This window comes from Rattus rattus, chromosome 4, assembly GCF_011064425.1.
Source record: "Rattus rattus isolate New Zealand chromosome 4, Rrattus_CSIRO_v1, whole genome shotgun sequence".
NCBI lineage: Eukaryota > Metazoa > Chordata > Mammalia > Rodentia > Muridae > Rattus > Rattus rattus.
The window spans coordinates 120152805-120283600 of record NC_046157.1 but is presented as its reverse complement, the minus strand read 5'-3'; the positions used below and the strand labels follow the sequence as shown (position 1 = coordinate 120283600).

At 40.0% G+C, this 130796-nt stretch overlaps 4 protein-coding genes across 15 annotated transcripts; 2 read left to right on the top strand and 2 right to left on the bottom strand.

The window, feature by feature from the left end:
• Positions 1 to 12050: 12050 nt before the first annotated feature.
• Ercc5 (ERCC excision repair 5, endonuclease) lies at positions 12051 to 65276 on the bottom strand. The gene is made up of 15 exons (XM_032901044.1): positions 65033 to 65276; positions 60608 to 60783; positions 59485 to 59600; positions 58872 to 58958; positions 56783 to 56843; positions 53609 to 53752; positions 52688 to 52895; positions 48862 to 49929; positions 34297 to 34538; positions 33852 to 33971; positions 33531 to 33744; positions 22316 to 22460; positions 16031 to 16231; positions 14132 to 14216; positions 12051 to 12698 (listed from the first exon to the last, which is right to left on the bottom strand). The coding sequence occupies exons 1-15, from the start codon at positions 65118 to 65120 to the stop codon at positions 12147 to 12149; spliced, it is 3507 nt and encodes a 1168-aa protein (XP_032756935.1). The 5' UTR covers positions 65121 to 65276; the 3' UTR covers positions 12051 to 12146.
• Positions 65277 to 69487: 4211 nt separating this feature from the next.
• Bivm (basic, immunoglobulin-like variable motif containing) lies at positions 69488 to 105080 on the bottom strand. 8 transcript variants are annotated; one of them, XM_032901048.1, is made up of 10 exons: positions 104921 to 105080; positions 96842 to 97435; positions 91645 to 91771; positions 90588 to 90683; positions 90030 to 90134; positions 89717 to 89811; positions 84793 to 84925; positions 83269 to 83355; positions 72068 to 72164; positions 69488 to 71134 (listed from the first exon to the last, which is right to left on the bottom strand). In XM_032901048.1, exons 2-10 carry the CDS (start codon positions 97314 to 97316, stop codon positions 70841 to 70843), a joined length of 1509 nt encoding a protein of 502 aa, XP_032756939.1. In that variant the 5' UTR covers positions 97317 to 97435; positions 104921 to 105080; the 3' UTR covers positions 69488 to 70840. The 8 variants fall into 8 exon arrangements, with proteins under 8 accessions (XP_032756939.1, XP_032756943.1, XP_032756937.1 ...); XM_032901052.1 differs by having other exon boundaries at positions 96842 to 97343; XM_032901046.1 differs by lacking the exon at positions 104921 to 105080 and adding an exon at positions 104373 to 104633.
• Positions 105081 to 105154: 74 nt separating this feature from the next.
• Positions 105155 to 117439, top strand: Poglut2 (protein O-glucosyltransferase 2). The gene is made up of 10 exons (XM_032901043.1): positions 105155 to 105843; positions 107388 to 107593; positions 109741 to 109946; positions 110282 to 110359; positions 111674 to 111846; positions 111967 to 112204; positions 113724 to 113933; positions 114595 to 114684; positions 116462 to 116569; positions 117224 to 117439. The coding sequence occupies exons 1-10, from the start codon at positions 105662 to 105664 to the stop codon at positions 117239 to 117241; spliced, it is 1509 nt and encodes a 502-aa protein (XP_032756934.1). The 5' UTR covers positions 105155 to 105661; the 3' UTR covers positions 117242 to 117439.
• A 4218-nt stretch (positions 117440 to 121657) lies between these two features.
• On the top strand, positions 121658 to 130497 carry Tex30 (testis expressed 30). 5 transcript variants are annotated; one of them, XM_032901041.1, is made up of 6 exons: positions 121658 to 121797; positions 124965 to 125038; positions 125482 to 125712; positions 128340 to 128391; positions 128837 to 129042; positions 130056 to 130497. In XM_032901041.1, the coding sequence occupies exons 2-6, from the start codon at positions 125024 to 125026 to the stop codon at positions 130233 to 130235; spliced, it is 684 nt and encodes a 227-aa protein (XP_032756932.1). In that variant the 5' UTR covers positions 121658 to 121797; positions 124965 to 125023; the 3' UTR covers positions 130236 to 130497. The 5 variants fall into 5 exon arrangements, with proteins under 5 accessions (XP_032756932.1, XP_032756933.1, XP_032756929.1 ...); XM_032901042.1 differs by having other exon boundaries at positions 124951 to 125038; XM_032901038.1 differs by having other exon boundaries at positions 121658 to 121926.
• Positions 130498 to 130796: the final 299 nt, after the last annotated feature.

Below are 130796 nucleotides of genomic sequence, written 5' to 3'. Positions count from 1 at the left end.
TTTCCATCTTCTGAGACCTTCTTCAATTTCTTTCTTTAGAGACTTGAACTTCGTGTCCTACAGATCTTTCATTTGCTTGGTTAAAGTCATACCAAGATATTTTATATTATTTGGTACTATTGTGAAGGAGGTCAATTCCCTAATTTCTTTCTCAGTCTGTTTATCCTTTGAGTAGAGAAAGGCTACTGACTTGTTTGAGTTAATTTTATACCCAGCCACTTTGCTGAAGTTATCTGGTTTAGTAGTTCTCTGGTGTAACTTTTGGGATCACTTGAGTATACTATCATATCATCTGCAAATAGTGATATTTTGACTTCCTCCCTTCCAATTTGTATCCCTTTGACCTCTTTTCGTTGTCTGATTGCTCTGGCTAGGACTTCGAGTATTACATAGAATAAGTGGGCAGCCATGTCTAGTCTCTGATTTTAGTGAGATTGCTTCAAGTTTCTCTCCATTTAGTTTGATGTTAGCTACTGGTTTGCTGTATATGGCTTTTACTATATTCAGGTATAGGCCTTGATTCTTTCCAGGACTTTTATCATGAAGGCGTGTTGAATTTTGTCAAATGCTTTCTCATCATCTAATGAGATGATCATGTAGTTTTTATCTTTGAATTTGTTTATATAGTGGGTTACTTTGATGGATTTCCATATATTGTACCATCCCTGCATCCCTGGGATGAAGCCTACAAGATCATGATGGATGATTGTTTTGATGTGTTCTTGGATTCGGTTTTCAAGAATTTTATTGAGTACTTTTGCATTGATATTCATAAGGGAAATTGGTCTGAGGTTCTCTTTGTTGGGTCTTTCTGTGGTTTAGGTATGAGAGTAATTGTGGCTTCAGAGAAAGAATTTGGTAGCACTCCATCTGTTTCTATTTTGTTGAATAGTTTGGACAGTATTGGAATGAGGGCTTCTATGAAGGTCTGATAGAAATCTGCACTAGACCCATCTGGGACTGGGCTCTCTTGGTTGGAAGACTTTTAATAACTGCTTCTATTTCTTTAGGAGTTATGGAATTGTTTAGATGGTTTATTTGTTCCTGATTTAACTTTAGTATGGGGTGTCTGTCTAGAAAATTGCCACTTCTTCAAGATTTCCCAGTTTTGATGAATATAGGCTTTTGTAGTAGGATCTGATGGTTTTTTTTAATTTCCTCAGATTCTGTTGTTATGTCTCCCTTTTCATTTCTGATTTTGTTAATTTGGATACACTCTCTGTGACCTCTGTATAGTCCGGCCAAGGGTTTACCTATCTTGTTGATTTTTCTCAAAGAACCAGCTCCTGGTTTTGTTGATTCTTTGTATATTCTTTTTGTATCTACTTGGTTGGTTTCAGCTCTGAGTTTGATTATTTCCTGCCTTCTACTCCTCCTGGGTGTGTTTGCTTCTTTTTGTTCTAGAGCTTTTAGGTGTGCTGTCAAGCTGCTGATATATGCTGTCTCCTGTTTCTTTCTGCAGGCACTTAGAGCTATGAGTTTTCCTCTTTAGCACTGCTTTCATTGTGTCCCACAAGTTTGGGTATGTTGAATCATTTTCATTAAATTCATAGAATTCTTCAATTTCTTTCTTTCTTTCTTTCTTGACCAAGTTGTCATTGAGTAGAGCGTTGTTCAACTTCCATGTATATGTGGGCTTTCTGTCGTATTGTTATTATTGAAGACCAGCCTTAGTCTGTGGTGATCTGTTAGGATGCATAGAATTATTTCTATTTTTCTGTATCTGTTAAGGCCTGTTTTGTGACTGATTATATGGTCAGTTTTGGAGAAGGTACCATGAGGTGCTAAGAAGAAGGTGTATCCTATTGGTTTTGGATGGAATGTTCTATAAATATCTGTTAAATCAATTTGCTTCATAACTTCTGTTAGTTTCTCTGTGTCTCTGTTTAATTTCTGTTTCCATGACCTGTCCATTGATGAGTGGGGTGTTGAAATCTCCTACCATTATAGTGTGAGGTGCAATTTGTGATTTGAGCTTTAGTAAGGTTTCTTTTATGAATGTAGGAGCCCTTGTATTTGGAGCATAGATATTTAGGGTTGAGAGTTCATCTTGAATTTTTCCTTTGATAAATATGAAGTAACCTTTCTTATCTTTTTTGATGACTTTTAGTTGAAAGTCAATTTTATTCTATATTAGAATGGCGACTCCAGCTTGTTTCTTTAGACCATTTTCTTGGAAAGTTGTTTTCCAGCCTTTTACTCTGAGGTAATATCTGTCTTTGTCTCTGAGGTGTGTTTCAGGTATGCAATAAAATGCTGGGTCCTCTTTACATATCCAGTCTGTTAGTCTATGTCTTTTTATTAGGGAATTGAGTCCATTGATGTTGAGAGATATTAAGGAATAGTGATTGTCGCTTCCTGTTATTTTCATTGTTAGAGGTGGAATTGTGTTTGTGTGTCTCTCTTCTTTTGGTTTCATTGCAAGGAGATTACATTTTTGCCTTTCGTGTGGTGTAGTTTCGCTCCTTGTGTTGGTGTTTTCCACCTATTATCCTTTGTAGGGCTGGATGTGTAGAAAGATATTGTGTAAATTTGGTTTTGTCATGGAATATCTTGGTTTCTCTATCTGCTAATTGAGAGTTTTGCTGGATATAGTAGTCTGGGCTTGGCATTTGTGTTCTCTTTGTTCTCTTAGGGTCTCTATGACATCAGTCCAGGATCTTCTGGCCTTCATAGTCTCTGGTGAGGAGTCTGGTGTAATTCTTATAGGTCTGCCTTTATATGTTACTTTTCCTTTTTCCCTTACTGCTTTTAATATTCTTTCTTTGTTTTGTGCATTTGGTGTTTTGACTATTATGTGATGGGAGGAATTTCTCTTCTGGTCCAATCTATTTGGAGTTCTGTAGGCTTCTTGTATGTTTATGGGCATGTCTTTGTTTAGGTTAGGGAAGTTTTCTTCTATAATTTTGTTGAATAAATTTACTGACTCTTTAAGTTGGGAGTCTTCACTCTCTTCTATACCTATTATCCTTAGGTTTGATCTTATTGTTTCCTGGATTTCCTGTATGTTTTGGGCTAGGAACTTTTTGCATTTTGCATTATCTTTGACAGCTTTTGTCAGTGTTTCCTATGGTATCTTCTGCCCCTGAGATTTTCTTTCTCTTTCTTTTCTTTCTCTTGTATTCTGTTGATGATGCATCTATGACTCCTGATCTCTTCCTTAGGTTTTGTATCTCCCTTTGTGCTTTCTTTATTGTTTCTATTTCCATTTTTAAATCCTGGGTGGTTTTGTTCAATTCTTTCACCTGTTTGGTTGCATTTTCCTGTAGTTCTTTCAGTGATTTTTGTGTTTCCTCTTTAAGGACTTCTACTTGTTTACTTATGTTGTCCTGCATCTTTAAGGGAATTATTTGTGTCCTTCTTAAAGTCCTCCATCATTATCATAAAATGTGATTTTAAAATCTAAATCTTGCTTTTCCCATGTGTTTGGATATCCAGTATTTTCTTTGGCAGGAGTACTGGCCTCTGATGATGCCATGTAGTCTTGGTTTCTGTTGCTTAGGTTCCTATGCTTGCCTCTCACCATCAGGTTGTCTCTGGTGTTAGTGTGTCTTGCTGTTTCTGTCAGTGGCTTGACCCTCCTGTAGGTCTCTGTGTTAGCACTTCTGTAAAACTGTTTTCCTGTTTTCTTTCAGCTGTTTCTGGGAACAGTTGCTCTGCTCTCGGGTATGTAGGCCCTCCTGGTGACTGTCTTACAGCTCTCGCTTGGAGCAGGCAGGAATCAGACAGGTTCTGCCCCTGACTGCTCTTAGATCCTTGTACCCAGGGGGCACAGCTGGCACTAGGCAATTTCCTCTTGGGTCAGGAATGTGGGCAGAGGGTTAGGGTTAGGGTTAGGGTTAGGGTTAGGGTTAGGGTTAGGGTTAGGGTTAGGGTTAGGGTTAGGGTTCCTCTGATTTCTCAGGAGTGTCTGCAATTCTGAGGATCCAGCTCTCTCTCCCACAGGATTTGGGTGCAGGGGATCTCTGCAATGCGATCAATTCAGTTCCAGGCACAGCCAGAAACTGAGGTGCCATGCCTCAAAGGTCTTCCGCCTCTGTGTGTCCTGAGTCTGCCAGGCAGGTCACTTGGAGCACAAAAGTTGGTTTTACCTCTGCTGTCATATGTGTAGGCATCCCCAGTGACTGTCTTTCAACTCCAGGTGCAAACAGGAATCAGATGGGCCTGCCCCTGACTGCTCTTAGGTACTTGTTTCCAGGGCGGGCACAGCTGGCACTAGGCAATTACCTCTTGGGTTGCGAATGTGGGCAGAGGGTACCCAAAATGATGGATCCTGTTTACGAATCTGGTCTGTTGGTCTATGTCTTTTTATTGAGAAATTGAGTCTATTGATTTTGAGATACTAAGGAACAGTGATTGTTGCTCCCTGTTAATTTTGATGGTAGAGGTGGAATTATGTTTGTGTAGCTCTCTTCTTTAGGTTTCTTGTAAGATTAATTTCTTGCTTTTTTTCTTGGATAAAGTTTCCCTCCTTGTGTTGGAGTTTTCCATCTATTATCCTTTGTAGGGCTAGATTTGTGGATATTGTTTAAAATTGGATTTTGTCATGAAATATCCTAGTTTCTCCGTCTATGGTACTTAATATTTTTTCTGGGTATACTAGACTGGGCTTGTATTATTGTTCCCTTAGGGTCTATATGGCATCTGTCTGCCTTTTAGGATCTCTGTTGAGAAGTCTGGTGTAATCCTGATAGGTCTGCCTTTATATGTTACTTGACCATTATCCCTTACTGCTTTTAATAGTCTTTGTTCTGTGAATTTGGGTTTTGATTAGTACGTAATGGGAAGAATTTTTCTGGTCCAATCCATTTGGGGTTCTGTAGGCTTCTTGTATGTTTATGGGCATTTCTTTATGTTAGGGAAGTTTTCTATAATTTTGTTGAAGATGTTTACTGCCCATTTGAGTTGGGATTCTCCCTCTTCCTCTCTCATCCTTAGGTTTGATCTTCTCATTGTGTCCTGGATTTCATAGATTTTTGGGTTAGGAGCTTTTTGCATTTTGGATTTTCTTTGACTGTTGTGTCAATGTTTTCTACGGTATCTTCCACTCCTGAGATTCTCTTTTCTATCTCTTATATTCTGCTGGTAATGCTTGCATCTATGACTCCTAATCCCTCTCCTAGATTTTCTGTCTTTAGGGTTGTCTCCCTTTGTGATTATTTTACTGTTTCTATTTCCAGTTTTAGATCCTAGATGGTTTTCTTCAACTCCTTCACCTCTTTGGTTGGGTTTTCCTATTTTTTTTTTAAAGAAACTTGTGTGTTCCTCTTTAAGGACTTCTATTTACCTGTGTTCTCCTGTGTTTCTTTAAGGGGGTTTTCTTAGAAGTCCTCTATCATCATCATGAAATGTGATTTTAAATTAGAATACTGCTTTTCAGGTTTGTTGCGGGTATCCAGGGCTTGCTCTGGTGGAAGAACTGGATTCTGATGATGCCAAGTAGCCTTGGTTTCTGTTGCTTATGTTCTTGTGCTTGCCTCTCACCATCTGGTTATCTCTGGTCTTGCTGTCTCTGACTGAAGCTTGTCCCTCCTGTGAGCCTATGAGCTTGTGCATATCAACACTCCTGAGAGACAAACTTCTGGGCAGGATTGGGGTACAGAGTTGTAGCACACAATCTGCTCTGGGTGGCAAATGGAGTCAGGAAGGATCATGTCACTGGCTGCTTGGCAGTTCCTGGGTCCTATTGACCCTGGTGGGGTCCCACTTGGGCCAGGTATTGGGGCAGTAGTGGTGGTCTCACTTGTAAGCTTAGGTGTGTCAGTACTCCTAGGGGACAAGGTATCTCCAGCATGTTGTTGAGGGGTTTTTTGTTTGTTTGTTTGTTTTGCTTTGTTTTGTTTAAAACAATCTACAGCTTACTCCTGAGGACTTACATTTCTTAAAATCTATCACTGCCTCTCGAAAAATCTATCAGATCTCAAATTCCAACTCCAGGTATCATAACACCCCTTTTCCTACCCACCAGACTAGAGGAACTGACTGGCAACCTGACTTAACCTTTATGCCCACTGTCAAACGTGGGAAGTACCTCCTGGTCTTTGTGGATACCTTCTGAGGGTCAATGCAAGCATTCCCCACTACCAACAAAAGGATTCAGTCTCTGATCTCCTCCTTTAGGAAATTGTTCCTTGATTTGGAGTACCAGCTCTCCTCCAGTCAGCAATGGTTCTGAGTTCACCTCCCAAGTTTCTCAAACTCTATCTAAAGGTCTCTACATCACTTATTATGTTCATATTTCCCATCACCCCCAGTCTTTAGGAAAGACAGAAAGAACTAACTGCTCCCTAAATACTACTCTTGTTAAACCGTCACAGGAACATAACCTCAATTGGGTAAAACTCCTATGTCTGGCTCTTTTTTAGGCTATCGGCTCTTCCGAAATGACCTCTTTTCATCTCACCTTTGGAACTCATATATAGACATCTGGTCCTAACTCCTGGTCTTTCACCTACATGCTCTTCTCCACCCTCTTACCCCCAACCTTCCCCCCCCCAACCCCCGCCCCCAGATCTCCTACTTAGCTCACCACTTTGCCACCTCCGCTCTCTCCTACGGAACTTTGTTGACTACTGCCTATTAGGAACACAAACTGTCCTCTGCCCACTTCCTGTTAATTGGAGATCAGGTTCTTCTCTCCCCTCCAGATCATTGGCCCTCACCTCTCTCTCCTAAATAACAGAGCCCCTTCAGACTCCTGACGCCCACTGCTGCTAAACTCGAGGGACTCTCTCATTGGGTCCCTCTGTCTCACCTCAAACCTTTCACCCCTCCACCTCAAAATGACTCTTCTTCCTGTACATTGACTCCAACAGGACCCTGCTCTGTTAAGCTCCAGAAGACTTTGAGAATATCCACCTTGTCCCCAATCCCAGAAAAATAAGACTCCACTCCAGCAGCTGTGCTCAACCCACTGGATTAGATTTGGGCATCTAAACATCCCCCTGCTATTCATTTCCATCCAGGGTAGCCCTTAAGTCTGGAGATTCAAGGTTCAAGAAACCCCCACTGATAGCAAACAGTCTTTCCAAATAGGGCCAGGAAACTGCTCCATAGCCAGATTCCAGAAACCAATCCAAATTGCTTTCATCCTTATATCCACCATTCCATCTAAATATTATGACCTATTTGACCAGATAAAAGATGATTGTAAAAACTACCCAAACAAATATGGCAACTGCCCATTATTGGTCTTGCCAGACATATATGTTAGGATCATGGACAAATCACATCTATCAACAACACAAGACCCTCTTCATCTATATTCAAGACTTATGGAATCCCAGGTGGGAAACAGGCATTGTTGGTAAGCTATACTATAAAAACCAATCTGGGTCCCCAGTAAGTACTATTCATATCCAGAAGAAATATGTCTCAACTGTCCAACTTCTAGGAATCAGAAAAACAGAAGCAGTCAAATAGTCCTCCAAGATCCTTACTTCCTTGACATTCCCCCTCATATGGTACTAACCTGTCATTTCATCCTCTGCTTCAGACACTGACTTTTGCCTACCAATTCCTTAATGTCACCCACCTTATCTCTTTAAAGATTGCTGGCTATGCATACCCTCTGGAACTAATTCACAATTGCAACTTAAAAGTGACCCCAACAAGCAGCTTTACCTCACTTTTCATCAGCTGCCCCAACTCTGGTGTTGCCATGACCCCATACTTCTTCTCTGTCACCCTTTTTGGCATAGCAGACTGTTTTAAGACATCAGGGACACATTCTATAGGAATGCTAAGTCCCCTAGACTGCAACAGAGCCATAACCCTTGTCTTAGTCAGGGTTTGTATTCCTTCACAAACATCACAACCAAGAAGCAAGTTAGGAAGGAAATGGTTTATTCAGCTTACACATTCATATTGCTGTTCATCACCAAAGGAAGTCATGACTGGAACTCACACAGGGCAGGACACAGGAGCTGATGCAGAGGCCATAGAGAGCTGTTACTTAATGGCTTGCTTCCCCTAGCTTGCTCAACTTGCTCTCTTATAGAACCCAAGACTACTAGCCCAGGGATGGCACCCCCCACAATGGGCTGCGTCTTCCCTGCTTGATCACTAGTTGAGAAAATGCCTTAGACTGGGTCTCATAGAGGCATTTCCTCAACTGAGGCTTCTTTCTCTGTGATAACTTCAGCTTGTGTCAAATTGACAAATAAAACCAGCCAATACAACTCTTGATACCTCATCTCTGCCACAGTGCCCTACATACCAGAACATGTCAATTCTCTGTGGCACTCAAGTATATCATCATCTACCTTTCAGCTGGTCCATAGTTTGCACATTGGTGTTCCTTTCCCTGAATTAGGAGTAGTCCCTGGGAAAGAGCTCTACCAATCCCAGCTGGAGACACAATACCAGCCTGAAATAACAAGAGGGCAATTCAAACTCATGCCATTCCTGGTGCCTGTGGGAGTACTCTAGGTGTTAGTACTACCTCCCTAACCTTATACAAAAAATTCCCTTACCAGCTTGACAATGACCTTCAAGAAATGATCCAAACCATGCTTTCCCTCCAATGACAGATTGATTATCTGGCAACAGTGGTGCTTCAGAACTGATGGGACGATGTTCTTACAGTGAATAAAAGTGATCTTTGCCTTTTCCTCCAAAAAGAATGATGCTTCTCAAAGAAATTGAAGATCTCAGAAGATGGAAAGATCTCTCATGCTAATGGATTGGTAGGATTAATATTGTAAAAATGGCTATCTTTCCAAAAGCAATCTACAGATTCAATGCAATCCCCATCAAAATTCCAACTCAACTCTTCATAGAGCAATTTGCAAATTCATTTGGAATAAGAAAACATGCAGGATAGTGAAAACTATCCTCAAAAATATAAGAACTTCTGGGGGAATCACCATCCCTGACCTCAAACTGTATTACAGAGCAATAGTGATAAAAACTGCATGGTATTGGTACAAAGACAGGCAGGTAGATCAATGGAATAGAATTGAAGAACCAGAAATGAACCCACACACTTAGGTCACTTGATCTTTGACAAAGGCACTAAAACCATTCGGTGGAAAAAAGATAGCATTTTCAACAAATGGTGCTGGTTCAACTGAAAGTCCGCATATAGAAGAATGCAAATTGATCCATTCTTATCATTCTGTACAAAGCTCAAGTCCAAGTGAATCAAGGACCTCCACATCAAACCAGATACACTCAAACTAATAGAAGAAAAAGTGGGGAAGCATCTCAAACACATGGGCACTGGAGAAAATTTCCTGAACAAAACACCAATGGCTTATGCTCTAAGATCAAGAATCAACAAGTGGTACTTCATTAAATGGCAAAGCTTCTTTAAGGCAAAGGACACTGTCATTAGGACAAAATGGAAACCAACAGATTAGGAAAAGATCTTTACCAATCCTACCTCCAATAGAGGGCTAATATGCCACGTGTACAAAGTACTCAAGAATTAGACTCCAGAGAATGAAATAACTCTATTAAAAATGGGGTATACACCTAAACAAAGAATTCTCAGCTGAAGAATATCAAATGGCTGAGAAGCAACTAAAGAAACGTCCAATATCCTTAGTCATCAGGGAAATGCAAATCAAACCAATGCTGAGATTCCACCTCACACCAGTCAGAATCCCTAAAATCAAAAGCTCAGGTGACAACAGATGCTGGCAAGGATGTGAAGAGGAACACTTCTCCACTGTTGATGGGATTGCAAGATGGTACAACCACTCTGAAAACTAGTCTGGAGGTTCCTCAGAAAATTGGATATAGTACAACATGAGGACCCATCTATACCTCTTCTGGGCATATACCCAAAAGATGCTCCAACATATAACAAGGACACATGCTCCACCATGTTCATAGCAGCCTTATTTATAATAGCCAGAAGCTTGAAAAAACCCTGATGTCCTTCAATAGAGGAATGGATATAGAATATGTGGTACATTTACACAATTAAGTACTATTCAACTATCAAAAACAATGACTTCATAAAATTCATAGGCAAATAGATGGAACTAGAAGTTATCATCCTGAGTGAGGTAACCCAAACACAAAAAACTACACATGGTTTGCACTCACTGATAAGTGGATATTAACCCAAAAGTTCAGATTACCCAAGATACAATTCACAGACCACAAGAAGCTCAAGAAGGAAGACCAAAGTGTGGATGCTTCAGTCCTTCTTTGAGGAACAAAAAATATTCATAGGAGGAGATGTGGAGACAATGTTTGGAGGAGACTGAAGGAATGGCCATTCAGAGCCTGCCCCACCTTGGGATCCAGCCCATATACAGTCATCAAACCCAGACAATATTGCTGATACAAAGAAGTGCATGCTGACAAGAGCCTGATATAGCTGTCTCCTGAGAGGCTCTGCCAAAGCATCACAAATACAGAGGCAGATACTCGCAGTTAACCATTGAATTGAGAACAGGGTCCACATTGGAGGAGTTAGGGAGTGGACTGAAGGAACTAAAGGGGTTTACAACCCCATAAGAACAGTAATACCAAATAATCAGAGTTCTCATGGACTAAAACACCACTCAAAGAGACAGACCCATGGATCCAGCTGCATATGTAGCAGAGGATGGACTTGTTGGGCACCAATGGGACGAGAAACCCTTGAACCTGCCAAGGATGGAACCCCCAGTGTAGGGCAATGTTAGGATAGGGAGGCAGGAAGGGGTGGTTGAATGGGTGGAGAAACATCTTCATAGAAGATGGGGGAGAGGGAATGGAATAGGGCATTTTTGGTCGAGAAACTGGGAAAGGAGATAACATTTGAAATGTAAATTTTAAAAATTCAATAAAAATTTTTTTTTAAAAAATGATGCTTCTCCATCAATGAGTCAAGAATAGTTAGAAACAAAATTCAGCAGCTACAATCAGATAACCAAAAACTGCAGGGAATAGAACAGTATAAGGCCTCTAATTCCTGAATTTTCAAAAACCCTGTATGGAAGTCAATACTGCCTTTCCTAACCCCACTTCTCATTTTTCTGGCTTAATGGCTCATTAAACTCATCTCCACATTACTCCAATAACAAATTCAAAAAATTTCTAATGAAACAATCAGTTCCTTTTATAGGATTACCAACCACTCTCCACAGAGGAACCTGACGTGAACTGCTATCAAATGAGCCCCAATGGTGAAGGTCAGCTACACCCCAATGTCGGCAATGCCACTAGATAGCAGGAATCAATTTAAGAGACCCTATACCCCTATCTGCCCCCCCTCCCCGCACCAGCCCCTCCCTCGGCCCTTTTTTCTCTCTTTATGATAAAAAAAAAGGAATGTTAGCATCAGATCATCAGTGCATCATCCACAGCCAGAAGCTCATCCCTGGCCTGTAGCCTCCTCCTCTTCCTCTTTGTGATCATTTGTGTGCTGGGCCCAGGGAGTTGCAGGATTAAAAGGTGTGGTCATATTGAAGTAGGTGTGTCATTGTGAGTGTATGTTATTAAGTTTCTCATTCTAAGTGCCTGGAAGTCAGTATCTGCTGGCAGCCTTCAGATGAAGATGTAGAACTCTCAGCTCCTCCAGCTTCATGCCTGCCTGGATGATGCCATGCTCCTGCCTTGATGATAATGGACTGAACCTCTGAATCTGTAAGCCAGCCCCAATTAAATGTTGTCCTTATAAGACTTGCCTTGGTCATGGTGTCTGTTCATAGCAGTAAAACCCCAGGACACTCTTCTTTCTAATTCTTCTCCTCTTCTTCTTTCCTTCTCCTCTTCTTCTTTTCTTCTCCTCTTCTTCTTCCCTCTTCACCTCCCCCCACACCTAGGCTGCCTTTGCCAATAAAACCTCCCACATAAGACCTGCAGTTGGTGTGATTTGTCTGGTATTGCACCGCATAGGCTAACAGGTATAGGTACATGTCTATCCCTGTAATGGTAAACCAGGTGTAATGGTAAACCTAGCTACCACACAACAGTTTGACCAAAACATACCATGTTTCAGTTTTGTGTGAAGATAACAATATGAACAGTAAAACAGATGTATTTTTATATAAAGTTTTTCTGTTCTTTGATTATTAATAAACTTTAGAAATTAAAAAGAAAATAAAAACTAACATATTATACAAATAGATTTAATCTTATGCTTTCAATACATATTCATTGCAAGCACTGTTTTTCTAAATGACTGTTTTTGTTTTGTTTTTTAATTAGATTTTCTTTTTCCTTCTCCTCATATTCTTTAGTTTCCCCTTTTTCTTCCCAAATACAGGCCTAGCAGTCACTAGGACAGCCTTGGCTTTGTCCTCGCCATCCTCACTGGAGCTACTAGTGGACATATAGCCATCCCTCCCATGAGGAGTGTCTCTCACTAAGTCAGGCAAATCGGAGCAGCTGACATTTGATGACTCAGCTGCTCTTCTCTGTTGTGCACTCATCATAGATGAACCTTCTGCATCCTCACTCGAAGACTCCTGGGGTAATTCTGAGAGGTAGGAGTTCCCTAGAAACCCACCATTTCCTGAATGCCTCCTTCTTTTGGGGACTGAAGTCTCCCCTGTGTTTGGTTGGCTTCTTTTCTGGGTTTTTCCGTCTGCTTTGTCCAGGGTCTCAGGCACTTTCTTCAGCTCACCAGCTGCCTCTTCCCTCTCTTTCCTTAGCATACAAGTCACTGCTCTACTCAGCCTATGGCTCTTTATGTGTTTGGCATCTTGTTTTTCCTGCTGAGCTAGTCTAAAAAAGGAATCAATCCGTAGCTGGGTCTAAAAGAAAATAAAGCAAAAAATCAGGTAAGTGAGTAGTTTCTATACCAAATCAACAAGTTGAACTGTGAATTATTAGTTCCAAGAATTTGGAATTATGGCCTCCAGAAGACAATTCTAGCTGTTTTTTGTTTGTTTATTTGTTTTGTTTTGTTTTCATAATAATTTTATCCTCTTCTTTGGCAGCAACAGAATTTCACAAGTGTCTGTGCCTAAGCCATTCGATGCCTTTCTTTTAAAACCATTACCATTGCACAGTACCTTCAATGGACAAGTTCACTGATGCACTGGGAGCCATTAAAAGTCACATAGGAAAGGTCAAGTAAAATCAGGTCAAGGAAAATTCAGTAACTGCACTGTTGAGAGATAGTCTTAAATCTTAGTGTGAATTACGGCATTATTTATAATTACTTAAAAACTAAACACCCAGCAACACAGAAACAGCCAGTGCGAACTTTCATGGACTTTAAGCCGGTCCTCTGAAACCATGACAAGCAATGCAATTCACAGAAGATGGTATATGCTCATGAGCCAGGGGAAAGGAGACCCACTCTGTTAAGAGAGATTTATGTACAGGAGCAAATTAGCATGGGAAACAAAGGAAAATAAACACAAAGAAAACACACCTCGAAAGGAGGTAGCAGTTCTAATCTACTTCCATTACTTTCTAGACTATCTTTGCTTTTTAGAAAGAAAAAATTCATCCTGGAAAGGAAATTAATAACTAGTCACTAGAAAATATTTTCATTCGTAGTAGGCTTCTATTGCTGGTAAGTAAATATCATCAGACAGACAACAGGAAACCCACGGGAATATTTTTTAGAACATTGCCATTTGGATTTTTCTCCTAAATTACCCAAATTTAATGGAAACTCATTTCATTGTTTTAAAAACTATAGTCTTATTTCTAATTGCATGTATATTTCATCAATGACTTCTGAGACGGGGGAAGGCTTATCTGATATGAACAGGACACATGGATAAGACAAGTACACAGATCCACTTGGAAACACTGAATGCCATATAAAAGAGCATTTACTCAACAAAAACCTCTCTTGTTAGAAATGTTAGTATATAGACCAGATCCTAAGTTGTAAATTAAAATGTTAGTGTTTGAAGAAATTGTTTTGGTGTGAATGTTTCCTGAGCTTTTAAAAACTGAAGATAGCTCCAGAGGAGTAATATATTTAATCTTAAACATCTTACTATTAAGTCATTTAATAGACTAGAATTTTTTCAAAGTTAGCAAAACAAGGACACTGTAGCACTAACATTAACAGACTTAGGACCCAATCCCTTCTTCTGTTTCACTCTGTTTTTAAGGTGTCATCATGTCAAGTCTTTAGCTACTTGCCCTAAAATAAGAGTTAACAGGACATTAAAAGCTACTAACTGCAGTCATCACTCTGGATATAAAGAAAATCCACAATTACCTGGTGGGCATTCAGTTGCTTTAGTACTGGATACAGGGATTCATCTGTCTTCATCCTGTTCCAGCCAAAATACCTCTGACAAAATGTGCTGGAGTTAAGATTTACACAATTTTTGAAAGAGATTTAACAGGTAATACAAATGCAAAAGCCAGAGTTGGGACCAGTCTAGGGCCAGTTGGAAAATTCCCACCACAAACCTCCAAGGACCCCTCCCTTCCAAGAAGAAAAAAGCTGGTTTAGTTCCTGGAACAGGTACAAGCCAAACTGTCACACAAAGTTACCTGTGGCTTCCAACCAACTCCCTCCCCTTGGGAAAGTCTTGAATGGTACACTGAGTCCAATCTGAAAGTTGTTTTGTGAGGTCTGAATTGAACCTCTTCCAGGACCTCTTGAATGAGACTCACGGAGACTGTGATCAATGCAATAGCAAGAGGAGTTTAATTCCGGCATGCTGAGGTCCTCCCACTTCAAGGGGAGACAACCCCAAGCAGACTCTGACAGAGAGTTATATACCTTCCAAAAAATTGGGGCAGAATTCAAGCAATTGATAACTAGGCAGGGTATTATTGATGGGGTAAAGTGACCTTCAAGCTGACTCCTGATCAATGAACCGTTCTGGACTTTCCAGGGGGGACGGTTGGGAGTCAAGAGGAGGTTGGTTTGGAGTCATAGGTAGCTTTGTTTGACAGTTTGGTTTGCAGTTGCTCCGGGAACTAACTACGTCCTGGAAGGGAGCGGTCTTTGTGCTTGGAGGTTTGCGGTGGAACTTTCCCACTGGCCTTAGATTAACCCCAACCCTGGCTCTTTCAGTTTTGCTCTACCAAATGTGCACAGTACCCTGCCTAGTTACCATTGTGCGGATTCTGCCCCAATTTTTTGATTTCTGCCCCAATTGTTTGCAAGGTATATAATCCCCTGTTAAAATCTGCTCAGGGTTGTCTCCCCTTGAAGTGGGAGGACCCCGACATGTCAGAATTAAACTCCTCTTGCTATTACATCAATCACTGCTCTGTGAGTCTCATTCAAGAGGTCCTGGAAGAGGTTCAACTCGGACCTCACACTACTACTACTACTACTACTACTACTACTACTACTATTAATACTACTACTACTAATAATAATATTCAAAAGCCAATCATTGTTACCATTCCCTGAACCTCCCAGAGTAAGATCATCTTGCAGTAAGTTCTAATCAATCTCCAAAGGAAGAAGAGACTCAAAAATCCATACTAGCACACTGAAGACTTCTCACTATAAAGCATGGCTAACCTAGAATAAAAGCAGGGGGTAGATATCCTACAAACTTCTTTATGAAAGGAAGTTGTACTTGGGTTGAATCTATTGTAGATGTTGAAACAGCCAACCAATTTATTATTTAAATACATAGAATGGAAGGACAGCAATCTTCCATTGTCTTTCAGACTAATTAATCTTAAACATGTGGTCATGCCATGCATGTTGTAGCTGCTTCTTTCAAATATTGAAGGATATTTACTGCATATGCATGAAACCCTGAGTTCATTCCCCAGCACTGGTGAAAAAAAAAAAAACCAGGATCCTTTTCCCCAAGTTTTAATCTGCAGCTGGGATGATTTGTAAAGGCTTAGCCCAGGGAGAGGCACTATTAGGAGTTGTGGCCTTGTTGGCATACATGTGTCTCTGGGCGTGGGCTTTAAGACCTAGTCCTAGCTGCCTGGAAGCCACTCTTCTCCTAGCAGACTCTTCCTGTAGCTTGCTAGCCTGGAAGCTGCCAAGCTCCCACCTTGATGATAATGGACTGAACCTATGAATCTATAAGCCAGTCCCAATTAAATGTTGTCCTTATAAGAGTTGTTCACAGCAGTAAAACCCTAAGAGAGAGGCTTAATATCCCCATAAATATGAAGAAAGAAAGGATATTCTCTAATCTTGTCAACATCAGGCTTGCCCCACAGAAACGATCCCCTGGAGTCATCCACCACAGGCCTGAGGTAGGCATCTGCAACTGCAGGGTTGGGGAAACCAGGTGTCAGCTGCAACTTCCGTAATTTTTTTTTCACTTTGGTGTCATAGGGATTTTCTGCAGCCTTCTTGTTATTTTGAGCTTTGTGCCACCACTCTCTGCAAGATAACAGGGGTAATTACTTACCAAACAGGGAGATGTTTTAGTTGTCACACTAGAGGGAAACGTAATTTCAAATCCGAATTCAAATATATGCGGTGTAGAATACTAAGCTGCAAGGTACAGGTCTTCCTGCATGTTAAATATTTCATGTGTACTGTCATTACTCTCACCTCTCAAAAAGAAGAAATAAACTCACTTAGAAGTACCTTGCTCAACATTTCACAAATGGGACTAGAATCTCAGATGACAAACCCCCACAGCTCCTGTTCAAACCACAACAGCACAAAGCCACAACTTCTCCAGGTCCCCTGGTCAGTGAAATGAAAGGTACAGTGGATCCAAAAATATCAAGAACATATTGGTTGTTTTAGTGTAGACATCATTCAGCACCAAGTAGGATATGATAGACGGGGCATTGGGCACAAAGAGAGACAGTAAATAGGTCTTTTAAATTATAAACAGAAGCAAGCATTATTGCTCTCATGTGCTGGATAATGTTCTAAGCAAAATTAGACTGTTAATTTTAACTTTTTTATATTAAGTCCATTTTAAAATGTTTTCTATCTCAGTGACAATTTATTGTTGTGCACTTCTTCAGTATTGGGTTTTTTTTTTTTTCCTTTAATGCTCTTCTGATGAAGAGATCGATAGTCCATCTCTGTGACTTTGAATAATGATCAAGAAGCTGAGGGGCATAAAACATGCCCGTCCACTTCCTGTTTTTGGACAAAGCTGCCCTTTGAAGCAGCCACCACCACTCCTTGAGAAACCTGTGTTCACTGCAGCGATCTCAATGGAGACTATCCAAGGTCTACCAGCATTCTGTCTACTGACAGTGCCTGGCATGTGAAACTTTCAGCAGGTCCTTGAGCTTTGAGCTGTTCCAAGACAGAGAATAGGAATAAAACACTCCCAAGCAAGCAAGTTTCAGAGTCAGGAGCAAAAACACCAAGTGCTATTGGTGGAGGTTTAAGGTAGGTAACTGCAATGTGCCAACAGGAAACTGAGAGATAATACCATGAACACTCAAACATGCTCCTCACCTGCCCAACTTTCAGTGGTTCCTGAAGAACACCTGCGTACCTGCCCTGCAGTTCTATTTCCTAACAAATTAGTACCAGCAACAGGGTTCCAGCCTGCAGACTGAGCAACTTCAGAGCGCCATCTGCTGTTCAAAGGCTTATAGTCTCCAATACCAAAATCAAGGGGAAAATAATGCTTTCTTAAGTTTTTGCTCATTTTGTTTTGAGTATATGTGTAACTGTCATGAGAATGTGTAACTGTCACATATGTGCAGGTGCCCTTGGAGGGTACTTGATGTAGGTGCTGGGAACTGTCCTTGAGTCCTCTAGGAAAGCAACAACTGCTCTTAACCACTGAGCCATCTCTACAGCCCCTAAGAAAATGTTTTCTTAACCAATTTTACAGCATAATATTAGCAAAGCACACTGAGTATCTACCCCAAATACATCCTTGAAAGAAAGAGAGTCAGGCATTGCAAAGGAAGATGGAAAAGAGTGGGGCAGAGTCTCTCAGCAATGCTGTGAGGAGACTGTAAGATGTAGCCACCATGAAAGTGAAGGGCACGTGTCTGGAAGAGGAGCTGCTGTCCCTCACTCCCTGCAGCTATCCCAAGCCTATTTGCAAACAGCGGCCCAGGATCTTTAGAGCTCCTTTTCTTCTTAAACAAATCTAAACAATTTGGGTGAAAATCTCCCTCAAATTTAAATGCAACTGGGATAAAAAAAATTAAAAATAAAAATAAATACAAATTAAAAAAAAATCCACAAGGTGGCATAGAGGGCTGTGCTATATTCCTACCCCTCTTTCTAAAGTTTAGAAACTTCCTCCTACACCCGAGTTAGACAGAAATGAGGCTACTCAGCCTGCCTTCAAGAAATTCTAACACCCCTGAACACAAGGGCAGCTTTGTGAAAGAAACACTACTACAGCTTAAACCACACAATGCCCCCACAAACTGGAAGACCTCAGTACCCACTCATGATCATTTTGCCCATGGATAGGTCATCCAGACAAAATTGAAACAGAGAAATGTTGGCGTTAATGGACGATTATATTGGCTGGTTTTACGTGTTAACGTGACACAAGCTGGAGTTATCACAAAGAAAGGAGCCTCAGTTGAGGAAATGCTTCCATGAGACTCAACTGTAAGGCATTTTCTCAACTAGTAATCAAGGGGGAGGATACAGCCCATAGTAGGTGGTTCCTGGCCTGGTAGTCTTGGGTTCTATAAGAGAGCTGAGCAAGCCAGAGAAAGCAAACCAGTAAGTAACTTCCCTCCATGGCCCCTCATCAGCTCCTGCTTCCTGACCTGCTTGAGTTCCAGTCCTGACTTCCTTTGGTGATGAACAGCAATGTGGAAGTATAAGCTGAATAAACCCTTTCCTCCCCAACTTGCTTCTTGGTCGTGATGTTTGTTCAGGAATAGAAACCCTCACTAAGACATGGACATTATAAACCAAGTGGAACTAAAAATATTTATAGATCACTTTACTCAAACACAAAAGAATACACCTTTTGCTCTGCATATCACAGAACTGTCTTCAAATTGACCCTGTACTAGAACACAAAACTAGTCTCAACAGCTACAAGAAAATTGAAATAACCCTCTGTATCTTATCAGACCATCATGAATTAAAGCTAGACTTCAACAACAACAGAAAGCCTACAGACCTATGGAAACTGAACACCTCTCTACTCAGTAACCACTGGGTTTAGGAAGAAATTAAATCATTCTAGAATTCAATGAAAATGAATACACAAAATACCCAAATTTATGGGACAAAATTAAGGCAATTCTAAGAGGGAAGTTCACAGGACTAAGAGTCTACATAAAAAGGATTGTCATATGCCTATCCAAACTAACAAAAAGATGGAGAGGAAAGAACTAAATGAGCAAAATTAGAAATGAAAACAACAGACACTGAGGAAATCCAAAGAATCATAAGGATATACGGACATGGACATATGAGGTCACATAAGGGACCTCATAAAACTGAGATGCTTCTGTATGAAAAGGAGACTATCATTCAAAGTGGCAGTCTGCAGAATGGGAGATTTTTTTTAACCAACTCCACATTCAATAGAAGGCTAATATCCAAAATATATAAAGAACATAAGAAACTAGATATCATGAAAACAACCCAATTTTAAAATGGGGTACAGATCTAGGAGAATTCTCAATAGAGGAATCACAAAGGGTTAAGAAACAAAGAAATTTTCCATATCCTAAGCCTTCAGGAAAATGCAAATCAAAACTACCTTGAGATTTCATCTTATGCTCATCAGAATGGCTAAGACCATTAACACAACTTATATTATCAAGGATGTGGAATAAGGGAACACTCATCCATTGCTGGTGGGACTGCAAACTGTATAGACAGAATTGTAATTAATGCATCAGATCCTCAGAAAGATGGGGACTGATCTACCTTAAGGTCATTTCATTCCACCACACGAACACTTACCCAACTATGTTCTCTATTGCTTTACTTATAGTAGCCAGAAATTGCAAACAACCAATATGTCCCTTACTCAACAGAAGAATGAATAAGGAAAATGAGGTACATATACACAATGCCATATTATTTATATCACCATTAAAAACAAGTGAAATCATGAAATTTGCAGGCAAGTGGATGGACTCAGAAAAGAAGTCACCTTGTGTGAGGTAACCCAGACACAGAAGAACAAATATGGTTATGCATTTATTTACACATGGATATTTGCTGTTAAGTCAATGACAATCAAGCTATAATCTGCAGAACCACAAAGAATTAGATTTAAGTTTAGGTTTAGATATAGATTTAGCGTAACTGACTAGGGGAAACTGATAAATCTACCTATGAAATGAAAATAGAATAGGTAGTTATGGATGGGGGCTGGTAGTGCTGGAATAGGAGGATCACATGGTAAAAGAGAAGAGAGGAGACAGATGGAGGAAATACAGAGAGAGACAGCTAAAATTAAGAACCATTTGAAGGGTAGTATGGAAACCTAATACAGTAGAAACTTTCTAAAAAATATAAACATATATGAAGACAATCTAAATGAAATTGCCACATAATGGGAGACAGACCCCAAATAGATGTCTCCTGTCACCAAATGAAGCTTCCAGTTCCAGGATTGGGTTACATCTAGTTGAGCTGTTACCATAGTAATTTTCAAACAAGCCAGCTGCTGTAAAGACTACAGGCTGCTCTGACAAACCGACAAGGAACTATTGCTGAAGACAACAGCTACACAACTTACTGAACACCAAGAAGTCAAACTGGAGCCTACACAGCCTTCACCCTATGTGCCAGCATCTTCTGTACAGGAAGGTACTCTGCATGCTACCGAAAGAGAAATATAAAAAACATCAACCCAGCAACAAACCCTTAGATCTCTGATGGTGTCCTGCCCGCAAGGTATACTTAGGCAATGATGGTGGTACAAAGCTTGTAGAAATAACAATATCTGGTGTGAGTTAAGGCCTAGTCCAGGAGACGGATCCTACACCTAACACTGCTTAGGTGACCAAGAACCTGAGCCTAGATAACCCAAGGCTAAGAACCAAATATTAATACTTTGAAGAGAAAAAAAGGAGCAATAAGATGAACCCTCATGACATTCTGCTATACATCAGTGCCTTGCTTAGCTATCCTCAGAGAGGCTTCCTCCTGAAGCAGAGGGAACAAACACAAAGTCCCCCAACCAGACATCATATAGAAGGTGAGAGACCTTGAAACACTCAGACCTAATCAGGGTGTGTCTATTAAGTCCCTCCCCTAAGGGCTCAGGGAACCCCAGAGAAAAGGAGGTGGGAAGACTGTCCTTTTCCTATACATTATGGCTTCCAGTTTAGTGCTTTTATAGGATTCCTGAATATGTAAATAGTGTATCTCTGTTTCCTGTGCCTCCTCTTAGGCTCTTTGCCTCTGTTTATTTGTTTTATACAATTCCGATGTATTAGTTTTGTTTTAACATATCTTGTCTTATTATTATCCCATAGAAGCCTATTTGCTTTCTAATGAGAGACAGAAAGGAGGCTGATCTGAATGGGAAGAGCTGGGAACAAAGGGAAGAGAAAAAAATAATCAGGATAAACTCTGTAAGGGAAAAAATCTATTTCCAAAACAGGAAAAAGGATGTAAGAAAATTAAATACCAGCAAGAGTGCATGCATGCATGCATGTGCATGTCTAATAGGTACAATGTGCATATAATTGCAACTTCTTCCAATTGATTGTAATTGCATAAACCAAAATTTAAGATAATCATTTTAATGCATACTCTGCAGTGTTTCTCTATTTTTTCATTTGTAAAAGAATGTTATTTGTAGCTACATAGTTCTTTACTGAACATGTTTGATGAGCTATGTAATAACATACCCCGAATACATCAATTTCTCCAAAACTCAGAAGTTGCACCTTAAGACAGCATACCTCTGGGTCAGCACATGGGTTTTCATGGACAATGTCTTTACAATGTAAGTTCCTGGCCCTGGACCTCAAAGCACACTTATGGTTGACTTCTTTTATAACACTGAAATATATCACTAGCAACACTGAACAATTTCGTTTGCTTCTCCATTATCATTTAATCCCACAAGGAACCCTAAGGGTGTAGAGTATAACTACTCATCTTGTCCATTACTAAGGCTTGCATATCTGAGTCATATTGGCTACTCTACAACCATTCAAATGAACTCAGAGGAAGTTCACATACCAATAAGCACTGCAGAACTGTCTTTGTGTCCCTAGACTAAGACAAAGCAGGCACATGACTAAAACGAAACTAAAATAGACCAAAACCAGACTCACCAAGGCCCTAGAAACCACAGCCACTGTCTCCAACCACTCCCTCAATGTACACTGACTTGGGACAGCTTGTGAAACAGATTCCCAGAAGTGGGCACACACCTACAGGAGCAGCTACACAGGAAGCTAAGGTTGGAGGACTGCAAGTTTGAGCTCAGCCTAGGTAACATAGTTAAGAGCTCAGTTAAAAAAATAATCCATGTGTTAGTCTGAGTATTTATATAAATACCTGAATTAAAAGCATGAGGAAATGTCTTACGAGAATTTTAGGAGTGGGTCCAGGCCTCGTCCAGGGAATTCATTGAGAATCTCCATGGCTGTTACACAGCCAACAGTTGGAATCCCTTCAGTATAATCACTGCCCAGTAGATAAGCCAAGTTGATTAATTTGTTGCGGTCCAGTCCTGTATAAAGAGCAAAAAAAAAAATTATATATATATACACACACATATGCACACACATACACATACACAAACACAATACACACACATATACAAACAAACACAAACACACGCGCGCACACACACACACACGCATACACGGATGGATGGATGGATGGACAGACAGACAGACAGGGTTTCTTTGTGTAGTCCTGGCTGTAGTAGATAGATAGACAGACAAATAGACAGGAAGATGTTGTTTTGTTTTTCAGGACAGGATTTCTTTGTGTAGCCCTGGCTGTGATAGATAGATAGATAGACAGACAGACAGACAGAGAGAGAGAGAGAGAGAGAGAGAGAGAGAGAGAGAGAGAGAGAGATGTTTTGTTTTGTGTTTCAAGGCAGGGTTTCTTTGTGTAGCCCTAGCTGTACTGGACCTCATTTTGTAGATCAGGCTGTCCTCAAACTCAGAGAGATCTGACAGGCCTCTACTTCCCAAATGTCAAGAATAAAGACATAAATTAGGCCTCTGCCCAGAGCTAACACAGTCCCACAGCTCTCTGTACCCAGATACCTTGGGGGAAAGAGGTGGACACTCAGAAGTTCGGACAATCCTGAGATTGTCAGGGGAGATCACTATTTCTCCTTACATTACTGACCCAAAAGGAACCCTCCAGGAGCCCTCTAGACACAGGAACCTAGGAGCAGTCTACAACGGGATCCTTCCAGTTTTAGCCTGTGCCCTGAGGTGACCCTGTGACACAGCTCTCTGTACCCAGAGGCAGCTGGAAGAAAGCCAGTCTCCAGGAGTGCTGACACACAGGAATACAGGAAGAGTCAAGCCACTGTCAGAGACAGAAAGACCAGTTAATACCAGAGATAACTACATGGCGAGAGGCAAGCGAAGGAACCTAAGCAACAGAAACAAAGATGACTGGGCATCATCAGAGCCCAGTTCTCCCACCAATGCAAATACTGGATGTCCCAACACCCCAGAAAGGCAAGATTTGGATTTAAAATCACATCTTATGATGATGATAGAGGACTTTAAGATGGACATAAATAATTCCCTTAAAGAAATACAGGACAACACAGGGTAAACATGTAGAAGCCCTTAAAGAGGAAACACAAAAAACCTTAAAGAATAACAGGAAAACAAAACCAAACAGATGAAGGAATTGAACACAACAATCTAAATGTCTAAAAATGGAAATAGAAACAATAAAGAAACCACAAAGGGAGACAACCCTGGAGGTAGAAACCTAGGAAAGAGAAACCAAGAGCATCACCAACGGAATACAAGACAAAGAAGAGAGAATCTGAAGGGCAGAAGACACCATAGAAAACACTGAAACAACCATCAACAAAAATGTAAAACGCAAAAAAGCTCCTAACCCAAAACATCCAGAAAATCCAGGACACAATGAGAACATCAAATCTAAGAACAATAGATATAGAAGAGAACAAAGATCACAACTTAAAGAGCCAGTAAATATCTTCAACAAAATTATAGACAAAAACTTCCCTAACATAAAGAAAGAGATGCCCATAAAAATAAAAGAAGCCTACAGAACTCCAAATAGACTGGACTAGAAAAGAAATACCTCCCATCACATAATACTTAAAACACCAAATGCACAAAACAAAGAAAGAATATTAAAAGCAGTAAGGGAAAGAGGTCAAGTAACATTAAAGGACACCTATCAGAATTACAACAGACATCTTACCAGTGACTTTGAAAGCCAGAATATCCTAGGCAGATGTTATATAGACACTAAGAGAACACAAATACCAGCACAGGGTACTATATCCAGCAAAACTCTCAATTAACATAGATGGAGAAACCAAGCTATTCCAGGACAAAACCAAACTTACACAATATCTTTCCCCAAATACAACAAAACATAATAGGTGAAAAAATTCCAATTCAAGGGGGTAACTATTCCCTAGAAAAAGCAAGAAAGGAACCCAAAGGAAGAGAGCCACACAAACATAATTCCACCTATAACAACAAAAATAACAGGAAACAACAATCGCTATTCCCTAATATTTCTTAATATCAATGGACTCAATTTCACAATAAAAAGACATAGACTAACAAATTGGATACATAAAGAGGACCCAGCATTTCACTGCATACAAGAAATATACCTCAGAGACAAAGACAGATACTACCTCAAACTCAAACACTGGAAAACAATTTTCCAATTAAATGGTCCCAAGAAACAAGCTGCAATAGCCAGTCTAATACTGAATAAAATAGACTTTCAACCAAAAGTTAACAAAAAAGATAAAGAAGGACACTTCATATTCATCAAAGGAAAAATGCACCACGATGAACTCTCAATCCTGAATTTCTATGTTCCAAATGCAATGGCACCTACATTCATAAAAGAAACTTTACTAAAGCTCAAATCATACATTGCACCTCACATAATAATAGTGGGAGACTTCAATACCCTAATTGCAGCAATGGAGAGATCATGGAAACAGAAACTAAATAGAGACACAGAGAAACTAACGTAAGTTATAAAATAAATGGTTTAACAGATATCTATAGAACATTTCATCCTAAAACAAAAGGATATACCTTCTTAGCACCTCATGGTACCTTCTCCAAAACTGACCATATAATTGGTCACAAAAGAGGCCTCAACAAATACAAGATGATTGAAATTATCCTATGCATTCTATCAGATAACCACTGACTAAGGCTGGTCTTCAATTACAAGAAAAAACAGAGTCATGGAAGCTGGACAATGCTCTACTCAATGATAACTTGGAAGAAATAAAGAAAGAAATTAAAGACTTTTTAGATTTTAATGAAAATAAAGGCACATCATACCCAAACTTATGGGACACAATGAAAGCAGTGCTAAGAGGAAAACTCATACCTCTGAGTGCCTCCAAAAAGAAACTGGAAAGAGCACACTAGTACCTTGACAGCACATCTAAAAGCTCTAGAACAAAAAAAAAAAAAAAAAAAGGAAATACACCCAAGAGGAGTAGATGGCAAGAAATAATAAAACTCAGAGCTGAAATCAACCAAGTAGAAACAAAAGGAACAAGGAAATAGAAGCAGTCATTAAAGGTCTCCCAACCAAAAAGAGCCCAGGTCCAGACGGGTTTAGTGCAGAATTCTATCAGACCTTCATAGAAGACCTCGTACCAATATTATTCAAACTATTCCACAAAATTGAAACAGATGGAGCACTACCAACTCCTTCTATGAAGCCACAATTACTCTTATACCTAAACCACACAAAAGACCCAACAAAGAAAAAGAACTTCAGACCAATTTCCCTTATGAACATCGGCGTTAAAAATACTCAACAAAATTCTGGCAAACCGAATCCAAGAGCACATCAAAACAATCATCCACCATGATCAAGTAGGCTTCATCCCAGGCATGCAGGGATGGTTTAATATCTGAAAAACCATCAACGTGATCCATTATATAAACAAACTGAAAGAACAAAACCACATGATCATTTCATTAGATGCTGAGAAAGCATTTGACAAAATTCAACACCCCTTCATGATAAAAGTCCTGGAAAGAATAGGAATCCAAGGCCCATACCTAAACATAGTAAAAGCCATATACAGCAAACCAGTGGCTAACATTAAACTAAATGGAGAGAAACTTGAAGCAATCCCACTAAAATCAGGGACTAGACAAGGCTGCCCACTCTCTCCTACTTATTCAATATAGTTCTTGAAGTTCTAGCCAGAGCAATCAGACAACAAAAAGGAGGTCAAGGGGATACAGATCGGAAAAGAAGAAGTCAAAATATCACTATTTGCAGATGATATGATAGTATATTTAAGTGATCCCAAAAGTTCCACCAGAGAACTACTAAAGCTGATAAACAACTTCAGCAAAAGTGGCTGGGTATAAAATTAACTCAAATAAATCAGTAGCCTTCCTCTACAAAAAGAGAAACAAGCCGAGAAAGAAACTAAGGAAACGACACTCTTCATAATAGACCCAAATAATATAAAGTACCTCGGTGTGACTTTAACCAAGCAAGTAAAAGATTTGTACAACAAGAACTTCAAGACTCTGAAGAAAGAAATTGAAGAAGACCTCAGAAGATGGAAAGATCTCCCATGCTCATGGATTGGCAGGATTAATATAGTAAAAATGGCCATATTACCAAAAGAGATCAACAGATTCAATGCAATCCCCATCAAAAATACCAATCCAATTCTTCAAAGAGTTAGACAGAACAATTTGCAAATTCATCTGGAATAACAAAAAAAACCCAGGATAGCTAAAACTATGCTCAACAATAAAAGGACTTCAGGGGGAATCGCTATCCCTGAACTCAAGCAGTATTACAGAGCAATAGTGATAAAAACTGCATGGTATTGGTACAGAGACAGACAGATAGACCAATGGAATAGAATTGAAGACCCAGAAATGAACCCACACACCTATGGTCACTTGATTTTTGACAAAGGAGCCCAAACCATCCAATGGAAAAAAGATAGCATTTTCAGCAAATGGTGCTGGTTCAACTGGAGGTCAACATGTAGAAAGAAGAATGCAGATCGATCCATGCTTATCACCCTGTACAAAGCTTAAGTCCAAGTGGATCAAGGACCTCCACATCAAACCAGACACACTCAAACTAATAGAAGAAAAACTAGGGAAGCATCTGGAACACATGGGCACTGGAAAAAATTTCCTGAACAAAACACCAATGGCTTATGCTCTAAGATCAAGAATCGACAAATGGGATCTCATAAAACTACAAAGCTTCTGTAAGGCAAAGGACACTGTGGTCAGGACAAAGCGGCAACCAACAGATTGGGAAAGATCTTTACCAATCCTACAACAGATAGAGGCCTTATATCCAAAATATACAAAGAACTCAAAAGTTAGACCGCAGGGAGACAAATAACCCTATTAAAAAATGGGGTTCGAGCTAAACAAAGAATTCACAGCTGAGGAATGCCGAATGGCTGAGAAACACCTAAAAGAAATGTTCAACATCTTTAGTCATCAGGAAATGCAAATCAAAACAACCCTGAGATTTCACCTCACACCAGTGAGAATGGCTAAGATCAAAAAACTCAGGTGACAGCAAATGCTGGCGAGGATCTGGGAGAAAGAGAACACTCCTCCATTGTTGGTGGGGTTGCAGACTGGTACAACCATTCTGGAAATCAGTCTGGAGGTTTCTCAGAAAATTGGACATTGAACTGCCTGAGGATCCAGCTATACCTCTCTTGGGCATATACCCAAAAGATGCCCCAACATATAAAAAAGACACGTGCTCCACTATGTTCATCGCAGCAGCCTTATTTATAATAGCCAGAAGCTGGAAAGAACCCAGATGCCCTTCAACAGAGGAATGGATACAGAAAATGTGGTACATCTACACAATGGAATATTACTCAGCTATCAAAAACAACGACTTTATGAAATTCGTAGGCAAATGGTTGGACCTGGAAAATATCATCCTGAGTGAGCTAACCCAATCACAGAAAGACATACATGGTATGCACTCACTGATAAGTGGCTATTAGCCCAAATGCTTGAATTACCTAGTTGCCTAGAACAAATGAAACTCAAGACGGATGATCAAAATGTGAAGGCTTCACTCCTTCTTTAAAGGAACAAGAATACCCTTGGCAGGGAAGAGAGAGGCAAAAGATTAAAACAGAGACTGAAGGAACACCCATTCAGAGCCTGCCCCACATGTGGCCCATACATATAGAGCCACCCAATTAGACAAGATGGATGAAGCAAAGAAGTGCAGACCGACAGGAGCCGGATGTAGATCGCTCCTGAGAGACACAACCAGAATACAGCAAATACAGAGGCGAATGCCAGCAGCAAACCACTGAACTGAGAACGGGACCCCGTTGAAGGAATCAGAGAATGAACTGGAAGAGCTTGAAGGGGCTTGAGACCCCATATGTACAACAATGCCAAGCAACCAGAGCTTCAGGGACTAAGCCACTACCTAAAGACTATACATGGACTGACCCTGGACTCTGACCTAGTGGTAGCAATGAATATCCTAGTAAGAGCACCAGTGGAAGGGGAAGCCCTGGGTCCTGCTAAGACTGAACCCCCAGTGAACTAGACTGTCGGGGGAGGGCGGCAATGGGGGAGGTGGGGAGGGGAACACCCATAAGGAAGGGGGAGGGAAGGGATGTTTGCCCGAAACCGGAAAGGGAATAACACTAAAATGTACATAAGAAATACTCAAGTTAATAAAAAAATAAAAAATAAAAAAAAAAAGAAACAAAAGGAACTATATAATCAATGAAATAAGAAACTGGTTCTTTGAGAAAATCAACAAGATAGATAAACCCTTAGCCAGAATAACGAGAGGGCACAGAGAGAATATCAAAATAAACAAAATCAGAAATGAAAAGGGAGCTATAACAACAGAATCTGAGGGAATTTTAAAAAAATCATCAGATACTACTACAAAAGCCTATACACAACAAAACAGCAAGATCTGGATGAAATAGACAAATTTCTAGACAGATACCAGGTACCAATTTTAAATCAGGATCAGATAAATGATCTAAACAGTCCCATGACTCATAAAGAAACAGAAGCAGTTATTAAAAGTCTCCCAACCAAAAAAAGCCCAGGACCAGATGGGTTTACTGCAGAATTCTATCAGACCTTCATAGGAGACATAATAACAATACTCTTCAAACTATTCCACAACATAGAAACAGAAGAAACATTTCCCAATTCTTTCTTTGAAGCCACAATTAGCTTATACCCAAACCACAAAAGGACCCAACAAAGAAAGGGAACTTCAGACCAATTTCCCTTATGAATATCAACACAAAAATACTCAATGAAATTCTCTCAAACAGAATCCAAGAACACATCAAAAGGATCATCCATCATGATCAAGTAGGCTTCATTCCAGGGATAAAGGGATGGTTCAATATATGGAAATCCATCAACATAATCCACTATATAAACAAACTCAAAGAAAAAAAAAAACATGATCAGCTCATTAGATGTTGAGAAAGCATTTGACAAAATTCAACATCCCTTGATGTTATAAGTCTTGGAAAGATCAGGAATTCAAGGCCCATACCTAAACCTAGTAAAACCAATATACAGCAAACCAGTAGTCAAAATCAAACTAAATGGAGAGAAACTTGAAGGAATCCCACTAAAATCAGGGACTAGACAAGGCTGCCCACTCTCTCCCTTCATATTTGACATAGAACTTGAAGTCCTAGCCAGAGCAATCAGACGATGAGAGGAGGTCAAAAGGATACAAATTGGAAAGGAAGAGGTCAAAATATCACTATTTGCAGATGATATGATAGTATACTTAAGTGACACCAAAAGTTCCACCAGAGAACTACTAAGCCTAATAAACAACTGGGTATAAAATTAACTCAAACTAATCAGCAGCCTTCCTCTACTCAAAGGATAAACAAGCAGAGAAAGAAATTACGGAAATGACACCCTTTGCAATAGTGACAAATAATAAAAAATACGTTGGTGTGACTCTAACCAAGCAAGTGAAAGATCTGTATGACAAGAACTTCAAGTCTCTGAAGAAAGAAATTGGAGAACATGGAAAGATCTCCCAGGCTCATGGATTGGCAGGATTAATACTGTAAAAATGGCCATCTTTCCAAAAGCAATCTACAGATTCAATGCAATCACCATCAAAATTCGAACTTATTCTTCATAGAGTTAGAAAAGGCAATTTGCAAGTTCATTTGGAATAACAAAAAACCCAGGATAGCGAAAACTATCCTCAACATTAAAAACCTTGTGGGGGAATCACCATCCCTGACCTCAAGCTGTTTTACAGAGCAATAGTGATAAAAACAAAACAAAAACTGCATGGTATTGATACAGAGACAGGCAGGTAGATCAATGGAATAGAACTGAAGACCCAGAAATGAAACCACACACCTATGGTCACTTGATCTTTGACAAAGGAGCTATACCCATCTATTGGAAAAGAGATAGAATTTTTAACAAATGGTGCTGGTACAACTGGAGGTCAGCATGCAGAAGAATGCAAATTTATCCATTCTTATCACCCTGTCCAAGTGGATCAAGGACCTCCACATAAAACCAGATACACTCAAACTAATATAGGAAAAACTGGGGAAGAGCCTCAAACACATGAGCACTAGGGACTTTTTCCTGAACAGAACACCAATAGCTTATACTCGAAGATCAAGAATCGACAAATGGGACTTCATTAAGTGGCAAAGGTTCTGTAAGGCAAAGGACACTGTCATTAGGACAAAATGGCAACCAACAGATTAGGAAAAGAACTTTATCAATCCTAGCTCCAATAGAGGGCTCCCACATATACAAAGTACTCAAAAAGTTAGACTCCAGAGAGTCAAATAACCCTATTAAAAATGGGGTACACAGTTAAACAAAGAATTCTCAGGTGAGAATATCAAATGACTGAGAAGTACCTAAAGAAATGTTCAACATCCTTAGTCATCAGGGAAATGCAAATCAAAACAATCCTGAGATTCCACCTGACACCAGTCAGAATCACTAAGATCAAAAACTCAGGTTGATAACAGATGCCGGCGAATATGTGGTCAAAGAAGAACACTCCTCCATTGTTGGTAGAATTGGAAGCTGGTACAACCATTCTGGAAACTAATCTGGAGGTTCCTCAGAAAATTAGACATAGCACTACCTGAGGACCCAGCTGTACCACTCCTGAGCACATACCCAAAAGATGCTTCAACATATAACAAGAACACTATGTTCATCGCAGCCTTATTTATAATAGCTGGAAGCTGGAAAGAACCCTGATGTCCCTCAACAGAGGAATGGATACAGAATATGTGGTACATCTCCACAGTGGAGTACTACTCAGCTATCAAAAACAATGACTTTATGAAATTCATAGGCAAATGGAATGAACTAGAAAATATCATCCTGAGTGAGGTAACCCAATCACAGAAAAACACTCACTGATACATGGATATTAGCCCAAAAGCTTGAATTACCCAAGATACAATTCACAGACCACATGAAGCTCAAGAAGAAGGATGACCAAAATGTGGATGCTTCACTCCTTAAAGGGGGGGGATCAAAAATATTCATAGGAGAAGATATGGAGGTAAAGTTTAGAGCAGAGACTGAAGGCACAGCCATTCAGAGCCTGCCCACATGTGGCCCATATATATACAGCCACCAAAAGTAGATCAGATTGATGAAGCTGAGAAGTGCATGCTGACAGGAACCAGATATAGATCTCTCCTCAGAGACACAGCCAGAGCATGACAAATACAGAGGCGAATGCTAGCAGCAATCCACTGAACTGAGAATGTGACTCCAGTTGGAGGAATTAGAGAAAGGACTGAAGGATCTGAAGGGATTTGCAATCCCATAAGAACAACAATACCAACCAACCAGAGCTCCCAGGGACTAAACCACCATCCAAAGAGTACACATGGACAGACCCATGGCTCCAATTGCATATGTAGCAAAGGATGGCCATGTTGGGCACCAGTGGGAGGAGAAACCCTTGTTCCTGCCAAGGCTCAACCCTCGCAGTGCAAGGCAATGTCAGGGCGGGGAGTCAGGAAGGGGTGGGTGGATGGGAGGGAGAACACTCTCATAGAAGGAGGAAGAGACATTTGGTAGGTGGTTTATTGTCGGGAAACCCTGAAAGGGGATAACATTTGAAATGTAAATTTAAAAATCCAATTTAAAAAAATGTAAAAAAAGAAAAAAGATAATGACTTATTTTGCTGAATTTAGGGGTCAATATTTTTCCTCCCGAAATTCTAATGCACATTCTCTTTTACCAGTCTCTTTGCCAAGAACCAACCAATTGCGCATGTTTGAAAGTAAAATGTGGAATAACTTCTTTTTATAAAAGTTGTAATTCCCTTAGCAAGCGCTATGCTTCATATTGAAAATGAAACAAAGGCATAAACTATTCTATTATATAATATTTTTATAGAAATTATATAACATATATAAAATGTATGTTAAACATCCAAAGGCACATATTTTATTTAAAAATAGGTTCTTCTGTTAAATATTCTGTTGAGATTTTAAATTTTAAACATTCTTATGTTAAATATTCTCTACATGCTGACCTCTGCATTTAGTTATCTAGACTGCGTCCTTTAACCACAGCATATGCATTCAATTACCAACAGAGTACCCCTGCCTGTGTATCTAGTGAGCCTCTCAGACTCATCTCATCTCAATTCAACTCTCCCTTCCCTGTCCATTCCACTACTGGCCCAGAACCAGGAATCTAGAACCCTTCCTCACATACCCTACATCCAAGACATTCCCACTCCTCTTTCTGATGCACCAGATATTGCAAGGTTTCAGTTTCTTCTCTCCAATGTTAACTATTGTTATCACCACCCTCCTCCATTCCCACTGGCCTCCTTGCTTCCTAGAACACGTACATAAGCAATGTTCTGCCTCAAGGCTTTGAAATCTGTAAGTCCCTCTGATACAATCTTTGTCAATTTTGTAGTTACAGTTTTCTTCCTATTTCCTTAAGGAGCCTGCCAAGACTGCCGCAAACAAGGCCATCTCTGATGATGGCCCTGTCAGGAACGGCATGTACCATCCTGCATTTGCACCTCATCCTCCCTCTGCTTCTCTTCCCTATGGTAGACACTAATGGTCAGATTACGACTTAGAAACATGGCCAGAGTGTTTCTTTTCTACTAGAGAAAAATATTTCATTCTCAGCTATTTCCCAATTGCCAAGAATGAGACTGGCGTATGAGAGTCACTCTGTGCACATTTCGCAGGTGAATGAATGGATGAAGGAGAGAGTGGTGATGGATCCGAGTATCAGGAACACTCACCGTGGCAGAAGCCACAATGGCTCCATCCCCCACACTATGAGAACATCTCTGGTTCACTGTCAGGTAAGTATTCAACTAACCTTGTCAGATGACTTAACTGCAAGAAAGATGCTGAGATTTTAATTTCTTAAATTCAGTTTTAATACCCTATGACCTCCCATTTCCATTCATGCATGAAATGTGTTCCTTGAGAAGAAAAACCACAGAGGGCAAATCAGGAGAATGAACGTGTGGAACTGTGGGAAATGACTATACTCTGACTCTTACCCAACTGGTTGTAAAAGTCCACATACTGATAGTACTCTACAAACTTGTTTTTGTTAAAAAAATTCTTATAGACATGCCGGGCCCCAAACAGCCAGATATCACTATCATCAGTAATGGTTCCAGAAGTCTGATCAGTGAGGTCCAGAATGGCGCACTGTGCCTCTGCCTCCATGGGAGCCTGGATGTAGGGAATGCCAAAGAGACGCAGGAGTTCCTGTAATGAGAGAAATAACAAGCAGGGAAATGTACTGTGGGCCTTGACCACAAGGGGGTGTGACAGTAGGACAAGTCTAAAGAAGACCAAGCTAAAGTCACACGTACCTGGCTTTCCAGAAACATCTGGCCTGTTACAGAGGCAGCAATCCGATCTTGCTGCTGTTTTTGAGCTTCCAGTGAATTCTGTTCTGCTAAGAGGTTACTCTCCAGGGCATCCAGTTCCTCCTAAAACATGTTCCCAGCCACCGAAAATTATAGTCATGATCCAATTATTTTCATTTATTACAGTAAAGCATGCATTTCCTCTGGCTGAAATGACCAACAAGCCAATTCTCCTTACAGTGTTTTCCACTTGGGATTTCCAGGCAAGACTGTACCTTTCAGTTGCCTCATTACATCATATGAGAACCTAACTAAAAATCCCAGGTGTAACTTATACTTTAAAAGGAAGCTATGAGTAACAAGAAGATGAATTTAAAAAGCTAGTAAATATCTATCTAGCAGGCATAGGCTTGGCCTCCTTGGCACTAAGTTAAAAATGTGGTGTTACCAAATTAACATCTTGCCATTCGTCGGGTGAGTCCTCAGCACCTCTGTCTTCTTTTCTGTGTTCTTTCATTGCCTTGATGTCAGAGCTGTCTTGTAGGAGGCACTCTGTGTCCCTGGGGGTTCCTTCCTCCAGAGTTTCTTTTGGTTCCTCTGCATCTTTTTCAGAGAGATGCTTAGAAATCTCTGATGACTCTGTTTGAAGTTCACCATTGCTGATCACACTCTGCACCTCAATGAAACTTCCTGTCCAAAAAAATCATGTATCACTTCATCTAAAATAAGAACATTAGAGTCACTGTGAAGTCATCAAAACTTTCTGAACAGCCCTGGAAAATGTCAAACCCCAAAGGAAGTGATGTAAGTATAATAATAAACATGCAACTTGCTAATTTGCTACAGTGCACCACAAATGCCTACCCACCACTTCCAACCATGCTTTTTTCATTAGACAAATTGATCTATTCGGCTGTTGGTCACTAACAGTAGGAACCAAATTCTCAAAAATTTGCATATTAACTTTTAAAAGCTATGTTCTGTTGACTAATGCTATTTTTAAAACCCAGAGAGAAGGCCAGGGAAGCAGATAGGCTGACCTTTCAGTTTCTCCTCCAGTCCCAATTCCTTCAGTCTCATCCACAACTCTGTAGCAGAACACCTGCTGCTGCCTCACTTTCCTCTCTAACTCTACCCCAAATGGATCACAAAGATCTTCTCCAACCTGCCTTGTCTCTAATCATCCCAGTTCCCAGTCTCTAACACCAGCAGCCATTCTCTGTGAGCACACCAGCTGAGCAGGCCAGGTGAACAGGTAAGCTAATAGAAAACCTTCACCACTCCCTCCTCTCCTCCACATCCAAATTCCCAGTCTCATCCCTTCTATGCAACAGAACACATTGCTTTCCCCTCTGCGCACATCTCCTGTGGATTCCACAACTTTCCTCTCCTAACTCTCTGTACGCAATTGTTACTTTATCCCAGCTCCAATTCCAGCAGGCACTCCTTGCTAACTGACAGAGACTACTCCTGTCAGAGAAGCTGTCTGTAAATCCTTTTCTCTCTTTAGATTCAAGCCTCAAGTCTCATCCCCAGCGCTACAGCAGACCCTCAGAAATGACCTCTTTCTGGTAGTACTATGACCAGTTTTCTAAGGAACCACCAGGTTTGACCAGCCTGCAATCCCACCAGCAATGGAGGAGTGTTCCTCTTTCTCCACATCCCCACCAGCATCTGCTGTCACCTGAGTTTTTGATCTTCGCCATTCTGACTGGTGTGAGGTAGAATCTCAGGGTTGTTTTGATTTGCATTTCCCTGATGACTAAGGATGTTGAACATTTCTTTAGGTACTTTTCAGCCATTCAAGATTCCTAACTTGAGAACTCTTTGTTTAGCTCTGTACAGCATTTTTTAATAGGGTTATTTGGCTCTCTGGAGTCTAACTTCTAGAGTTCTTTAATATATATATATATATATATATATATATTAGCCCTCTATCAGATGTAGGATTGGTAAAGATCTTTTCCCAATCTGTTGGTTGCCATTTTGTCCTATTGACAGTGTCCTGTTCCTTAAAGAAGTTTTGAAGTTTTATGAGCTCCCATTTGTCGATTCTTGATCTTAAAGCATAAGCCATCAGTGTTCTGTTAAGCAAATTTTCCCCAGTGCCCATGTGTTAAGGCTCTTTCCCACTTTCTCTTCTATTATTTTAAGTGTATCTGGTTTTATGTGGAGGTCATTGATCCACTTGGACTTGACCTTTGTACAAGGCGATAAGAATGGCTTGATTTGCATTCTTCTACATGCTGACCTGTAGCAGTAAATAGTAATAAATGAATTCACCAGCACCAGTGGGCCACATGGCATCTGCAGGATACTTTCATCTTAATCAACAAAGCATCTCAACGCAACTCGCTAAGTTTCCAATTGCCATCCTAAGCTGCCACTGGCTACTCTTTGAGCCCTGTATCGATCTTGCTGCCATGGCTAGCCCCACATTGCTGTCAGCTACTCTCTGGCTCCAGGAGCAACCACCCTCTTGTGACTTTCTGCTATGAGTTCTGTTCACAGTCCCAGCATCTGCTCCCTGTGGTTATAATCCCAACTCCCAGTAACCTGTAAAAATCAAAACTCAATAAGCTTGTAATTTATCAGTAAATCCTCACCCCCAAAATGTCCTCACAATAAACTCTAAACAAGTTAATATTGATATAAACTGCCCACCTAGGTAAGACAAATTGTATATAAAAATCTATCCCTTATGAAATATTCATAACTACCTGCAGCCCTTTAAAGCCACACAGATCTAGGCTATCCTTCTCCTCCTCCATCTTGGCTCTTCCCCTTTTTTCCCCTCTCTCCAAAACTCTGTGTTGTCCTTACTTTTTCACTGCCCAATCACAGGCCTCACCTTATCTTGTGCCTGCCTTCACCTGCATAGAGCCAACAATCCACACTCACTGCCAGAAAATTGGACATAGTACTATCTGAGGATCCAGCTATAACACTCCTGGGCACATACCCAAAAGATGCTCCAACATATAACAAAGGCACATGCTTCACTATGTTCATAGCAGCCTTATTTATAATAGTCAGAAGCTGGTAAGAACCCAGATGCCCTTCGACAGAGGAATGGATACAGAAAATGTGGTACATCTACACAATGGAGTACTACATTTTTACCCAATGGAGTAATATTCACCTATTAAAAACAATGACTTCCAGCAGCTCTCTGCTCCCAGAACCCGTGGGAGAGATACCTTACTGCCTGGTCGGGTGGGCACTCCTGAGGCTGCAGAGCGGAAGAGACCACCAACACTGCCCACCCCTGCCCACATCCCTGACCCAAGAGGAAACTGTACAAGGCCTCTGGGTTCCTGTGGGGGAGGGCCCAGGAGCAGCAGGAGCCCTGCCTGAGACACCGCCGGAACCTGAAGGAAACAGACCGGGTAAACAGTTCTCTGCACCCAAATCCCGTGGGAGGGAGAGCTAAACCTTCAGAGAGGCAGACACGCCTGCGAAACCAGAAGAGACTGCTCTCTGCACACATTACTGATTCCAGAGGAAAACACCGGAGGCCATCTGGAACCCTGGTGCACGGAGGCTCCCGGAAGAGGCTGCGCAGATCTTCCTGGTCGCTGCCACCGAGGAGAGCCCGTGGGCAGAACCCCGAGAACGAACTTGAGCCTCGGGACCACAGGTAAGACCAACTTTTCTGCTGCAAGTGACCTGCCTGGTGAACTCAAGGCACAGGTCCACAGGAACAGCTGAAGACCTGTAGAAAGGAAAAACTACACGCCCGAAAAGCAGAACACTCTGTCCCCATAACTGACTGAAAGAGAGAGAAAACAGGTCTACAGCACTCCTGACACACAGGCCTATAGGACAGTTTAGCCACTGTCAGAAATAGCAGAACAAAGTAACACTAGAGATAATTTGATGGCGAGAGGCAAGCGCAGGAACCCAAGCAACAGAAACCAAGACTACATGGCACCATCGAGCCCAATTCTCCCATCAAAACAAACATGGAATATCCAAACACACCAGAAAAGCAAGATCTAGATTCAAAATCATATTTGATCATGATGCTGAGAACTTCAAGAAAGACATGATGAACTCCCTTAGAGAACAAGTAGAAGCCTACAGAGAGGAATCGCAAACATGCATGAAAGAATTCCAGGAAAACATAAATAAACAAGTAGAAGGCCATAGAGAGGAGACACAAAAATCCCTGAAAGAATTCCAGGAAAACACAATCAAACAGTGGAAGGAATTAAAAATGGAAATAGAAGCAATCAAGAAAGAACACATTGAAACAACCCTGGATATAGAAAACCAAAAGAAGAGACAAGGAGCTGTAGATACAAAGCTTTTACCAACAGAATACAAGAGATGGAAGAGAGAATCTCAGAGCAGAAGATTCCATAGAAATCATTGACTCAACTGTCAAAGATAATGTAAAGCGGAAAAGCTACTGGTCCAAAACATACAGGAAATCCAGGACTCAATGAGAAGATCAAACCTAAGGATAATAGGTATAGAAGAGAGTGAAGACTCCCAGCTCAAAGGACCAGTACATATCTTCAACAAAATCATAGAAGAAAACTTCCCAAACCTAAAAAAAGAGATACCCATAGGCATACAAGAAGCGTACAGAACTCCAAATAGATTGGACCAGAAAAGAAACACCTCCCGTCACATAATAGTCAAAACACCAAACGCACAAAATAAGGAAAGAATATTAAAAGCAGTAAGGGAAAAAGGTCAAGTAACATATAAAGGCAGACCTATCAGAATCACACCAGACTTTTCACCAGAAACTATGAAGGCCAGAAGATCCTGGACTGATGTCATACAGACCCTAAGAGAACACAAATGCCAGCCCAGGCTACTGTATCCTGCAAAACTCTCAATTAACATAGATGGAGAAACCAAGATATTCCATGACAAAACCAAATTTACACAATATCTTTCTACAAATCCAGCACTACAAAGGATAATAAATGGTAAAGCCCAACATAAGGAGGCAAGCTATACCCAAGAAGAGGCAAGAAACTAATCGTTTTGGCAACAAAACAAAGAGAAGAAAAGCACACAAACATAACACATCCACGTATGAATATAACAGGAAGCAATAATCACTATTCCTTAATATCTCTCAACATCAATGGCCTCAACTCCCCAATAAAAAGACATAGATTAACAAACTGGATACGCAACGAGGACCCTGCATTCTGCTGCCTACAGGAAACACACCTCAGAGACAAAGACAGACACTACCTCAGAGTGAAAGGCTGGAAAACAACTTTCCAGGCAAATGATCGGAAGAAGCAAGCTGGAGTAGCCATTCTAATATCAAATAAAGTCAATTTTCAACTAAAAGTCATCAAAAAAGATAAGGAAGGACACTTTATATTTATCAAAGGAAAAATCCACCAAGATGAACTCTCAATCCTAAATATCTATGCCCCAAATACAAGGGCACCTACATACGTAAAAGAAACCTTACTAAAGCTCAAAACACACATTGCACCTCACACAATAATAGTAGGAGACTTCAACACCCCACTCTCATCAATGGACAGATAATGGAAACAGAAATTAAACAGAGACGTAGACAGACTAAGAGAAGTCATGAGCCAAATGGACTTAACGGATATTTATAGAACGTTCTACCCTAATGCAAAAGGATATACCTTCTTCTCAGCTCCTCATGGTACTTTCTCCAAAATTGACCATATAATTGGTCAAAAAACGGGCCTCAACAGGTACAGAAAGATAGAAATAATCCCATGCGTGCTATCGGACCACCACGGCCTAAAGCTGGTCTTCAATAACAATAAGGAAGAATGCCCACATATACGTGGAAATTGAACAATGCTCTACTCAATGATAACCTGGTCAAGGAAGAAATAAAGAAAGAAATTAAAAACTTTTTAGAATTTAATGAAAATGAAGGTACAACATACCCAAACTTATGGGACACGATGAAAGCTGTGCTAAGAGGAAAACTCATAGCGCTGAGTGCCTGCAGAAAGAAACAGGAAAGAGCATATGTCAGCAGCTTGACAGCACACCTAAAAGCTCTAGAACAAAAAGAAGCAAATACACCCAGGAGGAGTAGAAGGCAGGAAATAATCAAACTCAGAGCCGAAATCAACCAAGTAGAAACAAAAAGGACCATAGAAAGAATCAACAGAACCAAAAGTTGGTTCTTTGAGAAAATCAACAAGATAGATAAACCCTTAGCCAGACTAACGAGAGGACACAGAGAGTGTGTCCAAATTAACAAAATCAGAAATGAAAAGGGAGACATAACTACAAATTCAGAGGAAATTCAAAATATCATCAGATCTTACTATAAAAGCCTATACTCAACAAAACTTGAAAATCTGCAGGAAATGGACAATTTCCTAGACAGATACCAGGTTCCGAAGTTAAATCAGGAACAGATAAACCAGTTAAACAACCCCATAACTCCTAAGGAAATAGAAGCAGTCATTAAAGGTCTCCCAACCAAAAAGAGCCCAGGTCCAGACGGGTTTAGTGCAGAATTCTATCAGACCTTCATAGAAGACCTCATACCAATATTATCCAAACTATTCCACAAAAATTGAAACAGATGGAGCACTACCAACTCCTTCTATGAAGCCACACCATTTTTATACCTAAACCACACAAAGACCCAACAAAGAAAGAGAACTTCAGACCAATTTCCCTTATGAACATCGGACGCAAAAATACTCAACAAAATTTCTGGCAAACCTAATCCAAGAGCACATCAAAACAATCATCCACCATGATCAAGTAGGCTTCATCCCAGGCATGGTGGGATGGTTTAATATACGGAAAACCATCAACGTGATCCATTATATAAACAAACTGAAAGAACAAAACCACATGATCATTTCATTAGATGCTGAGAAAGCATTTGACAAAATTCAACACCCCTTCATGATAAAAGTCCTGGAAAGAATAGGAATCCAAGGCCCATACCTAAACATAGTAAAAGCCATATACAGCAAACCAGTGGCTAACATTAAACTAAATGGAGAGAAACTTGAAGCAATCCCACTAAAATCAGGGACTAGACAAGGCTGCCCACTCTCTCCCTACTTATTCAATATAGTTCTTGAAGTTCTAGCCAGAGCAATCAGACAACAAAAGGAGGTCAAGGGATACAGATCGAAAAGAAGAAGTCAAAATATCACTATTTGCAGATGATATGATAGTATATTTAAGTGATCCCAAAAGTTCCACTAGAGAACTACTAAAGCTGATAAACAACTTCAGCAAAGTGGCTGGGTATAAAATTAACTCAAATAAATCAGTAGCCTTCCTCTACACAAAAGAGAAACAAAGCCGAGAAAGAAATTAGGAAACCCACACCCTTCATAATAGACCCAAATAATATAAAGTACCGTGTGACTTTAACCAAGCAAGTAAAAGATTTGTACAACAAGAACTTCAAGACTCTGAAGAAAGAAATTGAAGAAGACCTCAGAAGATGGAAAGATCTCCCATGCTCATGGATTGGCAGGATTAATATAGTAAAATGGCCATTCTGCCAAAAAAGCGATCTACAGATTCAATGCAATCCCCCATCAAAAATACCAATCCAATTCTTCAAAGAGTTAGACAGAACAATTTGCAAATTCATCTGAATAAAAAAACCCAGGATAGCTAAACTATGCTCAACAATAAAAGGACTTGGGGGAATCGCTATCCCTGAACTCAAGCAGTATTACAGAGCAATTGTGATAAAACTGCATGGTATTGGTACAGAGACAGACAGATAGACCAATGGAATAGAATTGAAGACCCAGAAATGAACCCACACACCTATGGTCACTTGATTTTTGACAAAGGAGCCAAATCCATCCAATGGAAAAAGATAGCATTTTCAGCAAAATGGTGCTGGTTCAACTGGAGGTCAACATGTAGAAGAATGCAGATCGATCCATGCTTATCACCCCTGTACAAAGCTTAAGTCCAAGTGGATCAAGGACCTCCACATCAAACCAGACACACTCAAACTAATAGAAGAAAAACTAGGGAAGCATCTGGAACACATGGGCACTGGAAAAAATTTCCTGAACAAAACACCAATGGCTTATGCTTTAAGATCAAGAATCCACAAATGGGATCTCATAAACTACAAAGCTTCTGTAAGGCAAAGGACACTGTGGTCAGGACAAACGGCAACCAACAGATTGGGAAAAGATCTTTACCAATCCTACAACAGATAGAGGCCTTATATCCAAAATATACAAAGAACTCAAAAAGTTAGACCAAGAGGGAGACAAATAACCCTATTAAAAAATGGGGTTCAGAGCTAAACAAAGAATTCACAGCTGAGGAATGCCGAATGGCTGAGAAACACCCTAAAGAAATGTTCAACATCTTTTAGTCATCAGGGAAATGCAAATCAAAACAACCCTGAGATTTCACCTCACACCAGTGAGAATGGCTAAGATCAAAAAACTCAGGTGACAGCAAATGCTGGCGAGGATGCGGAGAAAGAGGAACACCTCCATTGTTGGTGGGTTGCAGACTGGTACAACCATTCTGGAAATCAGTCTGGAGGTTTCTCAGAAAATTGGACATTGAACTGCCTGAGGATCCAGCTATACCTCTCTTGGGCATATACCCAAAAGATGCCCCAACATATAAAAAAGACACGTGCTCCACTATGTTCATCGCAGCCTTATTTATAATAGCCAGAAGCTGGAAAGAACCCAGATGCCCTTCAACAGAGGAATGGATACAGAAAATGTGGTACATCTACACAATGGAATATTACTCAGCTATCAAAAACAACGACTTTATGAAATTGAGGCAAATGGTTGAACTGAAAATATCATTCTGAGGAGCTAACCCAATCACAGAAAGACATACATGGTATGCACTCACTGATAAGTGGCTATTAGCCCAAATGCTTGAATTACCCTAGTGGCCTAGAACAAATGAAACTCAAGACGGATGATCAAATGTGAAGGCTTCACCCTTCTTTAAAAGGAACAAGAATACCCTTGGCAGGGAAGAGAGAGGCAAAGATTAAAACAGAGACTGAAGGAACACCCATTCAGAGCCCCCACATGTGGCCCATACACATAGAGCCACCCAATTAGACAAGATGGATGAAGCAAAGAAGTGCAGACCGACAGGAGCCGGATGTAGATCAACCTGAGAGACACAGCCAGAATACAGCAAATACAGAGGCTAATGCCAGCAGCAAACCACTGAACTGAGAACGGGACCCCGTTGAAGGAATCAGAGAATGAACTGGAAGAGCTTGAAGGGGCTTGAGACTCCATATGTACAACAATGCCAAGCAACCAGAGCTTCCAGGACTAAGCCACTACCTAAAGACTATACATGGACTGACCCTGACTCTGACCTCATAGGTAGCAATGAATATCCTAGTAAGAGCACCAGTGGAAGGAGAAGCCCTGGGTCCCATAAGACTGAACCCCAGTGAACTAGAGACTGTCGGGGAGGGCGGCAATGGGGGAGGGTGGGGAAGGGGAACACCCATAAGGAAGGGGGGAGGAAGGGGATGTTTGCCAAATGTACATAAGAAATACTCAAGTTAATAAAAAAAAATACAAAAAAAAAAAAAAAGATCCTAAACATATAAGAACTTTCCAAAATTTAACAGAAACTGGAAACCTACTTTAAGTGGAATATACAGTTGCACTGACGTCACCAGAGAAACAGGATGAAGTCAGTACGTAAGCAAAGACACTTGAACTCATTTGTCATTAAGAAATAAAAGATAGCATCAGAAATACAAGTACATGTAATTTAATTTTTTTATATTTTTAAGATTGACCATCTTGGTGTTGGTGAGGATATGAAGTGACTGAAACTCTTGTAGGGACATAAAATAAAAAATAATTCTGGAAAACAGTCAAGCCACTTTTTGAAAAATTAAATATATACCATACTACTTGATATTTCCATATCTAGGCATTAATGCAAGGGAAATGAAAGCTTAGGCCCACAATTGTATATAACTGCTTACGGTAAAATTTTTTTAAATAAATGAAAACCTGCAAAAAAACCAAAAAAAAAAAAAAACAATGACTTCATGAAATTTGCAGGCAAATGGATGAAACTAGAAAATATCATCCTGAATGAAGTAACCCAGTCACAAAAGAAGACACATGGTATGTTATTACTGATAAGTGGATTTTAGTCCAACAGATTGGAACCTGCAGGATACAAACCCACAAACCATATGGAGCTTAAGAAGAAGGAAGACCAGCATGTCGATGCTTCAATCCTACATTGAAGGGAGAGAGAAATAATCACAGGATGTAGAGGAAGGAAGGGGCCTGGGAGGCAGAGAGGAGGGGAAGGAAAAGGAGGAGGCAGGATTACAAATGGGAAAGGACAGGAGAGAAGTACAGAGGGTCAGGAAATTGAATAGAAATATGTAGCAGTGGGGGATGGGGAACTGGCAATAGCCACTAGAAAGTCCCAACTGAGATGACTTTAGTCAAAATAATCAACAAAGGAGAGCCAGAACCTGTAGAGACCACCTCCAATAGATAGCCTCAGTTCCAGTTGAAGGATGGGCCCCCAACCCATCTCAAAATTTTTAACCCAGAATTATTCCAGCCCAAAGAAAAGACAGGGACAAAAAATGGAACCGAAACTGAAAGGAAAGGCCATCCAGAGACTGTCCCACCTAGGGATCCATCCCATCTGCAGACACCAAACCCTGACACTACTGCTGAGACCAAGAAGTGCTTGCTGAAAGGAGCCTGGTATGGCTGTTCCCTGACAGGTTCTGCCAGGTTCCCTGACTAATACAGATATTTACAGTCAATCATCGGACTTAGCTTGGGGACCCCAATGGAAGTGCTAGGGGAAGAACAATATCAACTAACCGGACCACGTAGAACTCCTAAACCACCAACCAAAGGGTATGGAGGACTCCATGGCTCCAGATACATATGTAAAAGAGGATGGCCTTATCTGGGAACAATGGGAAGGGAGGACCTTGGTCCTGTAAAGGCTCCATGCCCCAACATAGGGGAATGCTAGAGTGGTAAGGCAGGAGTGGGTGAGTGAGTGGAGAAGCGCCTTCATAGAGAGAGCAAAGGGGAAGGGGGAGAAAGGGAATGGGATGGAGGGGGAGGGGTTGTGGAGGGGAATCTGGGAAGGAGGATATCATTTGAAATGTAAATGAATAAAATGATTATTAAAAACAATTTAGCAGCACTGCTATCAGGCCTAGCTTGCTGCTTTGTTTGCCTGTTTATTAATTCTTTCAATGCCTGCAGTAAGGGCTATGAATCAACCTTCAGTGGTTCAAGGATCCGTCCTCACAATGGTAGACTTCGACTATTAAGAGATTTGGCTCATATACTCACAAACCTGCCAACACCTCTGTGATGTATATATGTCAAGGGTAGTTTTGTGTTATTTACGGAAATGGAATCATTTCATCTTCTTTTAAATTGTTAACTTGGCTGCTGTTTTCATGGATGGCATAAATGTCCTGGTGTCCTACCACATGGGAAATTATTTTTCATATAATATTCTTTTCCAGAAGAATGATGATGTACTTACACTTATTGGCTAACTCCTGTTCTTCTTTCCTATAACATGCATGTACTATGTTTTATTACCAAACCTACGTAAGGAATGGAAGAAGAATCTTGGCTCAAAGGCCCAGAAAATAGTTTCAACAAAATAATAGAAAAATAGCTAACCTAAAAAAGGAAATGCCTAAAAAGGAACAAAAAGCATACAGAACACCCAATAAATTGGAACAAAAACTTAAGTTCCCTTGCCACATAATAAGCAAAATACTCAAAATACAGAACAAAATAAGAATATTAAAAGTGGAAAATAAGTGGAAAAGACTAAGTAACAGATAAAGATAGACCTATCACAATTACCTAACTTCTTATTGGAGACTCTAAAAGCTAGAAGAGCCTGAACATTATGTGCTACAGATGCTAAGAGACCATATATGACAGCTCAGACTGCTTAGACAACTCATACCCTACAAAAGTTTCAATGAAAATTACATGGCAAAAATAAGATATTCCATAAAGTAAAAATTAAACAGTATCCAGCCCTAATGAAAGTGCTAGAAGGAAAACTTCCAACTTAAGGAGCTTAAGTTTTCAACTTCAAATGTTATTTTCAACTCGGATGTTGAAAACAACATCCAAGGCACTCTTTTAAATGGAAGATGAAATGATTCCATTTGCATAAAGAAAACAAAACTACCCTTGACATAACTACAACACAGAGGTGTTGGCAGGTCTGTGAGTTTATGAGCCAAATCTCTTAATAGTTGAAGTTGGGGCTGGAGAGATGGCTCCGCAGTTAAGAGCACTGACTGCTCTTCCAAAGGTCCTGAGTTCAATTCTCAGCAACCACATGGTGGCTTACAACCATCTGTAACAAGATCCAATGCCCTCTTCTGGTGTGTTTGAAGACAGCAACAGTATACTCACATATATAAAATAAATAAATCTTTTAAAAAAAATTAGTTAAAGTTGAAGGAGGAATGTTTTCACAGGTATAAAAATTATCAGAGAATAAATAATCTCAAAACAGAAAAATCAAAATGTTAGTACGTACACACACACAAACACATACACAAACTCGTATATAAATCACCACCACCAGCATTACCACCAGCAAAATAATAAAAATTAACAATCATTTGTTATTGATATCTTTCAATAGATCAATGGTCTGATTTGCCCAGTAAAAAGTCAGAGTAACAGACTGAATGTGAAAGCATCATCCATCTTTTCGCTACATCCAAGAAACATACCTCAACATCAATGATAGACATTACTTCATAGTATAAGGTTAGAAAAAGATATTCCAAGTAAGCAGACCTATGAAGAAAGCTGGTATAGTCATTTTAATATCTTAGAAAATAAGACTTCAAACCAAAAATAATCAAAAGAAAGGGAAGAACAGTAAATACTCATCAAAGAAAACAAAATCAACCAAGATGACATTTCAATTCTTAAATCGATGCCCCAAACAGGGGCATTCAAGTTTGTAAAAGAAGCACTCCTACACCTTACATCATGTACTAAACTAATACACTTACAGTGGGAGACTTCAATATCCCATTCTCATCAATGGGGAAGTCTTTGTCTTTGTTAGAATTTCTATTGTAATGGAGAGACGCCCTGGCCACGGCAACTCTTATAAAGGAAACTGTTTAACAGAGGCTAGCTTACAATTCACGTTTAGTGCACTGTCCTCATGGCAGGAAACATGGTGGCATGCAGACAGACATGGTGCTGAAGAAAGAGCCAAGAGTTTTACAGCTACATCATCAGGCAGCAGGAACAGAATGACACTGGGTCTGGCTTGAGTTTCTAAAACCTCAAAGCCTGCCCCCAGCGGCATACTTCCTCCGACAAGACCACATCTACTCAGACAAGACCACACCTCCTAACATTGCCACCCTCAGTCTTCCTGACAAAAACTATAACAGAGGGATGCTGGTGCTAACAGAAACTTAACTAACACAAAAGAATATCTGTTGCAAAATATTAGATCACACTGTGAAACAGATTGTTTTGTTTGCTAGAAAAACCTGTTTCTAATGGTGTGGCTGAACCTTTGCACCTTTAATCTCTCTGGCTGGTACACAGACACACTCTTAGTACACACCTTTACACCCAAGCAATGACAGTAAAGTTAGTTTGTAAAAGGAAGCATCCATGTTTGAAACTGATGTCTACTTGAGTGGCAGAAAGGTCATGAATTAGACAGAAAAAACGACAGAATAGGAAATACACAAATCTGCTCAGTTCTCATGAGAACACAGAGGAAGGAGAGGTGACTTAAGAGAGAACAGCACAGAGAGAAGGAGGGAGCAGTTTTACAAAGACAGGCTGTAGACCGAGAACAAACGAGACACAGGTAAATCAGAACCAGCCAGCGTGTGAGAAGGAGCCAGAAGGTTAGAGCAGATTGGCACAGTTAGTGTGAGGTCAAGCAGGGCAGTTCAGTCAGAAGCTGAGAGAAGCCAGTGTGAACCAGAACAGCTAAGTTGAACCAGTCTGTCAAAACTAAGAAAAAAACTAGGAAGGGTGAACTTATTCAGCAGTAAGTCTAAGAGACTGAAAAGTCCTAGGCCTAGATTAGATTGTATGGAGGCCAAAAGCTTCCATAACTAGGCCTAGATTAGCAGAACACAAATTATATATAAACATATGCATACAGTTACCTTCACTACTTGAAGTATGGTCTATGAAGTCATTTCAAATACTAAATTTGCAAATACATATGTTTCATACACAAACATATGAATATATGTACAAATTTGTTTATGGGTGTGCGTGTGTGTGCATACTTGTATTGTGCATTCTTTCATTATGGAATGAAGCTCAGAATGTCATGTGACTTGCCTGAGAGTACCCACAGTAGGGCAGCAGAATGGGGATTCCTGCTCAAGACTCCACTACCCTACCAATGGCTCTTTGGTTGTCTCTGTGGGTACATTGAAACCAGTAGAGAATATAAAATAAATGGGGCAAAATATTGACCTCTAAGGTTAGGTGTGAATCAGTCAGTATTACTTTTAATTTTCCTAGTTTTAATTTTCATAGTAAAAAGTGAACAAAAGCTAAAGGAAATTCATCTTTCTTTTCTCCAAGCATGGTACCCCCTTCCTTTAACAATACCAAGGACAGAGGCTGACAATATGGCTCAGCACTTAAAAAATGTTTGCTGCTCTTGCAGAGGCCCTGTGTTTGGTTACCAGTGCCCACAGCACAGTTCACAATCATGTGTTAATTCCAGTTCCAGATCTGATGCCCTCTTCTGGCGTCCATGGGCACTACATGCACAGACATACATGGCACATAAAATACATGTAAAATAAAATAAAATCTTAAAATTCCAAGGATAGCCCAGAAGCAGGGCATCCCCACCCTGGATCTGAGTCCCTAGAAAGCACATTTATTCTTTCTTCCTGGTTCCTGGGCTGTAAAGCAAAACAGGGCTACACTATAGAGTCTTCCAGTCCTTATAGACAAGAAGTTCTCATTCCATCCCTTGAAGGAACACCTACCATCAGACTCGCTTTCTTCAGACTCCATCTCCACTGGTCCCATGGACTCTGGGGCTGAAATCAGCTCCCTGGCAGCAGCCTCAGGCATCTCCCATAGCTGGATAGTTTTCTGGAAATCTCCATGTTCTTCAGCATTAGAAGACGACACGTTTTCTACGTTACCTACTGCCTCTGAAGGAACATGAACTGTGCTACCTGCTTTGGAAGCAGGATTTTGTCCACCTTCTGTTTCATCATCACTTGAAAGATGAGAGGAATTACGCTTGTTCTTGGGTGGGTAGAGTCCATTTTGTAGCTCGGGCTCTTCAGGGTCTATGCTCGTCCTCTGAGGAGAATGTGTTCTTATTGAAGGTGCCAGGGTGAGTTCCCTTTCACTGAGGACCCCCGAGGCATAACTGCATGGAGTTTCTATGAATGCTGAGGGAAGGGGAACTGGCCTACCGGCGACCTCACACTCACTCCTTATCTGAGATGCTTCACTCACCACATGAGCAGGAGATACTGTTTCTTTGGGGACTTCACATGGATGACAAGCAGTACTAGATGCATGAGTTGAGGCTGTCTGCTCTCTGTCATTGCTGGCACTGGCCACACACTCCTCTACCTCAGTCACACTGGGTAAAAGAGACGCTGTGTCAAGTGGCACGCCTCCACCTTTTACTACAGCTTCATCAGCACGCTCCTGCTTCAGACCATTTCCAAGCAGCATTTCCACGGCCGGATTATCGCTGCTGGCACACACTCTCTCCTCTTCATCATCATCCAGAGCTCTCTGAATAGCTGCACAGGTCTGTGGTGAAATGGAGCCTGCATCTGCAGTGGCCCACGCACTTCTCTCCTTAGACTGCCCTCCCTCTCCACTCTCCGCCTCCTCTTCTGAGCTACCTCCCAGCATGGCTACTTGAATAGCGTGTAAAGTTCTTGGAGAAGGAGGTGTGGCCTCTGGCTCGCTCTCTGGCTTCACTTTCTCGTAAGGTGATGACTTCAGGTTAAAAGACACACTGTGTTCTTTGCTGGAAGAAGGAAGAGATTCTAAATCCACATCCACAACTTTCTTTCCTTGAATTCCTAAGAGAAAGCAAAACATTTCTCAGTGTGCAATTCACAGTGTGACAGTGTATTTCTGGGAAGATGAGCAGGAGAATCCTGGATCATAAACACAGTGATACATTTTTATTAAAATCTGCTCACTAATTCTAAAGTGCTTAGCTCTGTAGTGGCTAAGTACAACCGTTATTACCTAAACAAGATTCCACCGGCTTTATCATGGTTGTCTTTCCCAGAACTTAGAGTCACAAAGTCCTCTCGATTATTAATTTAAAACTTTATTTTGCCACACCACATAGGCAAAAGGAAGGCAAAATACTTTCATCTATTTCATAAAACATAATTCCATCTTAGATTTTTTTTTTAATTTGTTTTTGTAGAAAACAAGAAGCCAAATCCTGGTGTTATTTCTCACATGTGCATTTAAATTTATAAAATGATCTTTCTCATTTTATAAATCATTTTAATGACTAGTGAATTTCAAAAATGCTATTGAACCTAAGATCTTTATCAAAAATATCTTAAATGAAAAAAATTTCCAAAAACCCTTCCCAAAGAAAAGCAGCAATTAAGAAAACAGAAATATATTTATTTGATAAAGTTGCTAAAACTACTAATGTTGTGGAGTTATGAGGTAGTCTGAGATGGCCTTATGATTCAAAACTGGCCTTACAGATTATAACTTTTTAAATTTTTATTATTTTATCTGGTTACTTATTTATTTGTGTGTGTGTGTGTGTGTGTGTGTCTGTGTGTGTGTGTGTGTGTGTGTGTGAGAGAGAGAGAGAGAGAGAGAGAGAGAGAGAGAGAGAGAGAGAGAGAGACTGTCATGTGTTTGTGGATGCCTAGGGAAGCCAGAAGAGGATGTGGAATCCCCTACGGTTAGTTACAGGCACTTTTAAGCCACTTGTCTGGGTGACCTCAAAGTCAGGTCCTCTGAAAAAGTCAGATGAGATCTTAACTTGTGAGCTATCTCTGAAGCTCCTTGATGTATATTTTTAATGTTAACATCCTATTTCAAAATAGATATTACATTTGAACCCATCACAAAGAAAAGGTAAAAAGTCTGAGAAAACGTTTGAGATGTTTTAGTGTCAATGGGAGCAAAACTCTCTCTTACGTAATTAACATGTATGATAAACTGATAAAGAGAAGCCTCCAGACACTTTACAAATAAGCTCTGATACAGCTTACAGAACAAACCTATATCAGGGTTCTCAACCCACCTGGTATGAAAGTAAAGAGTCACAGAGGTTAGGCCACTTGCTCAAGAATGAATCAGCAGAAGTGGAAATCGAGCCCATGCTAAATTCTGATTTCAACTTCAGTTTTCTCTATCATACCCACAACAAATTGTATTACTTCATTTCCTCTCATTTTTGAAAAGTAGTGTTTCTCCATATGATAAGAAAAGGAGGAATACCAGGGGCAGAAAGGTTTAACTAAGAAAGGAATTTGAGGAACAGAAGAAAGGTAAAGGTTGTAGATGGGAAGGGTCAACCAAAACCAAAGATACACGTAAAAACCACATGGAAATGCACCACAGTATAAAACAAAAAACACAATTGAAAAAAAAAAAAAAAACCAGTTTGAAGTACCCAGAATGAGCTGACAATGTTGTTGCCAGAAGCCATAGGGTCTTGAACAAAAATCCCAGCTCCAACTGTAAGACATTCCCCATGATTCTCAAGAGAGCCCCAAGAAGTTCCCAAAATAATAGAGCCCTTGCTGTTGCTTTTCGTTTTCCTCCAGAACTAGACATTAAAGTCCTATTGCAAATGACACTATACCCCCTAGACACAGGACACAGGAAAACGAAGCTGAAGTGAGGTGTAAGCCTCCTCTCCGCACAGTACTGAAAGGTACTAGGCAGGCTGCTTCCCAGTGAACCCTGTGTGCTACAATTCTGACCTAACAAACAAGATGTGCACATTTGTGCAACAGTGCAAGAATACTCTGGGGTCAGTCAACATGCTGCTCTGGGGTCAGTCAACATGCTGCTCTGGGGTCAGTCAACATGCTGCTCAACTGGATTTGAGACCCACCCCAGAGGAGGGAAGACATGTCTAAGACTGAAAACTCGGTAAAAACTCATAGCTAGAGAGAGGTCATAGGCTCTAAAGAAGAATATACTGCTGGTATTTTTCTAACTTGACAACTGCTTCCCAAACACCCACATTTGTACCTAAAAACTAGTGTTGCTGCTAGCCTGAGCCAGAGAAGCTCTTCCCTGAAAAGGGTGACAGTCAATGCGGAGTTCTGGAACAAGCAACTACTAAGTGCTTAGCCTTAAATGACACACACACACACACACACACACACACACACACACACACACCCCCCAATACACGCATATATAACCATACATGCCCACACCAACTAACACATACCCACACCCACACCCACACTCACACCCCCCTACACACACATACACAGATACATACAGACACACACACCAATGCATGCCCAGGGAACATCTCAAAAGTCGGGGTGAGGTAGAAAGAATGAGGGAGCCTGAAGATGGAAAGAAACCCTACAAAGTGCTGTTCTGAATATGGGAGAACCATCAGAATTAGAAGCACACAGTAGTTGTTGTTACCTGAATAAGACATAAGCCGGGAGAGCACAGTTCTACTGATAGAAGCTCGCATATGCTCTCTCTCTGCTTTGACTGGCACAGAACGCTGTAGGCCATCATTGCAGGGAAGGCATAACAACAGGAGCGCACTGCGTACCTATCATGATTCTTAGCTGTCAAATCAATGATGGCACCTGGTACCTTTTATCAAGATGTAGTGTGAGGTGTCTTCAGCGACCACTCTCCTCGACTCCACTTCCTTCAGAAAGCCTCCCTCGTCTTCATATTGCCTCTGGATTTGTCCTGAATGTTCCTGGTTCATTTCCTTCTGGACATTTTCTATGTGCTGGTTTAGGTAGTTTTTCTTAAGCAAGCCTTTCAGCTGATACTGTGAAAAGTCATTAGACTCCTAAGGACGAAATAAAAAACAAATATTGCTTAGCACTAACACAGATAAGAACATCACTGTCCAGTTTAGTCCCAGAAGGTATAATTTCGTAGTGTGAGAAGAAAACTTGAAAATTAAGGTGGTCCCACGCTCAACTTCATTTTTTTTTATTTCTTGTTGTATTGTTGTTTTTGAGATAGTCTTCCAATATGTAGTCCCAGTTGCCTGGAACTCACTATATAGAACATGCTTGCCTTGAAATTGTACAAATCCTCCTGCCTTTGCCTCCAAAGTACTGTGACTAGCATACATGGCATTATAACAGACTTTTAAAGAAAGAATTAAGTAAAAGAAATTACGAAATATCTTTTTATTATTAATCATTTATTCAATTTATTCAAATTTTATGAACCCAAGAACCGTATGTTTCTGGGCATTTACTATGTAAAACACTGAGTTACCGGCTGAGAGTGTAGCCATAAGCATGTTCTGTGCTGAGCACTAGAATACTATGTTACAGGGTGCTGAGGACACAGAAGAAAAGGCCTGGTCTTTCTTGGACGCAGAGTGCAGAAAACTTCTTTGACTGCTTATGGACTGAAGTAATTGCTTAAACAAACAATGTCTCACGTGACCTGAGATACACAGATGCTGTGCCCTTGCAACTGGGATAAATTAGAGACTTAGACTCTAAGTAGCATTGGTGTGCTACTGTGCACTGCTGGGTGTTTTACCTCTGGCATTGCTTCAAACAATGTCCGTCTTCGCTTGGTAAACTCTTTCATGTCAGTCAAGATCTCATGCTTTACCTCAGGAGGCAGGCTGCTGAAATCCTCAGACTCGATATCTATGGCATGAGGATTATGAAAGAATTCTTCCTATACGGAGTAAAATGTTAACATCATTAAATTCATATTTACCCGTTTCGGTCTAATCACTGCTACAAATGTTCATTGTGTTTATACGATAGACACAGCTCTAAGTAATCTATACACAAAAGTATATGTTCCGCAATAGACATCACAATGAAGACGCAGATGAGCGATAAATCCCTTGGTTTGTTCATTCACACCAAAACAAACCACTTGCCTGGCACTTAATCACCACCTAGACCCTTGCCTAGGACTTGGGGTACTGTGTGATTATGTAGGTAAGTGCTCTAATCTTAGGAGCAAGATAATTGTTAGCACATCCAACAGGCTGATCTGATGAAAGTAGTCAAGGAAACAAAGAGGAAATGAGTCTTATGGGTTAGATAGGGAAAACCCTACCAGACAAGGATTTGAAAAACACCAAGAACCTGATGCGGATGGGGACCGTAAGCTGAGGAAGAACAAGTATGTCATAAGATAAGGACAAGGCTTGTGGATTTGAGCCATTTTTATGCTCACATTAGTTTTATATTATTTTTTAAAAATGCCTTAAAGAATTTAATTTGTTTAAATCACACAACCTGAACACTGAAGTCCTTGTGTTCACAAGATCCTCTGTCTTAGCCAACACTGCTTGCTAACACTTGATGCACAGTTTTAGCTTAAAAGTCTACTACTAGACATATCAAAATCATCTGCCATTGGGAGTTAAAGAATGTTCTCAATTATTTTAATATGCTTGAGAAAAATCTTCATTCAAAAAACATGTGCAATGGAGGCCAGAGAAATGGCGCAATAAAGAGCACTAGCTGCTCTTCTACCTAACGCATCCAGGCTTGATTCCCAGCAGCCCACGTGATTATTCCCAAATTCCTGTTCCCTGGGACCTGATATCCTCTTCTGACCTCCGCAGACTCTACATGCATGTGGTACAGACATACATGCAGGTAAAATGCCCACACACATTGAAAGAAAAAGTATATAGCTGACTTACAGCCGATTCTTCAGCTGACTCCAGTTCTTATGCCCACACCCTGAGAACTCCTTCTTCCTCCTCTCAGATCTGCAGATTTTCCTTGGTCCATTGCACATATTCTGTCACTGTCTTGGAATTTTGTTTGGTCATTAAAAAGTTTCCTACAATGGACTCTGTTTTCTTAGTCCCTTTTGGTTTTTTTTTGTTTTTTTCACTTATTGTGGTAGCACACATGCTTTAGGAGTAGCCTTCCTGTGAGGGAATACTTAGATAAAAATGTTTATTTTGTTTTTTCTGATTTGTAATGTTGTTTCTCTAAAGCTGGGCTGCATGGCAAAATGGAGAAGCTGAGTTCTGGCTTAGAAAATACTACCTCTCTTTTGATGGTTATCATATTCATTGATGCTATTTAGAGAGCCTGGCAAATTGTAATAAGTGAGACATATTTTGGGATATAAACTACAGGTCTACATATCTTAAGAATTTCTATTTTACAATTCTGAGAAAACTTCCATGTATAGTTTTGAATGTTTTTTTCCCAATCTTCTTCTGCAGTAGCTTTCCTTATTTTTATGTTATAGCTTAAATCACACATTTCTATACAATCATCCTCACTTTTAGATTTTGATTTCTACATACAGCTTTGCTGCAGTTTCTGTACTTTCATATTTTCAGTTTTGAAAGGCAAATTATCTGGGGTTGGGGATTTAGCTCAGTGGTAGAGCGCTTGCCTAGGAAGCGCAAGGCCCTGGGTTCAGTCCCCAGCTTCAAAAAAAAAAAAAGAAAGGCAAATTATCTATCTGTCTTTAACATTACTATACTATATAGCTCTTGCCATCATGAATACTCCATAGGTTTATATTCTGATATGGTATCCACGGTTCTGTCTTTCCAAAGTTATTCTCTATGCAATCAGTTTTTCTTGTTTTTATTAATTTCTGCTGATTTACTAAAAATTTCAAATTTTTATTAAAAAAAATTTAAAAGACTACATTTCAAAAAATATTATTACTGTGCTGGCTAATTTATGTCAACTTGACACAAGCTAGAGGCATCTGAAAGGAAGGAACCCCTGTTGAGAATATTCTTAGTTAATCATTCATGGGGAGGGGCCCAATCCTGTTTGAGTGCTGCTATACCTGGGCACTGCTATACCAGGTTGAGCCAGCTATAAGGAGCAAGGCAGTAAGCAGCACCCACCATCAACTCCTTCCTCCAGGTTTCTGTCTAGCTTGAGTTCCTATGCTGATTCCCCATTGTGATAAACTGTTAACCTGAAAGTGGAAGCCAAATAAATGCTTTCAACCCAAAAAAGTAAATCTAAGTTAAAAAAAAAAAAAAAAAAAAAAACTTGTTCAAGAGCCAGGAGTAGTCGTGTAGTAATGCTTTATACTATAATTTTAGCACTTGAGAGACTGAAGCAGGAGGATTACAAATTGTAGATAAGCCTAGGCTACTAAAAAGACCCTGTCTCAAAATAAACAAAAATCAAAAGTAGCAATCTGCATAACTTCAGTGTTTAAAGACAGCACTCACTAATATGTGTGATGATAGCTTTATCACACGAGCAGTCTTTTCTTGACATTCTGCCCTTGTAGATACTTGAAAAGATGTAGCCAAGAATGTGGTGTGTTGTAGAAAATATTTAATCTCAATCAGGGGCTTCTGCCATGCCTTTGACTATTCAGTTCCTAAATGAAAGACACACAGGACCTTTAAATTTATAGTAAGTATTCACTAGCACTAATGCTGGGCAGATATCTATCCTCTATGCTATTAAAATCTATTTCCTATCAGTAACCTAACCCTAGCCCTAACCCTAACCCTAAACCTAGCCCTAGCCCTAACCCTAACCCAATGCACGGATGAGTGTGGATTTTAAATATACATGTACATATACATCATATACATATGTGCAATCAGAAACACACACAGTTAAAGAGGCAGGTATCTTTACTTTCATTGGGAATTTTCATAAACCATCACACCTCATAAGGATCACTCATTTTCATCATTTCAAACGACAACACCCACTATGAATTCCCATGTTTTGTGAGTACCTGCAAAGCTTGCTTTTGATCCATTCTTGCTCGCCATTGGTTTTCATCTTCCTCTTCTGAACTGCAAGTCAAGAACATAATTTTAACATCTATGATTTTTAACAAATACTTAAAAACCTATTTCTTTAGCTCAAGGTCTGCAACAGTGAGCAGAATGAGAAGACTGTGACTCCAGGGTCTCACTGTCTGGTGAGGGGCACATGCAAGTAACTGCAATGTGAGCTCCGAACTCCTTCACAAGGAAGACAGGATGCTGAAGGGAAGTTTAAGAGGAAATCATCTAAAACACTTTCGACGGCATGGTAGCTTAAGTGGGATTAAACCCCAAAGGCTCATACATTTGAACATGTGATACCTAACTGGTGAACTATTTATAAAGGATTAGGAGGTGTGGCCATGGTCAAAGATCCATTTTACAGGGGTCAGGGTTTGAGACCATCCCCAGTGTACTCTACGCCTTCCACTAAGCTTCTGAGCATAAGTTCTCAGCTGTTTCTGCTGCTATGCCTGCATTCTGCCATAACAGAATGCCCTTTGGTCATGGTGCTTTACCATAGAAAAGTGATCAACACAGTCATGGGAGATTTCCAAAATCTCTTATTACCTTGGTGGATTTGCACTGAAAAAAGAAAGGGCCCAAATGTAGGATATAAGGAAGGTGCATGCTAGGAAGTGCTCTAAGTACACAAACTGAGTTCTACAGTATCTGGAAACAAGGAGAGGAAAAGTTGCCCATGACAGTGAGTAGACCAGGGGATGAGGTTAAAGAAGAGTGATTAAAAGTCTGAAAGTCTATCCTGAAGAAATGACAAACTAGGCCAGGCATGGTAATACAGATTTGTAACCCCAGCATTGGCAAGGCTACAGCAGAAGGACTGGACCTTCACACAGCAAATTTCAGGCCACACTAGGATATAAATTGAGAATTTGTCATTTTAAAAAATGCAGGGGGAAAAAAAAGCCAGGCGTTATAGCACATGATTGTAATCCCAGCCCCTGGGAGGCAAAGGCAGATGGATCTCTGTGCACTGGAAGCCAGCCTTGTCTACAAGGGAGTCCAGGATAGCCAAAGCTGGTTATACTGAGAAATCCTGCTCAAAAAAACAAAAACAAACAAAAAAAAAATCCAGAAAAAAATATTATTAAGTTTTGTAAGAAGAAATCACAATTCAGAATGGAAGAGGACAAAGCTCACTGCACTGGGAGGTGGGGAGTGGAAGCAAAGATGGGAAACAGATTCTTCAAGGATGGAACAGAAATAAATGTTAGCACTGCTGAGATGGCTGAGAGGAGAGAGTGAGGACAACAATGGAGAGAAAGAAGACGGCCAGTACAAAAGCTACCTTGTTGCCAAGGAGCCCCTGGGAAGAGAGTGAGAGGCTAAGGTCAAAGAAAAACTGTCCAGACTTCTGGTCTACCAACACTTCACACAGACACCTTGAGGACTAACAGCCAGCAAAGACTCATGGAAAGACAGGAAAGGAACATCTAAGAAGGTGACAGGAATGCAGGTCAGCATGACATGGTAGCCACATGGATGCAGAAGCCATGTACACTGAGAAGTGCTAAGCGTCTGCTTGTCTAAGAACACGGTAACTCTAAGTGGTAATTCAGCTAGGTGGTGAGAGAGATGAAAGGAAGCTAAGAAACAGGCAGAACCAGCCTGAGAACAGAAACATGTAAGTACAATATGAAGGGTGAGAGATACTGAGAGGTAATGGTTTGAGCAAGGGTAGGGGCAGAGCAAGGGTAAAGTATAGGTACTTTAACCAAAAGTATCTGAGAAATGTTCTTATAGAAACCCAGTACTTTATTAGTTTAAATATATAATTTTAAAACATAGGAGCTTAAACACAGATATTCTCCATGACTGGACAGCGGTCCTAGAAGTTAGAGATACTAAATGATAATCTCAGTGCAGGTAAGGATGCCCATTATAAATCAAGGAAGCCCTAGAGATCTCCCAATCTGAGATTATAGACATTTGATGCCCAGCTTTTTATGTGGGTGCAAGGCACAGATTTGGGGTCCTCATACTTGAGCCATTTCCCCAGCTCCAAAGTAATATTCCTTAGTAGTTAAGTATTACCTATGTTTTTCTTCCTCTTGTAAAGGTGGCAAAACATAGATGTCATCCTCTCTTTGAACTTGAGTAAGACTGGGTAGCACTTCATTTCTGGAAATCACACATAATGGTCAACAAAATCATATGACATGCATCTTGAGTCAATCCTCCTCTCCCACTGGTTATTCAAACCATGCTCAAGGACAGTAGCTGACAGTTCCTTGTCTGGATCTCCCCTCCCAGCCTGGGTTTCCCTAAGCTATTGTCACAACTAACAACCAAGTGGAGGGAAAGGGAGGCTCACTAGAGCTGCTCACGGCCTTTGCCACACCCCCAGCTACAGTCAGGAAGGGCTCTATTGAAGTCAAGTAGGGTTGCAGTGAACCCCACAGGAGAGCACCTACCCAGCACATGTGAAGTCCAATCCCCAAAAATCTTAAAAACATACATCAGTAAACTAGCTAATTAAAAGAGGAAGCAATAGACAGTGTTTCTATCTCATTAGCCGCATTCCGCATCCCCAAGTCTAATGTTCTCTATCTGCTCGCTCCTCTCCTGACTCCCCCTATTGTTAACTGAGACAGAGAGAACAGCAGAGTCCAGCGAGTGTCTGCAGCCACTGTGGCCTTCTTCTTGCCTTTTGCTTCTGAAGGCAGTTTTCAGAGCCTGTCTCTTCAGAAAGGTTTTCAGAAGCTTTTCTGTGGTTTTTCTCGAGTCAATGGATGCAGAATCCTTCTTCTGCCTTCTCTTTGCCTGTGAAAATGAAGCACATGGGGTCTCAAGTCTAATGATGGTTTACTACAATTTATCATCTGAAATTAGGGATAACAGTTGCTCTAGTGATTCCTTCTCACTTCTGTCGATAACCATAATCAGATTCTGTGCTGCACAGGGCACACAGAGCACTTTGCCTAAATATTACCTATAAACAACAATATCTGGGAAGTTATTACCTATTGTCGGTTTCTTGTAAATATACTTTTATGCCACCAAGAATCTAGACACCATACAAATTATTCCAAAATTCGTTTGATACTATTTTTAAAATGTATTATTTGTACATACAATAATGTTTTAATACAGTTATTTGGCTATCTGGAGTCTAACTTCTTGAGTTCTTTGTATATTTTGGATATTAGCCTTCTGTCAGATGTAGGATTGGTAAAGATTTTTTCCTAATCTGTTGGTTTCCATTTTGTCCTAATGACAGTATCCTTTGCCTTACAGAAGCTTTGCAGTTTTATGAGGTCCCATTTGTCGATTCTTGATCTTAGAACATAAGCCTTTGGTGTTTTGTTTAGGAAATTTTCCCCAGTGCCCATGTAATCGAGATGCTTCCCCACTTTTTCTTCTATTAGTTTGAGTGTATCTGGTTTGATGTGGAGGTCCTTGATCCACTTGGACTCACCTTTGATCCCCAGCATTCAGGAGGCAAAGGTAGGTGGATCTCTGAGCAGCTCTATACAATGAGTTCTGACAGCCAGGACTAGACAGAAACCCTTTCCTGAACTCCCCATCCCCCACAAAAGAAATAGAAATTCCATGCAGGCAGACTTACACAAATAGTAATAGATGCATATACATTTATGTATACAATAAAAATCAGATTGAAAGACGGCATGATTTGGAAGGAGATTGGGGAGGGATATATGAAAAAGTTTGGAGGAAGGAAAGGGAAGGGAGAAATGCTGTAACTGAATTTAATATTTTAAAAATTGCTACTGGTGTCTAAAGAGAAAATCAAATCACATGATATTTACCAAGGTCTGTTTCTTTAGCAGTGGAGCATCACCATCAAATACAAAAATAGGACGGATGCGGAAAAACAAGAGTTTGCAGAGCCGGTGGAATAATGTGAGAAGATGAGCATTTTCTATTGCATTCCCATGGCGATCTCGGACTCCTTTAAGTGCTTGGTTTAGCCAAATGCTAATATCTGGGAGAACCGGTAAAGGAAAACAGTTTGCAATTTTCAACTTCATCCTCAAAACTTCAACATCCAAGATATGATACGGCCAAACAGAAAACATTAAACGCATCATTATTTCTGTGAAGTTGAAAGACACCTGACCATGATAAAATCTACCCAAAGTCAGCGAACTTCTCTGGCTCCCTACTACTTTCCACATACTGAAATTTAAACTCATAGCCAGAGGCACCCCTTGAAAAGTCAAATGGCTCCTTCTGGTTTGCACCATAAGCCTCTGCTCTGGATCCCGAACCACTCAGAACTCACCCCAGTTGTAGATCAACTCCCCAGATACTCTGGCACATCTATTCTGACACATCCAGACTCACAGGTGAGACTCCAAACCCCACCCCAATACCTGGTGTAACCAGGACACCCTGGACCCCCGGGGAAGCAGAGACTCGCCCTCCTTCTGGTGTGCACCTGTGCCAGGAGCAGAGCCTCTGCTCTGGAACCCAAAGCATTCAGCCAACACCCAAGTTGCAGCTCCCCTCAAGAGTTGTGACACATCCAGGATCACAGGAGGGACAGGCTCCATTTACAGATAGCCAGGCCAGTTAATACCAGAGATAACCAGATGCCCATAGTAGAGTACAAGAACATAAGCAACAGAAGCCAATACTACTTAGCAACATCACAAACCAGTTCTGTCTCCACAGAAAGCCCTGGATATGCCAATACACTTATAAAGCATGATTCAGATCTAAATTTTCATCTCATGAAGATGATAGAAAACTTTAAGAATGACATAACTCCCTTAAAGAAATACAAGAGAACACAGGTAAACAATTAGAAGCCCTAAAAGAGGAAACACATTAAATCCCTTAAAGAAATACAAGAGCTCTGTACCCAAATCCCGTGTGGGAGAGAGCTGGACTCCCAGAAGTGCGGACAATCCTGAAAGCTCTGGGGAGACCAACACTCTGCTCACATTCCTGGCACAAGAGGAACCTGCCTAGAGCCCTCTGGACACAGAAACCTAGGAGCGGTCAGGGACAGGATCCTTCCAGTCTCTGCCTGCGCCCAGAGCTGAAAGACAGTCACCAGGAGCGCTGACACAGCTGAGAGCAGAGGTGAGACCACCACTTCTGCTCCCAGGGACCCTCCTGGAGCCCTTAGAACACACAAACCCAGGATCAGTCTGGAACAGGACCCTTCCAGTTTCTGCCTGCACTGGGAGCTGACCCAGTCCCACAGCTCTCTGTACCTGGATCCCACTGGGAAAAAGCCAGTCTCCATGAGAGCTGACACATAGATAGGCTTACAGGAGGGTCAAGCACTGTCAGAGACAGCGAGACCAGCTAAAACTAGAGACAACTAAATGGCGAGAGGTAAGCCAGAAACCTAAGCAACACAAACCAAGACTACTTGGAATCATCAGAACCCAATTCTCCTACCAAAGCAAATACTGGATATGCCAACACACTGGAAAATCAAGATTTGGATTTAAAAATCACATCTCATGATGATGATGGAGGACTTTAAATAACTCTCTTAGGACATAAATAACTTCCTTAAAGAAATACAAGCCCTCAAAGAGGAAACCTAAAAGTCCCTTAAAGAATTACGGAAAACACAACCAAACAGGAAAAGGAATTGAACGAAACGATCCAGGATCTAAAAATGGAAATAGAAACAATAAAAAAAATCACAAAGGGAGACAACCCTGGAGATAAAAAACCTAACAAAGACATCAAGAGTCATAGATGCAAGCATCACCAACAGAATACAAGAGATGGAAGAGAGAATCTCAGGGCAGAAGATACCATAGAAAACATTGACACAACAGTCAAAGAAAGTGTAAAACGCAAAACCCTCCTAACCCAAAACATCCAGGAAATCCAGGACAAAATGAGAAAATCAAACCTAAGGATAATAGGTATAGAAGAGAGCGAAGATTCCTAACTTAAAGGAGTCAGTAAATTATCTTCAACAAAATTATAGAAGAAAACTTCCCTAACTTAAAGAAAGAGATGTCCATAAAAATACAAGAAGCCTACAGAACTCCAAATAGATTGGACCAGAAAAGAAACTCCTTCTGTCACATAATACACAAAACACCAAATGCACAAAACAAAGAATATTAAAAAACAGTAAGGGAATATAGTCAAGTAACATATAAAGGCAGACCTATCAGAATTACACCAGACTTCTCACCAGAGACTATGAAAGCCAGAAGATCCTGGGCAGATGTCATACAGACCCTAAGAGAACACAAATGCCAGCCCAGGCTACTATATCCAGTAAAACTCTCAATTACCATAGATGGAGAAACCAAGATATTCCATGACAAAACCAAATTTACACAATATCTTTCCACAAATCGAGCCCTACGAGGGATAATAGATGGAAAACTCCAACACAAGGAGGGAAACTACACCCTAGGAAAAGTAAGAAAGTATTCTTCATGCAACAAACCCAAAAGAAGAGAGACACACAAACATAATTCCACCCCAACAACAAAAATAACAGGAAACCACAACCACTATTGGATAATATCTCTTAACATCAGTGAACTCAATTTAATATCAAGCTTCAACACAAATGGGATAAAAATAAATTCCCTAAGGACTAGAAAAATTAAAGTATGAAGCAAAGTCAAAACTCACTTTAGAGTTTAAACTCAAAGAACCAATAACATCTGAGAATAAAAGGGAATTTTCCTTAGTCCTGAAATTAGGTGACTGAAGACTATGTTAATCCAGATTGTTCCTGTGTTCAGTGAGGGTATTGTCTCCTTAATGCTGGTAATGCACTAACAGATGTTAAGGTCTATAATGAGAAGAAGCTAATCTGTTATTTCTTAATTTTTTTGAGACAAACATAAACTGTTTAAATAAGACACTCAGCTATCCACATGGTCTAAAACCCAAACAGTTTCTCCAGAAAAGCATGTAAATTACAAACCTGAGAAAATTGTGACAACAAATTTCTAACACCTATTTTCAGATATCAGAATTCTCACGATGAAATATAGAAAATTAAATTACAGAAGTAGTCAGATTATTATGTGATATATATGTGACTGGATGCAGACTCCTTTACAATTTTCTTTAAACGACCCATTATTTCAGAAAAGCTTAATAACCTCATAAACATAACTTCACACCCCAAATGGAACTCGGCCATTTACAGATCATCTACACAGCTTACTTTTCCTCTGACTTAACTTCCTAATTCTTTATAAGGGTTGGAAGAGAAAATTATATAAATCCTTGATAGTGTTATCAGTAATACTTTTTCTCAAAGATGAGTATGGAACTCTGGTGTGTCATACATACTAAGAAAGTGCTCTACCAGTACTAAACTGAAACCCTTTGATGAGAATTTAAGAGCTCCTCACTAAAAATTCTTTCATCCACTTATAATTAAGAAATCCTTAAACTGCAGTAACACCGAAAAACCACTGGGGTGCGTTTACAAAGCTCTTAGAATTACCCAACTTACTCTGTAAAGACTTATAAGAGGAATTAATTTGTCATTGGTGTATTTGGCATAAAAAGTGACTTTTTCCAATAGTGCAAGTTCTCCATTAATTATAAGTTGGGCATATAGTGAAGAACTGACTCATTAGTGGCCTCATTGCTGTACTTTACAGAATGACGCGCCATGCCACCCCCTACAGACACACAAACAAGCATGCATGCACGCTCATCAACTATTTACAGGAACTCCTAGTTTTTATTAAGAAAACGGTGTAAAAGTACCTTCTAAGATAAAACGGATCGTGGAACAGACGAATGAAAACAAAATTTCAAAAATGGTGCCACATTTTCAAAATGGGAGAAAAACAAAACTCCAGTGACACAAAACTAAGAGTTCACACACCCATCACAGAAGCTGGAAGAAGCTAGTTCACTATACACCGTATTAATTTTTTTATTCCAACAAACAAGAGATAACTATTCAAGGGGTTGAGGGACGGTGGTCAGGAGCTCTTCCTTTTTTTCTCCACGCTGACCTCTCACACAGAATAACTTCTCAGGTTTACAGTACCAGAGCCTGACGCTATACCAGATTTCATCATTTAAATCTCCTTATTCTCCACAACTCTGTAGCCACTCTGCTGTGAGAACTAAAACACGGGGGACACAAAATGGGCCCGAATGAGGGCAAGCCTGCAAGCTGGATCGGAAGACAACCAAACAAAGCCTAGTCACTGCGCAGGCGCCCGTCCCGCGCTCCTCCAGCGCTCGGCAGCCGCCTTTAAGGATACCCACGGCCAGCACCTTGCCCTCTAGCGCCTCCGGGCTGACCGGGCGGCCAGAGCACTCCAGCAACTTCCACAGCCCCTGCACTCCCATGGCGCAGGCGCCCTTAGCCGGATTCGCAGGGCCTTTGTTTCACTTTAGGATAAAGGATGCTCCGGGATCAAGCACACAGGGCCCCTCTACTCGTAGAGGGAACAGCTCTCCAGCTAGAATCCCGGGTCTCAGAGGCTTGAAAGAGAAACACCGCGCCGATTCACTTCCGGAGCGGACCTGGTCTCCCGGAAGAACGGCGGAATTTAAATATGGCGGCGGTGGGAGGAGCTGAGACGCTTCAGCCCAAAAGTTGGCACGCCTCAAAGTACTGAGAAGCAACACGGGAAACCGTAAAGCCAAGTCTGCCTCCTGTAGCGATTCATTTCTCCTGCTGACCACAGGAACTGAAACCTCTTGGCTTCCAAGTGAATGCGAGGGATGGGAGTCCCGCATTGACATTTGACTTATAAATCCCACGCCAGAGCAGCGTAGTGTGGCGATTCAATTTTGAATCAGTGCCTCTGTTCCACTGGCGTAAAAGGTATTTGCACATTGACTTTCTTAGTGGAGTGAAGTCTACTTTGTGCATTTTCGTTATCAGTCTCCCCATTGCCTCCCCAGCTTTGACGATTTGGTGCCAAGTATTGTGTTAAACGAACAAAGAACAGAAAGATGAATCTTGACTTTTGTTTTTTTAAGGCGAATATTTGCACAACAGGCCTTAACTAGGTGGCAGTACAACGCAGTCCTTAACTTTGAATTTCCTCCAGCATCTGAAACTTTTGAGTTCCACAGTTGTGAGAAGTGACTTTGGGTACAGCCAGGAAAAGGCACCGTACACGCATACTAAATCAAATGAAGCCCTTTGCCTTATTATAGAGTTGGTTCTGTGGAGATAACGTGTTTTCAGAATTTTTGCTCCATCATCTATAAGCAGTACAAACAAATAATCCTTTACCGAGTAGAGTTAATGTGTGCAAAGCATTTGGCATACAATTGTTCAATTTTGATGTACAGTATTGTAATTACATTCAAACCCAGTAAAAAGATTGATAGGAAATGGTAGCCAGACGTGGTATCATAAATATCTGGGAGATAGGCAGGGATACCACAAGTTCAAGACTCACATGGTCTTGTCTAAGAAAAAAAGAGAGGAATAGAGGTAGATGATTTCTGAAAAGAATCACTTACAGCCGAAGTCTATCAGATTAAGTTTTAGTAAAAATATATCTATGTCAAAACAATGGTTTACAGTAGCCATGTTTACTTGTCTTAATGCCAACTTATTTTCCACTGGGTATAAGTGTCACAAGTGCTTTTAGCATTTCCTCAATGTGTAAAATTATGGACTTTTGCATTTTAGTACAGCTGTATTTTACTGAAGGCAGTTTAATTGCCTGTTTAGTTTTTATCACTTCTAGCAATATAAACTCGTTGAAATTGGTATCAATTGATGACGGTTACACCCTTACTTTGTAGTACATAGTGGAAGTTCATAAATGTTGTTTAAATGACCTCTCAAGCCTCCCCGGGACATTTTACATCCTGTGGAAAAATATTTGGATTAGAGGTCATACAAATCATAGTTCAGATCTTATCTGGACTACAGGATTACTATGTATTCAGGTCAGTATTCATTTTGAATTCAAAATTCACATGTTAAATGTAAGTACTTCAGAATGTGCCTGAATCCAAAGTGACTCTTAGAAAGTGATCATCATAACAATAAAAGCCATTAGGGGCCTAAGGGCACATGAACCAGAACTTAACAAAACCATTTCTGTGTCTAACAAAGTCATGATCAGTGATAGATCACAAACATGTATGTCTAAGTCCACAGATGTGATTCCCCCATAGATATTCAGAGAGACTATCAGAGTAGCTTCTAATCCAGGATAACTGCTATCCTAATAAGAAGAGGCAGTTGGAACATAAAGGGTGCCCACAAATGAAAGGTCATGTACAGAAAGAGTGACCATCTGCAAGTCCAAAATATAAGAAACCAAATGTGCCAAGACCTTCTCTTGGTCTACATAACTGTGAGGGGGAAAAAATACTTGGTTTTAAACAATGCAAATACTTTTATGAAATTATGAAAGTTCTAGCAAATGAAGAATCTCTACCCTCCTAGGCAAGATGCTTCACTCATGAAAGCCTTGGTTTTAGATGGCACGTGTCACAACTACCAACTGCTAGGGCTGTTCTGATTTTCATATGAAAGTGTACGTTGATTTTGTTATGCAGGTGAAGGCAGACACAAGATAGAACACAGCCTGTCAATGGATGAGAAGGAAGAAAGGCGGGGGACAGATGTTTTAGAAGGAAAAGATAAGGCAGAAAGAAGCCACGTGGAGGCAGACATAAACGACCCTTGCCATGCATCCCTGCATAGATGCAGGTTGTTATGAATATTTCTTAAGGGATGGATTTCTATAGGTTAATTTATCTTATCTAGGTAGGCGGTTTATATCCTTATATAAATTGTTGTGAGTTTATTGTGTGGATGCATTGTGGACTGAAAAATTAACATATAAATCTGATTGATAAAAATATTGAGTTCTAATTTCACCTGATTTTGGAGTTTATACCTCAACAACCAAGGGGCAGTTGTTGGAAGTATGAGCAGAGTTGGTGGCAGGGAGCCTCGATAGGCCGACCCATGCTGGACTTCTACAACCCTGATTTTACCAGGTAGGTAGAACCAGAGAGTCCGTGGCTAGCGGAGGCCTCCGGGAGAGATACTAACCAAAGATAAATTATATAGTTCCACATGGCCCCATGGGTACCAGAACTAACTGCAGGGACCAAAGTGGCAAGGTGCCATGCTGGAACGGCCCCACAGACTGCCTGGGTCAGTATTTGGGTGCAGCATGGAGCCAATGAGATAAAAGTACCCCACAATGTCATGTGGCCCTACAGGCACCGATGCCAGTGCCAGGATAAAAGGTTCAGGCATTTTTTTAATATTTACTGGGACATGAAACCACCTAGAAAGTGATGGCATTAGAGCATGGCTTTCGTTTTGTTTTTATTTTTAACTGAAAGATTGGCAGGGTAGAAATGCTGAGTGAAATTGATTTAAAGACTATCATAGATCAGGGAGTGGTTGCCTATGCTCATTCTATGTCTGAAACAAAGCAACTTGAGAGGCATTTCAGTTGCTATACCTGCTTGATATGATGGGATATACCCCTGTAACTGTAATAGTGGATAAAGAAATTCAAGATTTTTTTAATTTCTGAGAGCTGGATATAAACAGCCACTGTACCCATTTGAATATTAGGAATGTTTTTAAAGCCAGAGTGGTATGTTTTGAATATGAAATGCTTTTGAAAGGATAACAGCTAAGGAGTGTTTACATAAATTTACTCTTTGTAAGGATTAACAGGCTCTATAAATGTGGTGGTTTCAACATACTTGGCCCATGGGAAGCTGTATTAGGATGGTGGCCTTGTTAGAGGGTGGGCTTTGTGGTCCTTTTCTCAAGCTCTTCCTGGTGTGGAAGACTCCCTTCTTCCTGGATGCCTGTGGAAGACTGTCCCCTCCTGGCTGCCGTCTGATCAGGATGTAGAATTCTCAGCTACTTCTCCAGTATGATGTCAGCCTGCAGGTTGCCATGCTGATAACAGACTAATCAATTAAAAACACATTTTCAAAATAACAATTATAGCAAGCACTTACATAGCTTTCCTGACCTTCAACTACTATTATAAATACCATACTCATTAGCATATCCGCTCTTGCAAACCACTATCAAAGAGGACATAATCTCACAGGTGAGACCGTATTCTTCATTAGAAGATCTATGAAGATTCCTAAGACGGGTTGATTAACAAGTCAAATAGGACAGGAATATTAGTAGTTTTCAAAAAGAACTATGTGGGAACTCTTACCCTGAAAAAAACTCCAACTGAATTCAAACATTCTGTGCTCTAAGTAACTTTTAAATTTGTAAGCTTAAGTTTTAAGTGGTCATATGTCTGTCAGTGTTTTTAATAAAGCATATGATTAATATACAGGAAATAAACTCATCTTATTTTCCCAGCTGTTACTTTGTTCTTAAGGTTTATATTTTATTTTGCATTTGTATTCTTTCTTCCTAGCTCTCCAAACCTATTTCTTTGAAATATCCAATTGAACTATTAAAAACCAGTTTATATTGAAAATACACTTGAATCACAAAAATTCAAACCTCATTTTTTTCAAACTAATATAATAAAATGTCCAAATCATGTTGTGAAGTATTAGAGTCAGTGCTCAAGTACTTGAAAAGTAGCAAGCATGGATTGGAAGTCATTGTTTCAGTGATTATAAAAACTGTAAGATGTTTCTTATAACACTAATTACATGAAATTAACAAATTATCATGTGCTTCACAGTTACAAGGATACATCCTAACTTAAACACAGACATTAAAATTCATAGGATTAAAAGTAGAAAACAAATCTTTATTTGATGAAAACATTTTCAAATTTCCAGTGTGAAGTAACAAAAATCAACAACCTACAAATCTTTCAGTCCTTTACATTTCAAGCCAAATAATCTCTTCAGAAACAGGACCATTTTGTAATTCTGTAGGCTAAACATATATGCGTGGATAAATGGATATAAAATTCAAGAGAAAAAATGAATTTTGTTTAAAAAGTCAAAACCTTCCTTTTTATTGCAATATGGTTCCAACATACTCAGCACCTTGTAATCACCAAGTTACTGATTTGAACCCTGGAGTGAACCTATGACAGGAAAGAACAGTATCACAGACGTCTATGAGTCACACCTTGGCAGCAAAAGGAAAACAGCAGCTAAAGAGGAGCTCAAGTATTGAAATCACACTTCCAAAATATTTAACACACACTTCAAACACCTAATTGCTTGGATGTTTCACAAAAGGAAACGGCTCAGAGTTTAGAATACAAAGTTGTCCTCAGAGTGAACTGGACACTGCCAACACGTCTTCAGTGCTGTTGCTAACAGATGACTCCATTAAGAGACAAGTCAAAGGTGACATCTCACTGCACATAATACCATGGATACAGAAACTTTGGATTCCAAGTGCTCTGTAACTATATCCCTAAAACAAGGTTTGTTCTAGAACATCACTCAAGACCTATTCTTGTAACTATTTCACAGCCACGTGCCAAGTCAAGAGTATCAGGACCAATGACCTATGTCACCTATCTGCACCTATAGAAAAAGTCAGTTTCTTGAATATTTTCTGCTTCTTTTTGGAGAATCCTGAGGCAGTTATTCAGAAAAGCAAAGATGTGGGGTGGATACTGTTAGCACTGAAAGAACAAATAGACTAGAAAGATAATTTTAAATTAGTTTTAACTATAAGCAAAAACCAGACCTTGACTGCCCCCATTTTTTAAGGACAGATGGTGCCATAGGAATCAAAGTATCCGAAATAAATGACTAGGGATCAAGTTTCAATAAATCACTTCATGCTTAAGTAGTTTGAGTTTTGATGCTGTTAAATGTATTTGTGGTTTTGCTTTGAAGCAGTTTTGATTGTGTTGGATTTTGTGAAACCCTCTGTCTACATTGCTTATCTACTTTTAATGTTAGAAGGGCAGAAATCTGTTCTTACCTGTTTGTATAATTTGAAGCCACCCATAGTAATCCTATGTAGGCTTTATTTTAACTAGAGAACTACAGGGTATGCTTTGTAGCACAAAATCTGTTCCTATTGATAGACTTAATAAAACCATCTGATGGCTTAATGCAGTCCTGTACATAACAGCTATGTGGGTGACATCAGCGATTAAGTTTTGGCATGGTCAGTCATTGCCATTGTAATCTCTATAGCTGTGGTAGCCACTGTTCCTTCTCTCGTGGATGCCAGACACCTTCTTCCATGCTGAGTCCTGGTGGAAACTAGCACTGAAGGACCTGCCCAGACGCCCATACTGCTTCTTAGAAATATTGTCCTCACTCTCAGATTTGGCAATTCCCAGGACATGTGTGGGAGGTTGTGATTCTTGTGTAATGGTTCCAAATGGAAAGTTCCAAAAGCCAAATCTTTGCCAACTGAGTCTCTGGAATGCTATGATGCAATGCAAATTTCCTCCAACCTGAGAAGGAAAAAAAAGATGAGGATAATAAAGAGAAAATAAGTTTGTAAGTTTGTGGGGTCCTTATTGACTCCCTTGGGATGATAGTGTTTTTCTTTCACATGTCTGAAAACACTACTTTTCTATTCTGCTTTTTGCAGAGCTCACTAAATACTCACCATTCCTGACAGCTGCCTTTATATAACAGACCCCTAGGGACCAGAGCACTCGTATCCCAGATGCCTCTCCACAGCCTGGAGCACAGTCACATCTTCATAACTCCTGACCCACAAATTAAGATCATGCTTTTCCTTTTCTGTGTGTAGTCTCCTCTCCTCCATTCTACTAAAATCTTATCCTATCCCCTCCCGTGTGTGTGTGCGTACACAAGACTTTTGAGACATTATCTCAATAGTTTAAGATAGCATGAAAATCCTCTCAACTAAGAGATGAGACTACAAGCATGTGATACCACTCCCAGCTTCATTTATAGCTAAATGTTGCCTACTCAATCTATATTATATCTGTTTTTGAAAGCTTCTTTCTGTAGTCACGCTTAAACACCTGGCTCTGCCTCATGACCACAATTTACCGAACTTGGGCCAAGACCATGGAACTAAACCAAGACATCTCATTCTACACCTGGAAATAAATTATCCATTGAAAGTTATTGTGCAAGAAATTTAAATTCAGATAAAGTACCGAGTACCACAGAGCCTACATAAGAGTGATTAGCATTCTAAGCCACTTGGTTTCTACCATTACTGCAGTACTAGTTATCATTTCATTATGACTATCCTTAGCTGGGAGTTTAAAGTTAGCCTGAATCCTTAAAATAATGTTACTTTTCTGACTATGGTAGTTTGAACTTGACTTCTGTTATTTACCAAAACAATATTAGTAATAAAACACTGCATTCTGGTCATTCAACTTCCAATGTAGTAATATTCTTACCTTCTTTGTTTTCCGGAATTGCAGTCCCCTCTCTAGATGTCGGATATCTAAGAATTCTGGATTTTGAGTGTTTAGATCAGTGACAATATCTGCCCATCTATAGTAAGAAAGAGGACAGTTTTCTTTAAGTCCAAAGTACCACTGTAATAAAGCTTTTTCCATGAGCAAGCTCCCACAATGATTGTGATTGTTCTCTTAGGTCAGCCTTGTTCCATCAACTGGCTTTTAAAAGCTTCATTTTTGTGAGTGACAGTTGTGGTTATCAAATTACTGTCAATGTTCTCAGCTTATAATTGGTTCCAATTTTTATATGTCAACATACCAGATAATAATAATACCTGGCAGGCTAAAGCAGTGCATGCTACCCTTTCTATTATACTCAAGTCACTTTATTTTCTTAGGCGGGGTAGATTTTATATATTGAATAAGCTGGCCTTGAACCCCTTGGCTTACAGGATACTTTTGCCTCATTTTGCAATGTGCCATTATGTGCCACATTCTGATAGGATTACTAATAAACAATATACTAATAAACAAAATGTTTGTGGAGAACAATCAAAGCACGTTTTATACAAATAATAAGTAAATTTGGCAAAGATGTGAAAGTCAAGTTCTATACAGTAAAATCAGGGAGTTCTTTTTCTTTATATTGCCAGCAATAACATAAAATGAAATTTTAAAATCAATTTGCAATAGGAAGAATCATTTAAAGGACATGTGTGAGTTTATATGAAAAATCAAAATCACTGCTAAAGGAAATTAAAGTTCTGATTATGGGGTCCTTGATATTACATGGATGCTACTCTTTGTAAGAGCCACGTCATTATGATGACAATTCTCCCTAAACAACAACATGAATGCCCAGATTGTGTCAGTCTGTGTGTATGCACAGGAAATAGTGAGAAAGAGCAAAGGTGTGTATCAGGAGCCATCATAGGACAAGGTAATAACTAGTAGATGATCTTCCTGAGATGGTCTGCCCTGGATTATAATCTACGGCAGATTTGCTCTCATAGGCAAGGCCCAGGAAAAAATCATTTTAGGGAAGGTTCCTGATATTAATATGTTTCTCCTGTCATTAAACATATATAACAATCACTACATACTAGCCCACTCTTTTGAGCAGATCTCTGAAGATCTACAAAGATATACTGTCTTATAGTAAAACTACATAAACAAATGAATGGCTTCATTTATTCTTTTTTTTATTGTATATTTCATTATTTTCATTTCAAATGTTATTCCCTTTCCCAGTTTCCTGGACATAAACCCCCTATCCCATCCTGCTCCCCTTCTTCTATAAGGGTGCTCCCCTCCCTATCCACTCCTTCTTGTCCCTACCCCTGAGATTCCCTTACACTGGGAGTCCAACCTTGGCAGGACCAAGGACTTCTCCTTCCTTTGGTGCCCAATAAGGCCATTCTCTGCTACATATGCAGCTGGAGCCATGTATGATCTGTGGATAGTGGTTTAGTTCCTGGGAGCTCTGGTTGGTTGGCATTATTGTTCTTATGGGGTTGCAAGCCCCTTCAGCTCTTTCAATACTTTCTCTAATTCCTCCAATGGGGGTCCTGGTCCCAGTTCAGCAGTTTGCTTCTAGCATTTACCAATGTATTTCACATGCTCTGGCTGTGCCTCTCAGGAGACAGGTATATCCAGTTCCTGTCAGCATACACTTCTTAGCTTCATCAATCTTATTTAGTTTTCGTGGCCACATGTGGGACAGGCTCTGAATGGCCATTCCTTCAGTCTCTGCTCCAAACATTGCCTCCATATCCCCTCCTATGAATATTGTTGTTCCCCCTTTTAAGAAGGAATGAAGCATCTGCACTTTGGTCATCTTTCTTCTTGAGCTACATGTGGTCTGTGAATTGAATCTTGGGTAATTTGAGCTTTGGGGTTAATATTCATTTATCACAGAGTGCATACCATGTGTGTTTTTCTGTAATTGGGTTACCTCACTCAGGATAAAATTTTCGAGTTCAATCCATTTGCCTATGAATTTCATGAAGTCATTGTTTTTCATAGCTGAGTAGTACACTATTGTATAGATGTACCACATTTTCTGTATCCATTATTCTGTTGAAAGGTATCCAGGTGCTTTCCAACTTCCGGCTATTATAAATAAAGCTGCTATGAACATAGTGGAGCATGTGTCTTTGTTGTAAGTTGGAGCATCTTTTGAGGATATGCTCAGGAGTGATATAGCTGGGTCCTCAGGTAGTGCAATGTCCAATTGTCTGAGGAACCTCCAAACTGATTTCCAGAATGGTTGTACCAGTTTGCAATCCCACCAACAGTGGAGTAGTGTTCCTCTTTCTCCACATCCTCACCAGCATCTGCTGTCACTTGAGTTTTTGATCTTAGCCATTCTGACTGGTGTGAGGTGGAATTTCAGAGTTGTTTTGATTTGCATTTCCCTGATGACTAAGGATGTTGAGCATTTCTTTAGGTATTTCTCGGCCATTCCATATTCCTCAGCTGAGAATTCTCTGTTTAGTTCTGAACCCCATTTTTTAATAGGATTATTTGGTTCTCTGCAGTCTAACTTCTTGAGTTCTTTATATTTTGGATATTAGCCCTCTATCAGATGTAGGATTGGTAAAGATCTTTTCCCAATCTGTTGGTTGTCCTTTTGTCTTAATGACAGTGTACTTTGCCTTACAGAAGCTTTGCAGTTTTATGAGGTCCCATTTGTAGATTCTTAGAGCATAAGCCATTGGGGTTTTGTTCAGGAAATTTTTCCCAGTGCCCATGTGTTCGAGGCACTTCCCTACATTTTCTTCTATTAGCTTGAGTGTATCTGGTTTGATGTGGGGGTCCTTGATCCACCTGAACTTAAGATTTGTACAGGGTGATAAGAATGGGTCAATTTGCATGCTTCTACATGCTAACCTCCAGTTCAACCAGCATCATTTGTTGAAAATGCTATCTTTTTTCTATTGGATGGTTTTAGCTCCTTTGTCAAAGATAGGTGTGTAGATTCATTTCAGGGTCTTCAATTCCATTCCACTGGGTTACTTGCCTTTCTCTGTACCAATATCATACAGTTTTTATCACTATTGCTCTGTAATACTGCTTGAGGTCAGGGATGGTCATTTCCACAGAAGTTCTTTTGTTGTGGAGTTTTCACTATCCTGGGCTTTTTGTTATTCCAAATGAATTTGCAAATTGCTCTTTCTAACTCTATGAAGAATTGAGTTGGAATTTTGATAGGGATTGCATTGAATCAGTAGATTGCTTTTGGCAAAATGGCCATTTTATAATATTAATCCTGCCAATCCATGAGCATGGGAGATCTTTCCATCTTCTGAGATCTTCTTCAATTTCTTTCTTCAGAGACTTGAAGTTCTTGTCATACAGATCTTTCACTTGCTTGGTTGGAATCACACCAAAGTATTTTATATTATTTGTGACTATTGTGAAGGGTGTTGTTTCCCTAATTTCCCTGTCAGCCTGTTTATCCTTTGAGTAGAGGAAGGCTACTAATTTGTTTGAGTTAATTTTATACCCAGCCACTTTGCTGAAGTTATTTATCAGGCTTAGTAGTTCTCTGGTGGAACTTTTGGGGTCACTTAAGTGTACTACGATACCATCTGCAAACAGTGATATTTTGACTTCTTCCTTTCCAATTTGTATCCCTTTGACCTCCTCTCATTGTCTGATTGCTCTGGCTAGGACTTCGAGTACTATATTGAATAAGTAGGGAGACAGTGGGCCACCTTTTCTAATCCCGGATTTTAGTGGGATTGCTTTAAGTTTCTCTTCATTTAGTTTGATGTTGGCTAGTGGTTTGCTCTATATTGCTTTTACTATGTTTAGGTATGGGCCTTGAATTCCTGATCTTTCCAGGACTTTTATCATGAGGGGGTGTTGAATTTTGTCAAATGCTATATCATTATCTAATGAAATGATCATGTGTTTTTTTTCTTTGAGTTTGTTTATATAGTGGATTATGTTGATAGATTTCCATAAACTAACAATTTACTAACAAAAGGGAACTAACAATTTATTATAGGTACTATGACAGAAGATAAAATATTCAGAGGGTTTATCTATACAAAACTTCACTAGTAACTTAGTTATGGTTTTTAACTTTCAGTGAATCTGTGGAGCTGTGACAGGTGATGAATGTTTAGCCAGATAATTACTCCTAATGGATATGCATGTAAACATTCACTGTTATAAACTTATTTTATTTATAATTGGAATTTGTATAAACTTGTGTTGAACTTTTTACCATGTGTTCAGGTATTAAGATGTTTAAATGCTGAGGACAAAGAGAAGACTCAGAACTGAGCTGAGGAGAATTATTTTAGACAGAACATTTTTTAGTCCGATATGAACAAAAGTTAAGAGAGAGCAGAAGAAGCAGGCAGGCTTCTTAGCATAGGACAGAACAGATCTATTCTTAAGGCAGGCTTAGTCTTACGAAAAGGAACAAAGCTTTATTCTTACAAACTTGGGTTTAATACATTTAGCATTAAAAGGCTAGAAGCTTTTACTTTCTCTATGCCATAAATATTGGAGCTCATTTTTCATCCAGAATAAGTGAATTATTTCTGCCCTGGTGTTAGGTCTTTTGCTTCAAATGCATATGTAAGTATGGATGTGTGTGTATGCAATTGTAAATATGTAATTGTGAGAATGTATGCAAGATGGACCCAACTGGTTTGAATGGATATGTGTAAATAATCATGCATAAATCTGTATATGAATTCATGTGAGTTTATGCATATTTGCTTGTGTAAAGTTTTTCCTTCTCTGAGAATTATTCTCTTCTCCTGGTTCAATAGAAGTTTACTGCTCCAAAGAGAAGACTGTGAGAAAGAAAATTTTTCCATGCCCAACTGAGGATCTTTCTGCTTTTCCTCCTTTTTCTTAGAGAGCTTTCATACCTAACTTTTTACAACGTAGTAATAAATGCTATAATCATTTTTCAAAGTGTCCTTTTTTTCTTCCTGCAACTTCTATTTGCAGGCTGGAAGTTAGAGTTGTGCAGTTCCTGCTGAGCTAGAACTAAAGCCACATTACTTAATCCCCCACTGTTAGGCTACAGGGGTCAATCACCTAAACCAACAACTTTTCACCCTCACAATCAGCAAGAGTTTTTAGGACTTTTTAGAAACTACCAGCAACATTTCAGTATAGTTAGAGAACAAAAATGTCTGGAGACCTTCAGTCTTTAAAGCCACGCCAGAGTCCTACTCTATGCCCTGTCTCAACCCTCTCCAGGCCAGGAGGCTCTCAGCAGTTGTGCAGAAACAGAGAAGAGAAAAATGAGACAAACAGGGGGCCACAACTTCTTCCCAAACACCCAGCATAACTAGGACGCATATAGGAAATAGGGAAATACAAACCCCTACCCACCCAGAGGCACGGGTTCCTTTCAGCTTTTCTCTGTGCTCAAAGCAAACTCAGGGCTCTGGCCTTCCCCCAAACATTCCTGCAACACCCAGAGAAAGCTTAAATCCCAAGAGCTCTGACACACTCAGGATCCCATGATCCTAGGATCCCTGGATCACAGGATCACAAAGACACCTGGACACTGAAGAGTTCTGACACAACCAGGATCACAAGAAGGACAGACACCAGTCAGAGACAGTTAGGGCAACCACTAGAGATAACCAGATGACAAGAGGCAAGTACAAGAACATAAGCAATAGAAACCAAGGCTATTTGGCATCATCAGAACCCAGTTTTCCCATGACACCAAGTACCGGATACCCATCACACCTGGAAAGCAAGATTCGGGGTTTAAACCATATCTCATGATGATGATAGAGAACTTTAAGAAGGACATGAATAACTCCCTTAAAGAAATACAGGAGAACACAACCAAACAGGAAAAGGAATTGAACAAAACCATTCAGAATCTAAAAATTAAAATAGAAACAATAAAGAAATCACAAAAGGAGACAACTCTGGAGATAGAAAACCTAGAAAAGAGATCAGGAAACATAGATGCAAGCATCACCAACAGAATACAAGAGATAGAAGAGAAATCTCAGGTCAGAAGATACCAAAGAAAAAACATTGACACAACTGTCAAAGAAAAGACAAATGCAAAAAAAGCTCCTAACCCAAAACATCCAGGAGATCTAGGACACAATGAGAAGACCAAAACTAAGAATCCTAGGTATAGAATTAAAGGACCAGTAAATGTCTTCAATAAAACTTCCCTAACCTAAAGGAAGGATATGCCCATAAACATACAAGAAGCCTACAGAACTCCAAATACACTGAACCAGAAAAGAAATTCCTCCTGTCACATAATAGTCAAAACACCAAATGCACAAAATATAGAATATTAAAAGCAATAAGGGGAAACGGTCAAGTAATGTACAAAGGCAGAGCTATCAGAATTACACCAGACTTTTCAACCGAGACCATGAAAGCTAGAAGATACTGAACAAATGTCATTCAGACCCTAAGCAGCCCAGGCTGCTATATCCAACAAAACTCTCAATTACCGTAGATAAGGAAACCAAAATATTCCATGACAAAAGCAAATTTACACAATATCTTTCCACAAATCCAGCCCTACAAAGGATAATTGATAGAAAACTCTAATACAAGGAGAGAAATTCCACCCTAGAAAAAAAGCAAGAAAGTAATCTTCTTGCAATAAAACAAACATAATTCTACTTCTAACAACAAAAATAACAGGAAAGGACAATCACTACTCTTAATATCTATAGACTCAATTCCCCAATAAAAAGACATAGACTAACAGACTGGATACATAAAAGGACAAAGCATTTTGCTGCTTACAGAAAACACACCTCAGTGACAAAGAGAGACACTACCACAGAGTAAAAGGCTGGAAAAAAATCTCCAAGCAAATGGTTCCAAGAAACAAACTAGAGTAGACACTCTAATATCCAATAAAACCGACTTTCAACCAAAACTTATCAAAAAAGGATAAGGAAATACACTTCATACTCATCAAAGGAAAATTCCACCAAGATGAACTCTCAATCCTGAATATCTATGTTCCAGATGCAAGGGCACCTACATTCATGAAAGAAACCTTACTAAAGCTCAAAGCATATATTATTGTACCACATACAATAATAGTGAGAGACTTCAACACCCCACTCTCAGCAATAGATAGATCATGGAAACAGAAACTGAACAGAGACACAGTGAAATTAATAGAAGTTATGAACCAAATGGATTTGACAGATATCTACAGAACATTTCATCCTAAAAAAAAGAGAATATACCTTCTTCTCAGCATCTTAGGGTACCTTCTCCAGTACTGACCATATAATTGGTCACAAAACAAGCCTCAACAGATATAAGAATATTGAAATAATCCCATGCATCCTATCAGATCACCACAGACTAAGGAAGTTCTTCAATGACAACAAAAATGACAGAAAGCCCACATACACATGGAAACTGAACAATGCTTTACTCAATGATAACTTGGTCAAGAAAGAAATAAAGAAATTAAAGGGGGGCTGGAGAGATGGCTCAGTGGTTAAGAGCACTGTCTGCTCTCCAGAGATCCTGAGTTCAATTCCCAGCAACCACATGGTGGCTCACAACCATCTATAATCAGGTCTGGTGCCCTCTTCTGGCCTGCAGGTGCATTACATGCAGGCAGAAAGCTGTATGATGTATACATAATAAATAAATATTTAAAAAAAGAAATTAAAGACTTTTTAGAATTTAATGAAAATGAAGGCAAACATACCCAAACTTATGGGACACAATGAAAGCAGTGCTAAGAGGAAAACTCATAGCTCTGAGTGCCTCTAAAAAGAAACTGGAGAGAGCATATATCAGCAGTTTTACAGTACACCTGAAAGCTCTAGAACAAAAAGAAGCAAAAATACCCAAGAAAAGTATATGGCAGAAAATAATCAAACTCAGGACTGAAATCAACCAAGTAAAAACAAAAAGAACTATACAAAGAATCAACAAAACCAGTAGCTGATTCTTTGAAAAAAATCAATAAGATAGATAAACCCTTAACCAGACTAACCAGAAAGCAGAGAGAGTATACAAATTAACAAAATCAGGTATGAAAAGAAAAACATAACAGAAACTGGGGAAATTAAAAAGGAATCATCAGCTCCTACACAAAGGCCTATATTCAACAAAACTGGAAAATCTAGAGGAAATGGACAATTTTCTAAACAGATACCAGATACCAGGTACCAAAGTTAAATCAAGATCAGGTAAACATTTAAATAGCCCCATTACCCTAAAGAAATAGAAGCAATCATTAAAAGTCTCCCAACCAAAAAAAAAAAAAAAAAAAAAAAAAGCCCAGATAGATTTAGTGGCGAATTCTATCAGACCTTCATAGATGACCTAATACCAATACTATTCCACAAAAATAGAAACAGAAGGAACATTACCCAATTCGTTCTATGAAGCCACAATCACACTTATACCTAAACCACACAAAAACCCAACAAAGAAAGAGGAATTCAGACCAATTTCCCTTATGAATTTCAATGCAAAAATACTCAATAAAATTCTCGCAAACTGAATCCAAGAACACATCAGGACAATCATCCATTGTGATCAAGTAGGTTCATCCCACGGATGCAGGGATAGTTCACTATATGGAAATCCATCAACGTAATCCACTATATAAACAAACTCAAAGAAGGAAACCACATGATCTCTCATTAGATGCTGAGAAAGCATTTGATAACATTCAACACCCTTTTACATTAAAAGTCTTAGAAAGATCAGGAATTCAAGGCCCAAACCTAAACATAGTAAAAGGAATATACAGCAAACCAGTAGCCAACATCAAACTAAATGAAGAGAAACTTAAAGCAATCCCACTAAAACCAGGGACTAGACAAGGCTGTCCACTCTCTCCCTACCTACTCAATATAGTACTTGAAGTCCTAGCCAAGGCAATTAGACAACAAAAAGAGGTCAAAGGGATACAAATTGGAAAGGAAGAAGTCAAAATATTACTATTTGCAGGTGGTATGCTAGTATACTTAAGTGACCCCAAAAGTTCCACCAGAGAACTACTAAGCCTGACAACTTCAGCAAAGTGGCTGGGTATAAAATTAACTTACAAATCAGTAGCCTTCCTCTACTCAAAGGATAAACAGGCTGACAGGGAAATTAGGGAAACAACACCCTTCACAATAGTCACAGATAATACAAAATACTTTGGTGTGACTCTAACCAAGCAAGTGAAAGATCTGTATGACAAGAACTTCAAGTCTCTGAAGAAAGAAATTGAAGAAGATCTCAGAAGATGGAAAGATCTCCCATGCTCATGGATTGGCAGGATTAATATTATAAAATGGCCATTTTGCCAAAAGCAATCTACAGATTCAATGCAATCCCTATCAAAATTCCAACTCAATTCTTCATAGAATTAGAAAGAGCAATTTGCAAATTCATTTGGAATAACAAAAACCCAGGATAGCAAAAACTATTCTCAACAATAAAAGAATTGCTGGGGGAATCATGATCCCCAACCTCAAGCTGTATTACAGAGCAATTGTGATTTAAAAACAACAACAACAAAAAAGCAAATCAAAACAAAATGGTATGTTATTGGTACAGAGACAGACAGGTAGATAAATGGAATAGAACTGAAGACCCAGATATCAACATACACACCTATGGTCACTTGATCTTTGTCAGAGGAGCTTAAAGCATCCAGTGGGAAAAGACAACATTTTCAACAAATGATGCTGGTGCAACTGGAGGTCAGCATGTAGAAGAGTGCAAATTAATCCATTCTTATCACCCTGTACAAAACTTAAGTTCAAGTGGATCAAGGACCTCCACATAAAGCCAGATATACTGAATCTAAAACAAGAGAAATTGGGAAAGAGCCTCAAACACCTCAGCATAGGGGAAAATTTCCTGAACAGAACACCAATGGCATATGCTCTAAGATCAAGAATTGACAAATGGGACCTCATAAAATTGCAAAGTTTCTGTAAGGCAAAGGACATTGTCAGTAGGACAAAATGGCTACCAACAGATTGGGAAAAGATCTTTACCAATCCTACATCTGATATAATATCCAATATATATAAGGAACTCAAGAAGTTAAGACTCCAGAGAATCAAATAACCCTATTAAAAAATGGGATATAGAGCTAAACAAAGAATTCTCAGCTGAAGAATAGTGAATGACCAAGAAACACCTAAAAAAATGTTCAACATTCTTAGTCATCAGGGAGATGCAAATCAAAACAACCCTGAGATTCTACCTCACATCAGTCAAAATGGCTAAGATCAAAAACTCAGGTGACAACAGATGCTGATGAGGAGTACTATTTGGTTATTAAAAACAATGACTTCATGAAATTCTTAGGCAAATGGAACTAGAAAATATCATCCTGAGTGAGGTAACCCAGTCACTAAAGAACACACATGGAATGCACTCACTGATCAGTGAACATTGACCCAAAAGCTCTGAATACTCAAGATATCCACAGAGGACATGAAGCTCAAGAAGTTGGAAGATCAAAGTGCAGATTCTTTAGTCCTTCTTGGAAGGGAGAACAAAATATTCACAGGCAGAAATACAGAGACAAAGTGTGGAGCAGAAACTGAGGAAAAGGTCATCCAGAGATGGCCCAACTTGGGGATCCACCCCATATACTGTCACTAAACCCAGACACTATTGTGGATGCCAAGAGGTGAATGCTGACAGGAGATTAATAGAGTGGTCTCCTGGGAGGCTCTGCTGGAGTCTGACAAATATAGAGGCAGATGTTTACAGCCAACCAAACACTGAACTGAAAAAGGGGTCTCTAATGGAGGAATTAGAGAAAGAACTGAAGGAGCTGAAGGGGTTTTCAACCCCAAAGGAAGAACAACAATATCAACCAACCAGACTCCCCAGAGCTCCCAGAGACTAAACCACCAACCAAAGAGTACACATGGAAGGGACCCATGGCTCCAGTCACATATGTAGCAGAGGATGACCTTATTGAGCATGAATGAGAGGAGAAGCTCATGGTTCTGTGAAGGCTTGATGCCCCAGTTAGGGGAATGCCAGGGCAGAGAGGTGGGAGGAAGTTGGTGAAGGAAACACTCTTATAGAGGCAGAGGGAAGGAAGGGTAAGGAATAGGGGGACTCCAGGGGAGAAATCAAGAAAGGCGATAACATTTGGAAATTTAAGTATATGAAATATCCAATAAAATAAAATGTGGGGGAAAAAAGAAAACATTAAATCTACTAAAGCATACCTTTTACAGTGAATGGCAGGATGTTTTCTACTTGACTCTCCAATTAAAATCCAGTATTCTACTTCTTGTGGTGAGAGGGGGCCCTTGCTAAAAAGAAAATACATTCACAGTCAGCTTGATAAATGGCATTCACTATCCACAGAACGATGTTCGAACTAAAATACACTAAAACTCAAAGATGCTTTATTTAATCAAGGATAAATATGAGCATTAAGGTTTGGGCCATTCTAGAAATCCTTGTGTTAAGTTTGAGCCCTATTATTTCCATATTCAAAATCTAGGGTTAAAAACATTTTGACATAATACCCCCTTGGATCAGAGGAAAAGAAGACGATTTTAAATATACAATGTTCCATTCCCATCCCTAGAAATTCTAATTCAAGTCTGGAAAGGAGCTTGGAATTTTACATAATTTTCAAGAAAAAAATCAGATGGTTCATAGGCACAAGCATTCATTGGTGAAGCCCAACTATTAAAGGAACAGAGCAGTAGACATTAAAGCATGTTTTATATTTGGTAGGTACCTGGAGTAAGGTAAAAGCATAGCTTGGAATCATAAAAGAAGTGCAAAAGTGCCCCTCACTCCAGAAAGTGGACAGAGCATGCAGGAGTTGGAGAGAAAGCAGTTATGCTTTTGTTCCTCATATACGAGCAGCATTCAGCCTCCCGAGTCCTCCAACTTCTGCTCACCTGTTTCAGGTTACCACAGCCAAGGACCTTTGAGTAGGACTCCAGGTATCCATGGCCTCCAGTACATAATAAATTCCCTCCTATCCTAAAGGTCAAACCATGTTCTCCACCCAGAATCTGGCCCTCATTTAAGATGTAACTTCTAAGGGCCACTGAATCTTTTCATCCTCCCTAGTCACTAATCTCTCCAAGCCAAGTGTGAATCAACCAGCAAACCAGTGGAGTAAGACAATCACGTTACCTGTTCTTAAAAATACCCTGCTTTCAAGTCCCCAGTGAAGGAACTTGGCAAAGAGTAACATTCAAACTCAGCACCTCTCTGTTGCACACATCTCCTTCAAAAAGAAAGAAGTTTGTGTGTCTGTGTAAAAACATGTTGTTCAAAAAGCAACTGAATTAAGAAAAGCAGGAGGCAAATATAACCAAAAAGATTAGAGATGAAACTGGTCCTGAACGCCCTTGGAGAAAAACCCTAACAAATCCTTAGGTCTTCACTATGACCAGAGAAGGTGCTTTTTAATGTACTTAGTTGTGGCACTCTTGACACAGGGACATGTAAGGCAATGGAGAGGACCCTGGGCATAACATGGGAAGGCCCGTGCACCTGTGTGTGACAGTCATAAAAGTGGTATGTCAGACGGCTTCCTCTTACAATGACTGAGCAACTGCTTTGAAGTGCAATCAGTCCTGCAAAACATATGCACACTCGCTTTGAATAAAACACATTACCAAGCTTCCCAATGGCTAAAAGACTAGAATCTGTTTAATTCCAAAAATACTTTGTACATCAAATTTTCCTAGTGATGTGCCTTTATCGAGTATGGGAATGCTTACCTGAATGCTTTATTAGCTTTAACAGGGGTTGCTTCAAAGCCAATTGGACAAAAGTAATGATTTTGGCAATGATAGATATAAGCCAATGACTCATCTTTCAATCCTTGGGTCAACTTTGATAAGGCCCCAGGAGCTACAAAGACAAAACCAGATAAATTGAGGTACACAAATCAATGTCCACATTTAATACAGAGGACCCATTAAGGACTGAAAGACAGAATTTGGAATACACTGATATTCTGAGTTTCATTGAGGGAATATCTTTGCCCAATATGGGCAAAAACATGAATGAATTTACTTTTAGTTTTAGATAAACTCAGTAGCAAAACAAGTGAAATACATCCTTGTTTATCAGAACTTTCTAAGAATATACCAAGTTGTCTAAGATATTCAGCGATTGTGTAAAATCCAGTAATTGCACAATCACAGCCTTAGCTTTTCTCCACTACCAGCTTCTGAACACCTCTCACTACCAGCTTCTGAATGAGCATGCCCAAGTGAAACATATGTATCTATAAACTCTCACATATAAACTAACTCTACAAAAGATTTACAAAAGAACCTTAAATTAGACTAAATTATAGCCATTCTAATGTCTAGATGAAGCATCTACATCCAACTTAAAGTTTACTAATGCATATGAATAAACACAAACCTTAAATAACAACGAACTACAACAATGGTGTGCATGTACACACACACACACACACACACACCTGCCACACAATAACCTTCACACTTGCCACATAATTATCACATAATTATAACAAATATTATCATTGTATTGGCTCATTTTCTATTAACTTACACAGGGTACAGTCATTTGAAAGGAGGAAGCTTTGATTTGGAAAATACCTTCACAAGATTTGGCTGTAGGCAAACCTGTAGAGCATTTTCTTAATTGGTAATTGATGTGGGAGGGCTCAGCCCATTGTGGGTGGTGCCATCCCTAGACATGTAGTTCTGAATTCTATTAAAAAGTAGTCTGTGCAATCCATTGGGAGCAGGCCCCTAAGCAGCATTCCTCTATGGTCATGACTCCAGGTTCCTACCCTTTTGAGTTCCTGCTTTGGCTTCACTCAATGGACTGTGATTCGGGACGCACCAGCCAAATTCCTCCCTAAGTTGTTCTGGTCATGGTTTTCATCACAGCAATAGAAACACTAAGACTTTAACAAGACTAAGAAACACTAAGGTCTTTCTACACCTGTCACACATAGATGAAAGTCATCAGCTTTTCCACACACATCACACGGATCAAAGGCATCAGCTGTGCAGTCAGGCTGGAGTTACATAACTGTTTCTCCTCATGATTGTAATAGCTGTCAAATGATTTCCAAAGTATTAGCACAAGAAACAATTTTATCAGCACTCAGTACTCAAAACCATTAACTGAGGTTTCATTAACTTCCATTCCTGGAAGATCTTAAATTATTCATTAACAAGTAGTCCATTAAAACTGGAAACCCTAAAAAAAGCAAGCTGAGAGCCTGCATGGTATGTTCACAGGGATTGACTTTCTGGACATGAAACCACGAAGATCTGGGCCCTCTGCCACAGCTCCACAGAAGCAACCTGACTGCCTCACAAGGGTTTTGGGGTGGGATCTATGCCTGTGCAAGTGTTAACATTTCTGATCTCTACTCTGAAGTTCCATCAAGGCATTCCACATAGATTTTCACTTCCAGGTAGATCAGCACAGGTAGAGAGTCCTCTCTACTAAAATCTCTACTTCACAAAGACTAATAACGACTAGATACTCCACAGGACAGAGTTGTATTCCCTCACGTCTTAAAAACTGACCCTTTGGCAGTTTAGATGAGAATTTTTAGAAATAAATTCAGTACAGTCTTTCGTTTTCATAAAAGAGCATGATTGTAAATAGATTCTATATGGTGGATTAAGATCACTTTACTCTGTATACTCAAACATTACAAAAGATGTCTATTACCACCATTGCCATAGAAAAACTCCTGAAATATTTTTAAATTTAAATTAATCAATGAGAAGCTTTCTGAGATAACTGAAAATATTGTTTTGCAATAATACTTGAACTCAAAGCCTTTAGTTATGTTAGGCAAGCTCTCTATCACTGAGTACAGTGTAAGTTCTGGCAACTGACTGTGTTTCTTAAGACAGAGTCCCACTCTTTCTCCCAAGTACTAACCGGGCCAGATCTTTGAGATCAGGCAAGATCAAACTCATTCAGAGACGTATGGCCATACAAAGGTCTTACTCTGTAATTTAGGCTAGCCTGAAACACAATATGAAGCCCCAGGCTGGTCTTGTACACAGAGCAATCCTGCTGTCTTGGCCTCCTCGGTGCTTGAACTATAGGCATTGAGCCAATATCCTGGCATCCCAGACATAGTCAATAAAAGAGATTTTTGCCAGCAGGAGTGGCACATGCCTTTAATCCCAGAACTCAGAAGGCCAAGGTAGGTGGATTTCTGTGACTTCAAGGCCAGACTACAGCTCTACAAGAGCAAGTTTCAGAACAGTCAGAGCTACACGGAGAAACCTATCTCAAACAAATGAATGAAAGAAACAAAGACAAAATTTAGGATTCCATGGAAGGAAGGAAGGAAGGAAGGAAGGAAGGAAGGAAACGGAGGAAGAAAGGAAGGAAGGAAGGGAGGAAACTAAGGATTCTAGGAGCAGATGAGATGGATAACAAAGTCTGCCCTCCTTGGCAATCATATAATTTTGTCTGCTGCAAACACTCTTTTACTATGTCCTAGTTTTCCAAATGCCATGACATGGGTTTTCTTCTATGGGATAATGTTTCTAGTACTGTTAAATATGATATATAACACATATACACATGGTTTCTAGTAAAAGGATGCTTGTTCTTATCTCTCCAAGGTACATAAAACATTCTTCAGGTGATTTCAAGATCAGCAAACTTATTCTTAAAGCAGAGCTGCTGTAGCCAAATAAATATATGAGCAGTTTTCTTCTACCGTCTCCCTTTCAGGCCAAAGCCTTTAAACAGAACCCTCAGGTTTTATCTGAGCACAATTAGAAAATGACTGCATCTCCTCTCAATGCAAAAACCAAACTCCTGGTAAAGAGGTCATATGCCATATACCATCTTGTTGTCAAGACTTCAATAAAGTCTTACTAGAGCCCAGTCTGAGTTGCTGCTGGCCTTGTAGGTCTGTGGTTGGGAACTAAGAATTTGCATTTCTAACAAGTTACCAGGTGATGCATCAAGGGACAATATTTTGAAGCAGCTAGTTTAGAGTAAACGGAGATTTTAACTTAAGTCATGAGTACTAGTAACTCTGCCAGACACCAGCCTGGAAGACGGAAGAGCTGATGTTAATCACAGAATGGGCATAGAAGTCGGAGGAACAAGAAGGGATGGCACTGAAGATGGGACTTAAAAAAGAGTGGAGATTTTAACACTCTACATAGAGGAAGGGGCATAAGGAGGCAGATCCACAGGGAACATACATCAAGCCACTGGTTAGGAAGGTAGCATACAACAGAGAAAGCCTACAGAAGGACACCCCCACAATTGCAGGGCAAAGTCAGAGAAAAGATGACCTTCTAAAATAAAAGACAATGCAGCATTATTCAGAAGGCAGCTACCCAAGGAAATGACCTGTGATGAAAAGACAGATGTGTTGCCAAGAGAAACTAGGTTCAGAATATACCAGAGGACATCTAAAAACAAACCTAAAAGCCTAGTCACAAAGCAACTACCTCCATAGCTGTCCTGTAAACAGGATGTGAAAAAAGCTTTAAGAATTAGGTTCAGAGTTGAAAGGAGTGGGAAACTTGAGCTACCAACTCATTCATCGCCCTTGGCATTATAGCTCTCATGCCAATACACTGTCAACACATTCTTTGGGTTGGTTTAGTATTAACTAGTCCTTTGCAGAAGAGCCTTAGAGAACTGAGAACAAACACATCCTTATACATTGAAAGTCAAGGGAAAATTCTGGAACTATGATAAGTAATCAAGCAGTATATCATTGTCCTGCAAGGCCCCACCCATTTGATACCTTTTAAATACAGCAGGCACATGAAGACAGTGGTGGGAGTCCAGTCGATGTTGGCTTCACATGCTATCAATACTATGGAGTTTGGTCTGTATGCAAGCCTAGAGAGCTCCCAAAAAGGAAAGGGGCGTAACCACACTGCAGGTTAAAGAAAACTATTCAATATGAACTGGAAGGATATTGGAGATGAGGAAAACAGTATCAACCCGCTGTATACCTGAGTGTGCACAAGGCAACCAGAGAATCGATAGCTGTGGTCCAGGGGAGAGTATGTGAGATATATGTAGGGGCAAAGTAGAGGCTGGCATTGTATTAAGCAAAGTAGTGAACTGTAGTATCCACTGAAATAAAAATAAATTCCTGAGTCTAAGCATGATTTCCAAGTAAATCCTGCCTTTGCAACATAACTGGGTGGATAGCTACTATTTTCCATGAGATCAACCGTAAATCCGAAAAACATGCTTCGTCCTTTATTAACACTAAGTTTTATCTCAATCTCCAGGTTTGTTTTAACTCTATCAGATGCTTCATTTACAGTGACTTTTGAGGGCCCAGAGTTCACCAAGAACCAGAGAGTTACTAAGTCCAGGACATGCTGTTCCCAAGAACACTGAAAGCACATTGTAAAAAAATCATAGAAATATCAGAAGGGGTAAAAATTGAACTGTAAACTGAGAGTGCCCTACATATTATATATTATCATGATTTCCCCTCTTAAAGAGGTGTGAAAGTATCAGACTGTGAAAAGTTAATTTGATGTCCAGGAAACAATATAGCCAATTTCTGAGATGTACTCAACCTGAAAGCGTGGCGTGTGTGTGTGTGTGCGTGTGTGAGTGAGTGAATGTGTGTGTGTGTGTGTGTGTGTGTGAGTGTTTGTGTGTGTGTGTATGTGCGCATGTATTTTTACCTACCAGTTTCTCCAGCTGTTTTGTTCTTCCCATGGGGCTTATAGAGAACATAAGAGCATCCTTTCACATGAAAGTGGTCATTAATCTGTCTAAACCATCTGAAATTAAGAAGAAGATTTGCTCATAGCAATAGTTTCATTATATAGACAGGCTACGTCCTAATTGTATAGAAACCCAAGCACAGCCCACAAATGTCATATCTAAGGGAGCCTGGGACCCAGCACCAAAGTCTATCTTGTACTGTCCCCAAACATGACAGCGTTATCACTTCATAGAATTAGAAATAAGGTGTTGTCCCTAAGTGGCAGCTCCGTACCTCATGAGTGTTGTGTTTCCAGTGAAAGGGCCAAACCTAATATCTTCAAATGGGGGTTGGAAGCCCAAAATATGTAATGCTTCTTCTTGGGTAATAGGTGGGAGACTATAAAAGAAACATTTCCTTTCATTTTACAGTTCCAGTCACATGCAAATAAAATATGCCTCAGTGTTAATAATATATAGGTTTATCTTACAAACAGTTTTAGAGATATTTTTCATTTATTTTATTGAAAAGAATACATGCAAATATTTTAACCTGAAAGGGTTATAACAATACACACAATTTTTTTCAGTTTGTGAAACGTCAACTCTCAGAGTCTTCCATTATAAATAAGTACTTTTTCTTTTCTTTCTTTCTTTCTTTTTTTTTGGGCTTCTTAAGACAAGGTCTCTATGTAGCCCTAGATGTCCTAGAATTTAGAATTTATTCTGTAAACCAGCAGAAATCTGCCTCACTCTGCATCCCGAGTGCTGGGATTAAAGGTGTGCATCATCACACTCAGTTTCCTTCAAACCGCTTTCAAAGATGGAGTTTGGTGTAGACTGGCATACTTACTTCCCAGCTCCCATTATGCTGTATAGGAAATTCCAACAAGAAATCAATGAGGAGATACCACACGAAGTCTTGTATTGAGGTCGGCTTATGCAGTACCTGGGAAATCAAACAGCATCCTTCACGTGAATGAACACAAAACATTCAGAACAGAAATATCAATCTTATAGGGGACTTAATATGTGACCATAATGAAAACTATAATACAGTGTGAAATCATTCTTTACTTTCCCTCCCCCCAATAAAAGTCATTTTTTTGTTTAAAGTATTTCCTACTTATTAGACACATAAAAATATATGAGAATAGAGATCATCTATTTTATCAAGACGAGCTACATTACGGCTTACAACCTACGAAAGTTCATCCTATTCAAACCAAGAACTTCTGATACCAACTATTCAAGTTTCTATACGAATACGCATTTGAGTAGGCACAGGATCATCTGCAACTTCTGAAAGACTGGAAAAACAAAGCAAACCACTTTCTCTGTGTCAAGAGGTTCAGAGATTCTTCAGACCAAAGCACATGCCATGTACCCCTGGACAGAGATACCCAGAACAGAATTGTCACTGAGGACTTAAAAGGGAAATACAAAATCCTCCAGCAAGAGATGGAGACAAAGAAAGCTGGAAATTCTAAACTGAAACTCATGGGCCATGACAAGTAAGCACGTATATAATGAACTTTTAAAACACTCTATAAAGTGTTAATTTAGTCTGGAAAGTATACGCACAAGAAATATTGTTAATTTTACTAGGTATAACAATAATTAAAATAGCTGTATGCTAACAGTCACTTCCTGGAGAATTCTTCAACAAAGAACAACCAGGTAAATGACCACGCCAAATTTGAGACTGACAGCCAGGCAAATCTAGAAAATACCGGCTGAGCTAAACTAGATCACTTCCAAAGTCTAAGATAAACCTAAAGTATTTAGACACAACTTTGGAATTACAGTGTTTATAATAAATATAATTTATTAACCTATACTCAGCAAAAGTAATGTCAATTTATATATTTTTAAGATTGGAAAAAGTAAAAACTGACATGGCCACATACCATCGCCTAAGGTCTAATACTTTGCGCTGTTTAACATCATCAAGAGGAGAATAGTGGAGACACTCCCTCTGATACCGCCCTTTTTTATCTGATGTTTTCTTCTTGGAAATTTGTTTCTTTGCATTGCCTACAGAACAAAGAAAAAATACAAGAAAATGTTCAGATAAAGTAAACCCCCATGCCAGAGGTTACAACAGAATTAGAGAGGAACTGCCATGCATTCTGAAAATGGTATTTGCAAATGACTCAAAGTAATGCCTGTGCTTTCTAGAATAGTACTCGTCCCTACAGAAAAAGCAGGAAGAGAGTTCAGAACAATTTGAACCATCAGAAATGCTATTTCCTATCAAGATCGTATCCAAGTACAGCTAGGCCCTTAGAGCTGGTTAAAATAACCAATCCAAAGATCTTTAGCCACATCTACAGCTTCAAGTTACCAACAGGAAAGATTAAAGTAGACCACTTTCCTGAAAACAGATCCTTTCCATAAAACACTAAAACCCACATTAACATAATTCTATTACAACATCCAGCATGATGGCATTCTGTCCAATAATAATTCCAGGTCCCTGAGACCTCAAAATGAATACACAGTGAAGCATTTGTTAAACTATTAAAATAAAGCACTGCCCAGGCACACGTACACAATCTTCCCAAAGATAGGGAATGACTAGGGTAGGAGGGATATAGGAAGTGGACAAAAGAGGCAGAAGTGAGGAGGAGAGTTTATCTTGTTTAATTTTGATACATTTATTTATTTCTGAACCATGTTAATGTTCCATCCACTCAATAGTATACATATTAAAATGTTATTAACTTTCCTTTTCAGCTACATTAATATCTCCCTGACAAGATCTATTTTAAATGAAATAATCAAATCTCGTTCGAAAATTAACTGAGGCTAATAATTTGTTTTTGAGTTATCAAACACAGATTATATAGACACCTGCTTATAGACTCGTGGCAGAAGATCTATTTCGGTACAATAACCATGTAACTCCTCTAACCATCTGGGAGTCAGGAAATACTGCCACACAGGGGACATCTGTAATGGTTCATAACAATGAACACTAAACAATAAAGATATCATCTCTCCTCCTATTTAATCATTATTTCTTTGTCTTCACAGACACAGAGAACACAAAACGTTTCAGAGCTTATCAACCACTTGCAAATGTAAACTAAATCTCACTGAACTATCCCTCACTGCTTAAAATGAATCTCAAAGAGAAAACAGAAAAGTGATTTTCTTTGGACTCTCTCCTCTGCCTCTTGAGGATTTAATTACCTTGGTAGTTTTCCCAGCCACTGAAAGTTGTGAGGTTAAAGAAACATCAAAGTCTGCAGCCTCCGTGGGCCACGACTGCTCTGTCACTCTGTCCTCACTGGACTCTGAATCTGTCCCTGTGCTTCTTTGGCTGTGTATGTTGCCGTGATTCTCCCTAGGTTAAACGAGCATACACACTGCAAGTAAGCAGAGACCTCCGCAATGCCACAAGACCTGGTCCACTGCCAACATTTCACTGAATGTGCAGGGGGGAAAGCACTGTCAGAGCAGAAGCTGGATCACAACAAAAAAGAAGCCCCTCGTACCTCTGTCTCTTCGCCACTCAATGCATTGACCTTTGCCCATGGCTCTGCACCATCACCTCATCCTTTCTTTCCAACCCTACCCTACCAAGAACGCATGCACATAGCCCTGCTGCCACCACACACACACACACACACACACACACACACACACACACACACACACACACACACACCATCCTGGTATTCAGAAATGTATAAGGAAAGATGATAAATGAAAACTCAGAGCTGTGTGCAGTGGCACAGTTCTATAGTCCCAGTACTCAAAAAAAAGAAAAAAAAAAAAACTGAAGCAGGGGTATTAAGAATGAGAAGCAAGGGGGCTGGAAATACGGTTCAGAAGTTAACCACTGCTTTTGCAGAGGACCTGGATTCAGTTCTCAGCAACAACATAGTAGTTAATAACCATCTATAACTCCAGTTCCAGAGTATCCATCATGTTCTTATGGCCTCTAAGATTGTCAGGCATGCACACTGCGCACAGACATCATGCTGGCAAAACACATCAAGTAAAAATAAAAATAAAATTCAATAAAAAAGAATTATAGGCCATGCTAGAGTATATAGCCAGACTGCTGTCTCCAGAAGGAAAAAAAAAAGAAGGGAGGACTGGGGTGGGATAGGACACCCACCACTAAGTGAGGTGGGAAGGAACCTGAAAACAGGAAAGTTGTAAACGAGAGAGAAACCCAAATCTTGTGCTAAGACCTGGACCATATATGCACAGAGTAGACCCTAAGAGACTCAGCCAACGCTAATGGGCCCAACACAAGAACAGAACTATCTTCAAAAGACAGAGCTTGCAGTTTCAAATTAACTGGGGTAGGGTGGGGAACAGAGAAAGAGGAGGGGGGGCAGACAGACAGACAAACAGACTCAGACAGAAACAGACAGACACAGACACAGACACAGACAGACACGACACAACACAAGAAACAGAAAGTAACACAAAGAAGGGGAGGGAGGAAAGGAGGAAGACAGAGAATAGAGTAAGAGATCACTTGCTTGCTTGCTTACTTTCTTGTTGGGATATAATACAGCAGGTCCCCAAATCCAGGACAAATTCAAAAACAATATAGCATGTGAAGAAACAAAGAAATGAGTTAACCCCAAGCAAAAGACCAACTCTGACTCTGACCTGCCCCGGCTTTTGAAAACTGCAGACTTTGAAGCAGATCTGATAGCTGTGCTAGATGATACAGACTTGGTGCTCTAGTGAAACATAAAGACACCAAGTCCATGCGAGTAAGAAGCAGAAGCTATAAAGCAAGGTCAGTTCTAGATCCAAAAGAGGATGCACAAGAATGTACTACACAAACATCCCAAAAGAAAGCTAGGACGACTGTGTCAATATTAAAACAGTTTCCATAACAAGGTCCTCAGACACATGCCATATAGGTAAAACGAACACTCTCCCCACAATCTAAGGTCTAGCCACGTGGCCTGAGTTAGCCTAGAACTCCCTATAAACTCATGATCATTCTGCTCCACCCTCCATAGTGTTGGGATTATAAACAATGTCACCATGTCTAGCTAAAAGAGGTCAATTCTTGAAAAGAGCATAAAGGTTACACATGTGAGTGTTCCTAGTAACAGAGTTTCGAATTACACTTTTAAATTTCAACAGCAGAGAGTAGAGAACACCAGCAGGCAGTCTTCTACCTAGGTAACAACTGCAATGACAGGATGCCATTCTGGAACTCTGGAGACTTCTGCAAGGGCAGCACATTTTAAGGCAAGGCCAGAAAGGCAGCAACATTTAATTTCAGTCAGTTTCAACACATAGCAAGGTAATTGACACACATTCCCTGGTCCAGTAACTAGCAACTGAAAGTGTTGTTCAGTCACTTAGGGAGCCAGGTTGGGCAAATGGGACCAAAAGTGAAGAATGAGTTATCACTAAAGGCCCTACAGAACAACAAAATTATCAATAAGGCAATTCCATAATTAAGGTTAGGAATTTTTAACACCCACTACAAACCCACAGAAAACAGGACAAAGCACTCCCCAGCTTGTTTTAAGAAAACCGCACAGCACTAATTCTCAACACTAAAGAAAAAAATTGCACATGAATATTGACACAAATGAAGCATACCAGTCCCCTGAGAATTGTACATATACCCAACAATCTCTGTAACAACTGATTTCAGAATGTACAAACAGAAGTACAGAGATTTTTGTAAAACCATCAGAGTATTTATAAAACCATCAGAAGTAAAATCCTAGTTCTATCCGGCTGTGAACTTTGGGCAGATTTATCTCCTCTAAGCCTCAGTTTCTTCACCTACACAACCAGAATAGTGGCAACCACTTCATATAACCCCTGCATTACTGTAACTCAAGGAAAGTAAAGAAGCATTACTATCTGAAGAGCATCCCAGCGCAAAGGTAAGGACTATACCCTGCACCCTGAACAATGCAATCCTCTCACTCACATCCTCTTACATTACACAGCCTTTGGCTGTTGTCGTTTTTTGAAGTAGATTCTAAAGGATGTTTGCTTTTAGTCCCAGAGATTTAACTTTTCCATTCATATTTCTGTAATAGAAATGAATATATATACTTCCAAATATAACTATTCTTATGTCTATTTCTGTATACATACATATACATAAAATAGATATTATATAAGTATATATTATATAAGTATAATAATATAAGTATAATAGATAATATATAAATACACACATACACACACTAAATCTTATATATAGAATGTTTAATTATATGTTTAATCCTTATATAATCCTGCTAAAGTTTGATATGACAAAGAATTCTATATTGATAGGTTCACTGTTATCTCCAATTTAAAGCAATTTGAATGCTGTATGACCCTGTTCTTCTATCACCATGTTTATACTATTAGATAATATAATACAAGTATTTCTTAATTTTGGCTCCTCAAAAATATCAGTGCCACCTACGACTGAAGCATGAACTCCTTGGAATCTAGGAGTTTTAAAGCTACCACTGAAGAGGAGGAAAGGAGATAAACAAGACTTTCTTTTAAAATCTGAAACGAGTAGCAGATAACACATGGAAAAAGCAGGTCCTTAGAAACACACACATACATGAGAAATAAAATGGACTTTAGAATATGGTTTAGAAAAGAGATCTCTCCTTGGCTAATATCCTACATAACTGTAACTTTAAAAAAAAAAACTAGACTGTGATCAAAACAGATGTTCTTTTTGCATTCAAATTTTTTCAAAACAAAAATGTCTTAATATCTCCTGCATTAGAAAATATAATCACATGTCTCTACAAAATGACAACATAACAGTAATATTCTAGCTGTATCAGTAGCCTTTTCAAAACTACTGTGCTCTTATCTTTAATATGTATATTTCATTCTTTTTGATTTTCAAAGCTCCTCAAATGCACACATGATATTAGAAGTTTCCATGGGCAACACAGTCAGGGACTATGTCCAGGGTTACTTAAAAAAGAAGCAAAACAAGACAAAATAAAACAAAAACTGCAACGACAGATAAGATGGCAGTGCTGCTCCTGGCTCAGCAACAGAAAACATTTCATGCAAGACTTAGCAGTGGATGGCATTTGTTCCTCATTGTTCTCACCTGTAAACTCCATGGCTCCTTCTTACCTGATTTATGTTTCAAATTTGTAGTCACCCCATCAAATTCAGATTTGTCGATTTCCCATGCAAGAGGCAGCTTGCCCATACTGGTGGGTAAGTTTTCCAAGTTATTGTCTTCATTATAGATTATTTCTGATGTACTAGTTGGGATTCCAATATATCTTGTACTATTTCCAGCAGAAAGCGACGTGTTATCAGGGAGGCAAGCAGAGCGGGCTGGGCTAGGAGTTTTGTAGACTGAGGTTGCCTGGTTGAGGAAGGCATAGTCTGAGCAGATGGCATAAACTTTCTCTCGAGTATGAGTCACTGGACAACTCGAAGGATAATGCCCATCTCCTCTGGGGCCCACAGGTGTTCCTGAGGCATTTGCGTAGAAAGATGGTAAAGCACCTTGTAGATTCTCTTCTGGGGACTTGTTCTCAGATCTGTACTCATCGCGTCCAGAATCAGTGACTTTTCCAGCTTCAGTGATGTTAGGCATTGAGAGCAAATGCAGACGTCTCTGTTCCTAGGAAGAAGCCGCAACCCTGTCTTTTAAAAAACAACTTTGGCAAACATTCACAGCATTCTATAAAAGCTTGAGAGTTGACAAATGGGATCCTAAGAAAAGACAGAGAAGAAAGACTGATTGGATACCCAGCAGGCATGATAAATGGCCACAAACATGAGTATGATTCATATACCTGCACTCAAGGCATATCGATTTTATAATACATCCTGAGTAATGATTACTAACCATCTATCTTATAGTAGAGATTAGCTTGTGGGATGAGGAATATGGCTTAGTTGGTTAAGTGTGTTGCCACACAAATATGAGGATCTGAGATGGATCTCCAGAACCCACATTAAAAAATAGATAAGCAGCTGTGTAAGCCACAATGCCAGCTCTGAGTAAGGAGAAGCATGAGCACGCACGCGCGCGCACACGCGCGCACACACACACACACACACACACACACACACTAGTTTAAAACAAAATATGAGAATAAAATATAAATAACCTAGTTAAAAGGGGGTAAGTCACATCTGTAATGATATTACAGAGATGAACAATGAATGCATGAAAAGAAGTCCATCACCATTAGTTGTTATGGAAACACAAATCCAAACCACAATGGTTTGCCAATTCATCCCCACCAAGATGTCTATAATAAAAAGACACAAGCAACAGTGAGCATTAGAAAGTGTGTGGAAAATCAGATCCTTCATGAGCTACTATCAAAGATATAAAATGATCCAGGGTTACAGAACAGTTTTCAGACATTTCAACGCTCCCCATGTAATGTGGAAATTTCTGTTCTGGATACATGTAGAAAACATTAAATCAAGTGTCCAAATGGGATATTAGCCCAAATGCTTGAATTACCCTAGATGCACAGAACACATGAAACTCAAGAAGGATGACCAAAATGCGAATGCTTCACTCCTTCTTTAAAAGGAGAACAAGAATATCCTTGGGAGGGAATAGGGAGGCAAAGTTTAGAACAGAAGCAGAAGGAACACCCATTCAGAGCCTGCCCCACATGTGACCCATACATATACAGCCACCATACTAGATAAGATGGATGAAGCAAAGAAGTGCAGGCCGTCAGGAACCAGATGTAGATCTCTCCTGAGAGAAACAGCCAGAATACAGCAAATACATAGGCGAATGCCAGCAGCAAACCACTGAACTGAGAACAGGACCCCCGTTGAAGGAATCAGAGAAAGAACTGGAAGAGCTTGAAGGGGCTCAAAACCCCATATGAACAACAATGCCAACCAACCAGAGCTTCCAGGGACTAAGCCACTACCCAAAGACTATACATGGACTGACCCTGGGCTCCAACCTCATAGGTAGCAATGAATAGCCTAGTAAGAGCACCAGTGGAAGGGGAAGCCCTGCCAAGACTGAACCCCCAGTGAAGGTGATTGTTGGGGGGAGGGTGGTAATGGGGGGAGGATGGGAAGGGGAACACTCATATAGAAGGGAAGGGGGAGGGCTTAGGGGGATGTTGGCCCGGAAACCGGGAAGGGGAATAACATTCGAAATGTAAATAAGAAATACTCAAGTTAATAAAGATGGAAAAAGAAAAAACATTAAACCATGCCCATGAATGGCACAAAGTGAAAACAACCAAAGCAACGGACCTATGGTTAAAAGTGACACATGCATTTGGTAAAATACTACTTTGCAATAGAAAGAACTACTGATGATGATACAGCATGAATGGACTTTGGAAACATGCCAATCACAAAGGAACTGATCCCTTCACAGTCCAGGATCGCCAGGAGAAACAAGTCTACAAAGCACAATACACCTCAGCAGTTGCCTTAGGATGAAAGGTTCAACATGATGAGCTTTTTCTTTAAAACAATGAAAATATTCCATAACTAACACAGGAATAGAGTAAAGGACAACTTAGCACATTTCCTAAAAGGCCACTGAAGTGTACATTGTAATGAGTGAGTCATGGCACGTGTCTTAGTTAGCATTTACTGCTGTGAACAGACACTATAGCAAAGGAAACTGTTAAAAGGACATTTAATTGGGGCTGGCCTACAGGTTCAGAGGTTCAATCCATTATGATCAAAGCAGGAGCATGGCAGCATTTAGGCAGGCATGGTGCAGGAGGAGCCGAGAGTTCTATACCTTCAGCTGAAGGCTGCCAGGAGAAGACTCACTTCCAGGCAGCTAGAACCAGGGTATTAAAGCCCACACCCACAGTGACACACCTACTCCAACAAGGTCACAACTCCTAATAGTGCCAGTCCCTGGACTAGGTATACCCCAACCACTAGAGTCTATGGGCCATAACTAAAAAAGTACACTTACTCCAACTTCCAAAGTCCTCATAGTCTATAGCAGTCTCAACAATATTAAAAGTCCAAAGGTCAAAGTCTCTTCTGAGATTCATCCAGTCACTTAACTGTAATCCCCAAATCAGGACAGGAAACCAGCTGGGCAAACTCCAAACTCTGTATCTCCAAATCTTATGCCAAAACTGTCTTCAGACCTCTACTCCCTTTTCATCTTTACTGACTGCAACGAAGTTTTGTCTTCCCGGGCTGGTTCCACTCCCTACTAGCAGGTTTCCTCTGCAGGTTTTCCACAGCTCTAGCGTCTCTAACATCTCAGGGTCTCCAAGGCCACTTCAACATTACAGCTTCTTGTTCCAATGTCTGGGATCCACACATGATCTTCTGGACTCCTTCAAAGGGTTTGGGTCATATCTTCAGCTCTGTCCTCTGGAGCACTCTAGGCTCTGGTTGATTCCACTCCAGTGCTGCTGCTGTTCTTGGTGACCATCCTATGGTACTGACATCTCCAATATTCTAGGCTTCACCAATAACCTCTCTAGGCTCCCTTCATGGTGCCAAGCCTCAACTTCCTGCATGACCCCTTCAGTCCTAGGCCATCAACTACAACTAATGCTGCACCTCCACCGATGTTCATCTATGGCCTCTCACAGTGCCCAGCCTCATCTGTTCTCCATGACTCCTTCTTACCTTCAAAACCAGTACCACCTGGGTGATTCTACAACAATACCAAGTTTAGCTGCATCACGAGGTATAGCATTGGCTATTTCTGGGAATATAGCTTCTTTGTGCTCTCAGAGAACACCAGATTACACCTCAGTAATGCTGGTCTCTTCTTAATCACTACTAATTTCTTAGCTCCAGCTAACCAGCATCAATTGTCCCTCTAGTCCCTTCTATTCTGGACTCTAAAGCCAGAGCCATGTGGCCAAAGCTGCTGAGATCTGCTTCATGCTGGGGTTGGAATATGCCCTGCCCTCCTTTCCCCCATATTCTATTACCAGCTTCGTTTTCTAACTCCCTCACTTCATTAGCGTCAATGTCCTGGAATTTGCTCTTAAGATTGACCTTGAACTCAGAGAACTACATGGCTCTGTCTCCTGGGATTAAAGGTGTTACCACCATGACTGCACTTAAGATTTCCTTCACCTGGAGCCTGCTCTGTCCTAGGCTGGCCTTAAACTCAAAGATCTGCTTGCCTTGCCTCCTGAGATTAAAGGCTTGTATACTACCAAGCTTGGACCTAAATTTAGCTGGGTGGAATCTTGCCCCTTTAATTCAATTTAATACCCTTGAACACAGGATTCAGTTCCATTTACATGCCCCTTTAATACTTGAACCATATATTTTATCATTTTTTCCTTTCTAAGCTTCTTCTTTTCATTAAAACACTTTTTATAAGAGAGAAGTTTAGTAATCACACAACAGACTTTATATCAGACTGTTTTAAGACTTCCTTTAACAAAGGAATTAATCCAAATCTCTTCACCTTAGCCTCAGATAGACTCTTCAGACAAGTACAAAAAGCAGCCACATTCTTCATCAAAACATCACACAAACAGTCTCTTGGCAACATATTAAAATTCTTCTCGGAAACGTCTAGAGCCAGGCTTCCACAGTTCAAATCACCCTCACCAACATCGTCCATATTCCTACTAGGATGGCCCATTCAGCCCTGCGTAAAGTATTCCACGCCCACAGTGACACACCTACTCCTACAAGGCCACACCTCCAAATAGTGCCACTCCCTGGGTTAGGCATACTCAAACCACTATAGCATGTGAATTAAGACTAAATAATATTCCCTAAAGTACAGTACTAACACTGACCAGAAGATAAAAATGTATGCAGGGATAAAACATGCATCATGATAATGGTCATGCCCAACAAATAAAATTTACGCCTTAAACTTACTGCCACTGACTTCTGATCAGTCTCAGGGAAAACTGGGCTTCAAGTCTGACCTGATTCCTCTGAAGAAGGAAATAGTAAAGTTGAATAGGAGGCCATTCAGAGAAATTCAAGCCTTACAAAGGAGCAAGTCCTTGGTGAGGCACAACATCGCAGGAAACCTAACACAGGGCAAGATTGGCCATTCCAGATTCCAGTGACCACACAGTGCACGAGAAACTGAACCCATCCATGGGGGTCATTTGCTTACTTTAAACATTAGTCGTGAAAAGAATCACAGGTTATGATTTGTTTAGTAACCATCACATAGTAAATGGCACAAGCCTATGTGTGAGTCTCTAACAGACAGATGTGATGATAAACGGGAATCTCCAGCATCTCCTGAATGAAAGGGGTAAAGGCCCTTTCACCATAATGGAATCTAAGAGACGCATTCCTGGGAAGGGACTCCCATCTGAGCTCGCCTTATGAGATGCGCCTTCTCACGACTTCACGTCTGCTGTTTTCTCCTCTTCGGTTAGCAATGGCTTACAGGACGCAAGAACATCATCGCCCAAAGTGGCACCCGCAGTGCTTTCCTTTAGAATACTCTTCGGTAAAAACATCTCAGTGTGTCTACAGACAGTGCCTGAGCTTTCTCCTTTCCCCTCATTCTGAGGTTTGATGGTGACAGTGGAAGAAGACACAAAGGGACGTACAATGCATGAGTTTTGCAGACCACACTGCTCTGCTCTGAGCACTGGGTTTCTCGAATTCTCCATTTCCTACTTCCTGTCTGTGATGCTCATGTTCTTCTTTAAAAGCTGTGTGGAAGAGGGGCATTGTGTCTGTGATTGGGTGTAGAAGGATAACAGACACAATGTAGAAGGATAACAGATGGTCAGCTGGGGCAGTGGGAAAGCTTGATTTCGTACATCCCAGGCACCCTAGGCCCTACCCTTTGCAGATCGCATGCCATCACTGCCTTTCTCACCTTGAAAACAGTTTAACTATGGGACCAGTACAATGCATCAGTTTGATGATTTTATGCTCATTTGGAACATACAGAAAGAAAATAAAGTATGGTCAAAATAGAATGTGGTAGACCATTTCTGCAATCCCAGAACTCAAGAGGCAGAAACAAGAGGGCTGTTGCAAGACTGACTCTAGACTAAACTGCACAGCTACTTCTGACCCAGCCAGTAGCACACACTGGGCAAGACCCTGACTCAAATAACCAAAGCTAAATAAACAGAATAGTCAAGGGAAACAGCTTCATTTATGAATGAAAACTATGACTGAACTTGCTAGATAACGCTGTTAAGAGTAAAGCACTTGATTAATAAAACATACAACCATCTGGTTTTGGTTTGTTTGCTTTAAGCAATGGTCACAGAACAAGAATAATTTCTTTGTTCTCATTTTATCTTAAAAAAAAACAAACCTGCCATCTACCTGAAGATATATTTTACATAGTTGTCGCTGAAAAATGAAAGGTATCAACATTTCCTCATTTAAACCACTGTTTTATGTGAATATCTCTGAAAATACATATATTTATTTGGTGACACAAGTAAAGGATATTGTAGGAAAATTATAAAATATCAGAAGATATTCACAGAAAATGAAAAAGAATAACCCAGAACCCATGCTAGTATTTTACTTCTTTGACTGATCTACATCTCCACCTTTTGCAGTTAATTGGTAATGAAAATGAACTTCATTTCCTGTCAATTGTATCCCCAGGCCTAGCCTTTGTAGAATCCAGGTCCAAAAAAATATTTTAGGTGCCTCAGGCATTATTGAAATTGTTCTCCCTCATTTTGTTTAACGTATTAAGACTTGGTAATGAGAATAACTGCAGAAATACCACTCAATTTCAGTTTATTCACAGTATCTCATAAGCGATATGAACCCCAAGATTCCAGGATAGCACTAGAGAAATGACTTGTGAAGGTCTTTGGAATGAATAGTTCTGTCAAATAAACATACTATTTGCAAAGCTGATATCGATCGCCTGAATTATATTCTTTTCAGTTTATGTGCCTTTCGTGTCTACATGCTAAAGTATCACATTCAGTAGAGAACTAGGCATCTTATAAAATCTCGGTAAAGCCTTCCACATATCACAAAAAGTATAATCAATATTCTGTACAGAAAGCAACTGGGACACGGAAAAAATGTTTTGAAGAGGATTGATGAGAACCGCTAAGACAGCAGCTGGGCCCCCGCTTTTCCATCAGCCTAGCCTAGACCATCAGACCTAACCTGGGAAGCCTACCTGCGAGTACAGGATTCATGCAGCACATGGTGCCCTCTTGGAGTTCAGGCTCTAAGGAGCCAGGAGACTTCTTCCCACTGCCCCCTCTTTGAGACTCGGAAGCCACCTGAAGGTGACAACGGTGCAGGCGGAGAACCGGAAGAGCAGGGGCGTCGCGAGTGCAACTGCAGCAGTGCTACTGTGCCAGGTTCCCACTCTCCCACTCCTGTCCCGCGTTGGCCAACACAGAGACAGGTGCCCCAGTCCCCACAGGCCAAGGCCAGACCGAAAGCCTCCTAACCTCCTCCCGGCCTGCTCCCTCACTCCCAGCCGGAAGAAAAGGTTTGCCAGGAGGGGGAGCGCGCAGGCCTGTAGGGGGCCGCTTCCTACGCGCTAAGAGCTGGAGAGGCTGGTGGCATGCAGGCAGTAACTGCACGAGAGCTGGGAGGGGAGGATGCTATGAATGAGCTGATACCACCAATAATGACAATAGCGGGGGACAAAAAAGAACCCCCTTGCCTTGGCTCACAACCAGGCCGACTTTAGCTCACGGAGCCACTGGGGATCTGTGTTTTCCACGCCCCTTACCCCGTGGAGGGAGGACAGAGCCTGCGACTCCTCTTGACCTCGCTGGCCCAGAAGCGAGAGTGCAGAGAGAGGATGGCTACTGCAGGCCGGGTGCCTGGGACCCGCTAGCGCAGCGTGGAGACCCGCTCCTGAAGAGAGTACAGGGATACCCACGGATGCACCCCCAAGACGAGCTTTGTTCCGGTGATTTCTATCCCTTACACCTCTCCGTAGAGACTCAGCTCGACCCAAATGCTTCCAGGGGAGCGGCGGGGGTGGGGGTTGGGGGGGGGGTGGGGGTTGTCCTGCAACAAAGCAGTGACGGCGCTGCGGAGAGGCGGAGCGCACGGCTGTGCCTGGGCTCGGCCCCCGGCTGGGGAATACCTCTGTTCCTGTTGGGTCCCGGAACTCTGGTGCTGGAAGGCAACACCGGATCTGCATCAAGTCTCCTACCCAAGGCCCAGAATCTTTCGTCCCATTTAGATCACAAGAATAGCACCAGGACCTTGACGCCGGGTGATTGGATATTATTGATAACACCTGCCTCCCTTTCAGCGTTTAATATGTACCTGCCATTTGCGGTGGATACCGTGGACAAAATATAAGTTGGGAAATCTTAGCTGTGACTCCGGAATTGCCAGTTGCGTTGCACAACTGTTGTATTTAAGGGTTGCCAGAAAGCCGTGCTCCAAAGTTGAAAAAAGAAAGTGGGAAGGGAGGGAACGAGGGAGGGAGGGAGCGAGGGAAGGAGGAAAGGAAGGAAGGAGGGAGGGAGGAAAAGGAAAAGGAAAGGAAAGAAGGAAAGGAAAGGAAAGGAAAGGAGTTGGGGCTGGACTCCTGGCAGGATTTCCGCTAGTCCTATGGTGGACTACATATCCCAGGAAGCTGAGGGCCCAGGACGCATGTCCACTCTAACCCACTCATCCACTAGCAGAAGACCTTACTAAGACTGGTCACAGCGCAGGCCAATCCTTTTCCTCTCACCTTGGCTAGAACCTGCGACGGATTCGTTCCCAAAGTGATGCTCTAGTGGCAAGAGTAACTCCAGTTTGTCATTGTCCGGAGAAAGAGGAGCCTGCGGTTCTTACCCGGTTCAGCAGAACGAGTGGCATCCTTCTCCTGGACATGCTCGGGTTGTAACATTCCTGAGCACAGCGTAGTCCCACGCGCGGACCTCGCACATCAAGCGACACTTTAGGGACCTTGACTGCTGCTAGGACTGACCACCGTACAACTACCTACCCAGGCTAGCTCCGTCCACTTAGCACATTTGCATTTATCCGTGGATCTTCCCAGACTCGGTCTTGTAAATGTTCAGCATTTCGCTGCTTTCCTGCCTTTTTCTGGGGACTGTGCCAGCACTTGCCCAGACCGGTGGAGAGAGGAGGCTGAGCCCAGAGAAGAGCGAAATATGGGGACCCGGGCTAAAAGCACACGTGGTCCTTCCTGCCCGCTATTTCTACATTCGGGCGGTGGATACCTCAGGGGAACAGTAAGTGGAGAAATGACTCCTCAACTATTTGGGATCGCGGTTTAAAGTAGCTGAAGGGGGTTTTGTTCCTATTGTTTATTTTGGTTTTGTACTTCATCTTATTACATGCCCCACTCGTCTTTTCTGCCGGCAATTTACATTCTAGAATTTTTGAGTGCTGTCTACATCTGGTTATTTTTCTTCCAAATCAACTTTTCTCTGTGACTTTAGGAATAATTCTGAAATATGTATCAGTATAGTATAAGTAATATTGCTATAATAACAGCTCTGTTCTTGGCTGTTTAGATAGGACTCGAAACTAAACAGATCTCTTATTTTTAAATGCTTTCCCACAAGCTGTTTTAAGAAAAATAGTACAACTGGGAGAACTAAACACGTCCCAAATGAAGGAATACTCAGTCCAAAACATTTGTGCTGCTAACATGATAGACCAGTTATTTTGATCTTCCCCATAACTAAGCATAATTTAGAGTACTGGTATATTTGTTAGACTTTTATTAGTAATAATATTTTAATTACATGATGTGGGTTCGGGTATATACTCACGTATACAGGTGCTGGAGGAAGCCAGAAGAGGGCACTGGATCTCCTTGAGCTGAAACTGCAGATAGCTATGAGCCTTAAGGACAGTGGGTACTAGGAACTAAGTCTTTTACATAACAGTAAATGTTCCTAACCATTCACCTATCTCCCCAGCTCCACAAATACTGAATTTTCTTTTGAGCCATTAAGAACAATTTTTTCAAATAAGATCATCCTTGAAGTAAACATTTAACAAATGACAAATGGCCACAAGTGTTGATCGTGAATTAATAGGAATATTGCTCTGTTGTGTATGCTAAATAGATTGCTAGTCTTAAATGTTATCTCCTGGCAACTGTCTAATGAAAGTATTTTATGTTATCATTATCTTCCTTTTTATCTTTGTTCCATCATATTGGTTCTGGTACTAAAACCCTAAGAGAGAAGCAAGCAAGAATATCTCTTTTTTTTAATTATTATTGGATATTTATTTACATTTCAAATGTTATTCCCTTTCCCAGTTTCTCAGACATAAGCCCCCTATCCCACCCCCTCCCCTTCTTCTATAAGGGTGTTCCCCTCCCCATCTCCACCCCTTCCCAAACCCCATTCACGCATTCCCCTACATTGGGGGTCCAACATCAGCAGGACCAAGGGCTTCCCCTTCCATTGGTTCCCCAACAAAACTATTCTCTGCTACCTATGCAGTTGGAGCCCAGGGTCAGTCCATGTATAGTCTTTGGGTAGTGGTTTAGTCCCTAGAAGCTCTGGTTGGTTGGTATTGTTGTTCTTATGGGGTTGCAAGCCCCTTCAGCTCTTTCAATCCTTTCTCTAATTCTTCCATCGGGAGTCCAGTTCTCAGTTCAGTGGTTTGCTGCTAGCATTCGCCTCTGTATTTGACAAAGCAAGAATATCTTAAAAGAAAGATATAATAGAATGTCCAAGCTTTATAGATTAAAGAGAATAAATAGTGTGCATTTATTCTTAAAATAACCCTCATCTCTCACTGTTTTCCATAACAGGTTTACATCTTCTCCAGGAGAAAAGGTGTTCCAGGTTCAAATCTCAGCACCTGATGAGCAGTTCACTAGAGTTGGTGTCCAGGTTTTAGATCGAAAGGATGGGTCCTTCATAGTGAGATATAGAATGTATGCAAGCTACAGAAACCTGAAGATAGAGGTTAAACACCATGGGCAACATGTCGCCAAGTCGCCTTATATTTTAAGAGGTATTTTGAAACAAAATTTTACGATAGGATTTGTACACAAAAATGCGTGTCATTCCATCAATAAGAATTCTATCAAAAAACTTAAAACTTTTTTCACTAAATGAAAAAACTAGATGTTTTTCTATTTGAAAACTAAATTAGGCCACCTGGCAAAAGAGAGATATTGATTACTTACATGATGATTGTAATTCATTAAAGACCAGGAAACATTACTAGAGAAATTGCTCCTTGAGGACACATCAGTGAGAATAATCAAGTCAAAAAGCTAGAGAGACGGCTCAACAGTGAGAAGCACATGCTGCTCATGCATAGGAACAGGGTTTGGATCCATCCCCCATGTCAGGAGACTCAGAGCCACTTGGAGCTCCAGCTTCAGGGAGGAGGATATCTATATTACACAGGCACCTGCCTTCATGTGTGCATAAGCATAAGCGTATACACATAATGGATACTAATAAATGTTTGGCCATTAGAGATGTTTTTAATCCATAATTTACAGCAAAGTTTTATAAATCGTTTGGAACACCGCTTACAATAGCATATAACATATACATGTATGTGTAAAATAATTGATATTTTTGATACAAAATTGAGACAAAGTCTCCAAAAGGTCATACTTATTCATTCATTATTACCACCTTCATGTTGCACTACTTCTGACTTTTTATTTATTTTGTGTGCATGTTTGTGCAAATCTTAGGATTAAAAAAGAATTTATAGGGCCAAAGGGATGGCTCAATGCTTAAGAACACTGGCTGCTGTTCCAAAGGACCTGGGTTTGGTTCCCAGCACCCATATTGCAGTTCAAGACTGACTATAACACCTGTCTGAATAATCAAGTTAAATATGTAGTCCTAGGTGATTCATGAAGGAATGATCTGATTAAGTGTCTTCTATTCATCACTAAGATTGCCAGGCATGGTGGCACATGCCTTTAATCCCAGTGCTCTGAGAAAGGTGAGAAGCAAGTTACCTCTACAAGTTTGAGGCCAGCCTAATCTATGTTGTAAATTCCAGGCCAGCCAGATGGCTTGAAGCAGAAAAAGGGATTAACCATTGGTTTGGTAGTCATTGGCATCCCACTATTACTAAAACATTCTCTGCTGTTTTCTCCCATAGGGATGAGAAGAGAACTGTGTGATTAAAAGACAACATTTTTCCCTTTTTATGGGGAGATAGGACCACAAGAAAATTACAGAGTTTTTTCTAACTGTATAAATTATTTTACATGCCACTGGGACCCCTTGGTATAGTCCAGCCAACGAAGCATTTAAATATATTCCATTGCCGTCTATTGACTGGATCAGGTTGGAATCTGAGAATATCAGAAAGGAATAACACACTTCCAGTTTCAATTCTTATGTTATGCGGCATTATTTTTATAATATTAATGAGATGACAAGTTTATAGGCTTACCTTTACTTTATATTTGTTTTTCTAAAAAAAAGAAAAAAAAAGAAAGGAAGGAAGGAAGAAGGTTGGAGTCCTTTGGGTTTTTTCTGCTGTACTGGCAATGGTTTGTCCATTGAGAAAAGTACTTTACATTTTTGATTGTGAGCCAAGCCTTTAATAGCTAAGCCATCTCTCTAGCCCATAGACACCCAAAGAAGTTATTTTTGTAATAAGCCAGTAAAATAGTAATTCATCACTTTTATCCTTCAGGACATATAGATTCCTCAATTTTTTGCCAATATTTTGTTATTCTTTCTAAGATTTAGAAATAAAAAATTATTTATAAATACATATGTGTGCTTGTAATGAGGGCATGTCCACACATGTGCAGATATCACAGAGGCTATCGGGTCCTCTATGCCTGAAGTTATGGGTCATTATAGGTCCTGGGAACCTAACTCCAGTCCTCTGCTGGAGCAACAAGTACTCTTAACCGCTTAGCCATGTCTCCAGCCCCGTGATCATTATGTGAAATATAAGGACAAATGAATTATATCTTCATAGAACATGTACACCACCCATTGACTTGATTTGCACCTGTGCAAAGTAGGCCAGAATAGAAAACTATAGGAAGAAGAGCTGTGAGGGCCTGGCCAGATAGAAAGTTGACAGTTCACCGAACATTTCTATATTATCATTCAGTCGTTACGTGAAATGCTCACTGGTGTGCTATGCTGCTGTCTGTCTGTAAATAGGACCAGTTTACCATGAGAACTGTGACTGCCCTTTGGAAGACAGTGCAGCCTGGCTACGGGAGATGAACTGTCCAGAAACTATCACTCAGATTCAGAAAGATCTGTCACATTTCCCTACTGTTGATCCTGAAAAGATTGCAGCAGAAATCCCAAAACGATTTGGACAGAGGCAAAGCCTATGTCACTATACCTTAAAGGACAATAAGGTACAGTATGATTGAGGTTTGCTTCGTTTCTGGACTCCACAGTGTCTTGACCTTTTGATTACATCTGGCTACTTTTGTTAAACATCATTCTATACACATTTTGTTTTCTCCATGTGGAGAGGTTTAATGAGAGAAGAGTAGAAGTGTGTGAAGGCAGCCGGCCATGGGCACGTGGAGGGGGGTGGGGAAGGGGGCAAGAGCATTGAAGAAAAAAAGAGCAAGAGGAGGTAGGAGGGGAGGAAGAGAGAGGAAGAGCACGGTTTTTTTTGTTTTTTTTTTTAACTGTGTCTGCCAGTCCCTTTCCACAGTGCAGTAAATGTCAAGTTTTCTCCTAGGTTTACATCAAGACTCACGGTGAGCATGTTGGCTTTAGGATTTTCATGGATGCAATTCTACTGTCGTTGACTAGAAAGGTTAGTATATCTTCTCTGCATTGTGATAGAAATGCCGATCTAGGTTCAATTTTTCAAAATATTACCATCAATATAAAGTGTTCTGTTCTGGTGCCTTCTATATTGCTATCTTAAAGTTTATCTTTTCCTAATATATGCATTAGATATTAAGGGCTGCTATATATAGTACCCTAAAAAGCAGAGGATGGTTCTGGGGGCCACTGATCCAAAATCAAAGTGTTGAAAGGGTCACACTGCTAGGATTCTGGCAGCATTCTTTCCTGCCTCTCTCTGGCTGCTTGTCCTCTATTCCTGGTGCTCCTTTGTTCACAGTTTTGTCAGTCTAATCTCTGCCTCTTGTCACATGGCTGTCTGCCCTCAAGAATCTGCGTCTCTGGGTCTCCTCCTGTCCTCCCTTCTTCCTTCCCAAAGATACCAATCATATCGGATTGACAAGCCCATCCCACATACTTGTGTGGTCTCATCTTAGTGAATTACATCAGCAATGACTGGTTTCTGAATAAGGTAACTCTAAGATATTGGGGTTTAGGACTTAGGCAGATATATATATATATATGTATATATATATATGTATATATATATATATATATATAATTATTCTGGAGGAAAAATAAGTCAGTCTATAGCAGTGGTACACATGGAAAGAAAATGCCTCTGCCTCATTAACAAGAACCCAGGGCTAAAGCCCCAAGTGCTGTATTTCTCAGCAACACTTCCTCTCTCCCTCTCTCCACCCTCTTCTCTCTCCACTCTCTCTATGATTTTGTTAGATTCTTGGTAATATTAGAACAATAGAAATTATCTTTGCCAGTTTCTTGGTTTTGTAGTAAGTCTGATGGCCAACTTGGACACCACAGAAAGCGTATAAGGTACTTGTACGAATGCCATATTCTGAAAGGTTTCTGGCCATTTAACCTGAAGTGATTGTCGTTGCCTAAAGTTGGAAAGATTGGCCTTTTTTTGTGCACTGACTAATTTTGTTAAATCACCATACTGAATGATGGGTTTCATTGTGACCTTTTCATATATGTATATCATATATATCATATCTGCATAGTCTCACATATCCCCATTTTTTCATATTTTGAGGCAGCGTATTGCCCACACTGGCCCTGAACTATGCGGCCCAGTCTAGCCTTATTTAGCCAATGTAGCGCAGCAGCATTCCTCTCATAACAATCCTGCCTGAGCCCCACAGCCTAGGATTACAGATAAGCACCACCACACTTAGTTCCAAATGCTAGTTAACTGATAAATACATGATCGCGTGCAACGCAAAGACTGTGAATAAGCTCTTTTTATCCCCACCTCTAGGTGAGGATGCCAGAAGTGGAATTTTTTGTTAATTTGGGAGACTGGCCTTTGGAGAAAAAGAAATCCAACTCCAACATTCAGCCGATCTTTTCCTGGTGTGGCTCCACAGAGTCCAGGGATATCGTGATGCCTACGTATGACCTGACTGACTCTGTTCTAGAAACCATGGGCCGGTGAGAGATGGTCAGGGTTGACCCCGAGCCTTGGTTTGCTCTCTTTGGTGAGTTCTTTTCCATCTGCTTTCATGAATTGATAGTTTTGGAGGAAGACATGTTCTGTTTTCTGTCTTCCAGAGTAAGTCTGGATATGATGTCGGTGCAAGCTAACACAGGGCCTCCCTGGGAAAGTAAGAATTCCACAGCTGTCTGGAGGGGCCGAGACAGCCGCAAAGAAAGACTAGAGCTGGTAAAGCTTAGCAGAAAACATCCAGAGCTCATCGATGCCGCTTTCACGAATTTCTTCTTCTTTAAACACGATGAGAGCCTGTATGGGCCCATTGTGAAACACATTTCATTTTTTGATTTCTTCAAGGTATGACATCATCTATGGACATACCTTTCTGCTTTCCAATTTATGCACTTTGGGGAAAGGAAACTACAGTCTGTAAGTCACAGAGAATGGGAAGGTGTCACAAAACACAATAAGTACTGAGGTTTGATTTGGCCTGAATCTGGATTCACCACACAGCACTGATATTGAATAGGCACGATGGGAATTCAGAACCTGGAAAAGCTATATTTTTTTTCCGGCTAACCCTTAAGCCGGAAAAATCCTGCTTTTATTAGTGAGTATACATAATCACTTTAATAGTACTTCTCCCCTAAATCATAGCATCATAACAAGATACGAAACAGGTGTCTCTTCTCAGGCATTCTGCTGAAGAATGACTTGAAACACATCCAAATGCTCGGCCCGGGCATTCTGGGCATGACGAACGATTTTCTGCACCTTGGTGTAGATTCCTCATGTTTCCCCTGGAGTCATCCTCTTTCTCACAACTTTTCAACCAGTGCCACCCCACTCTCCCACCCCCAGCGAGGTTTCTGAAGTTCTTTAGGTCAACAAAAAAGTGGGAGAAAATAAGAAATTAGTGAGCCCCTCTGCTCTGTGGCTGCTGACGTACTATTTCATGGGTTCTATGGCAGTAGATAGACCTTAAGGGTGCTATTAGTTCACCATGCTGATGCCCTTTAAGTGTAACAAAAGACGTGATGAGGCATTGCTTCTCAGAAGGGATGGATGGTGTGCTCATAGGTACATATGCATGTGCGAGCCTGTGTGTTTAAAGGTCAGAAGAGCCTTGGGTGTCATTCTGCAGGAGTCATACACCTTGGCTTTTAATACAGAGTCTCTCACTTGACCCAGAGTGTGTCAGTTAAACTAGACTGACTGGCCTTCGAGCTCCAAGGACCCACCCATCTCCCCTTCCCCAGCACTGGAATGACAAGCACATGCCATCACACCTAGCTTTTGTGAAAAGGTTCTGGGCATCCGAACTCAGGCCCTTGTGCTTTCATGGCAAGCAGTTTACTGCCTGAGCCATCTCCTAGTCCGAAAGGCAGTATTTCATCACTTGGCCTCTTCTTGCATGTTGAATTTTCTATATCTAGCGTTACTGATTTCCACAGTATTACTCATAGATGCTCTTACCCCAAAACTTAATTCCCTTAAGAAATATGTATAGCCATGTTGTATTTTAAAAACACTATTGACATGGTACAGAATGTGCTGCGAGTAGCTGCATGTGTAAATCAACAAAGAAGCAGAGCACCTAACAGCTACAGTGCCACCTTTCTTTATGTTTGTAGCCTTAGGACATCCACATCATTAGTTTGCTAGCAGCTTCAGCATTAGATATGTAGCTGTGTTTGGGAAACTTGGGGGCCATATCAAATGCTCTAGGTCAACACAGTGTATAATAAGAGAACTTATTTAATTTTAGTGGAGAGGGAAAGTCAGTCTGAGGATGGCAAAACGGTTCATAGAAGGAGGAAGAAAAGTGAGTAGAAATGGGAATTTGGTAAACTCCCTCTTATACTCTATTTTGCAGCACAAGTATCAGATAAATGTTGACGGCACTGTGGCAGCATACCGGTTGCCCTATCTCTTGGTAGGCGATAGTGTCGTCCTGAAGCAGGACTCCATCTACTACGAGCATTTTTACAATGAGCTGCAGCCCTGGAAACACTACATTCCAGTGAAAAGCAACCTAAGTGATCTGCTGGAAAAACTCAAGTGGGCGAGAGACCACGATGCAGAGGTAAGTTCAGTTTTCAGGAAGGCTTGCTCCCGCTCGTGCCCCTGTATTACGGAAGTGTTGGAAACATGCCTGGACACCGCAATGTTCAGATTCAGCTTTTACCTATACATGGGATGCTGCCTGACTGAGAGTAGCATGCACTTCCTCTTGAGGTGAACATAGCAGCATTTTAGATTGGCTGACCACTCTGCCAAACTCTGGGCTTGTTTGTGTTTTCTCTTTCAGTAAGGTTGGTCATGGGCGTAAGCAGTGCCTATCTGGCAGTAGGTGTCAGTAACTACTATAGAATAAAATGAGGAATATTACAAGTAAGGCTCAACTAAATGTATGCTGAAAACTAAATGGAGAGCGTGCAAGGCTTCATACTCTGTACTTGACTAATTGTTGCTACTTTGCTTGGATCCAACCGTCTTTTCCGAGGGAGGCTTATCTCTAAGACTTCCCACACGCCAACTTGTACTTTCAAATCTTACAAACCTCTCTGAGCTGAACAAACACACTCTGTGGAATGCGCCTTTTGCCACCTAAGGCAAAACATATCTCGAGGATATGTTTTCTGGGTCATCTCACTGTGTAGTCTTAAGGTCTACGTACATCTGCAAGACAAAAAAAAAGTTCCATTAAAGGGTGTTTTGTTTGTCTGATTTTTAAATTCCTATAGGCAAAGAAGATAGCAAAAGCAGGACAAGAATTTGCAAGAAATAATCTAATGGGTGATGATATATTCTGTTATTACTTCAAGCTGTTCCAGGTTAGTATTTTCACACACATGAATGTGCACACTCCTCACATTGCTTGGCAGTGGACATGTTGTAGACAAACACTGTTTTACATAAAATGTTCTAAAAGTATATTAGTATGAGGACATATATGTACTACTTTGATAGAAAGTAGATACAAATACTAAGTAATAAGTTTTTGGAACCTGGGAATGTAGCTTACTATAGAGCACACATCTAACATTCATGAGGTACTAGGTTCAGTTCTGAGCACTGTAAGGGGAAAAAGAGTTGAAATCTTCAAGTGAAAAGTGTTGACATTAGGCCTCTATTTGGAGGCTGGGGTTTTATGTGTGGAAAGCAAGTCCAAACTTGGGTAGAAAAAGGCCCATGCATGTCCTGACAGGTTGAGAGTTCAAGGGGTCTATGGTCATACTCCCCTCGGACAAGCCCAGGATCATTAATCTGGGCGCTGAGTAGGATCGGGCCTGTTTAATACTTGCATTGGGAGACTGCTTGGCAATAATGGGGTACTGTAGGCTGTCAATAAAACTATGAAAAAAGTTTTAATTAAACAAAGTACAAAGTAGAATCCTCCTCTTTTGTCACAAATAACTCATACCACTTTTTGAAACTTATTTTCCTGGACCAAGAACTTATACATTGTAATCACAACATATCCGATAATTTAATATTCTCTTCCTTAAAAAGAATGTATGAACAAGATATTTGATAGTAATAATAGATTCTTGCCTCAGACTTACAGATATCAAAAACCATAGCTCCGCTACAGAGCCAGGTTGGTCTGTCTCTGATTTGTACCACCCTAGAAGGTGGTAAAGGGATCCAGAGAGTGGGCTATATAAAATGAATCAACTAGCCTAGGGGGGTTACTGTCTGGACATGTAAATATCCAGTGGGTTGTGTCATTTATTTAGCTAATGGGCAGCATCCATACCTAGCACAGTGCCCATTGCAGAATCAGAATATAATCAAGAAAGGTAATGATTCAGAGTTTGTGCAGCCTTAGTGGGGAAGGAAAAAACAGGCTCTATTCTCCTTCTTGGGAGGATTCCGTGTAATATTATTTACACTTAAAACAGAAGGAAATATTTAATCATATACATTTGCTCACCAGTTAAAAGCACACACTGTTCTTGCAAAAACCCTAAATTCAGTCCCTATCACCCATGTAAGACACCTCACAAGTTACTACAAGTTTGGTCCTAGTGTGATCTATATATCACTAGGCCAACTGTAGTGACAGCCTGTCTCAAAAATACAAAGACAGACAGGGCCAAGCAGAGAGCTCAGTGGATCAAGTGCTTGCTTTACAAGCATAAAGAGACTAGTTAGGATACCTAGCACCCTGTGAAGATCCATTTGTGTCAAAACTTATCTATAATCCCAGCACTAGGAATCAAAGACAAGAGAATTCCTCAGGCTGGTAGCCAGCCAATCTAGTCAGTCTGTGGGCTCCAGGTTCACTGAGAGAGACCCTGCCTCTAAAAATAATATGTAAAGTAGCTTAGGAAGGCATATGTTATCCGACTCTGGTCTTCCTACACCAACATATACATTACACACACACACGTGAGTAGACTAATGAGGGGTATATTAGGAATCAGTAGCCAGTGTTCACAGAGCAAACAGTATTGAACATTTAAAATGGATATGGAGGACACTGTGGGTCACTGTTAGGTACATATATGTTAAATGAATGCTTTCCTTATAATTTCCAGCTTGTCTCATTTGGTGAGTATGTTTAGAAAGCTGCTTAAGAAATGCTTTTGCATCGATGTTTAACAGGGCTATGCCAATTTACAAGTGAGTGAGCCTCAAATTCGAGAGGGTATGAAGAGGGTAGAACCCCAGTCTGAGGATGACCTCTTCCCTTGCACGTGCCATAGGAAAAAGGTAACAAGACTCCCTTTCTGGCTCTACTGGTGTGAAAGAACCAGCCTGTCTGTGAAAGATGAAGGAATGCTGAATGCTAGTTAAAATGTGGGTAGCTTGGTTAGACTTTGGACACCTGGACAGTCGGTAAATAGGAATTTTGGTTGTTCGTAGCTTTGTCTGTTTTGAGAAATGGTCTACCATAGCCATAAAGGGTACAGCATCTCTGCTAATCCCTTTCTGTGCTGTAAGACTCATGAAGTCGCAGGAGCCAATGAGAAATGGAATAAATATACTTGTGGCTCCTAATACGGGGCAGTTCCATTTCCCTTATATCCCTTCATGGTTTAGAGAGAGTGGGAACCAAATCAGTGTCTCCCACTAAGCATTGGAGTGAGAGTGAGAGTGGCAGATCTCGTTTCCTGTCCACTCCATTCCATCACACGTACCACCCATGACACAGGGTGTAATGGTGACACAGATCTCCGGATAGTTAAGATCTCCATCACTCACTCCCGTGTAAGCGGGTGATTTTATACCTGGGTGATTCTGTTCCTCCAGAAATAGCCCTGAGCATTTAGAGCACCTAGAAGAAACTTGGATTTTATCTGGTATGAGCATTCTTGCTTCCTAAGATTTTTTTAGGGCTCTTAACATTTTTCTTCCTAATTACAGGCCAAAGATGAACTCTGATATGCAAAATATCTTCTGTTCAAATGATGGTGCTCTGAAGACACTTTACTATAAAGATTATTTTTAAACTTCACGGACAATGTAAAATTTACTTGTGACCATTTACTTTCTCACAGTATTTCTTCTTATACAGTGTTCCCATGACTGTCTTTTACATCACATTTTAAAGTTTTTATAATAAAACTGGCTTTATTTTAAGAGTCTGTTTTGTTACAGTTATTATCTGTGAATAGAAATAGGAGAATCTAGGTCCTTGATTCTGGCAAGTGCTCTGATTGAAACGGAATCCAAAACCAAAACAAACCCAGCCTCTTGTGGTGGTTTATGCCTATAGTTTCAGCACTTCAGATAATGAGACAGGAGGATTCTATGAGTTCAAGACCAGTTTGAGCTGCGTTAAGTAAGTTGGAAGACAGTAAGACTCTGTTTTAAAATGCAAATGGCTGTCTCCTTTAAGCCGTTTCTCTTTTGGAATAACTATTCTCTGAGTCTCTGCCAAACCTTGTTCTAATAAAAAAACATGCAAAAGCTGCCTTTATCTGGCCTCCGCCTCTGTTGTGAGTCAAATCTATTACCACTTAGTATGAATCCTGTCACTGTCCTTCCACTGCTTGTTTCCTTCCTGCCTGGCATTTGTTTTTCCCTTTATGTGGAAGCCAGGATCCACTCTGCTTTGTCTAGCTCATGTCAGGAGCGTAACACCTCTGACTTCCTACTGTGTAGTCACCACACTTCGAAGTAGTTGCCTGTAGACTCCCTTACTCCTCAGACCTTGAGCATCTTGACTACAAAGATGATTCTTATTTGGGTCTAACAGGCTTGCCTGAACATGGAAGGGACAACAGATTTTAAATGGGTCAGTATTATGACAGTTACCTTGAAAATGCAATTGAAGAACTAGCTGGGGGCCAGGCATGCTAGTACATGCATTTAGTCCCACCACTCAAGTTTCTACTCTAATTAGATAAAACCCACTCACATCAGTCAATCTACTTTACTCCAAGTTCACTGATTTAAATGTTAATCTCATTGAAAAAAACCCTGGCCGAAACATCCAAAATGTTTGACCTTACATTGAGTTTGGCCCAACCAAGTGAACCATTATTAGTGGGAATTCATATAATAAATATTGGATACATAATATGCACTGTTATAGTAGTAAGCTCCAAAGATAGAGCAGGAGATAATTGTCTTTTCTGGAAAAAGCATGAAAACTTGGGAATCAAAATAAGTATGGGTTGTGGCTAAAATTAGCATCACAGGCACCGGTGCCTACTTCACTAATCTAAATATGCAAATCAGAGATGGACTGTTGGTATAGCTTATGATAAGCTACTGTTAAAATACTAAAATCTCCTAATACTAATTTTTAAAAGCTTACCCATAACAAGAGCTTTAAATAGCCATTGTTTTTTCAGATATCTATTGGAACTGTTTACATTTTCTTTTTCTGCTTTTGTTGCATTCATTTATAGTGATTGTACTTACAAAATTTTAATTTTGAAACAATGTAAAAAGCCTTGCAAATTATGTATTGTTTAATTTGGGCCTGGCATTTTTTGCATGTTTTACTTCTTCAGAATTTTATGCAATGTGGTCATTTAATAATTTGTTGTATTTTGTTTCTTCTTTTTTTTTTTTTTTTTTAACATGGTCTTACTAGGTAATCATGGTTGGCCTGGAACTCTCTATGTAGAGCATGCTGGCTTCAAATTCATTGTTCTACCTTCCTCTGCCTTCTGAGTGCTGGGATTAAAGGAGTGGGACACCATACCAGGCCTTGATTTAGGGCATTTTAAACTACAACCCACAGGCCAAATCTTACCCACCACACATTTGTACAACCTTGAAACTAAGTATAATTTTAACATTTTAAGTGGTTGAAATCATCAAAAACAATTACAGTCCAGTACATGTAGAACTCAAATTTTGGTTCATAAATATGAGTTTTATATTAGTTTCCTATTACATCTGTGAAAATAACTATCACATACTTAGTCATCTAAAACAGGACAAATGTTACAATCCTGGAAGTCATAATCTGAACTCAATTTACCTGGATTAATGTTAAGACATTTGGGGGGTGTTGGGGATTTAGCGCAGTGATAGAGCGCTTGCAAGGCAAGCGCAAGGCCCTGGGTTAGGTCCCCTGCTCCGAAAAAAAAAAAAGAAAAGAAAAAAAAAGACATTTAGCAGGGCTGAATCCTTAGGATGTATTGGGTGGGGGTATCCTTGCCTCTTTTTTCTTCTAAGGGTACATTTTTAACATTTCTTGCCTTGTGAACCCTCTCTCTATCTTCCTAGCCTTCAGCTTAATGTCTTAATCTCCCCCTGCTTCTCTCACCAAAGCACTGCTGTCTATCTGAATGCTGTACCAATATGATTCACAGTAAGCCAAATGTCCACAGACTGGTAGATGGATACATAAAACTGTTTAATAGGATTGAGTGACAGACATTATTTGAGAGGAAGCAGCAGCATACACTTGCACATTCCAAGTGCAAGATGACAGATCAAAGATCTTATTCTGTGGCTCCATTTGTATAAACTAAAAAAGGCATAAACACAAATCATGTTAGTGGTGGTCTGGTGTTAAAAGGTAGGAAAGGGAATGACAAGTTTCTTCTAGAAATCATAAGATGGCCTAAGAATTTGGTGATGGCTGCAAATGATTGTACAATTACTAGAAATTGAAACTTAGGATATATGAATAAATAAAAGTTAGAAAAGGTAGCAGACATGAGCTAGCAATGTATGCTAGTGGTAGAGTGGACAGTGGGAATATGGACTCCATCCCTCCATTAAGGGACAGATGACTCCATTTCTCTTTTCAACCAAACAGTGTTAGACTTTGAGCATGTCCATATCTGGAGGTCACCTTGATTATTTTTTTGGTTGGTTAGTCGGTTTTGTTGTTGTTTTAATGTTCTTCTGCAATAATCCTGTGAATAACCCATTGTAAATTGTTTCCATTTTTCCAAGAATTGATGACCATAAAATGTTTCATGGTATGTTAGCTGTCTACTCATAGTGTGTACCTTTTCTATGATCATAAAAATAACACCAAAATTCCATGTTTGCTTTTTGTTTTGTTTTGTTGGGTTTTTTGTTTGTTTGTAGGTTTTTTTGTCTGTCTTTTTTAAAACACTTGTTTATTTGCCATAAAAAGGCCTCAGTTTCTGGTCTGGGCTACTTTCATTCTCCTACTCCTGAGGAGAGTATATGTCTGGTCTGGCTATAAAACTAAAATTTTTGCCTGGCAACATCTCAGTGGTGGCTCCTGGTTTTTGACACTGTAGGACACTCAAGAACTCAGAGAGGAAGGAAGAAAAAGGGCAGAAGAGGGAGAGAAGGAAGACAGCTTAACAGACAATAAGGAAGTGTTAATTTAAAATGTTAAGACTAACTTGAGAAAGCACTTCTGATAATGGCTTTCCCCTAATTGTTTCTTAGTATGTACTGTGTCAGAAAAGAGGGCAGGTAACAAGTGCATAAGGGGGATTTAATTCATTCATCAAACATTTGCCACGAGTTATTCTAATCAGGAGATTCAGTCAAAACTGAAAAACAATCTCTCCCTCCCTCCCTCCCTCCCTCCCTCTCTCTCTCATACAAAATAACTTTCCTAAGTAAAAGCTGCAATCTGAGCAACTGGAAGAGTCAAACCTATGCCAAAGGGCCTGCTTGGTAGGATTGGGGTGAAGCGGCAAAGCCCCTGTAAGAACAGGAGGAAATTCTGATTATTTGGCTCTAAAGAGGGAGGTTCGAAGAGTCTTTGGGTGGGACTGAGTGGATGGGTCCTATATACCCTCAGGGTCATCCAAAGGAAGTGATGGGCACAAGGATGCTAGCAACCCACCTTTTAGGTGACGAGTAGACAAAACAGGCAATGATAATGTGGGAGGCTGAACCTAGCCTGGCACAGGTGAGAAGCATCCCGTCTTTAGACTCTATTTTGGCATACAGAGCTCACAGGGAATCATGAGGTCAAGTTGCCAAAAGGCAAACTTTTGATGGATGGATGGAATGGGGGTGGGGGGGGGGGGACGGGGAGATAGGATGAGACCAGAGCGGGAGAGGGGAGAGGTAGAGAATGTTTTAAGTGCAATTTTGTTCGGGGCTGCATGCATAGCTGTCTTGTGCCCATGAGGCACTGGACTGTACGCGCCTGAAATGCAAGGGGATAAAGAATTCCCTATGGTATGTGAGGAAGGGGCTATCAGGCTTGACTCCATGTCTTCTGAAGGGACGTCCGGACCGGAAGTGGACAAGAACGTCTTTCCCGCGCTCGGCTGTACTAGCGTACAGACTCTAGCACCAGGATTACAGCCACCAAACGCCCGCGAAAGGCGGGGCCGAGCTAAAACCAGCGGAAAACTCTCCTTCCCGGCGAGCCCCGCGGCGCGCCCCACGAGCTGGGGACGAAGCCTGCGTGCGCCAGCGCAGTAGCGGGCCGCGCTGAAGGGGGCGGCTAGGCGGTCGCTTCGAGCGTGTTAGTTAGCTCCCTGAAGAGAGTGAGGGCGGTTGGGCGCTGGCGGTCACTCGTGCGTTCGCTGGTAAGCGCGGCGGCGGCGGCGGCGGGAAGTGGAGCGGCGGTGCCGAGCCAGGTGGGCAGCTCCTCCGGGGCTGTCGGTCTCCGCCTGAGGCGTCTGTGGAAGCTCTCTGCGGACGTGGAGCAGCCGATGGTCTGTTTTGCCGGGGAGGGTGGACACTGGTTCGGTTCGGTGGGCAGGTGGAGCCGGGCCGCGGCGACTCTCGTTGAACTGTCCGGGCTGAGGAGAGCGAAGCCTCCTTCCAGACGTGAAGTTCGCCACCCAGGCGGCTGCCCGGCCCAGGACACGCGCGTTCGTTGAGTGAATAAACGACGGTTCCCGTCGACCTCTAACCTCGGGTTTGGATTTTTTGGTCGTTTGGTTGGTAGATCCCGGCATTACTAGAATTCGGTTTTGTTCGCGTGGTGACAGCCTAAATAGTGCTGCAGCTGTAACAGACAATAAGTTAATATACATTTTTTTTTAAACTTGAAGTCGGGTGGCCGTGGCGTTTTGGGGAGCTTAGTGGAAGGAAGCTACGACCGTAAAACACTACCTTTTGAGTAAAGTATCCCCTTCCTGCTGAACTCTACGCTTGGTTGCCCACGACGTTTGAACCCAGTACCGACTCAGCTATGTTTGTTTTGTGTCATCACAAAACACCTTGCTTCTTCGGAGTTGGTGCACTGTTCCCCATCTGCTGTGGAAGACATTGAGGCCGAGCCAGAGGCTTCGGCCCTCCCTTTCCTAAGGGAGGAGGGAGCCCGAGATATCAGTTGCTTTGAGCTTTTACCATATGGGACATTTCGGTGTTACTGAAGCAGTCCAAATCAAGTTCATAATGAAGTCTGGAGAAGAGCCAAGTTTTCCTTAAAAATCCCAGGTTAATCTAGAAGAGTTTCCCAGGTTGATATTAACTTTAAAACATGTATCTAATTGGACTGTTTTCCAAAACCCCATTAGAATTACAGGGAAGGGTTCTTTATGGGTTGTTTGTTTGTTTGTTTGTTTGTTTGTTTTTTTGTTTTGTTTTGTTTTTGAGACAGGATCTTGCCCAGGCTGGTCTCAAACTTGCAGTGATTCTCCTTTCTGTCTTTCAAATCCCAAGATTATAGTCATGCCCCACCCAACCTGGTTTTTACCAGGGCCGGGAAAGAGACCTTAGAAATACTAACAGTTGAATAATGAACTCTTAAAAGCAGTGGCTAAACCAGCAAGGGGGAACAATAAAACTAGTCCGAATAAATTATAGCCTTGGAGCGCACAAAAACTGGCAGTACTTAATATAGTTGGAACTGGAATGGGAAGTGCATCGATGTGAATAGAGGTGGGAGACAAATACGTTAAAAGTTTTTTTAAGGAAGCTGTAGAATATTTCCACTAGTCTCCACATTTCACTCTCTTGAGTGATTGTGTTCCCCAAGTTTAAAAGATCAGAAAGGGGCTTATTTTGACAAATTAAAAAAAAAAAAAAAAAAAAAACTGAAGGAGCCACAGCTGTTAATTGTAAGAATACACATATGAAAATAAGAGCCCTAAAGTCATAATTCCTTCATCCACTTCTCTTTCAGCTTCCAAAACGTTGATAGCTAGATTAATAACCTCCAGGCTCAACAGGGTCGGGCGGGATGAAAGGACAGAGGAAACACGCATATACACACACGTTAGTCAGTGGAATTTAATACTAAAGGACTTGTGACAGGACCTCACTATTTACATCTTTTTTTTTTTTGGAATTTTGTACTAGGACCTGGGGAAATGCTTTAGCTGAGAAAGTAGCTGTTGTAAAAGCTGGGGATCTTGTCTTTGGATCGTCAGCATTCATTTAAAAGCCAGGCCTAGACTCAGGGAGCCCAAATAGGCAGATAGGATAGGGAAGTCGTATTGGCTGGCCAGCCAGCTTACTCAAATTGTTAAGCTCCAAGTTCAGTTCAGTGAGAGACCCTGTTATAATAAACAAGAGTGATAAAGGAAGACACCTGATGTTCATTTCTGACCTCCACACGAGGGGCACGCACACACACACACACACACACACACACACACACACACACACCTGCACTTGCACATATGTACGTACAGCACAAAAAATAATAGATATATGCGTTGCCTCTTCTTAAATGAAAATTAGTTTTTAAAATTACAGATTATTTGATGCAACATTTCCTTTCCCATGATTTTTTTTTTTTTTTTACAAATGTACCTACACACCTGTAAGTATATCTACTAAAAACAAGTAATACTGGTTGCCTTGAGAAGTGTTCCAAATGCAAGGCAAAAGTGAACTGAGACAATGTAATATATTCTTGGTATCTTTTTGAGCTTTGAACCATGTTACTGTTACCTACTGAATTAACAAATGCCAATGAAGGCATATAGATAATGGAAATTCTCATGGCAGTGATATGCTGAAAAATGAAAGTTCTCACAATAAAAAGGGATTGCAAAAATTACAGTGGCTTTTCTTGCTTATGGTTCTTCAGATCAGTTGTGACTTTGAGTTCTAGGCTTTAATTTGGCTTTAAATTTTTTCAAACTGTCTTCATTATGGGATTCTGGCTGAAACTGAAAAAAATCCTGCGATGGATTTTCTCTGTGGTTCAGGGTGAAAATCAGTTCAAAATTTCTAGGAATCTGCCACAGCTTACCTCAGAAGTAACACTTTGAAATGTTCCAGTAGTCAAACCCAGAGTCAATAGGATCACATGACAAGGACTTCTGTTATATGAAAGGGAGAAAACGAAATGATGAAAATTATTTAATAGCTTCAGGAAACTTAAATTGAAATTGTTGAGATTGTATCAAAAAAGGAATGATGAAGAAAATTATTTAGTAGATATAGAAATTAAGTTGGGGTGGTTAAGAATGAAGACTCTTATAAATATATTTCAAAAATATATTTGTAAAGGTACAGTATACTGTTTTGGAAAGAATTACTTTAAAGCCTCTGTATCAAAGTATCAAATTTGCTTTATCTTATATTTATCTGATAGCTCCTATACTTAGTTTTGAGTGCTCATAAAAATCTTGACAGTAATGTATGATTGAGTAATAAATCAGTACAGAGTACCAGTGTGTAAAGAGCTAGTTGGTAGTTGTGTTTATTTCAGCTTTTGAACATGCTCATTCATAGTTTTGGGGTCATATCCATGTCTGACAACTCACCTTTTACAACAGAATCTTCTTTTCAGGGAGATGCCCTTTGCTTCTCAGATGTAATGCACCTTGTGTTTATTATTCAACAGTGAAAATGAGTCACACAGAGGTAAGATTTCCATATATTCGGTGTCTTCTGGTCAACTTTTGGGTGAGGTAGGAGAATGGGTTAATCATCACTTCTATATAATAGCCTTGTTTTCAGTTTGCATAGTAGAGGCAGTACAGAATTAGAAGTGCAGGGTGAAGAACCTGACTTTTGATTCTTAGCTAAAGCTATGCCACCTTGAACAATTACTTAATCTGCTGTGCCTTATCCGTAAAGTACGAATAATAGTAATTGCCTCATAGAATTATAAGGAATGCTTACAGTGAGCTAATACATTAACACTTAAAGCACATGACAGTAACTATTTCTTAAATACTATAAATATGACTTGTTTTGAGGCCATGCATTTAGATATAAAGTCCTACAGAAAAAATATGTATATTTATTCAGGTGTTTAATAGTCAAGGAAATAATTTTGATACTTTTATTCTTTCAAATTTTAGGTTAAATTAAAAATACCTTTTGGAAATAAATTACTGGATGCCGTTTGTTTGGTACCTAACAAGAACATAGCATATGGAATAATTCTTACACATGGAGCATCAGGAGATATGAATCTTCCTCATTTGATGTCACTGGCATCCCATCTTGCATCTCACGGGTTTTTTTGCCTGAGATTTACTTGCAAAGGCCTTAATATTGTACATAGAATTAAGGCATATAAAGCAGTTTTGGTAAGAACAATACATTCACCTATAATCAGGTTCTGATTAAAATTCTTCATAAATTTAAGATATTTTGTTGTCTTATTTAACTTTTAGATAGAAATACCTTAATGAGTATCCTTGGAAACTCGGCAGTACATGAGGTTATTTAATGTTCATATTTCTTTTTTTATCATCAACTTGTTTTCGTGGAGATGAATGTTGACATCGTAAGTGTTCTTTCATGCTGCTGCTCAAGAAACTCACTAAAATAATATAACTTTAGAATATAGTTTTGGCAACCTAGAGGAATAAACAAGTTATAATATGCATATTACAAATATACCACCTTTATATGTTGTTTATAAGCGTGACTTACAAGTCCTGGGAAAAGGACAATGCTGAAATTCCTTTAAAATATTTTCATTAGGTACTATTTTCATCAAATTTGCGATTTCCAGCTTTAAAAAGATAATTTGTCATTCATCAGGTTTACTGTTTTATCTCTTTAGTTGGTGGTGTGAAACTGGGAGAGAAGAGCCTAAAAATGAGGCAGACTAAAGTCTCATGCAATAGCCAACTTTGTTTAGAGTGTATACTCTTAAGTTTCTACTCTTAAGAGTTAAGAAGCATCACATGATTAAGATATTCAATAACAAGGACAACCTACACATGGCAAAAATCTGTTTTTCATAGAGGCATATGAATACCAAAAGCTGAAATGATGTCACTTCTCTATCTACCAGACCTGGGAATAATACATAAAAACACATTCCAACAGTTTTTTGAAGATTCTTATCTTGTTTTCTTGTAGTTTTCTCACAAGTACTCAGAATTGTCACATGATTACATCCTTGGACTGTATTCTGACATTTCCCCATTTTAATTTTTAATAGCAGGACCTTCAAAGTGGTTTTGATTTGAAATGTTTTAGAAAAATCTAATATCATTTAATTAGTGAGATTCCTATATGCAAGCAAATTATAATTAATACTCTGCCACCAAGAAAAGAGATCCAAACCAGGTCTGGTACTATTAATTAAATTATTATATTGATCAGAAAATTCTAGAGAATAGCTTAAAAAAGAGATCCATATAATTAACTGCTGACATCGGGTCTTTCCCTCATTTATTAACAAGAACAGTAAGGTAAACAGTTAGTATCTTATAGCCTTTGTTGTGTAATTAAATCCATTCCAAAGGTTTATCCTCTGTGCTCTAATACCTATAGGAGACCATTTAGTGAGTACAATGTTAAAGGCAGCAAAAGGTACACTTAAGACATAAATGGTTATTTTAGTCTGGATTCAGATTCTCCCTCTGCCACTCAAAATATTGTGAAAGGACTGTCCAACATTGCCTTTTGTCCTAGAATTTTAAATAGATTGGTTAGTACATAATTAGAAAAACATTTTGATTTTGCTGAAATTGTACTGGAAATACTAAGCACAGCTCATGAGGTATGGGAGAGCACATCTCACAGGGAGAGATGAGTACATGAAGTACTTTTTCCAGCCATGCTCTAGCTTGCCTGGATTGTAAAGTTTTCAGGCAATGGAGGATATATATTTAAAGGAAGCTCCAGTAAGGGAGCTGAGTGAACCCTCACTGGCCTAGTTCGTGTCACTTTATAATTTTCAATTTTGCTTCCACAAGGAAAACCTTTTTCTTTTCTCCTCTTTTATCAATTTTAAGGTTATATTCATTCACGACATCAGCCATCTCTTTGTCGTAATTAATATCCTCTTTATCATCCTTAAGTATTTTAGTAACAATTTGAATCAATGCCCAAGTGACCCAAAATTGAACAAGGATCTTTTCCCCATGTTTATATGCTTTTTCAATTTTTTTTAGACTCTCCCATACTTCATCTAAGTCCCTTCCTCTGGAAACCAGGGATTGTGATTATAAACAATTTGCAAGCATTCTAGTAATTCTGATTTTGATACTTAGGCTCCTCCTTTCTTTAAGATATTAAGCACAGGCTCCTTAACATAAGGCAAACTTTCCCTGTTTTCTGCGCTGTTATGCTAACCTCCTCCTGTGAGGGTCTCCACTGTTTTACCTCATAGACTTCAGGTCCCTGGTGCCATTTACCACTCTAGAGGCAGTGGGAACTAAATTAGGGAGACTAAAGTCTCATGCAATAACCAACTTTACTTAGAGCATCAGGCAGTTGATAGTTTGAGGATTAAGAAGAATCGCACGAATAAGGTGTTCAATCACAAGGACAAAGTTATACATGGCAAAAATATGTTTTTCTGTAGAGGTACATGGCTAATTGCTTAAGTAAACTCACTCCTATCTACTATATCAAGGAGGAGCATAAAAGCACATTCCAAAAATAATTCTGGTTTGAAGAAACCGAGATCACAAGACTCTTGTTTTCTGAGAGTTTTCTCATATGACTCCATTCTTGGATTTTATACCAATAGTATACTGTTTGAATATTTTTATAAAGGCAAATTTATTTTGCCCTGACATAATAACCAACATAAGGATTAATAGTGAATATATGACCAGAAGAAGAAAAAAATGTAAAAGTCTATACAGTTGTCTTTACATAAATTTTTTTATATATCAGTAATAGTAAGACTATCTGGCGATATATGAGAGGAATCGATAATTTTTTTTCTTTTTTGGGTTGATTTACCTAGAATTACCTGAAGACCTCAGGAGAATACAAACTTGCAGGTGTTTTTCTTGGAGGTAAGCTTCAGTATAAATTGTACTATAATATTAAAACTGATAACAGGAAGTTAGTTTAATAGTTATTTTGTTTTGATACATAACCTTGATACTTTATTATAAAGTATGTGTAAAGCAGATTTAAAGCATTTGTGTTTTATAAAGCTCCTTTTATTTTATAGCATTTTATTACTCTTAAAGTTGATTCATTTAAAAAAATTTCTTCACTCTTTTAAGTATTGAGAAAAAGAATTGCTTCTTTTTAAAATGTTGCCTAAATCACTTTTTAGCTTTTAATAAAACTGTAGATTTCCATTAAGACCATTGGAATTTGTTGGTTGACCCACCTTTTGAATTGTGGTTTTTTTCTCCATAAATATGAAGAACAGCAAATCTAATTTTATCATACCACCATTACTGTTGTATGTAAATGTTTATATTTCTAATTGAGTTTACTTGGTTTTAGGTCGTTCGATGGGCTCAAGAGCAGCTGCTTCTGTAATGTGTCATACTGAGCTGGACGATGCCGATGATTTTGTTCGAGGTCTCATTTGTATTTCTTACCCACTGCACCATCCAAAGCAGCAGCATAAACTCAGAGATGAAGATCTCTTTCGCATAAAGGATCCTGTACTGTTTGTGTCAGGCTCAGCAGATGAAATGTGTGAAAAGGTGAATTGGAACTCTATATGTGTATGAGTGAAAGAAACATATTAGGGGCAAGACTATTACCTGCCACATTTAACCTCTGGATGTGGTACCCATCCTTTAACCCCAACACTCAGAAGACAGAGGCTGATGGATTTCTGTGAGTTCAAGACCAGCTTGGTTCCATGTATAAGGAGTTCCAGGACAGCCAGGGTTACATCCACTCTTTTTCAAAAAACAAAAACAAAAAAGTGTTTATTTGTCTGCTCTTTGGAGTACAGAAAAGTAAAAACATACTAACAAAATGCATCTCCCCAAAGGGATTTGATAAATAGGTTTAGTCCTTTATTTGAAGAATTAATATCTAATTGTTAAGACTTAAGGAGATATTAGGATATACATTTGCCTTATTGTTTTAAATTTTAGGTAGGTTGTTATTAAATCCAAAGTGAGCTTTGACAGCATTCATAGATTGCTGAATATTAGCCAAATGTGAAACTACTGATTGCCTTGGAAAGCTGCAATTTCCTTGGAAAAATAAGTTTTGTTTAAAAAAAAAAAACCTTTTTTTAGTAACTTGAATCTTCTTAACCTTTTTTGCCAGCAAATGTTTGGTATATTCTATGATGTGATCGCATTAAAGAAGTGAACTGACTTTGCTGTTGATGTTTCATTATATACTCCATTGTCTATAAAGTTGCCTGTAGAGCAGGTATTTAATGGAAACTCTTGAGTGACTGTCAGTCCAGTAGAGATAAGGAAACATAATCTTTTACTAAATATCAGTAGACTATTTTTTGAAAGATGTATTTATTTATTTTATGTATATGAGTTATTTTATGTATATGAGTACACTGTAGCTGTCTTCAGACACACCAGAAGAGAATATTGGATTCCATTACAGATGGCTGTGAGCCACCACGTGGTTGCTAGGAATTGAACTCAGGACCTCTGGAAGAGCAGCCAGTGCTCTTGACCTCTGAGCCATCTCTCCAGGCCCCAATAGACTCTAATATCCTCTTCTCTTTCCTGTCTAGAACTTGTTGGAGAAAGTAGCACAGAAAATGCAAGCCCCCAGTAAAATTCATTGGATTGAGAAGGCAAATCATTCTATGGCAGTGAAAGGACGGTCAACAAATGATGTATTCAAAGAAATAAACACTCAAATCTTGTTTTGGATCCAAGAAATCACTGAAATGGACAAGAAATGTCATTAAAAGCCATGTTTTGAATAAAAGTACGGTTGGTTAATTTGATAAAGTACACCTCTCAGCATTGTGAGATGTATTTCAGACTAATGTTCTTTAATGTTGCCCTATTTTTGAAACATTGTATCGTGAAAATATCCTTTACAAGATGTCTTTTGAAAGCACTGTTACAGTTATATGAAGATAATGTACAAATATTGAAGGTTGTCTATAATTTATTTTTATTAGTATAGTTAAGTTTTGAAAAATTAAACATTTGCATTTTGTTACATTGGTGCCTTTGTTTTACTCTGAAATGCAGATAACATAACAAAATGCTTAATTTTGAGAAGTAGTATCACCTTTTAAAAAGAGGACAAAGTGCTGGCAAGATGCCTCAGTTGTAAAGAGCTTGTTATGCAAACGTCAGGACTTAAATTTTGTAAAGGTTTCCTTTTATTTATTTTGGAATGGTGCGATATGTGCAGAGGTCAAAATCAACTTGGGACAGTTGGTTCTCTAATGTCCAGCTTGTTGGCCAGTGCCCTTCTCCTTAGCATCTTGCTAGCCCTTGAGTTCAGTCCCCAGTAC

Excerpts from the sequence above, each read along its gene's own strand:
- Ercc5 (XM_032901044.1), bottom strand. The coding sequence starts at position 65,120 with ATGGGAGTGCAGGGGCTGTGGAAGTTGCTGGAGTGCTCTGGCCGCCCG. Across the intron at positions 34,539-48,861 it reads TGAAGAAAGCGAGTCTGATG|GAAGTTTCATTGAGGTGCAG; the intron begins GTAGGTGTTCCT and ends TTTTTTGGACAG. Across the intron at positions 33,972-34,296 it reads AATGGCAAGATGTTAATTTG|GAGGAACTGGATGCCCTGGA; the intron begins GTAACACCACAT and ends AACATGTTTTAG.
- Bivm (XM_032901048.1), bottom strand. The coding sequence starts at position 97,316 with ATGCCTAACATCACTGAAGCTGGAAAAGTCACTGATTCTGGACGCGAT. Across the intron at positions 91,772-96,841 it reads AAATTTGAAACATAAATCAG|GCAATGCAAAGAAACAAATT; the intron begins GTAAGAAGGAGC and ends TTTGTTCTGTAG. Across the intron at positions 89,812-90,029 it reads GGAAACACAACACTCATGAG|ATGGTTTAGACAGATTAATG; the intron begins GTACGGAGCTGC and ends TCTTAATTTCAG.
- Poglut2 (XM_032901043.1), top strand. The coding sequence starts at position 105,662 with ATGTTCAGCATTTCGCTGCTTTCCTGCCTTTTTCTGGGGACTGTGCCA. Across the intron at positions 107,594-109,740 it reads GTCGCCTTATATTTTAAGAG|GACCAGTTTACCATGAGAAC; the intron begins GTATTTTGAAAC and ends GTCTGTAAATAG. Across the intron at positions 112,205-113,723 it reads CATTTTTTGATTTCTTCAAG|CACAAGTATCAGATAAATGT; the intron begins GTATGACATCAT and ends TCTATTTTGCAG.
- Tex30 (XM_032901041.1), top strand. Across the intron at positions 128,392-128,836 it reads TGCAGGTGTTTTTCTTGGAG|GTCGTTCGATGGGCTCAAGA; the intron begins GTAAGCTTCAGT and ends ACTTGGTTTTAG. Across the intron at positions 129,043-130,055 it reads CAGATGAAATGTGTGAAAAG|AACTTGTTGGAGAAAGTAGC; the intron begins GTGAATTGGAAC and ends TTTCCTGTCTAG.